The sequence below is a fragment of the Cupressus sempervirens genome, chromosome 4 (assembly GCF_028749045.1).
Source record: "Cupressus sempervirens isolate cs-2001-9-10 chromosome 4, ASM2874904v1, whole genome shotgun sequence".
NCBI lineage: Eukaryota > Viridiplantae > Streptophyta > Pinopsida > Cupressales > Cupressaceae > Cupressus > Cupressus sempervirens.
The window spans coordinates 201,368,211-201,512,389 of NC_143121.1; positions in this window are offsets into that span (position 1 = coordinate 201,368,211).

A 144,179-nucleotide genomic window follows, 5' to 3' on the forward strand; every position below is an offset into this window, starting at 1 on the left:
ACACAAGAGACATCTATAGCCCCTCCTCAATTCACCTTGATACAACCTACATTACCCCTTGTATTGTATCAAAGGAAAGAACCATCCATGACCCATATCATAAAATTGGTACACATTATGTCAGTACCAAAAGTTGCTATAGATGCACAAGAAAAAATACAAGTTCAAATAGGTTAGGTAGATACTCCTACACCTACAACACAAGATCAAGGTGCAACTAAGAATGAAGAGAAATCAAAGGATATGACTGAAGAGCTAGGTATGACTACAAAACTTTAGGAGTAACTAGAAATAAAAAAAACTAGTGACTTTTCCAAGAACTGCTACTCTTCCTAGTCAAGCTCTTGAATGGCCGAGTATAGAAGATATAGCTTTGCAATCATCAAGGCCAAGTTCAAGCACATCCAAGGTAGATGAAGTTACATCATCTGGTGAAGTGAACTTGGATGAAGTGATTCAGTTGCCCAAGTTTGATTTTGCAACCATCACTATTGAATAGATGGGAATACTACAAGATGCTCTTGCAGAGAAGAAACACCAAGAACTGGTCATATAAGAGCATAGGTAGAAGAAGGCCTTGTCAGATATTAAGGAATTTTTTCTTGATGGATTTAGCCTACCAACACAAAAGCAACAAAGCCTATCATAGATAAGTTAACTAGCCTAGTTGAGGAGGTAAATGACAAGATCTTGGTGGAAATGTGAAATTACCTGAATGGTTTGAAAGAAAGTTTTAGAATATGGTCAATGAAAAGATATCAAGTGCTATTGCACTATCACAGGTTGAGTTAGCAACCAAAATTGATGATGTAAAGAAGGTACTACAGAACATTTTCTCTTTGTACACCAAATTTTGCAATCCAACACTCTTCACATAGGAAGTCAAGAGCCACATAATAAATTTAGAGAGTAATATGTAGCCAACTGGCATAACTCTACTAAGGTCTCTAGGCTAAAGTGAGAAACATTTCAAGAATCTTTTGAATCCAAGAGTTAATTGTAGTGGTGTCCACAACACACACCCCATTCCTCACTCGAAATGGGGACCCCCTACTTTTCTCAACACCCAAACTCATAGTTCAAGGGTCAAAAGAAGAAAATTTGGTTAGAAGTTAGAATTTTAGACTACAAAAAAAAAAAAAAAAAAATTAAAGAAAAAATTTGAAAAATTGAAAAAGTTTAAAAAAATGAAAAATTTATGAAAGAAAAGGAAAAATAAAAAAACAAATAAATAAGTTCCCTAGGGGGACGTTTGTCTTTTTCTTTTTCATTTTTTTTGATATTCAATAATTAATCATGTTTTATTTTTATTATGACATGTAGGTAATATAATCAAATGGCATCCACATCTAGACCAGCAGCAAAACTAGTTGTGTACAAGTTCTAAGGCGTAACCCCAAAATCACAGTTGCATGATGAGTACTTTGAGATCAAAGATACATAACTTGGACACACAGACTTGGGAGAGATCTTGAGAGTTTGTAACAATCTAATTGAAAGGTCATCCTTGAGATCCGCCCTAATCTGTTTTGGATTAGTAAATGCAGCATCACATCCTAGGACTGTGCAGTCAGCTGAATTGATTATGACCCTATCTTAGCATTTTGTTCCTAATGAAACGGTAGTAAAGAGTGTCACTGGGGAAGTGGTCTTCAATCTATGACTTGATAATATTGAGAGGGTTTTTCACCTGCCTAGAGCTGATCAGTTCATCAGGCTTTCATATGAAGCAACTCAGAGGTGGCATCAGGATCATTACCACCTCAAGGGAAGACAATTAGTAAAGTGGATATGACTCAAGGATACATGAAGGATGGAATTGGATATTCAATCATTGTCTTGAAAAAATTTATGGGATTGCCTACAATGGGTCATCTCACTCCATTCATGGTCAACTTCATTGAGAGCATTAGATATGCAAAAAAGCCACTGGATTGGGCCACCACACTTAGTGAGAACTTATGCGACCAGTTGTGGATAGTAAAGGACAACAAGAAGTTCTATATGACTTCTTATGTGGTATATCTACTTGTAGCAAGGGTCGCTGACTATCCTAGGTTGTACAAGAAAGAGAGTATATAGGAACCTAATGCATGGCCATATATAGTCTATCCTTGACTAGCAAAGAAGAAGCTCTCACCTCAGAGCAAGGAGTACAAAATTGTGAAGGATGCCTTCATCTTTTCCATCATTCAATTCATTGAAGGGGATTATTGGAAGAGATTGTCCAATGAAGCTAAGACATAGATCATAGGTCTCAGTGCATATTTCATCCAGTTCTTGATATTCACATACATTCGAGTTGGTGGTGCATCCATCAATCCAAAGAAACTCCCAAGGTACCCAAGTGATAAATTGGTTCGGATGGAAATTTCTTGGCAGATTGAGTTAGCTTATGAGAAGATCAAAAGACAATGAAGGCCTTGCTAGGATTGGCCTTTTGTAATAGCATCATACCAAGTAAAGAGAAAGAAGGATATCCCAAATTTCAACTAGGAATGGGAAAATTATTCTCTTGAAGAATATAACTCTCCCTGGCCATTCTTCGACAATTTTGGTAAAGTGGAAAACCTAGCAGGAAAAGAGTTCTACCACGAGGATGCCATTGAAGATCATTGGATAAATGCCACAAATTATTATGATGTGTGTATCAAGAAATATTGTAGAATGATTTTGTATTTAGCAGAGAAGGCTCTCCATTTGACCATCCCAAAAGAGATAAGGCTACAAGACTCATAGAAGCTATTGGATCCCCTATTCAATGCAGATAAAGTTGGTGAGAGGCCCATTCTGAATGTAGAAATTGATAGAGAGGAAGGGGATCATATTAATCATCGAGAGAGTCATGTCATTAGAATGACAAAGAGTTGGATCAAGAAACCCTTTCCACTTGATCCAATAATGGATATAGTGATATTCCATGCACATGCTCGCCTAGAAAGGGGAAAGGGAAAGAAAGTCACAATTCCTATCTTTGTGCTCCATTCTCCTATTAGGCCAGAAATAGTCTACCAGCTTGATCATATAGTGGGATACTACCACCCTCTAGAGAAGAAGAAGAAAAAGAGGAAGAGAGCCTCTCCTTAGAGGGTTTAGGCAAAGCATGTTGAATAATAGGTCCCTTCCTAGTGATAGGAATCAACTCCCCAAGAGCCCCAAGATGGTGGAGCTTCTCATATCTAGGTTGAATTTTCATTCCCTCCTATTTTGTCGAGTCAACAAGAAGAGGGAGAAATTCTAGAGACATACATTCATCTAGTGCATGAAGAGCCCAGTTCTCTTGTGGTTCCACAGAAACAAAAGAGGATCAAGGTTGGAATGAACAAGAGGCAAAGAGTTCATAAAAGATTAGTGCCTAATCTGTCCATTCCTAAAACCATTCCCAAGGAAGAATCAGATGAGGGGGAAATAGAGTTAGATGAAGAGGAGGAGTAAGTGCCCCTACAAAGGAGAACTTAGCTGGCCAAAGCTATAGAATTGGAAAGAAGGAAGAATGCCACAAATACCCTACCACCCACCTAAGCTGAAATAGTAGAACTCTCTTCTTCAGAAGACAAAGTAAAATGATGGGTGAATGAGCAAAGGGAGCTAGGTGATGATGTTCTCTCCATCCTAAATTTTCATTTTATCCCAGTGGGTATAGAGTTAGTTGGACATAAGATTAGAGATACCCCTATAGGTGATCTTCAATAGTAAGATTGGACACAGATGCCACCTGAGACACAAGGTCCTCATTTCACTCCCCCTTCTTCATCTCATCTCATTCCCCCATCTTCACCTCAGGTTATGATGGTAGATAAGGTTTCAGTAACACCTCCACCTTAGAGTTTAGAAGAACACATTCAGAAGGAATCATCATTACAAGGAGAACCAAAACCAAGGGTTATTGATGAGCCATCAAAAGAGGCATAGGTAGTAGAATGTATACAACAACCTTCTTAGGAAGTTGAGGATCAAACTACAGGATCAATAGAAATAGAGACTACAAAATAAGAACCCTCACAATAGGAGACTCCAAGAAAAAGTGATAGAGGGAAGGAGGTAGTTGAACACATTTGTTCATCATCCAGAGTCAAGGTTATAGAAAGGCATATTCCAAGATGGTTTCGAAAGGAAATAATGAGAAGTGCCAAGCATCAATTCCATGCTTTAGAGGATGATATTTGTGAAATTGCTAAGATTTTTAAAAAGCCTAAGTCTCCATTACATGATGCAACACCATTTGTGTTCATTACTACTACCTGGAACAAGGACTTATTTGCACAAGTGGCTCACCCTTCAAAAGGCGCAGATGTAGAAGTTTTTAGTCTTGAGGATTATGAAGTAAAAGATATTATGTTAGGAAAGTCTACACATGATACATCCCAAAAAATGATGACTATAGGACTCAAGGAGGTTCTTAGCCATATAGAATAGGACAAAATTGAAGTCAGAACACTTTGAAGGCAACTTGAGATCTTAAAGGGATATTTAGCTGAAGTTATTGGTCCTCTTGATTCTAAATGCCTTGAGGAGACTTTGAATACTATTATTAGAGAAGGGGAAGGTGTATGGCTGAATCCATTTTTAAGAGCTTGTTAGGATTGGTGAGACAGCCTTAAGGATAAGGGTCTTACTATAATCACATGAAGTTTGAGGTTATTGCATCCTACACTAGAGAATGTTGATAAGAGCATACCACATAAAGAGAAAGTAGGATATCCTGACTTTCAAGTGAGAATGGGATAATTATCCTCTTGAAGAATATAACTCTCCCTAGCCATTCTTCAACAATGTTGGTAAAGTGGAAAAACCTAGCAAGAAAAGAGTTCTACCACAAGGATGGCATTGAAGATCATTGGATGAATGCGACAAATGATTACGATGTGCGTATCAAGGAATATTGTAGAATGACTTTGTATTTAGTAGAGAAGGATTTCCATTCAACCATCCTAGATGAGATAATGCTATAGGACTCATAGGAGCTACTGGATCCCCTATTCAATGCAAATAAAGTTGGCGAGAGGTCCATTCTAAATGAAGAAATTGATAGAGAGGAAGGAGATGATATTAATCATCGAGTGAGACATGTCATTAGAATGAAAAATACTTAGATCAAGAAACCCTTTCCACTTGATCCAATTCTAGATACAGTGATATTCAATGCACATGCTCACCTAGAAAGGGGAAAGGGAAAAAAAGCCATAGTTCCTATCTTTGCACTCCAGTCTCCTATCAGGCCAAAAATAGTCTACCAGCTTGATCATCTAGTGGGATACTACAACCCTCCAAAGAAGAAGAAGGAAAAGAGGAAGAGAGCCTCTCCTTAGAGGATTTAGGCAGAACATGTTGAAGAATAGGCCCCTTCGTAGTAACAGGAATCTACTCCCCACGAGCCCCAAGATTTTGGAATTTCTCATATCTAGGTTGATTTTCCATTGCCTCCTATTTTGTCAAGTCAACAAGAAGAGGGAGAAATTGTATAGACATCCATTCATCTGGTGCACAAAGAGTCTACTTCTCCTATGGTTCCACAGAAACAAAAGAGGGTTAAGGTTAGAATGAACAAAAGGAAAAGAGTTCGTAAAAGATTAGTGCCTAATCTATTTGTTCCTAAAATCATTGCTAAGGAAGAATCGAATGAGGGGGAAATAGAGTTAGATGAAGAGGATGAGTAAGTGCCTCTAGAAAGGAGAACTCGGTTGGCCAAAGCCACAAAATTGGAAAGAAGGAAAAATTTCACAAATACCCCACCACCCACCCAAGCTAAAATGGTAGAACTCTCTTCTTCAAAAGATGAATTAAAATGATGGATGTACGAGAAAATGGAGCTAGGCGATGATGTTCTCTCCATCCTGGATTTTGATTTTGTGCTTGTGGGTATAGAGTTAGTTGGAGATAAAGTCAGAGATACTCCTATAGGTGAACTTCACCAACAAGATTGGATGAAAATGCCACCCGAAACATGAGGTCCTCATCTCACTCCCCCATCTTCACCTCATCTCATTCCCCAATCTTAAACTTAGGTTATGATGGTAGATAATTTTTTAGTAGCACCTCCACCTCTGACTTTAGAAGAATAGGTTTAGAAGGAATCATCATTACAAGGGCAATCAGAACCAAGGTTTATTGATGAGCCATCAAGAGAGGCATAAGTAGTAGAATATATACAACAACCTTCTCAGGCAGTTGAGGATCAAACTACAAGATCTATAGAAACCAAGAATACAAAAGAAGAACTCTCACAACAGGAGACTCCAAGAAAGAGCAATAGAGGGAAGGAGGTAGTTGAACATGTCCCTTCCTCATCTAGAGCCAAGGTTATAGAAAGACATATCCCAATATGGTTTCAGAAGGAGATAATGATAACTGCCAAGCATCAATTTCATGCTTCAAAGGATGATATTTGTTAAATTGTGAAGATTTTGAACAAACCTAAGTCTCCATTACATGATGATATGCCATTTGCATTCATTAGTACTACCTAGAACCAAGATTTATTTGCACAAGTGGCTCACCCTCCAGAAAGCACAGATCTAGAAGCTATTAATGTTCAAGACTATGAAGTGAAAGATATCATGTTAGGAAAGCCTACATGGGATACTTCCCTCCAGATGATGACTATGGGAGGCAAGGAGGTTCTTAGCCATATAGAACAGGATGAGATTGAAATTAGAACACTTCATAGGCAGGTTGAGATCTTAAAGGGATATTCAGCTGAAGTCATTAGTCCTCTTGATTTTGAACACCCTGAGGAGACTTTGAATACCATTCTTAGTGAAGGGGAAGGTGTACAGCTTAGTCAATTTTTGATACCTTGTCAAGAATTACAAGACATCCTTGAGGATAAGGGTGTTACTATAATCATAGGGAGTTTGAGGTTATTGCATGCTACACAAGAGAATGTTAATAAGATTGTGTCAATTTTGAGGCAAGATTTCAGTGTCATGAATGAGGTACGGGCATGAAGAAATGATTTAAAAACTCTACAAACCATAAAAGGGCAAAGGTACCACATTTTGATTGATGTATATACCAAAGAAGAGTTAGACATGATAGATGATTGGATAGAAAATATTGCAAATGGAAATAAAGTGATGGAAACATTGCATCATGAGATACATAGGCTCAAGAACCAAGCCCAAGAGTGGAAACAATAATGCATGCTTGGACATTTTTAAAGATGAAGAATGAGAGAAACTATAGCTAGTTGAGGTAGTTGTGGAAAATTTTAGAAAAATTTTAGAGGAAGCAGCTAGTGATGAAGACATTAGACAAGCCTTCAGGACAGAGGAAGTAGTGTTAGAGTTGGACACCAAACTCAGAGATTTTGTAGAGACTCAAATTGAGGTGGACAACTATAGATAGAAGGGAAAAGACAAGTATGAGGCTTTGGATGTTCTAGATGCTACTAAGATTACTGATATTATAGATAATTTCAAGGGAAAATATCCAAACATATCTTTAGGATAAAGATGAGCAAAACCCAGATGCCAGAAATTCAATTTTGACACTTAGTACAATTTTGAGATATTGATCTAGTCAAGGTCCATAGCTCCACAGCTTCATAGCTCCATAGGTCCATAGCTCCACAGCTCTACAATTCAGAGGTGTACCAATAGTGGACTACCAATTCCAAAAATAGCACTTTCCATGCATCGAGAGTGCATTTTGATGGCACTTTCTCTCTCATGCTTTCTCTATTTTTTACATGTAAAGGACTCATGCATCCAATTAATGAATAAAATATGGATGGAGTTCCTCTAAGCACCAGTTAGATTGTTACTTTGTATATATTTAGCTTGTTTTAAATTTTTTAAAGAATTTTATTGCATAAAGATGTCTCTCACTCTCAACACAAATTAAGGAGATGATTTCTTATAAATACCCAATTGTAAAATGTAAAAAGGTCCACTGTTATTATGCAATAAAATTATGCTTTTGGTGCTAGCATTCAGAACATAGTTATTCTTGCCTGAATGTGTCATTGTTTTGTTCTGTGGCTTATGTCCATTTAGGAATTCTAATTTCAAAGTCATTTGATTTCGCATTATTTTGCTTTTAGTTTTGTTATTTTCTTTGCTAACCCCCCTGTTAGAGTGGGACCTCATAGTAGCTACATTGTTAGAGTTGCATTCATTGAAAAATAGAAAAATACAAAAAAATTGTTCTTTTGGTGGGAAATTTTGAGACAGCGAACAAATTTTACTTCAATTCCAAGAAAAAAAGAGTTTTAGAACCAGCGAAGGCCTCCTCGTGAACACTCACATTTATCTTCTACCAACCAAATTTTGGTATGCCACAAGACAAACACTAAACCTTGGAGTGGATCCTTAAAAATATTTTCTTTTCAAGAGAAGAATTACACTATGGATTCCTGCCATTGACCTCATGCAAAATGAATGCCCAACAGAAGTGGTGCTAGAAGGAGCACACAAAGAAAAGAACCCACTATTGGAGATAAGAAATATTTGACAAAATTTCAAAATTCTTGTACCCTTGCAATAATTTGCACTCTGTAAAAGTTTAGAAATCATTTATGATATTTTTAGAAATTTAGATCCATAGGTATGCAAGTCTGCAGATCTGCAAGTTTGAAGGTATGTAGGTCAGCACGTCCGCAGAACTTTGTGGTGTGCAAAATTTAGAAGAAGTGAAGAACTATACTTCTATAGAGGAGCACTTTTTCTAGAATTGATACAAGCTGGAGGATATTGATCCAAGATCCTCATTCTAGTGAGCGTTAAGATCTTCACCAAGTGCCCAAGAATTTCTAGAGCTTACTCATTTTCATAAGCCACATAGTGACAAAGAAATACCTCAAATTCAACCACTTCCATTCGACATTTTGTCATCTTCTTCTACTTCACCACCCATTCAACCACTAGGTGGACCTCCACATATTCCAATAGTCCTATCACCATCCCAGTCACCTTTAGGTCCACAAAATCATCCAATGGCTTTTTTCACAAACATAGTTGATTCACCCATCAACTTGAGAGGTGCCCTCCATGACCTCCCTAAGAATCTCAAGAAGTTTTGTCCAAGGTTCATTTACAGAGAAACAAGAACTGTTGAAGATCATGTCAAGGTTTATTGAGGAAATTTGCAACTGAAAGCAAATTGCTATTGAAGATGTGGTTCTTTGTTTATTTCCCTACTCTTTGGGGGAAATTTCCTTCAATTGGTACATGAACCTACCACTAGGATGTATCAGAGATTGGGACACTTTCAAAAAAAAATTCTTGGAACAATTCAAAACATTCATCAATCCAACAGTGATACAACAACAATTCATATCAATAAAAAGGGACCCAGCTAAGATAGTTTCATGCTTCAACCATCGCTTTCATATAGCATACCACAAGTTGGAAACACCATACACAATATTGGTTGAAGCCACCATCCAAATCTATTAGAATGCTATGGACCCTCTTACTACAATTTTTTTGAGAAGACTTCCTACAACAGATATTGACACATTGGACAAAGTCTTTGCAAAATTAATCACATTCACAAAGCAAGCTAATCCTAATGGGGGAGGAATGATGCTCCCTACACAAATAGTCCCTACAATACCAACATATCCTGTGGGAGCACCCACCGTGCCTAGTCAGTTCATACCTATGAACCCAATTCCATTGTAGTAGGCACCCATTCCACAAACTCAAGCAATAACATATCTAGGGTATATACCCCCGAAAATAACTTTCTTTGAACAAAAAGAAATGGTTCCTATGGAAGCAAATAATGATCTCCTTTCAGAAGTTGGTCAAATGAAGAAGACCATGTCACAAATTAACAATGGGTTGACACATCTTAGATTGTCACAAGGACAAAATAACGACTTCCAAAGAAATAATGTTGGCCCCTACAACAAATTTTTTAGCCAGAATTAGAAAAGGAACTTCAACAATAACAGTAACAACAATGCAGGAAACAATGGCAGAGGAAACAACTTCAATCCTCCTGATTGCAAAAATGGCTTCCGAAGAAAAAATTGACAATAGAATACTCAACTGAATAATGGAAGCATCCCTACTGATAACAACAACAACAACATTTAGTATGCTGATATCAATCAGTATGATGAAGGTCAAAATATGCCTAGCAATGATGGTGCGTACTATAATGGTAATTAGGATGTGAATCAAAACTCACAAGTGAATGATAATCCTCCTCCTATTCAATTCAATGAAATTCTATTAGAATCTTATAATTCTACACAAAATGTACAAGTGGAACAACAAGCAAGTAAAGAATTCTCATTCCCTTTTAGTCAAGAACTCTATCTTCAACACGATGAGATGTTTGCCTTTCAAAATGACAATCAAAATACATATAATCTTAGAAATAAGAGGGATCCTTTGACTAATGGAATTCCTCCTATTTTGAAACCAACGCCACTTGATCCTGGAGAAAACAAAAATCCACCACCGGTAAGGCTAGCCCAAGGAGGACAACAGTATCATAATCAGGTAAATATATCGACAATACTAAAGAACCCTACTTGGTCTACTAAAAAATATAATGTAGTGGAAGATCTCAAGAAAATGAAAGCCAATATGTCCATGTTCAACATGTTATAGAATTTTCCACAACAAAGAGAAGCACTCATGAAGATGTTGGATAATATAAAGGTCTCCCATTATATGAATAATGTCCCTCAAAATATGGTGCCACAACAAGTAAATGCTACAGAAGCAATGCCCACTATGTTCAAGGAAAAAGTGGAGGTACCCCTATTTTTGCAAAGTCTAAGGATATATGGGAAGAATCTTCACAATTGTCTTATTGATTCAGGAGCTTCATTTAATGTGATGCCATTGTCAATAGCTCAAAAAATAGGAGTCAATCCTCAGCCCTCTAACCAAGTGGTAATACAATTGGATAAAATAGAGGTAAAGGTCATTGGAGTATTGAAAGATGTGTAGATATAGTTAACAATTGATCCTGAGATCTAGGATATTATTGACATACATGTGGTTGATATCCTGGAGACATACAGATTACTTCTAAGCAGAGAATGGACAAAATGTCTTAGAGGATGGTTCTCTATAGACTTCACTCAATTATGGTTGCCATGGAAAGGATTGAACAATCAAATCAAGATAGATGCTTAGCCCAAATTGAAAACAATTATCCCAGATTATAATGCCCCGAATGAGATAGAATTCTTACTATTGAATTTGGGTTTGTACAAAGTTATGGTATTGAATATGGTTCGAAACAATACATCTCAAGATCAAAATGAAGAACCTAAGGTGTTGGTACCCAAAAGTGAGACCATGACACAATTCATAAAGAGTATGATGACTAATCTACATTGTTTAGGAGAGGAAGCTGACCCTAGTATCCTCCTCCTACAGAATTTTTCTAGTTATAGAAAATTAGTCATTCAGAGTTTGAATGTTTTGTATGCCAAGAAGTAGTAGTAAAGGTTTTGACAAAAATGATGCAAAACAAGAGTACACAGATCTCAAAAGATGAAATTACTAAAAGTCAAGTTTTTGTGAATTCATGCAACCTTATTGAACAAACTAAAGAAGAAAGTGAATATTTAAATGTATCATATAGTGATACCTCTTTAGATGGTGGAGGTTTATCTTCTCCTTCTCCAGGGATGATTAAAGTTCAAAGAAGAAGAAAATATGTCAAAGGTAAAGGATGGACTTTAGTAGTCATTCATCCTGAACCTAAAGTTGAGAAAATCAAAGAGCTAATAGGGGAAATTCATGAGAAGCAAGAAAAACACACACTTCCTCTATCCATATGATATGAAGGAGATTCATCGAGCCCTACATGAGAAAAGCTACAATGGGTTGCTAAGAAATAGTTGTTCAATGCTCAAGTAAAAGAAAAGTTAAGGACGAATAAGCACAAAGTCAAAAAACCCAAGGAAAATGTAGTTTGGATACTCCACTTTGATGGTTCTAGATGCAAATTAGGAGTTGGTGCAGGTATTGAACTAATCAATCCAAAAGGTAGGTCTTTCTATGCCACATATCAATTACAGTTTAGATGTACTAACAATAGTGCAGAATACAAAGCTTTGATTCGAGGACTTCTCTTTGCATTGGAAAAAGGAGTCACCGCTCTTATAATTGAAGGGGATTCTCAATTGGTTATATGAAAAGTAAAATCCATATATTCATGCAACGAAAAAAGATTAATTGCTTATAGGAGAAGGGCACAGGATATAATGGATGACTTTGAAGCTCTAAACATAAAATCCATTCCAAGAAGAGAGAATGTGGTAGTAGATGCCCTTGCTATTTCAGCCAATGCTTCACAACTAGTTGAAAAGACGAAGTTAAAAAGATTCTCAGTCAAACTAGTTTCCATTCCTTCCATTCTCGAGAATATCATGAACTTTTAGGTCTTTCAGGATGATCAACATATACTTGAGTTTATTATGTGTAGTCACCATTTTCAAGGACAAGAGATTGATGATACACTTGAGGACAAGCTTGAAGATGATGAGCTTGAGGATGATGATGGAATCCTTAATTTGAAAACCAACACCATTTGAAAAGGAGGGAAACTCAAGAGAAAGGAATCGAAGAATGTGACTCCTACAATTTGCGTAACGATGAAGAACCAAAAATGGTACAAATAGGAAAAGAATGCAATCAACAAGAAAGGGATGACATGCTCAAATTGCTCACCGAGTATAAAGATGTCATTGCTTGGAGCTATGAAGAGTTAAAAAAGTATGATCCTGAGATTATCACACATGACATCCCATTGAAACTGGATGCTAAACCTTTTTGAGTAAGACAACGACCAGTAAATCCAATTATTGTACCGTTGATTATAAAAGAAGTTAAGAAACTTCTGGATGCCAAGATCATATTTCCCATCTATCATTCCGCATGGGTGAAAAATTTGGTTCTTGTATGGAAAAATACTAGGGAGATTCATCTTTGTGTTGACTTTTGTAACTTGAATTTAGCATCTCAGAAGGATAACTACCCTCTACCCTCACTAGATGAGGTGTTGCAAATTGTTAATGGTTCAAAGATGATGTCATTCTTGGATGATTGCTCAGGATATAACCAAGTGATGGTCTGTTGGTCTAAATTTTTGCATAATTGAATTCCTTTGTCCAGCTATAAAAGAATTTAGATTGGGATCCACCTACGGTGAATAGGGTTTCTAGCCAAGTCATATTTTGTTAGTCTTTGGAATTTTTTTTTGTCAAAACCCCAGGTCTCATTTCCTTTTAAATTTTTTGGGCTCGAAACTAAAAATATGTGAAAATTCCCATCCTTTTCAAACTTTCCACACCTTGAGTCACACCTTTTCTTTTTTGTTCTTGACTGCCCAATCCCTAAAAGATCTATGACAATCGCTATGTCGCCATGAAAAGATACAAGTATTTTACCCTTAGCGACATAATGACCATTGCTAAGTTGAAGAGCAGTACCATCAAGTGGAAATATGGTGATCAAAGATTGTATTGCTTCAGAGATATTTGATCATGTTTATGATAGACATGTCAGAACCTAAAAATGAATTAAAACATTGAAGTACAAAAGATGTCAACAAATATCTCAGCTTTTTCGATTAATCACTTTGTCACTATCGAAGAAATTGGGCACTTCGCCATTAGCGACATGACGCCTTCACCAAAAATAATGGCCAACAGTCACTTTTAAGTTTTTCAGTGATCGTAAGTTTTCCATGCTGCATGGTGCACATGTTATTTTATTGTCCAGGTATGATCAGGAAAACAATCCAACTTAAGTGATGGCAGAGACATACCTATGGTTTCTTCTTCTTCATGGGTGAGATTTTTAGATGGTGTTTTAGTAAAGTTTTCACTTGGCTAGGGACTATTGAACAGACTTTCATTATTTAAGTGTGAATCTTGAAATTGGAAAAGAGGATTTTCTATGATAGCAGTATTCTCATCAAACCCCATTGGTATGAAAAGTTGATTGAGGTTACTCCAGACAATTTTACCTTCCTGATTTTCAGCCTTTTCTTTGCCTTTTTGGTCATTGCTGCAAGGATTATCATTTTCAACCTGAGCATTCTCATTCTCCCATCTTACTTCATCATGGTAGAAAGAATTTTTAGAGTAAGATAAATACTTATCAGCATATGTCACCTTACTATTAGTACAAGTTCTCATAGGATAATATGACATGACTTTGTTAGCACCTATGATAGATTCTTTGATTTGTTGATTACAATTTTCAAAATGCAAAGAATCATCAATGTTCATTGTTTCAGTGTGACTAAACTTCTAAATACCATTCTGAAAATCTTTACTATCTAGACCATTTGAAACTAGATAACATTCCGTACCTGTGGATTTGGGAGATCTAGTCTCTAAGCTAAAAAAATACTACGGTAAATCCTTGTTACCTGAATTTACAAGCTCCTCAGCATTGCTTTGCTCCTCTCATCCTTTTCAATATGCATGTTATAGAATCCTAACATCTTTAAAACACCATCTTCAACCAACAAGGGTCTTTTGAAATCTCCATCATTAAAAACCATCAGATTCTGAAAATGAGAAACATTGGGAATAGGTTTGGCTTCTTTTAGAACATGCTTCTTTTTTGTAATTTTCTCATTAATGCACTATTGCTATCCATAATGGTAATCTTTCATTGGGGGAGTCCTTATAGATTTCATACCACTAAGAATTAAAGAATCATCTAATCTAGTTGCTTCTTTGTGCACATTTACCAAATTTTGCATTCCAAAGTGTTGTAACCAAAACTTGACTTCAACATCCATAGCATCAATAAAGAAGCATACCTAATTTGTTTCATTTGGTTGGTTGGCTAGAGGAAGTTTACCAACAATCTGATTAAACCTATCAATGAACTCCCTTACAGATTCATCATCTTTCATCTAAATTTGAAGAAGGTTCACCAATAATTGATGGGAATTAATTGTGGGCTGAAATCTTTCGAGAAATATTTGCTTAAGATCATCCCAAATTGTAATACATCCATCTTGCAAATATTGAAACCATTCTACAGATTTTCTCATGAGGCTTTGGACAAATAACCTCATGAACACATCTTCATCCTGCACACCAAGAATCTCATATGCAACAATAATCGCTTTGATGTGATCTGTCGAATCTTGTGCTTTGTCTCCATCAAACTTGGGAAGATATTCCCATGAACTTTTAGGTAAAGCTGAATAACGGGACAGGGAAAATGGTTCAATCTGAGCCCCCCATGGGTGTATTGCAATTGCCACCATAACACACATTGGAATTCCAACAACAAAGATTCAACAGGTTCAAAATATAGAGTCGCCAATCTCTTGCACACGGAGATAATCACAAAATTGAGGAAGCCATTGTTAGGCACTTAAATCTTCGCTTCTTCCCCAGTAGAGTCACCAAAAATTTATTAGAGAACAAATTGTCCTTCGAGAAAGTATGTGCAAATCTAACCCTGAATGCCCAAGTGAGAGGACAAACTAACACCAATAGTGGGATAGGTTATCACAGATTGATAACCTTCCTCTGAATTATTATCAGGTACAACTCCCCGTGCAAGGTTTACAATGAATTAAATGTGGGTACTTTTACCAGAAAGCATGAAAGGATATCAAACATATACCTACAAATACAATGTAGATGCAGGAACCTAAAAGACTACAAGAAAGTATTAACAAATGACACAAAGTTCATTTGCATGCAGCATTACAAATAGAATGAAATATGAGAAAGTAAAGAAACAGAGCTTTTAGAACACTTTGAAATCAAATATATTTAGGAATTCATGACATAAATGCATCTAGAGAAAATTGAATGTCATACAAAGATGATGATCAATGGAGAGAAAATTGCCTAGATTCAAAGCTCCAATATGCAACTATCTCCTGAGTCTCCCTCCTCTAAAAATGCAGAAACAACAAAGTTTTTGAAACATCATGCATCTAAATCATCAATTAAAAAGGAAACTTGAATTCCCTTCCCCTGGACACATTCAAAAATTAGAATATTCCTTATTTTCCAACACAAAGTTCAGAAATTAAAACCAAGCACTGCTCTTTCTCTCTCAGCAAATACAAAAAATAAAACTTCCCATCAGCCCTTCCGTTCTGCAGCTCAAAGTCTTTAGTTCAGAAGAGAAGTGGAACCCCCTATATTCATAGCCTCTGTTCTATTGTAGCCCAAAGTCTCTCAGCCCAAAAACCAAAAAACTGAAACACCCTCACACTCATTTGCTGTCACCTTTATCCTTTCTGATGTTGGTTCTCATTTTGTTTTGCATAACTGATTCTTGGGAGAAAACTCCTCTGATGCCTTGGAAATATCTTGCTCCCTTTTGGATTCCATGATATGCATTTCTTATCACCTATCGGGTTTACATGATTTAATTAAAAACACCCATTATTCTCCGGTAGAGGTCCTCTTTCATCCCTTTTATAAAAATATCATAAGCGTTACTTATGATATGCAAACATAAACCTCCCTTGACGAAAAGTGGCCTGATTTTACTGCTTGAGTACATAACTTCTCATGAATATAATGTATCTTCTTTGCATGAAATCTGGCATTTTGAAAATGAGCACGGTCTTTATTCAACTATGGCCTCAATATTTTTATAAGCCATGGACATGTAACTTTTAATAAAGCCTCTACCCATCCTTTATATTTCTATCTTTGAATTTGTGGACTAAACAACCCTTGAGTTTGTTGCTACCTTAAGTCGAGGTGATTTTCTTAAATTACCAGGGGCCCGCGAGCTTGGATCAAGTGTGTCTTCAACTCAGGTGTCGGTCCTTTCCACTAAGCTGAACTTTTCTCTTACAGTAGAATCCAATATGGTACCTCAATCCACCCAACAACAAATATGCCTTTAGCTATATAAACAATATACAGAGCATACTTAGAGTATTATTCTTGAGACATTGATGTTTTGAATATCGTTAACCATGACTTGATAATGCATTCAATACTACCATCGTTCACAATAATGAAGGAGAGTCTTTCTTGGCTGAACCAAATTTGGGATTTGTAACTCATCGCGCAGCAGGCAAGACTTCTGAAACAACAAAACTGACTCCACATGCTATTCGACTAAATGCTACGTTCACATAGGCATGCTCAAAATTCACATTGCGATGCCCAACTACATCCAAATGGGCTACAAAATGGCACTTTATAACACACTATTTCTAGCAAAAGACACTCATTTTCTTCTTTTAAAGCCACAACTTTCAATAATGAGAGGCCTCCTGAGCTAAGCAGCTTTCTCAGTGGTGTGAAAGGGTGTGCTACTTTGAGTATATCCTTTAGCCAGCCTTCAAAAGTTTTTCCACACATTTCTGATTTTCAACAACTCAATGCCAAGAGGGGCTGTGGGCATATCCTTGCTATCGACAATCATCACCACTGATGACAGGATGCCGCAGGCAATGTCTTACTGTTGTAACCTTGAGATTTTCCTTTGCGGTTATGGTATTGAAATTCTAGTGATGAAATACATTTACCAGTGTCTCTTTCTATTCGACTGGTACTGAACTGATCATAGGTACATGAATGCTTTGCTTATAACCCGTAGTCTTTCTTAAACTAAAGGCTTTATTGATTTGGGAGCTCTAAGTTTCTCATGTCACGGTGAAGGGCTAATTTTTAAGATTCGCCAATGATTCTTAACTGCTCATGGAATATCTATATCTTCTCTTCTTGATTTTCCATATGGCACATGATGATACTGATGCCACATTCTATTTATTTAAATCAATAGCTAACAAGGTTCTTGTTTCCACATAATGACAAATGTTCCTCCACCATGGCTGAGTTCGGGCCATTAGTTTTGCCTTGTGAATTTTCCTCATGCATCTAATTACTATCAGCAACTTGGGATTCTCACATGCAAATGTAATGTGGGTCAAAAATATTCTTGGTGGAACATAAATATCTGCAATATTCATTGGGCTACACACACATTCTTTTATGTTAAACCATGGCTTTCAACATACTTCCTCATGATGAGATCCGAGCTGCCTCATATATGGTTATGATGCCCCATTGAGCATATTCTGCTTCATGGAAGTGACCTTATAGGAGCTTGACCTGAGCTTCATATTTTTATTATTAGATGATCAAAATGTGTTCTTTTGAATTTAAACTACCACCTCCATATTTACAAACTTTTGAATCATAGCACATGAGTTTTTGATAATAATCCTACACATTCTAGAACAACCATCTGAACTTGAAAATAATGATCTCTAAACTTCTATACTGAAAGGTTGAACTTGACAATTTAAGCCAGGATCTGAATCTGCAAATTGAACCAATGAGCCACCTTGAACTTCTGAAACACTTTGAACCACTACACTTGAACTTCATCTTAATCTGCACCTCTGCACTTTCTTGAAGTCATGGAACTAACAAACTAAACCCGGTGAATGCATTGGGATAGAATTCTGAACTTTCTAACCAATCTACATTTTGAACCCATTTGAACTGCTTTGAAGCACTTTGAACTACTTCAAAATTCAGTTCGAAGTGGTTCAAAAAATCTAAACCTGAGGTTTTAAATGTGTGACCACATTAGGTACTAACAAGAATCAATGATAGTAGTTATCTCACTATGGCAAGGTGCTCACTTTTCATGTATAGCGAGATAGCGACTCAGTGACACGTGTCCTCAGAGTTCTATGGGTCTAGTTCAGAAGTGCCAACAATGAAAGAAAGGTACACATGGTAAATTTTCACTGGGTTGACTACCAACTTGTCAAGAGGAACATGAGTCATCTTTGCTTGCATCCCTGGATCGTAGGATTTTTTCGTAAATCTACGGTGTAAATTTGAATATAGAAGTTGATGCCACCATATGCATTTATGAGAGATGAAAGCTTCACATGTGAAGAAAAATAGAGTATAACACAAAATATTTTCTTAATTCCACCTTACTCAAACAAAGATTTAGAGCATTTCTAAGTAGAAATAGTTGTTGAGAAGACCGTGCTGGATTTGGTAAGACTGTGAAGTAGTTTGTTCACAAAAAAATTTTAGTAACACTGAGAAGAACTAGAGTGAAATTTAAAGTAAGTATTTGCACTATAATCCTTGCATTGTTTCAATTCCTTCGAGAGTTAATTAAAATGGCTCTAAAATAGAAAGTGTTTTCTAGTCAAGAGAACTATTTGGATAGGAATGTCCATGATGATTTGTTTGAACTGCTCCCTTCTTCCACCATTGAAACTGTAGAATTTAAAAGGCTAACTTCATTAAACCCTAGGTTGAAAATAACAGATGGGCTATATGACAAAGGAAACCAGGTTAGGGATTCAACAACTTCACATACTAGTCTTGTTTTATTCAAAAAATGGTTTTCAGAGAGGAACCTTTTTGCCCCACATGCCAACATCTGGAATTTTGGTGTAGGGAAATTGGTGGTTCCTAGTGTTTTCATGGATTATGATCTTTTGGAAGCTATAGCTAAGAATTACGACCAAGCCCTTAGAGTAGTGAGGAGAACTGATGGTGAAATCTTGATTACAATTAGCACAAACAAGATTAGGGAGGTTTTCAGTTTAGGGCCTGTCACTGATTATCATGTGCCCATTGATTTGAAAGGGCTAGAAAATGAATGAATGTCTAAGAGAGATGCAATTAAGCAAGGTGTGTTGAGGGCACACATAGGTAGAATTGGAACACTGCTAGCAATAACAACATCCTCTAGGGAGCCTTTCAAAAAGGAATACTTCAATTCCAGGGCTATAGAAATATATAGGTCCCTATGTAAAGCTTTTGGGAGAGATGAAGAAGAGTTTATGCCTATGGATTTTATGTATATGATTACTCAAATTTCCTCTTTTGGTGTGGATATAATTTTTTATTTTGCTTCCTACTTAGGTAAGGAGATTCACATTGGACTGACTGGAATTGCTAGGGGTAAGATGGAACAAACTTTTGGCCATTATTCTCTATTAATGCACATGTTCTTATTCAAGGGAGTAACATATTTTAGTAAAGAAATGGAATTAGACAGAGAAGAGAGTGGAAAATCACTACCAGTTCAATTGTGGAGTGCAGATATGACTTGGGATGTAGAGAATGCCAGTTTTGTCAGGTTTGATAGGTATTTCACTTCAAAGATGAGATGCCTCCTATTACGGGGCAATCCCAGAATCCCCAAAGCATTAATGAATCTCATTAGGCCTATGGACAATCCAAGTGGTTTGAAAGTTTCACATAATTGGGAAGATGTCATTCCATATTCTATTTCTACTGTATTTAGAATATATGGTTTTAAAGGAAGCCCTCATGTACTACCTTACCAAGAGCCTTTGAAGGTAGGAGTTGCTGAGATATTGTGGTAGATGGGAGGAGTGGAGGAAACCCTTCTATTGAAAAGACAAAAGGAGGTTGGTTTTTTCTGCACAAGATTTTGGATCCTTATAAGATGGCCACTTCTTACCCTTTTTTTTGTGATTCTAAAGGATTTTATCATTTGGCTCTGAGGCACAGAATTAAGCTTGGTAAAATCGAGCATGAATTTTATTTTCTTGAAGACTTAATAAGAAATGAGTACTCGTTGTAGGATCAAGAGACTAGGAAAGAAATGTAGAGAGTCTTTTCTAAAATTTTGGATTTCATTCATTATTCTCATCCAGATGATAGTCCTTTGGACGATGCAGTTACAAATGTAGATAAGATGAGAAAACTTATGAATAATTTTCCTGAAATAATAGAGGCAATGAATGAGAAGAAGAAATTCTTTATTAGGTTCTACCTAGATAAGGCCAGGGAAGTAGTGGGAAGATTAGGTTTTACTCCCAATATAAGGGCAGGTCAATTAACTATCCAGAAAAGGCCGAGATATACTATTGTTCAAAATAAAAGGAATACTGTGGACAAAGGAAAACAAATAATTGAGTCCACTAGTAGGGTTTTGGAAGAGAGGCCTACTGAGCCCTCCCCTAAGAGGAGAAAAATAATAAGAGAGGAGGATCCTCATGTTGAGGACTATTCACCTTCACAGACCCCTTTGAAAACCAAGGAGGAGCAGCTCACTAGTGAGCAAATTGAACAAATTGGATCACAAGGGGGAGTTTTTGTTACTCAAGTAGAGATTGATGAAGGGAACCCCCAGGAAGCTCTTGTGCCAAGCCTCGAGCTGACTGTAGCTGATTTTAAGGGAAGGGAATTGGATCCTATTTTGGAACAAGCTAGCCAACAATTTTTATCAAATGATAGTTTTGTAAGGTCTAGGGCTTTCCATCAATTTTCTTAGAGGGAAAACATACACAATTTTGAGGAAAGATGTAAGAACATGAAAATAGAGCATCCAAAAATGGATGAAGCCTCCATCCAAAACCAAATAAAGGAACAAATGATACAAGAATTCTAGAACATTACCCCTTAGGAGGGAAGGAAAATGGTAAAGACTTCTAACATACTATTGTTGCCTAATTGGGATATTGTAGATGCATTAATTTTCAACTCTGTTTCTAATAAATTGGAGTTAAAAGATCCAAATAAAAATGAATTTGTAGGGACTTCTTTTAGTGATGACCAAGATTCTCTTATTATGTGGTCACTAAGAAGAGGATCTAGGATTGTATTAGCATAGCCTGATGATTCAGGATTGATAGGGAATATCATTGTAAGGAGAGTTGCTGATACTTCACATGTACAGGCAGCTCACATGAATGTAGATTATTCTCAATTTTCTTTGGCTACTACCAAAAGGGAAGAAAAAGAAATGCTTGAATTATAGAGAAAATATGAGGTAGTTGTGGATGCATACAATAAAGAGGTAAAAAGGAGAGTTGAGCTTGAAAACAAGCTTTTGGGAAAATCCACGAGGCCTAAAATAACATACTCTCACCCTCCTATTGAACCATTCAAATCCACCCCCCTCATTGAAATGGCAGAAACACCCCAAGGGCCACGGTACTATATTGCTAAGGATTTTGAAGAAGAAAAGAGTAAATTGTGGGCCTTACATGTAGAGCTGGAATCTAAATATGAAGATAAACTAAGAAAAGCTATCACATATCTAGGAGACAAATTTGAAAGGCCACTAATCCATGATCAATTGGTCAGGGTGATTAATATCTAGGAGGAGTTAAAAGCAGATGATGAGGCTCTAAAGCCTATTGTGAACAAATGAGTAAGAAGGGAGAAAGCAATGACCTTCTTCTGTTTATCTATTATAAATAATTCTCATGATCAGATTGAAAAAACTTTTGACATTGTTTCTGATCTTGCTGATTTTGACAATAAAAGGATACATTTATAGAAGATAATCATAGGCTACTTAGACAAATACAAGAGCCAAAAATTTAGTTTATTTCCTCGTGCCTTAGATAAGAAAAATAGTTTGAAAAGCAAATAGGAATGGGCAAAGGAACTTGATGATTTATTCTATTTAAGAATGAATCAAGTCATAAATGAAACAGGGCATGCATGGTCGGCCACCACAACAGAGCAAATGATGAAAGCCTAAATATTCTTTGATTCTTTAAAACAAGAATTCATTGATATTGATAATGAGGCTGATTATATAATAAAAAAATAAAAGGATATTTTGCAATTCAATTGGCCAGATGACACATTATTTGACAAGTGGATGGCAGAAATGGCTCCTGATGATCAATGTGATAAAGATGAAACTGATAGTGATGAGGTACAGGGTGACAAAATCTAAATCATTAGCCTTGTCACTACTCAGACCCAACTGGAGGAAAAGGACAAGGATAATCTATCATTTTTAGTTGCAAACTTGGGACTACAGGATGCCAGTACAATAAAAAAAAGGGAAAAAGTGGAAGTTGTCCCTACCATACAGGGTGAAGATGGTGGAAGCCTACAGGTGGAGGTTAATGTATCCTTGTCAGAGCAAGCTTCATCATTGGCTAATTTGGTAGTTGCATATGAAGAGAAATCAAATCAATAGCCAACTCAGCAACATCAGAACATGTAATAGAAGCTGACCCACCAAAAGGAATGTTTTGATTTGGATATCTTCTATTACCCACATTTTTTTCATTTTGTGATGTTTGTATGTAAATATTTCTTGTAAAATGCACCTATCAGTTTCTCTTAGCCTGAAGCTTGTTGCATCTCATACTATATAAGTGAGATTCTAGGGCAAGAGAAAGGGTCTGAATTCTATTTTTCCTAAGGGATATACCTAGTTTTTTTTTGGTCCATTGTTTGAAGAAGTTTGTGATGTATTTTCTCTGTTAATTCCTAAGAATACATGAATATAGAATGATCTATGTGTTTCTTCTTAAGGTCATTCTGAGTCTACTATAAATGTATATAATTTTCAAAGAAAATGAACACAAATTATGAGCCATCCTAATATCAGTTCTTTCTAAATTTTGTCTCTTTTTGATTACTTGGTTATCTTGATATTATATGAGTAAAGGCTTGTGTAATTGAATGCAATCCAGTTAGGTTGTATATCTATTCATCACTGCTATTAGTTCAATGGATTAAGTAAAAGCTTTGGTGAATTTGATAAGGTTGCTGTCGTAGTGAAAAGGATTTTGAATGATGAATTCTAAAAAGAATTGCTGATAATATTTTTTGTAAGGCAACAAATTAGATCTAAGGATTTTCTGTAGACTCTAGACCCCAATCGATTAGGCACTGGTCAAATTGATTCAGTTGAAGGAGAAATATGTCATAAATGGTTTTCAAAATACAGAATTATAATCAGCTTTACTTTTATTTTTTTTAGATCTTCAAAGTTGGCCAGTACTTGTTTGCATGGACTTTTTTAGCTTTAATTAACCACTATTGCTTAGAACACCTGCAGACTTATAGAAGAATTTTGGCCAGATCTGTTATATGGGATATGTTTAGCAAATTGTCATAAATTATGCATGTATTTGAGGATTTGAGATGAGAATCAGAATGAAACTAAAATAATCCTCATACAGTCTTTCCTAGTCTTGAATCATCCCTGGGTATACCCACCCTGGTTTTGCAGAACCAGAAGAGTAGAAAACCACCCTTAGTTTTTTCGAAGTTGGGTCCAAATGCTTTGCACATATAATTGTTGATAGGAACTGGCTAGTCCTTAGATTATGTGAGTGATGTCACTTTGATATTGAGCCCGTAGTTGCTTAGTATTTTTTCAAAAACACCAACATGATCGACAAAGAGGATAGGCTAAAGACTGCTTCCACAACCATGGGGAATGTTTTCTTATAGAAGGATGCCTTTCGAGTTGATTAATGTAGGAGCTACATTTCAATGAGAAATGGATGAAGCTTTCAAAGGATTGATAAACAAGTGTATAGTCATCTACATGGATGACTTGATTATCTTTTCAAAAGATCGAAGTACTCATATTGCTGATCTAATGAAGGTATTCAATAGATGTCATAGGTACGGCATATTGTTCAATCCCAAGAAATTTTTGTTCAGTGTTACTAAAGGGAAGCTCCTAGGACATGTCATTTCTGAAGTTGGAATTTCCATTGATCCAAATAGAGTTGAGTCTATTTTGAAGTTAGCACCTCCACACAGTTGAAAGGAATTGAAATCTTTCTTTGGAAAGATAAACTTTGTACGTAAATTCATAAGTGGTTTTGCAGAGATAGTTCACTCCCTCAATGATTTACTATAAAAGGGAGCTAAAATAGAATGGACACTGGAGATAAAGAAATCATTTCAAGATATTAAGATTTCCATTTCCACAATGCTAGTTTTGGTAAGTTCGAATTATGAGTTACCATTCAAGATCTATTATTTTGCTTTTGAACATTCTTGCATTGGGCTCTTGACACAAAAAAGAGAAAAGGAAGATGAGCAACCAATTGCTTTTATGAGTAGTCCTCTAAAGAATGCTGATCTAAAATATTCAAATTTTGATAAATAGTCCTTTGCATTAATCAAGGCAATAAAAAAGGTCTGTCACTACATAGTTAGAAGTAAGGTGTATGCAATTGTACCTAACCCAGTAGTAAAGATGCTTTTGATGCAGAATGAACTTGGTGAAAGAAGGGGAAAGTGGATGGCAATACTTCAGGAGTATGATCTAGAGATTCAACATATGGGATTGGTCAAAGGTCAAGGATTGTCCAAAATGATCACTGACAACTAGGATGGAAGTCAAAAGAAATTTAAATTTGATGAGGAAACAGATGAAGATGATCAAAAGAAGATGCTTATATCACAAGTTGATATTAATCAAGGTGTGGTGACAGATGTGTGGTACCAAGATATTGTTTATTATCTCTTATAATATCAATGCCCCAAATGGATGAATAGTTCACAATGTAGAGGACTTAAGATGAAATGCGAGTCTTACAAGTTACTTGATAACAAGCTATATAAAAGGAGCTACGAAGGGGTTTATTTGAAATGCTTAGATGTGAAGAAGCTAAGGATTTTTTGGAACATTTTCATGACAAGTATGGTTTAGAAGAAGCAAAATCTCACATGATTTTAAGATCGGGTTATTTTTGGCCCTCGACATTCAAGGATACTTTTGAACACATGTGCATTCTTTTCATATATGCCAAATCGGTGCTAACAAAGAGAGGCATCCAGCAATGCCACTACATCCTATATACGAGGTGTGCCCTTTCGCAAAGTGGGGATTGGATTTCATTGGTCCAGTAAACCCACCATCATCAACTAGACATGCATTCATTCTTATAGCTACGGATTAATGCAAATAATGGACAGAGGCAGAGACTTTCAAAAATTACACTACTAAGGTGGTGATTGACTTTTTGGAAGAACATATTGTTACTAGATTTGGAATGTCATTTTCTCTTGTATGTGACAATGGGTTTGCATTTGCATCCACATTTTTGACACAATGGGCATTTGAAAAAAAAGTCATTATCAAATTCTCCTCAAATTACTACCTACAGGGAAATGGGGTAGCGGAGTCTACAAACAAAAACCTAATCACTGTGATAAAACAATTGCTGAAGGAGAATCCTAGGGATTAGCATACACAATTAAAATATTCCTTGTGGATTGATTGGGTCAGAGTTAAAAATTCCCTGGGGACTTCTCCATATCTGCTTGTTTATGGACAAGAACGGTATTCCTGCTCAATCTTAAGATTCCTGTCTTAAAATTCATGAGTGGGTATGCTAATGACATTGACAAAGTACAAATCTGATTGATGAATCTTTTGAAAATGGATGAGAAATGAATAGCTGCATTAGAGAACATGGCTAAACATCAAGTTGTTGTTAAGAGGTGGTTTGACAAGAAGGCCACAATAAAATCCTTTATGATTGATGACCTTGTCCTACTTTGGGATACGGCAAAAGAAAAGCTGGGTAGCCATACCAAGTTTCAATGCTTATGGATAGGCCCATATCAGATTGTGAAAATTCTTCGCTAAATTCCTTATAGGGGGAATTTCTACCTTTGCCCATAAATGGGAACTTACTGAAACATTATTTTGAAGCCTAAAAAATTTTTTTAAAAAAAAAAAAAAAAAATTTAAAAAAAAAAAAAAAAGAATTAGTTAGATTTTATTTTCACATCTAGATTAGATTTTCATTTCTATAAGCATGTTTATTTTTGCAAGTGTGTTTCCTTTCAAGTTGTGTGTTTTCTTTCAGTCGTGTGTTCATTTTCAAAGTTGTGTCAGTCCTATAAGGTGTACTTGGAATTTTTCTAAAGATTTTACTAATCACTCTTTGGTCCTGATTTCAGGAGGAGGTATTTCTTTGTCAAAACATTTGGATGGTTGTGTGTGTTATACCAACCAAGAAATAGACATTTCTTGTGGAAATAAGAGACTTTCAGTGTAGAAATCAGAAGACTAGATCAAAAAAGCTCTCAATACTTTGAGAATTTTAAAATTTTATTGTTTTGGGTGCTGTTGAATTAAAGTCTAAGATGATGAGGAATGATCCCATGAGAATTTCCTAAAAGTTCTAATAGACAAATGCAAGGGATATTCATAAGAGATCAAATCCAAGAAATGAAACCAATGTTCTGGCTACATAGTCTAAGCATAGTCAGGATACAGAACAAAAAATTCAAAAAAGAAGAAGAAGAAGACGAAGAAGAAAAGATGGTGTTAAGTCTGAAGGATTCTAAGGATATGAAATGGCTAAAGATATGTTACAAAAAAAAGTGTTTTGTATTCAAAAGTATTTTTTCATCAAAAATAATGTGTTGAATGACATGGAACAATTATGTGAAAGGCCAAAAATTAAAAGAACATGGCATCCCGCCAAGAGCGCTTGAACTAATTCTCTCATCTGGTCAAGCAATTGATTGATAAAGAGCCTTCGTGGAAATTCCAAATGAATGCACTGGGAGGAGTAGAAGATTGTTTTGTGTTGTTAGAAAAAATTGATTGATTGCATCTTGAGATGTCAAAGGGAATGAGTACACATTGCACACACTGAGCTTGAAGGTTTTGACTTTAAAGAGTTTGATTGCAAAGTTATCTGAAATACACTTGAGGTGTTTGAAGTTCAGTTGATGTTTGACACACATCGAAGGAATGTTCACTAATAAAGAAATGCCTTGGTCATTTCTTCCTTTTTCTAGGGCTATTTTTTGTGTTGTCCACAACACACACCCCATTTCTCACTAGGAATGGGGACCCCCTACTTTTTTCGAATCTCAGACTCATAGTTCGGGGGTTGGAAGAAGAAAATTTGGTTAGAAGTTATAATTTTAGAGTAAAAAAATCAAAATCAAAATCAAAATCAAAATAAAAAAATTGAAAAACTTCAAAAAATAATAATAAATTCAAAAAATGATATATATTAAAAAATAATTATATATATTTTTTTTAAATAAGAAAAAGGAAAAAATAAAAAAATAAAAAAGATAAGAAAACATAAATGAGTTCACTAGGGAGACGTTTTCTTTTTCTTTTTCATTTTTTTTATATCCAATAATTAATCATGTTTTCCTTTTTCTATGATGTGCAGGTAATATAATTAGATGGCATCCACATCTAGACCAGTAGCAAAACTAGTTGTGTACAAGTTCCAAGGCATAACCCCAAAATCATGGTTGCACGATGAGTACTCTGAGATCAAAGATACATAACTTGGACACATGGACTTGGGAGAGTTCTTGAGATTTTGTAACAATCCAATTGAAAGGTCATCCTTGAGATCTACCCTAATCCGTTCTAGATTAGTAAATGTAGCATCACATCCCAGGACCATGCAGTCATCTGAATTGATTTTGACCCTATCTTGACATTTTGTTCCTAATGAAAGGGTGGTCAAGAGTGTCACTGGGGAAGTGGTCTTGGATCTACGACTTTATAATAGTGAGAGGGTTTTTCACCTACCTAGAGCTGATCAGTTCATTAGGCTTTCATATGAAGCAGCTGAGAGGTGGCATAAGGATCATTACCGAGAGGTCATTAACACCATATATTCCTCATACTTCATTGAGAAACCACCTCGAGGGAAGACAATTAGCAAAGTGGATATGACTCAAGGATACATGAAGGATGACATTGGATATTTAATCATTCTTTTGAGTAGAGTTATGGGATTTCTTGTAGAAGGTCATCTCACTCCATTCATGGTCAAATTCATTAAGACCATTAGACATGCAAAGATCCCACTGGATTGGGCCACCACACTTAGTGAGAACTTGTGTGAGTAGTTCTAGATAGTAAAGGACAAGAAGAAGTTCTATATGACCTCTTATGTGGTATATCTACTTGTAGCAAGGGCCACTGACTATCCCAGGTTGTACAAGAAAGGCAGTGTGCAGGACCCTAATGCATGCCCATATATAGTCTATCCTTAGCTAGTGAAGAAGAAGCTCTCACCATAGAGCAAGGAGTATAGAATTGTGAATGATGCCTTCATCTATTCCATCATTTGATTCATTGAAGGGGATTATGGGAAGAGATTTTCTGATGAAGCCAAGACACAGACCACAACTCTCGATGCATATTTCATCCAATTTTGGACATTCACATACATTCAGGTTGGTGGTGCATTCATCAATCCAAAGAAACTCCCAAGGTACCCAAGTGATAAATTGGTTTTGATGGAAATTTCCTTACAGATTGAGTTAGCTTATGAGAAGATCAAAAGACAACGAAGGCCTTGTTGGGATTGGCCTTTTGTAATAGGAGCATACTAGGTATAGAGAAAGCAAGATATCCTGACTTTTGAGTGGGAATGGTAGAATTATCCTCTTGAAGTATATAACTCTCCCTGACCATTATTTGACAATGTTGGTAAAGTGGAAAAGCTGGCAGGAAAAGACTTCTACCATGAGGATGCCATTGAAGATCATTGCATGAATACCATAAATGATTATAATGTACATATCAGGGACTATTATAGAATGAATTTGTATTTAGCAGAGAAGGCTCTCCATTTGACCATCCTAGATGAGTTAAGGCTACAGGACTAGTAGGAGTTGTTGGATTCCCTATTCAATGCAGATAAAGTTGGTGTGAGGCCCATTCTGAATGCAAAAATTGATAGAGAGGAAGGAGATGATATTAATCATCAAGTGAGACATGTCATTAGAATGACAAAGATTTGGATAAAGAATCCCTTTCCACTTGATCCAATTACGGATACAGTGATATTCCATGCAAATGCTCGCCGAGAAAGGGGAAAGGAAAGAAAGTCACAGTTCTTATCTTTGTGCTCCAATCTCCTATTAGGCCAGAAATAGTCTACTAGCTTGATCCATCCAGTGGGATACTACCACCTGTAGAGAATAAGAAGGAAAAGAGGAAGAGAGCCTCTCCTCAAAGGATTTAGGTGGAGCATGTTGAAGAATAGGCCCCTTCGTAGCAATAGGAATCTACTCCCCAGGAGCCCTAGGATTCTGGAATTTCTCATATCCAGGTTGATTTTCCATTGCCTCCTATTTTTTCAAGTAAAAAAGAAGAGGGAGAAATTGCAGAGACATCTATTCCTCTGGTGCATGAAGATCCTGCTTCTCCTATGGTTCCACAAAAAAAAAATAGGGTCAAGGTTAAAATGAACAAAAGGTAAAGAGTTCGTAAAAGATTAGTGCCTAATCCATCTATTCTAGAAATCATTCTTGAGGAAGAATTAGATGAGGGGGAAACAAAGTGAGATGAAGAGGAGGATCAAGTGCCTCTACAAAGGAGAACTCACCTAGCCAAAGCCACAAAATTGGAAAGAATGAAGAATGTCACAAATACCCCAACACCCACCCAATCTGAAATGGTAGAACTCTCTTCTTCAGATGATGAAGTACAATGATGGGTGAACATTCAAAGGGAGCTAGGTGATGATGTTATCTCCATCCCAATTTTTTTTTTATGCCTATGGGTATAGAGTTAGTTGGAGATAAAATCAGAGATACTCCTACAGGTGAAGTTCAATAGAAAGATTGGAAGTAGATGCCACCTGAGACACGAGGTCCTCATATAACTCCCCCATCTTCAACTCATCTCATTCACCCATCTTCACCTTAGGTTATGATGGTATATAAGGTTTCATTAGCACCTCCACCCTCAATTTTAGAAGAATAGGTTTAGAAGGAATTATCATTACAAGGGAAATCAGAACCAAGGGTTACTGATGAGCCATCAAGAGAGGCATAGGTAGTAGAATGTATACAAAAACCTTCTCAGGAAGTTGAGGATCAAACTACTAGATCTATAGAAATTGAGACTACAGAAGAAGAACCCTCACAATAGGAGACTCCAAGAAAGAGTGATAGAGGGAAGGAGGTAGTTGAACACATCCCTTTATCATCTAGAGCCAAGGTCGTAGAAAGACATATCCCAAGATGGTTTCAAAAGGAGATAATGAGAACTATCAAGCATCAATTTCATGCTTTAGAGGATGATATTTGTGACATTGCAGAGATTTTCAACAAACTTGAGTCTCCATTACATGATGCAATGCCATTTGCATTCATTACTACTACCCGAAACCAAGATTTATTTGCACAAGAGGTTCACCCTCCAAAAAGCATAGATACAAAAGTTGTTAATCTTCAGGACTATGAAGTGAAAGATATCATGTTAGGAAATCCTACATAGGATACTTCCTGACACATGATGACTATGGTAGTCAAGGAGGTTCTCAGGCATATGGAATAGGAGGAGATTGAAATCAGAACACTTCGTAGGCAGGTTGAGATCTTAAAGGGGTATTTAGCTGAAGTCATTGGTCCTCTTGATTTTGAATGCCCTAAGGAGACTTTGAATACCATTCTTAGAGAAGGGGAAGGTGTATGGCATAGTGCTTTTTTGATATCTTGTTAGGATTGGCAAGACAACCTTGAGAATAAGGGTGTTACTATAATCATAGGGATTTTGAGGTTATTGCATGCTACACAAGAGAATTTTAATAATATTGTGGCAATTTTGAGGTAGGACTTCAGTATCATGGATGAGGTATGGGCATGGAGCAAGGATTTACAAAATCTACAAGCCATAAAAGGGAAAAGGTACTGCATTCTGATTGATGTATATACTAGAGAAGAGTTAGACATGATAGATGATTAGATAGAAAAGATTGTAGATGAAAATAGAGTGATGGGAACATTGCATGATAAGATACATAGGCTCAAGGACCAAGCCTAAGAGTGAATTTTGGAAGCAAAAAAGTTGTACAGTGATGCATGCTTCGATATTTTTGAGGATGAAGAATGAGAGAAACTGTTGCTAGTTGAGGTAGTTGTGGAAAATTTCAGAAAAACTTTAGAGGAAGTAGATAGTGATGAAGACATTAGACAAGCCTTCAAGATAGAGGAAGCACTGTTGGAGTTGGACACCAAACTTGAAGATTTAATAGAGACTCAAATTGAGGTGGACAACTATAGACAAAAGGTCAAAGTAAAGTATGAGGCTTTGGATCTTTTAGATGCTGCTAAGATTATTGAGATTATAGAGAAATTCAAGGGCAAATATCCAAACATATCTTTAGGATAAAGATGAGAAAAACCCAAATACCAGTATTTCAATTCTGACACTTAGTAAAATTTTGAGATATTGACTCGGTCGAGGTCCATAGCTCCACAGGTCTACGATTCAGAGGTGCATCGATAGTTGACTGCCAATTCCAAAAATAGCACTTTCCATGCATTGGGAGAACATTTTAATCACAATTTAACTCTGACACACACCTAATGAAGGGCCAGTTTCCATTTTTGATGCCTCCATGGACTTCCACTCTGATTGATGGCTTTGTCCTACTTTCTCTCTCATCCTTTCTCTATTTTTGACATGTAAAGGACTCATACGTCCAATTAATGAATAAAATATGGATGGAGTTCCTCTAAGCACCAGTTAGATTGTCAATTTGTATATATTTAGTTTGTTTTAATGTTTTAAAAGTATTTTATTTCATCAAGATATCTCTCACTCTCAACACAAATTGAGAAGATGATTTCTTATAAATACCCCATTGTAAAATGCAAAAAGGCCTGCTATTATTATGCAATAAAATTATTCTTTTGTTGCTAGCATTTGTAGTGTAGTTATTCTTTCCTAAATGTGTCATTATTTTGTGGATTTTATTCATGAGATTGTGATTGAGCGAAAGGTTTATTGCATTGTTTCTGGATGTGTGATCTTTTAGTTCTGGTGTTTTCTATAGATATATGAATTCTGTTGACATAATGAACTTGAGAAGAGATCACCCAATTGTGTCTACATAGCTTTTTGTCTCGCATGAGTGCACTTTCCATGGCCTTGTGATTTGATGAAAAGTGAAACATAATTTGATTTGTTAAAGTTTCTCACCAATGATTGCATCAGTGGATTCTAGGAAGCACTACTCTTGTTTTCATTGGTTTCTTGCTGATTTTTTCAAAGATTTAACTCGTAATGTGTTGCATTCTGTGGCTTATGTCCATTTAGGAATTTCAATTTCAAAGTCATTTTTCTTTTAGTTTTGTTATTTCCTTTGCTAACCCCCTTGTTAGAGTAGGACCTCATAGTAGCTACATATTTAGAGTTGCATTCATTGAAAAATAGAAAAATAGAAAAATATTGTTCTTTTGGTGTGATATTTTGAGACAGCGAACAAATTTTACTTCAATTCCAAAAAAAAAAGAGTTTTAGAACTAGCAAAGGCCTCCTCGTGAACACTCACATTTACTTTAAAAAGATTTTCTTTTCAAGAGAGGAATTAGTAGTACTACATGCAGCTGAAGGAAACATAAAGGCTAAACTAATCAACATTTAGTTTATATTGACTCCACAGATAAAGATATTACACAAGGAACTAGTCTTTTCTGAAACTCTCAAGAACAAAGATACACATCTTTCTACTCATGAAGGATTAGTACACCTTGCTTCCTAGCTGGCCATCCAAATCAAATAATTGGAGATAGCTTGTGACAATTGGGATGCTACTTTGAAAATTATGCTTGAGGTCCATAAAACATATTTGAACAAACACACTATAAGTGTATAACCCATTTATATAAGTGTTAAAAAGGGAGAAATAAGAAAAGGGGTAGAAATAAGTGATAAAGGGGAGATACTATTAGTGAGAAAGGGGAGTCAATAAAAGAAATAGAGTACACAAATCAACTTATGCAATTTACTCAGTAGGAGAAATGATTTTGGTTCAGATACACAACAAGACAATTAACTTAGGGAGAGTTATTGAAATTTTGAGTTATGATTGATAAGTCATGATTTGTAAAATTTTTATTTTTTTTATATAAGTCAAACAAAGATATTGAATATCTAAGTTATGCTCATAAGTGAAGCTCATTTGTCCATGACCAAGTGTTTTTGTCACTCATGTCAAAAGGGGGAGATTGTTAACCTTAGATTGGTTTTGACATATGAGTAACAATATGCTTTAGTCATTTATAAGTTATGTACTTAGATCATGCTGAATAGATAATGAATTTCAAGCACAATATGTAAGATAGTGCATACTGAGTCACTCAAGTATCGATTATGTATTCAGTGATGTAAGTGTTGTGTAACTAGTAAGTTTTGAGTACTCAAGTGCCAAGTAGATAGTATGTGTTAAGTTATTTAGATATCTAGTCATAAATGGATTCTAAATCATTTAGAGGCCAAGTTACAACATTGAAGTTGTAGTTGATGTTGAGCATCAAGTACTTCAGATGTTGAGTTGTACAATTTTGTCATAGTTATTTGTAATGGCACAAACTTTTATGTAAAATATTTTTGAGTTGACTTAAGAATTGTTTTGTGATCTTAGATAATAATAATGAATATTTATTTTGAATCCCTATGCATTAGATTCATCCAATTAATGGGTGAATCACAATCGTTGATTCATACCTAACCCTACATCACATAGGTCTTCTTAAGGAGGACAAACCCTAAAGTTTTTATGTATGTGGAAGGAGAAAAGAGAGAATTTTGCTTGCACAAACAAAGTATTCATCATGATTAATGAGTTTTGATTTGAAATACATAGTAGAATTACTTAGAGGAGAACAAAGGAAAGGAATTAGAAGATAGTAGAGATACACCTAATGAAAAAGCATCAAGTACACATCAAGAAAGAGGTGATCTATCATCAAGGAATAGAGTGCTAACTAAAGGATCATTGCTATGACATTTAAATTGGTGAATCAATTAAATCTCCTAATAGAGTAGTCTTAATAGGTTGTTGTAAATCCTTCAACAATGTGCTTACTTAATTGTAAGTTGAAGTCCCCTAATCCAGTACACTTCTAACAAGGTGTTTAATTCCTTTAACAAAGTAAGACCCAATAGTCTCTATAAGCCATTAACAAGGAAAACCTTTTGTAGGGTAGATCATGTTTCATGATCAAAACATTGTAACCTTCATTGGATACAATTTATTACTGTAGTAGTTAAGATTTGTAGGTGTCATCCCCACCCTAGTTTTACCTTCTTGGTGCAGGAGCACCTAGGAAATATGCCAAGTTTCCTAAATCATTTTTGGCTTGTAGTGGTCTTGGCTAGACTACGTGAATAATGGATATGTGATAAAGCCCCAAGTGTGTGAGTTGTGTTTGTAAATAGGATTTTTTTGTGTTTGAGTTTCCAAGTTGCTTCTATGTTGGCAAAATTGCTTAAATTGCTTGTTAGAGCCTAGAATGGTCAAACACTGACCAAGACCCCAGGAGGATGGGAAACATGGAAAATATGTTAAAAGTTGTAATTACATGGAAATAGGTTCATTTAACCATGTTTGAGGTCATGGAGCCATTAAATGCACAATAGTGCAAAAGTTGCACTTGGCAACATTGCAACTTTGCAAAGTTGCTTGACAACATTGACAAAAAGTGCTAAAACTTTATAAGGGCTTCAAGAATCAGTTGGAAACCTTTGGGATCTGTTGATTCACATGGGTAAGAGGTATTTAAGACCAATCCAAGTTAGTTTGAGGGTGGATATATGCTTTTGTATGAATTTTGGCATTGGAATGAAGAGTAAACTGAGCATTTTGATGACAGTTTTCTGATTTCACCCTTCATCCACACCTTTAATGGATTGATAGGGTTGCTGTTTTCATGTGATTTTATAGTGTATGGAATGTAGATGCTTTGGTAAAGATTAGGAGTTTTTTTTATCAGTTTCATTACTAGTTTGAAAAATCTTTTTAAAGTTGCCAGTTCGCTGGTCTGTACACAACAATCAGCAAAGAAATCTCTATAACTTGAATTCCAATGGTGGAACCATGATGGCATTTTGGAATCAAGTAATAGACTGCATAAAAAATGTAAATATGTATTTTTGTCTTGTTTTTGCAGAGGTTTGTTGTTTTTTCCAAGAGGCCCTAGGCGAGTTTGCATACCCGGCTAGGCAATGAAATCAGCAAATAAGTGTTTGAAAGAGGCATAGAATGGGGTGTTGGGTGCAATAAAAATTCATGGAAGGCAAGAGTCGTGAGTGAAGGAAGTTAATTCTAGGAGTTCAGTCATTTAGAGTCCATTTGAGTGGTGGAAGGAAGAACTCTCTATATTCCTATTCATACAAACAAGAAACCCTTGTAAATAGACATATTTTCAGAAATCCCTTGTACAGATGACCTGGGTGTTGCAGACCTAAAAAATCTTCAAGGGGAGCCAAAAGGGTATCTAAATCATAAATTTTTTTGAGTACTTCTTAAGGGTTTGAGGAGATATAAGCCAAAAATCAGTTTTGGAGGCCTAATTTTGTTATGAGTCTTGGTAGCCCTCTTAACTATGCAATCTTCAAATCAATTGGAAAACCAATACTCCAATTCACTTAGTGATCCTAAAAACTATTGAATAAGACCTAATACAAGCCTTGGAATTCAATATAGCCAAGAATGCACTCCTGGAAGCCAGTTGTCAAGAACGGTGCAATGAGAGCACTAGGGAGACCCCATGGTGAAATAGAGTTTTGAGTTGATTGGTGAGGATTAGTGTAATAAGGGAATAGAGAGAATATTCCCATGGAGTAGGGTATAGGATAAATACCCTAAGAGGCTAGGAGAAAGCCTAAAGTGAGTTCTAGTAGTTGAGGCTAGAACCTTGTTCAAGATCCTCCCCATCAAATTGGTATCAGAGCCTTGAAAGGTTTGGGACAAGACATTGTGTATGTGTTATTTTGGAAGTGAGTCAGTGGGAGAAACCACCATGGTAACAAATGCTGAGTTGGAAAAGGAAGTGACAGAACAAAGGGAGAAAAATAGGCTCCTTGAGGAAGCCTTAGAAGCTATGAAAGATAAGCTTGATGAAGTGGTAGAGACAGCTGGAAAAGTGAAAGAGAAGTTGGAAATTAATGAAGAAAAGGGAAAGGAAGAGAATGAAGAGGACTATGTACCTGAACCTGATCCTCCATTACAAGAGGAACCTTTCCTTAAAGCCATCAAGGCATTGGGTGGCAAATCTCTTGAAGGGATACCCCTATTTACTGGTAAGATGAATTCAGAGTTGGTCATGGAATGGATTGAAGGGATGGAGAACCATTTTGAATGTGAAGGCGTATCAGAGGCACAAAAGGTGAAGGTTGCCAAAGCAAGATTACGAGGACCAGCCCTAACATGGTGGAAGTTCATTCAAGAAGAGAGGGAAAGAGAAGGCAAGAAACCTATCTCTAATTGGAAAGCTATGGTGGCAAAAATTAGAGATAACTATTTGCCTGAAGACTATGAAATCCAGCTACACAAGAAGAGACAAAGCTTGAAGCAAAAAGATTTGGATGTGGCCTCCTATACTGAAGAGTTTCAAAAACTTTTCTTGAGATCCAAGGTCCAAGAGGAGGAGAGCATCAAGGTGGCTAGATATTTAGGTGGTTTGAAATGGAGTATTCAAGAGGAGATCAGCCTTTGGACTCCTACTACTGTTCATAAGTGTTTTCAATTGGCACTCAAAGTGGAAGATAAGAATAGAAGGAAACAAGACTCTAAGTCTAGGGGTAGAGGAAGAGGGAGAGACTCTAGAGGACATAGAGGTGGTTATGGGGGAAGAAGCAATGAACCCAAGGCCACAGGAGACTCCAAGTTGATTGAGAAAAGTGGGGAAACAAGTGGAAGAGGTAATTTCACTAGAGGAAGAGGATTTGGTGGTGGAGCTAGAGGCAGATCAAACAATTTCAGTAGGGGTTCACATTTTGCAAACATGAAATGTTACCATTGTGGACAACTTGGTCATCCAGCCTATAGATGTCCTAAGAAGGCATCATCTTCCCAAGGGGATAAGAAGATAACATATGTTCAAGAAGAATGCAGCAACAATATAACTTCAGAAGTGAATCTTGATTCTGAGAAGGGAGAAAATATGATGTTTAGAAGAGTTTTGATCAAGGAGCCTAGCAAAGAAGAGCCTAAACAAAGAAGGACACTTTTTAGAATAAAATGCAAGATACTTGGTAAGGTTTGCAAAGTTATTGTTGATTCAGGATCAACTGATAATATCATCTCTAAAGAGGTTGTCCAAAAGCTCAAGCTAACAAAGATTCCTCATGATCATCCATATAGAGTCACATGGCTGAATAAAGGGCAGAATGTGTTGGTAAATGAACAAGTTTGGGTGGATTTTTCAATTGGAGGATATCAAGACAAAATTCTTTGTGATGTGTTGCCCATGGATGCTTGTCATCTACTCTTGGGTAGACCATGGCAATATGATAGGGATGCTGTCTATCATGGGAAGAAGAACTTGTATACATTCAAGAAAGGAGGAGTGACATACAAAATCCAATCACTTGTTGAGGAAGGCATAGATGCAGCAACAGATCAGCGTGTTCTACTCATGAGTGGAAAAGAATTCTTACATGATTTCAAGGAGAACAATGAAGTTGGGTTTTCCATAGTTGTGAAACCAAACGAGAAAGATGCTGTCAAACAAACACCATTGCCAAGAGAGGTAAAAGAACTATTGGATCAGTTCAAAGATGTCATAAGTGATGGAGAACTTGCCACACTCCCTCCACAAAGATCTATTAGTCATCAAATAGACTTTGTTCCTGGATCCCCATTGCCCAACAAGGCTACTTACAAGATGACTCCAGATCAGAATAAAGAAATTGCAAGACAAGTACAAGAGCTACTTGACCAAGGTCTCATTCGGAAGAGTATTAGCCCATGTGCTGTACCGATTGTTTTGGCACCAAAGAAAGGAGGTAAGTGGAGAATGTGCACTAATTCTAGAGCCATAAATAGGATAACAATTAGATATAGGTTTCCTATTCCTAGAATAGAAGATCAAATGGATTGTTTGGGGGGTGCTAAGTATTTCTCCAAGATAGATCTCAAGAGTGGCTACCATCAAATCAGAATGAAGGAGGGTGATGAATGGAAAACAGCCTTCAAAACTACAGAACGACTTTATGAATTTCTAGTAATGCCATTTGGCCTCTCTAATGCACCTAGTACATTCATGAGGCTAATGAATGAAGTGTTGAAGGACTACATAGGCATTTTTGTAGTGGTTTATCTTGATGATATTCTCATTTTCAGCAAGACTAAAGAAGAACACATGAAGCATTTGGAAATTGTTTTAAAGAAGTTACAAAAGAAAAATTGACCATTAATCTTGAGAAAAGTGAGTTCTTGAAACAAGAGTTGGTTTACCTTGGTTTTGTAGTTTCACAAGGTAACTTGAAGATGGATGAAAGTAAAATAGAAACCATTCTAAATTGGCCTACACCTAAAACAGGGGCTGCAGTAAGAAGTTTCCATGGTTTGGCACAATTCTACAGGAAGTTTATAAGGGGTTTTAGTGAGATATGTGCACTAGTATTAGACACCATCAAGGGAGGACTAAAAACTAAGTTCTTGTGGACCAAAGAAGCCAATGAAGGGTTTGAAAGGTTGAAGAAAGAGGTAGCTACTAAACCCATTTTGGTTTTACCTAGTTTTGACAAGTTGTTTATTGTAGAATGTGATGCAAGAAATATTTCTATTGGGGCTGTATTAAGCCAAGAAGGAAGGCCAGTAGCATTCTTTAGTGAAAGGCTAAATGAATCCAAATCTAGGTACTCATCCTATGACTTAGAATTGTATGCATTGGTGCAAGAACTTAGGAAGTGGAGGCACTATCTTTTACCTAAAGAGTTTGTTGTATACACTGATAACCAAGCATTGAGTTACATCAACACTCAAGAGAAGTTGAGCCTAAGACACATCAAATGGATGGAGTTCCTACAATCCTACACATTCACCATCAAGCACAAGAAAGGGCAGATAAATAAAGTAGCTGATGCATTAAGTAGAAGGCTGCTTACTATCCAAGAAATACAGTTAGAGAGTATTGGAGTTGAAGGTTTCAAATACCTATATGCTGATGATGAAGACTTCTCAGAGGCCTACAAGGTATGTGTAGAGTTTAACAATCATTTTCATAGCAAGTTTGCTGATTACACTTTGCAAAATGGGTTGTTGTTTAGGGGAAATCAATTATGTGTGCCTAGAGGATCAATGAGATAAAATCTGATCCAAGAGAAGCATAATGGAAGCCTTAGTGGACACTTTGGTTTGAACAAAACATTGGAGTTGGTGGAAAGATTCTACTATTGGCCTAGGATGCAAAGAGATATCCGGAAGTATGTTGAACAATGCATGATTTGTCAAAAGGCCAAGGAAACTTCTACAAATGCAGGATTGTACCAGCCCTTACCCATTCCAAATAGGCCATGGGAATGCATCAGCATGGACTTCATAGTGGGCTTACCAAGAACAACATCAGGTTTGGATAGTGTGTTTGTAGTTGTGGACAGATTTAGCAAAATGAGTCACTTTATTCCTTGTAAGACTACTCATGATGCTAGCTATATTGCTCACTTATTTTTCGAAGAAGTTGTAAGGATTCATGGCTTACCAATCAGTATAGTTTCAGATAGAGATGTTAAATTCATGGGGCACTTTTGGAAGACCTTGTGGAGAAGGCTAGGTACTAACTTGGCACATAGTTCAGCTTACCATCCCCAAACTAATGGTCAAACTGAGGTAATTAATAGGGTGCTTGGAAACCTTCTAAGATGTTTAACAAAGGAGTATGGCCAAGTGTGGGATCAAGTCCTACCACAAGCTGAGTTTGCCTACAATGATAGCACAAATAGAACTACCAGTAAGAGCCCTTTTCAAGTTGTTTATGGTTATCACCCAAGAGGAGTTTGTGAGCTGCGAGAATTAAAGAATCAAGAAGAGATTAGTGGACATGCAGATGATTTTTCCCAATACATGAGAGAGGTACATGAGCAGGTCAAGAAGTCCTTGATAGAGGCTACTCAAAGGTTAAAGACTAAAGTAGATGAAAGGAGGAGAGATTTACAATTTGAAGTAGGAGATTTGGTGATGGTACACTTGAACAAGGCTAGACTTCAAAAAGGTGTTCCAAGCAAGCTTCAAATGAGGAGGATAGGGCCTTGTAAGGTTCTAGCTAAGTATGGCCCAAATGCCTACAAGATTGAGTTGCCAAACAATCTAGCCATCTCTCCCAACTTCAACATTCAAGATTTGGTTAAATACAAGAGTCCTAATGTCATGGAAGAGGAACACATCATAGAGGTAGATAAGAATGTTCCAAAAATCAGTATTCCTCTCTAAACCAAGCCTCAAGCTGAAAAAGTTCTAGATTCAAGAGTAAAGAAGAAGACTAGGCATGGAATTTATATGGAGCATTTAGTAAAATGGAAGAACCAGCCTGAATTTGAAGCGACATGGGTAGTTGAACATGAATTAAAAAAGAAAGGTATTAGTCAAGATCTCTTGAATACTGACCCACCTTAAGTTTTTTTTTGTCATAGGGGGAGAATGGTGCAGGAGCACCTAGGAAATATGCCAAGTTTCCTAAATTGTTTTTGCCTTGTAGTGGTCTTGGCTAGACCACATGAATAAGCGCTATGTGATAAAGCCCCAAGTGTGTGAGTTGTGTTTGTAAATAGGTTTTTGTTGTGTTTGAGTTTCCAAGTTGCTTCTATGTTGGCAAAATTGCTTAAATTGCTTGTTAGAGCCTAGAATGGTCAAACACTGACCAAGACCCCAGGAGGATGGGAAACATGGAAAATATGTTAAAAGTTGTAATTACATGGAAATAGGTTCATTTAACCATGTTTGAGGTCATGGAGCCATTAAATGCACAATAGTGCAAAAGTTGCACTTGGCAACATTGCAACTTTGCAAAGTTGCTTGACAACATTGACAAAAAGTGCTAAAACTTTATAAGGGCTTCAAGAATCAGTTGGAAACCTATGGGATCTGTTGATTCACGTGGGTAAGAGGTATTTAAGACCAATCCAAGTTAGTTTGAGGGTGGATATATGCTTTTGTACGAATTTTGGCATTGGAATGAAGAGCAAACTGAGCATTTTGATGACAGTTTTCTGATTTCACCCTTCATCCACACCTTTAATGGATTGATAGGGTTGATGTTTTCATGTGATTTTATAGTGTATGGAATGTAGATGCTTTGGTAAATATTAGGAGTTTTTTTGATGAGTTTCATTACTAGTTTGAAAAATCTTTTTAAAGTTGCGAGTTCGCTGGTCTGTACACAGCAATCAGCAAAGAAATCTCTATAACTTGAATTCCAATGGTGGAACCATGATGGCCTTTTTGAATCAAGTAATAGACTGCATAAAAAATGTAAATATGTATTTTTGTCTTGTTTTTGCAAAGGTTTGTTGTTTTTTCCAAGAGGCCCTAGGCGAGTTTGCATACCCGGCTAGGCAATGAAATCAGCAAATAAGTGTTTGAAAGGGGCATAGAATGGGGTGTTGGGTGCAATAAAAATTCATGGAAGGAAAGAGTGGTGAGCAAAGGTAGTTAATTCTAGGAGTTCAGTCATTTAGAGTCCATTTGAGTGGTGGAAGGAAGAACTCTCTATATTCCTATTCATACAAACAAGAAACCCTTGTAAATAGACATATTTTTGGAAATCCCTTGTACGGATGACCTGGGTATTGCAGACCTGAAAAATATTCAAGGGTAGCCAAAATGGTATCCAAATCATAAATTTTTTTGTGTACTTCTTAAGGGTTTGAGGAGATATAAGCCAAAAATCAGTTTTGGAGGCCTAATTTTGTTATTAGTCTTGGTAGCCCTCTTAACTATGCAATCTTCAAATTGATTGGAAACCCAATACTCCAATTCACTTAGTGATCCTAAAAACTATTGAATGAGACCTAATACAAGCCTTGGAATTCAATATAGCCAAGAATGCACTCCTGGAAGCCAGTTGTCAAGAACGGTGCAATGAGAGCACTAGGGAGACCCCATGGTGAAATAGAGTTTTGAGTTGATTGGTGAGGATTAGTGTAATAAGGGAATAGAGAGAAGATTCCCGTGGAGTAGGGTATAGGATAAATACCCTAAGAGGCTAGGAGAAAGCCTAAAGTGAGTTCTAGTAGTTGAGGCTAGAACCTTGTTCAAGATCCTCCCCATCACTTCTCCTATAAGGATTTCTAGGTGAAAAAATATCATGTGTCATACATGTGTTGAATGTGAAAAAATATTCTTAATTTTGTATTTAAGCTTATATGCATAGATTGTGAGAAGGATGTGTGGTGAATTATTTTGAGCTTGAAAGTTTTAAGTGTTGATTCACCACTCCCCCACCCTCACCCCCTCTTATAGTTTAATTCCTTATTGTATTTCAAATAGTTCAATCTTGAATTGGTAGTCTATTGTTGTAGGTTTTCGATATCATTATTAGGCCAAGTAGGGACCTCCAAGGAGGAGAGAAGACTTGAAACAACTTAATGATAGTTATCCCTCAAGGTGGAGTATAAAGGAAGTCACTCAAAGAGTGGAGTTAGGAAATTCTTAGGTTATGATTTCCAAGACTTAGAAGGCCCTAGAAAGGAGCTTGGGGTATAGAGAAGATGCATAACCTAGATAAAATTTGTGTAAGGATAACTTGGACAAATCCTATCATTTTGTGGGTTAATTAGTGGGTTACAACCCTATTAGATGATTCAATGCCATCTTTTTCATAATCTCTCTTGGTTATTCATAATAGGGTGGGCACTCTAATAGTAAGGTAATCACTTTATTTCCCATCTCTCACCTTACCTTTCATGCTGATAGAGATAGATCTACAAACCATGTTGATTAATGTTATTTCTCTTGCATTTATTATATCATCATCTATGCTCTCATAGTAGATTTCTAAATATGATATTAGTGGGTGAGATGTTTCTTCAATTGAGGTCTCTTTCACTCATTGATTTTTGCTTTTTTAGAATTGACCCCGTATGTCTTTTATCTTTGTTTCTATTTTATTTTCTTTACACTATAGTGAATGGATGTGGAGTTGGTACCCTTGGTCTTGGGGACTTATTCCCTTTGAGTAAGTGATGTTCTATTGTATTGAAATATGTTAGATTATTATTCTCTCTACTTCATTTCATGTTTCTGTTGGCCTACACTCTTGGTAAAGTGGGTAATAAATGCACCATCTTAAACTTGGAGCACTCCAATTTGGTGATGATTTAGCATTTTCTTAATGAAAGATCATCAATCTTTCTACATTTATCCTTCCTTCATCCCCTTTTTTTCCTTTCTCCTTGATGAAACTAGGGTAAAACCTAATAAACCCTCTTTAAAACTTCTATTTTCATGGTGTTAATATTTACATAGGATATATCATCCTCGGTTATCCCTTCTCTTCATCCATCTACTTGGAAACTACTATCCATACCAAAATTGCTATATCGCTAATTTTGTGCCCAACCTATGGGATCTGGGACTTATTTTGGGATCCCAAAATAATCTTCAAGGTTTTGGGCCCTGATTGTTAGGAAAATAAAGTGCCCTTGACAAATCAAGGATGTATTTCAGCCTTGATGAGAAAATCAAGGGCATAATGCAGCCTTGATTGGGCCTTACTTTGTGTCCCATGTTTTGTTCCCTTGTCCATATAGCTTTAGGGTGTTAATTACTATACAAGTTTACCTATGAGAGTTAGTTGATTCAAAATCCTATATAAACCCTTTCACTTCCTCAATATCATATCATGCATTCACAAGCTCAACTTCAAGCACCCACATTCTCAATTTATTAGGTTTTATTCAAGAATTAAAGGAATTCATTGTATCTGTCCATTAAGGATCAAGGATTTATGCATTCAAGATATTTAAGTAGATTATGCTAGATTTTCTATTGCATTTTTTACATTGAAGATCTCACTTCATACATTCAAGATCCTTTGTTGCATCTTATACATTTATCCTCTGAAGGCATATTTCAAGTGCATTCATTCATAAAGGTTTATATCCATAGATTTACATTAGCTCATGTTATATCTATCACTATTACTTGCTAGCATTCTATCTTTATTTTAATTCAATCTTAATTCCATAATTATAGTTTGATTGAGGAACCCACCCCCCCCCGCAAGAACACAAAAACTAGTCCATTATTTTGTAGGATTTAGATCTTAGATTAGAAAATAGGTTACAAATCTAGATACCATTTTTGGTTCTCGACAGAATTACAAAATTAGACACAACATTAAAATTATTTTACAAGGGTTATTGGGTGACCACTAATGCTTTAACGGTGGTTAGGTCATACTTAATGCCTTAGATTGGCTCTAATAGATTACCAAATAATTTTTAGAATTTTTCTATTTCAAAGATTCAAACCTAGATCCTATGTTGATAAAATTTATTCAATTATATATTGTTATTTATGTTACACAAATGTTATACTCTAATGGAATACTACTAGATGGAACTAAGTTTAGAAGACTCTAGTATCAACCAAGCTAAAGTTTGGAATAAGACAACTTTTGTGATCAAGTACAAACTGAGACAAGTCAATCTCCAAAGGAAATATTTGTAAAGTGAGTTAGCTTAGTTACCAAAGAGGTATGTGTAAATTGAGTCAGGTCAGTTAACAAGGAATTCAGTGGTAACCGAGTGACCCATTTTCTGTGTAAGCCAACCTATAGTAGAATAACTTTGATTATCATTTGGTTTACACAAGTCAACTTAGTAGATGTTATTTGTTTATCTGTAAGGGTTTTCAAACTGACTTGACATTGCATTTCATATATATAAAAGGTCAAGTTGTGGATTGAAAAATGAGAGTGTGGAAGAAGATAAGATGCAAATTAAGAAGGATACCTAATTAAGGGTAGAAAATCTAAGGAGTTGAATATAATATTATCATTAGGAAAGATACAAAGCATAAACTAGAAAAATGATCCGAATCTATAATTTAGTTGCTTTGTTAATCAAGTTGATCATTGTTACTCTCTAACAATTGTAGTAGTGAAAAATATCTTAATAGAGTTGACTTAACAGACATTTTATGAATCCTCTAACAAGGTGAAATTTCTAGTTTGAAGTGTCCTAAGACCTCTAATAAGGCCACTCCTATTAGGTTTATTTAAATCCTTTAACAAGTTCACACCTAACACTATTTTTTCTAACCTTTAATAAGGTTGGTTCCTAACAAGGCTCACTTTAGAAGAGTGAAAACTTGTAACTAGTTGCAATGTGGTTTTCCCAAATTGGTTCTACAACTAGGTTACTAAAGGTTAATAAACATCATTATCTTAAAGATTTCTTTGTGAACTAAGTTATAGTGAATATCTAGTTCTAACTGAGCTACAAGTTATAAGGAAGTTTGTATTGGTGTATAAGGGATTTGGAATTATTTTAGTGGTAACTAATTCACCCCTCCCCTCTTAGTCACTCCTCTTATATTTCCAACAATTGGTACCAAAGTTGTTGGTGCTTGCAAAATTTTTTTTATTGTCACAAAAGCTTACACCCTTGCCTAAAGTTTTTACCTAAAGGCAACCTTGTGAAACATCAAAATAATCTCCAAGTTCTAGGACTTGAACTATGAGATTGAGTCTTCAAAGATGGTGGGTTTCCTTACAATCTTGGTGTACCTAACTACTCTTTGAGAGGAAATAGGAGAAGGAATGCATGGAAAGAAAACCACCTAGTCTAATCTAAAGGGGTTATACACCAAAATAGTCTTTTTAGCCTTATCTTTTCATAAAAATGCACTATTCATCAATATAGTCTCAGAAGACATTGATTCAACCTCTATTTTAACTCAACAACCACATACATATAAAAAACCAAATGGATTATATGAAGAAGGGACTTCACTCCATAACATTCAAAGGCAATAGTAGATACTATTATGCATATTGAAGAATGAAAATAGAACATCAAAAAAGGAAAGAAAGATTTGTACTTTTATTAATGGGGGAATGAGGTATAGTAGAGATTACATTGATTCATAGACAAAAGGAAATTACAATAACATAGTGGGGTACAGTTGTCATGGAATTAGAGTAAAAATGGCTAACCCTAAGAAGGGTTACAAAATTTTCTTTTATAGTGCAAGCATAACTTAGACAACTTCTACCCTAAGGAAAAGCTCAATGACTACATTTAAGATTGCAAAGAATAATCACTATAAATCTGAAGATTTGATCCTAGTCCACATCCAGATGTAGGACACTCATATATGTCATGCCAATAGAGAATTGAGAAGACAAAATCTTTGGCCTTTAATGCTTTAAACAAGTGGATGGATAATCAGGTGGCAATGGTGTATCCCTTTTCATTCATCGAGCATGGGGAATTTCAAAAAGTGGTTGTGGACAATCAAGAATGCCAGATTTTCCATTAAAGAGTTGTTTCTTTCTTGCTATTAGTGTGCCAATTTGGCCATGTCATCAATCAACTAGAGTCAATCCTCAAGCTTCCCCACATGGACCAATCATATTTTATCATTCTACCACCCTACTAGCCCTTATATTTTATGTTTGAGCATTGATTACACATGATCATGGCTTTGTAGCTCTTTACCTTCATTAGTTGTTTACTCTTGCAAAACTGAAATCAAACCATATCACTACTTCACAAAATATCCTTAACATTTTCCACTAACTGATGCAACCTAGTGACTACATGATATTAACCCTTCACACCATCACTGTAGTTTAGGTTTAACAACATTCTAACCATGTGATGATGTGAGGTCACTAAAATTCCTTAGTCACACATTCGTAGAATTAAATTGATATAACATAAAATGCATGTGACCTTATGGAAATAAACTTAACTATCTATCAAATGAATTTTCATAGCATCACAGACACTAGCACGTAACCTTGTGACTGAATGACCATTGACCATTGACCATACTTGCATTGTCATGGCCTTAACCCAAATTGAAGATTTAACCATGCGACCCAATGAGAAAAGTTATTTTTTGTATTGTGGCCCTAACCATGATTAACTGTTAATCCATTGTGACCATGAGAAATGAAGGAAGGTGTGACTTTTCAAGTGCTAACTGCGTGATTTTTCTTTAGAGCATGAAAATGTGCCGATAGCATGGGATGACTGCCTCACACCTTCATGGCTTTCTTGATGGTTGAGGTACATTATCCTATGACTGGGTGATGAAAGATAGTCAGATGATCATGACTTAAAACTCCAAAGGGACATAATATGAAGGCTTGAGACTTAGGACACAAAATATAACCCAAGGTCTATATGTCCCTTACAACATTGGTTTATTTGAATATTTGAAAATATGACCATTGGCCATGCTATAGGAAAAGTTCAAAATTTTGGTGGAAGGAAAAATTTGGCTAACAATTTTGGAAACTTAGAGGGGATACTAGCCTACCAAGTATATGACTAGTGACCTTAAGCTTCCATTGGGATATGGAGTCATAAAATGAAACTTGTACTTTGTGAAACCATAACTCTACCATTGTCTTCTATGTAACTACAAAACCTCAAGATCTAGCTATCTTACAAAGAGATAGGTTGTGCTTGACACTTCTTAGAAAATAGAAAAGAATAATAAAATACCTATTCTAATATATATAGAAATTCACAAAGAATATAAGTCAAACAAAGCCATTAACTAGCTTGTTGATATACCTCCCTTTCTTTGTAACCTTGGAATGCTTGAAATGTTCAAACACCATCCCTCCATCATTAAATGGTTGAGTGTAATACCACATTCCACCAAAATTTGATACAAAAGGTGGCTTACATTTTCATTCATGTTTCTCACCCTAATGAATGGAATCATCATTTATGTCCTTGAAGACAAAAATGTCCTCATCAAACCCTTGAGAGAACCATGATTCTTCTAGTTTCTCTACTTGTTCTCAATGCTTAAACAATCTAGCTCATAATGATTTTGGTAGGACCTCCTCATTTTCAGCCTAGAGAAAATTTGGGATGACAACATCCTATTCATGTATAACATAGACCCTTGGCTTAGCCTCGTTCTTATGCCTAAGAGAATTCTAATGGCCCTCCTTGTTTTCAAAGATAGTGCAATTCATATTTGATGGGTCCACCATGCAGGGCTCCACATGCTTGATATTGAATGTCTCTACCATGTTAAAGATCTTTGTGCCATTCCTATCTTTAAAAAATATTTGGGACCAATCAATAGCAATATGTCCACCACTAATCTTGGTAGTGAAATTTCTAGATAAGCAAATGACAAATTGTGTAGGGAGATCTATAAAAGTTATATCTTGCAACATAACATAGATAAGACATGCATGTAGGGTCACTTTTAAATCTTTGAATACTCCCAAAGTTATACTAGAGCTTTCATACAATTTGAAAATCCCATTGGCCATAGGCTCATATTTTATGCCTTGCTGATTAGCAATCCTCTTTGGCATGATTGAGGTGCAAGCACTAGAGTCTATCATACAGTTATGAACTATTTTATTTCTAATGACTAAATAGATATAGAAAGGAGGCGGCTTCATTTTATTACTTTGATTTTCCTCCTTGGGGGATTGTGTATGGTTGGCTAAACTTGAAGATTCACCTTGTGTTGATACAGAAATAGCCTTGGGTTCTTCTTCCATCTTGCAACTATACTCCTTATCCTAGTCTTGAACTAGTCTGGTTGCCCCCTTTGATATCTTTGAGTAGATGACATGCATGGTTGTAGTACTATTTTTATTCTGACCTCTACAACAAAAATCTTCATTACCAAAGATGGGATAAGAAGCATTACCCTACACTCAAGCTTGATATCCAACATTGGATTGATTTGCATTGCATTATTATCCTAAAGTTGTTGGAATATCTTGTATAGTTAAGGCCTAAGGAAATGCCTTGATCATTAGATGGACAACCATATCTATGTATCCTTGTTGTTCCTAAGCTAGATTGTTCTAATGAATAATTTCCTTTGACTAATTTCAAGCTACATAACAAATACAATTGAAAGATTTATTTTGTGCCCATGGAGCTTGTCCATGATGTGTTGGCCTATATGACTGCAACGGCTAAGGGGAACTAACAATCTAGGATTTTTTTCCTTTGATCATTGTCACCTCATTTCCAAGGTTCTGAATTAATGATTTCTACTAACTAATAGCCTGCTTAATATATTGTGTCTCTAATTTTTTACCTTAGAATCACTAACCCATGCAAGAACTATGGTCTTGAATTATTTTATCTATATTTTGCATCAACATTTGCATCATGACCTCAATACTATCCATCTCATTGGAGGATGTAGAGGCTATTGGGGTTGTGGTCAAAGATTGGCATGTATATGTAGTAGGGATAGGAGCTATTGTTTATTGACAATTGGGTACATCTAGAAATAAAAGCATTGTAGGCCTTGGAGCTAAATTTCCTCCTTGTATCAAGATATTCTCTACCCTATCAATAATTTCATAGGTAGCATGTATAGCCTCTCCTCCCATGGTTTTCATTATGGTAGCAATGTCACTATTTTGGGCTCTAAGGTAATGCAATAAATCATTACCAGTGGTAGGTTTTACTACAACACGCATTTTATCCCATGTATTCTAAAATCTATATTTAAATTATGTCATATATTCATGGGGTTCCCTCTTGATAGTCATTAGCTATTCCAAAAGTGATAGGTGGTCACTTTTGTCCTCAAAATTCTTATTAAATATTTCTCCTAGCACATCCTAATCAGTGATAGAATTATGTGACAAACCTCTATACCATTATAGAGCCAAACCCCTAAGTGACTATTCTAGAAGTCTAATAGCAACATCCTCATCTATAATACCATGAATATTACATATATTTGAAATTTATTGAACATGTTCTAAATGGGAGAAGGAAGTTTCATCAGTAAAATTAGGAATACTTTTAAGGGTTTATACTAGGATATCATGTCTTTGGGCTAGAAGGAGAGGACTCCCAACATTAAAGGTGGAAAATGCATATGCTCTAGGTTGTGCCATATGGAATAATGATCTATTCAAATGAAAATATAGTTGCCAAGGTTGTGAACTATCAATAGGAGGAGTGGAAAGAGATCATGTAGGTGTATGTGCTAATACTACACTTCTAACTAGTGATAGGGATAATCTATTTCTCTTTCTTCTAGGTTTTGAAAATGAAAGCTCAATATATTGAAAATTGACTCTAGAAGATGCACTTGTATGAGCCTTGGGCATGAAACATAGAAAACTTGGTCTCGAAACTAGAATGTAGAGATGGTGTCACCAAGTGCTTGAAAATGAGCCTCTTGAAGGCCTAAAATATTGAGAGCAGCACTATCTTCTTAGTCTTTATTTGAAATTCTTCACTTTGACACTAGTGAACTAGTAGACTTAAGAGTACATTAATGTTAGTCCCACCGAACGTGCCAAAAAAATTTGTCACAAAATCTTGTGCCCTTGCCTAAAGTTATTACCTAAAGGAAACCTTATGAAACATGGAAATAATCTTGAATTCATGGGACTTAAACTATGAGATTGAGTACCTAGAGAAGGTTGGTTTCCTTACTATCAAGGTGCATCTAAATACTCTTTGAGAGGGAAAGAGAGAAGGAATTCATGGAAATAAAACTACCTAATCTAATCTAAAGGGGTGATACACCAAAATAGTTTGTTCATCCTTATCTTTGCCTAAGAATGCACTATTCATCAATATAGCCCTAGAAGACATTGATTCAACATCTATTATAACTAAACAACCACATATAGATTAGAAACCAAATGGATACTATGAGGAAGTGACTTCACTTCATAACATTCAAAGGTAATAGTAGATATTTTATGCATATTGAAGAATGAAAACACAACATCAACAAAGGCAAGAGAGATTTTCTCTTATATTAATGTGGAATGAGGTATAGTAGAGATTACATTTATTAATAGACAAAAGGAATTTATACTAATAGAGTGGGATACTACTATCATAGAATCAAAGAAAAAATGGCTGACCCTAAGAAGGATTAAAAAATTAACTTTTATAGTGCAAGCATAACTTAGATAGCTTCTACCCCAGGGCAAAGCTCAATGACTACATTTAAGATTGTAGAGAAAAATCACTATAAATCTAAAGAAGATCTAATCCTAGTACACATCTAGATGTAGGAAAATCATATATTTCATGTCAATAGAGCTTTGAGAAGACAAAAATGGCTGCCAATAATGCTCTAACCAAGTAGATCGATAATCAGGGAGTGATGGAGTGTCCCATTCATTCATTAGGCATAAGGAACATCGAAGAATGGTTGTGGATGATCAAGAAAATCATATTTTCCATTAAAGAGTTGTTTCTTTCTTGCTATTAGCACACCAATTCAGCCATGTCATCAGTCAATTGGAGTCAATCCTTAGGCTTTGCCACATGGACTAATCATATTTTATCATTCTACCACCCTGCCAACCCTTATATTTTATATTTGACTGATGAGTTCCCATGATCATGACTTTGTAGCTATTTACCTTCATTAGTTGTTTAGTCCTATGCAACCACAATCAAACCATATTGCTTCTTTGTAGCTTTTCCTTAACATTTTCCACCAACTATTGTGACCCAATGACTACATCATACTAACTGTTTGCACCATTTCTATTCTTTAGGCTTAACAAACTTTTAACCATATGACAATGCAAGGACATTGAAATGCCCTAGTCACACATTCGTAGCATAAAATTTATATAACATAAAATGCCTATGATCTTGCAAAAATGAACTTAACTATCTATAAAATGCATTGGCATAGCATCACAACTTGAAAATTGACCCTACCACTTAACCTTGCAATTGAACGACCATTGGGCATTGACCATGCTTACACTACATCCTTGCATTATCATAGCCCTAACCCACAGTTGAACATTCAACCTTGTAACCTAGGGAAAAAAGGTATTTTTTGTTTGGAAAACCTAAGGATGATTAATTGTTAATCCATTGTGACTATGTGAAATGAAGGAAGGCATGGCTTCACAATTGTTAATTGGATGATTTTTATTGAGACCATGAAATTGCATCAATAAAATGGAATGATTGCCTCACACCTTCACAGCTTGCTTGATGGTTAAGGCATATTATCCTGTGACTGGGTGATAAGAGATAGTTTTATAGTTGCAACTTGAAATTCCAAAGGGATATAACATGAAGGCTCAACACTTGGGATATAAAATAGAACCCCAAGGTTTATATGTCCCTTATAACATTTGATGATTTGAATATTTGAAAATATGACTATTGGCCATGCTACAAGGAAAATTCACTATTTTGGTGGGAGGGAGAATATGGTTGATAGTTTTCAAGGACCTAAGCTAAAGATAAAGATTTCTTATAGAAGAAAAATTCCTAATTTGAAGAAAGATAACTTCAATTCTTGGAAGGAACTCATAAAGCTACCTTTGGCAATCATTAGATATATATGTCTATAATTCCTAGAGAACTAGTATGTGGAACCTCCTAGTCCTTTAACTCTTGATTAGATGGTGGATAAAAAGAATCACAACACAACGATGATTGATATTTCTTCCTCTCTCAATTATGTTGAATTTTATTAAGTCAAAGACTACGCTACTACTCATAGAATGTGGAACAAGCTACAAAATATCTATGGAGGAGATAATAATTTAAGAAGAGCTAAAGTAGAAAGTCTAAGAGGCCAATTTGATCAAATGAGAATGAGAAAAGATGAGAATCAAAGTAAATATGAGTGCAATTAGAGTGTTAGTTATTCAAGAGATGAGATGTGATACCAAAGATGATATAACTTTGGATGCACTAATCAGAAGGTTGACGAATTTTGAGATGGATAAATTTGATAACTATCATCTTGGATCTTGCAACATAGAATCAACATTCAACACCAAACTAACTCCTGATAAGAGGAAAGGAAACTCAAAAGGAAAACACTCTGATCGTGAAGAAGAAGAATCCAATGATGACCTTCAAGAAATTGAAGCCCTTCTTGCAAGAAGGTTACTAAAAGGAAAAGGTAAATACAATGACAAATTTTCATTTATTTATTTTTCTTGTGAAGAAATTGGACACATTGTTGTAAGGTGTCCAAATAAGGAAAGTAAAGATGATATAAAATCCAACAAGTTCAATGGAGAGAAATATTTCAAAAGCTAAAAAGACTACAAAGACCAAGGTAATAAATCTTGTTATATTGTTAAAGATTCTAACATTGATGATTAAGATGAAATGGTATATATTGCTATTAAAGATGAACTAGATGATGACGAAAATGAAAAGATGGCTCTTATATCTCATGTTAGCAAGAATGACACATGGATAATAGATAGTGGTTTTTCTCATCACATGAATAGTGATAAAATAAATTTTGAAGACTTGGAGCACTATAATGATGGAAGTTTTAAATATGGAAACAATGAACCATGTTATGTAAAGGTGAAAGGTTGCATTGTATTGACTGATGGAATCAAGTGTGATAATCCTACTAGGTTGAAGGACTAAGACATAATATTCTAAGTATGGTACAATTGAACAATATTGGATACTGAGTAGAATTCATGAATGGGAATCCTAGGCTTTTGGATGGTAAAGGAAACCTAGTTTGAATGACAAAAAGTAACCTATTCTATCTAGATCTCATTGAAAATTCTTTTTTTTTTGGCACAAGTAGAGGAATGTTGGTTATGGCATAAAATAATGTGTCCTATTAAATTTGATAATCTAGTTACTATAAGAAAGAATGGAAGAGTAAGAGGTATTCCAAATTTAAAGAAACCTAAAATGGCCATATGCAAATAATTTCAGATTGGAAAGATGAGTAAAACTAGCTTCAAAAGTAAGAATTTCAATATTGTGGAAATCTTGGAACTAGTTCATACAAATTTTTGTGAACCAATAGGTATTGAAAGTTATAATGTAGAAAAATAGTTTATTTTGTTTGTTGATGATTATTCTAGGATGATGATGGTGATGTACTAAAAAGAAAAACCTAAAGCTTTTTAAAAGTTCAAATGTTATCTAGCTAGACTTGAGCAAGAAACAAATAAGAAGTTAAAATGCCTAAGATCAGATAGAGGAGAATTAATCTCTAAAAAATTCAATGAATTATGTAATGAAATAGGAATCAAAATATAAGTATCTATAGGAGGTACACCTTAGCAGAATGACATTACAAAAAGAAGAAATAGATCTATCATGGATTGTGCAAGAATAATGATGATAGAGAAAAATGTTGCAACCAAATACTTGAAAGAAGCAATCAACACAATTGTTCATACCTTGAACCAAGTTTAATTGAAGAAAGGTAAAAATAAATCGCCTTATGAATCATCATATGGCTATAAATGTAATGTCTTTTATTTCAAAGTATTTGGAAGAATATGCTATATCTTGAAAGAGACAAGGAAAGGAAAATTTGATGTGAAAAGCGATGAAGGCATTTTCCTAAGATAATCCAACAAGAAAAAAATATATAAATATTTGCATCTTGCTACTCACAAGGTCATAGAAAGTGCACATGTACAAATTGATGAGTTTGTAGAAGAGAATGAAGAAAAAAGCATCAAGGAACCTGAAAATTGCATAGACTTTGTTTACTTTAAGGCTAATACTTTACCAAAGGTGTTAGTTTGCAGTGACTGATCAAGAAAGTACTGTACATACTTCATAAATTCTTTGGAATTTATTTTTGGTACTATTCATAGATTCACAACTAAAGTTATGGCTAATTTATAATCGACATGTTATAACCCTAAAGCGGTTTAATACTTGTATAAAAGGGCATTGGGGATTGTTTCATGGTGTGATACAAAATTGGTTCTTGCGGAGGTATTGAGCTGTAAAGGTTTACTGATTGTATTTAGGTTATAATCACTACATTGTAATAATATTGGACTTGTTGTTTGGTGGACATAGCCTAGGGATTGGGTGAACCACGTTAAATCTTGGTGTGTTGTGCTCTTTTTTGTGTGATCTATTATTTTCTGTTATTGTTTATATTTTCATGTAGTTTTTATTTTTGTTTGTGGTTTTATCCTAACAAAATGTTCAAGCTATTGTGATTGGGTCATAGAATATCATTCCATCACAACTAGTTATTCCATCATAGAAAATTGCCTCACCTTAGTAGGTTATGCTACCCGAGTTGAAGCTAATACTACCTAAGTTGTACCTAGTACAACCCAAGTTATAGCTAGTGCAACCTGAGTCCTAGACTGAAGACACCAAGTCACAATTTGTAGGATGTAAGTCTTAGACAAAAGTAGCACAACACAATTTGGAGATTCATAAGTGAATCTAGTCTAGAATCTAGAAGGAAGGCACAAGTACTTGGTAGATATGTCAGAAGGCATTGTGCACCTAAGAAAATAATTGGAGATTAGATAAGAGGTGTAATGACAAGGAATAAACTAAAAGGCACATGTTTGCTTAATAAATTTGAACATAGAACTTGTTGTTGGTTTTCAACTACTAAGAAACAAAATACTTAATACCAAGATAATAAATGTCATAAAAATCTAAGGATCAGCTACTTCCTATAAAAAATTGTATGTTTCTTATATCAGGACCCAACTTCAAATAAATGAAACAAATTTCCTACTCTTTAGGCTCTATAGAACCAAGGCAGGTATACCTAAGGAATAGAAAATTTTCAATCTAATACCATATACATATTTTGTTAATTCCATGATAGTGTACCACAACACACATCCCTTAAAGTAGATTTGGTCACAATTCTTCTTAGGTTTACAAGTAACTCTAGCAATAGTAGCTAACTAAAACTCAAAGATTCCCTACAAAGAAGTGTTGACCAACATTGATATTCTTCAAATAGTAAAGTAAAATTGATTTATAATTTGGGCTTGATGATTGTTCATGGTCTTTCATCTACAGACTAAGTCAATAGATCAATGTCTCATCCATTGGGATTGAGAGTCCATTCAATTAGATCTATTTGATTACATTACAATGAACACTATCAAAAATTCTCACCGAATATCATTCTTATAGACATCCTTCCTATTATCATGGAAATCCTATCAATCTCACTTAATAATTTACTTAATCCTTTGAATTAAAAGAAATAGTTAACTGACATACAATTTGATTTAATTGCATTCAATGGAACAAGGCTTGCTCATACAATTTCAAAATAACTAGGCAATAAAAATGGAGACAAGATTCAACATGAACAGATATGGGGACAATTTATCTTCATATTAATTTCCTTTTGAAAATTGTATACAATTGAAATGAAAGTCAGAGTGACTCAAGATTTAAAAAAATTAGATCCAACAAGATTAATGTATTCTCAACACATTTGCAGAGAAACACATCACAAAATTTTACACCAAGAAATTGGACCAAAAAAGCTTAGTCAAGACTAAAATTATGCAATAACTTAGACCCTTTCTCTAGACCTAGAATCTCACTTATAAAGGGAGAGATGCAACAAGCTTTAGGCTTAGGGACTTGATAGCTACCCTTTAGACAAAAGATATTTACATTAATTGTTGTCACAAAAAACAAAAATTTATGCAACAGAAAAAAATTGCACTAAAATATTATTTTAGTGGGCCCATTTTCTATTACATTTTCAAATACTAAAAATTCCATGATTGGCTCTTTTATTATTCTGACTCCTTAGAATATGTAGCCATCAGGTTTTACAATGATGTATCTAGCTCTATTTTATGTATGTTCACTTTAACATGAGGCTCTCCACTTTCATTATCATGAACTATTAAGGTAATAATTATTTTTGAGTCCTCCACTGTCACATCATCAATTTCATCCCTAGAACTAACAGTTGTGATTGGTTGTTCTATTTCCCTTGATGAGGGTTATTGTTCTATTTTGCCTCTATTTAGTAAAGTGTCATTTTCTTGATCCTCTTCCTCACCCACACCATCTTCTTCTATCTCCATATATTCTAAAGACATAATGTCTTCCCTCCATTTGTTAAAAATAGTATCATCAGGCCAATCAAAATTAAGGATTTCACACAAGTTTTTTATTACAAAGCGTCCTAATTTATCTATTTCAATGAATTCTTTACTAATGGCATTATAAAATAGCTGTACTTTTATATATTCTTCATTAGTTATGGCCCATAGTATATGTCCTTTTTCATTAATAACTTCATTCATTCTATGACAAAGTAAGTCATCCAATTCTTTCTGCCACTCTTCTTTTTCCTTTATCTTATCAACCCTTTTGAGTGCACTATAGAAAAGATAATTTTTTTCTCCTATATGCTTTGTAAAAAAAATTATTATTCTTTTTTGGATAGAAACCCTTTTATCAACAAATTCTATCAAATTATTTTTAATATCAAAGGTCTTCTCTATTTTCTCACAAGATAATTGGATAAATGAGATACACATGATAGTGATATCCTTATCTCTCTCACTCCATTTTTGAACAATGGGCTTCAAAGTGTCTTTGAAATCTTTTATTTCATTCCATGTATTAAGGATCCCCACCAGTTTGTCATAGAATGTTGTCCAGTCAATCTTATCTACCAAGTATCAGATTATTTTTCTAAGCATTTCTTTGTACTGGTTATTCAGCTCAAGCTACAATTCCCATAACTCAGTCTTTTCTTCTTCAAATTATTCTGTAGTGTAAAACTCAAGTCTTTGCAGGGTATCAAGAAACTCAATAATTGGAGTGCACTTGAATGGCTCAATTGGGCAGTGGGGATATATAATCCTAGGTCTGCTAGATTCTCCCACTTTTCTCTTCCCTAGATGTTTATCCACTTTGGATACTTGATTTTCTAGCAATTGTATCCTCTTTCCTATCTTGTCACATGCCTTCAGTATTTCTTCAAACTTGGCATTGAGCTCCATGAATTTACTTTTCTCTTTTCTAGCTAATACTGACCCAAAAGCTACCATTTCTTGAGTCATTTTATTAACCTATTGACTATCAACTTCATCTATTTTGTAAATTTTGAGGGTGCATACATGCTCAGCCTCTAAAATTTATTGTATCCTTGTTTTATTTCTTTTTTCAATTTACTAGATCACCAGAGCTTGGTGATCATTCTTGAACTTCATTCCTCTATGTGCTTGCAATATTTCTTTCTCGATTTTATATTGCACATCCTTTTCCTTTTTGATAGAATCAAAGATCATAGCATTAGCTATGTCCCACTCAGGAAAAACAAAAACTCCTGACTCTTTAACAATTTGTCTCTTGGCCTCAGGTGTTAATTGGGCAAAGCCCTCCAAAAATTTAGTTTTACAATCCTAATCAATTTCAAAGTTCAATTTATTTTGTTGCTCTGCTTTTATTGTTTTACATTTTTCCTCAAAATTACCAATGATTTTCCTCCATAAAAATTGTGCAAAAGCCCTAGATTTTACAAAAATTTCATCATCTATAAACTTTTAGGATGGTTCTAAAATTATTAGATCTATTTCCTTACCTCTATAATCATCAATAGTAAGCTCAAAGGATGGCATGGGAGGCTCCTCAAGAACTCCTGCTTCAATATCAATAGTTGCAACAACTATGTCTCCCTCCCATCCAATTTGCCTTAGTTTTTCTATAAGATATGCCTCATCATCAATTCTGAGTGGAGTCTGGGATGGTAAGTACTCTCATGCTTGAGAGTATGAACCTTGCTCTAACGTTTATTTCTTAGGAGCACTAATTTCATGTGAGATCTTTGATCTTGGCCTTTTGTAAGGGGGAATGTGCTATATATTTTGAGACACAATGTATCTAACCCTCCTCTATAGTGTATACTAGCCTAGAGTCACAACCATTCTACTATTTACTCTTCTTTCCACTTTAGTAGATTTATCTAGATATGCTTTAGCTAAAATAACCTTCTTCTCATTCAAGGTTAGCATTATTGTAGGAAAATTATTCATTGACATGTTGATTTTTTCTCTCCAATGTTTCTTGTCTACTAGGGGGTTGTAGCTAGGGTCAAAAGCATTAATAAATTCTAAAACTTTGTTAAAAACTACCCATTTTTCTTTTTGAACTTCTTTTTCTTGTAGTGAAAATACATTTTTGATGATATCCTCTAGGAAATACATAGTCTGTACAAGAACTTTAGCTTTAGTTCTCTCCCTAAGGAGGTCATAAAATCCCTCTGTATCAATGTAATGAGCATGGGATTGGGCCATTTGATATTTATCCAAAAATAAGCTCAAATTTCTCCTTCCCTTTTTAACAAAAACAAAATCATGTATAATAGTAGCAACAAAGAAGAATGTGCCTTTAGCTTTTCCTAGTATATCCCTTTCTTCAACTAATGCAATCTGCTATAACAACACTGCAATTCCTATCTTTAAAGGAACATGATAGGGTAATACATGGGGTTTTCCCAAAAATCCATAAACTCTAATCATAATAGAAATAGGGTATGGGATTATATCTCCCCAATTATGATTGACCAACAACCCCTTGGTATGGTCCTTAGGTCTTATCAATTCTAACAAAGGTTTTGGTATTCTAGGACTATCACATTTTAAAAGTAATCTAAGTCTTGAAGCGAAGTAGTTTTCAAATCTGATATAACTAGCATCTATGACTTCCCAAGTCATGTCAGTGCTCCATAACTGAACTAGGAGTTTCTCTCCATCCCTCTCTAATTCCAACTTCATCTCCTTAGAGAAGAATGTTACTCCCTTATATAGACATATATACATCAAAAGTGAATACTAGCACAAAGGCCTATTTTCCTTACCTTGAGCTATCCCAATCAGACCATTGTGAATTTCCTTAGCAAGGTAGATGGCAAAATCAAGAATTGAGCTCATTCCAAACTATACAATTTGAGCTATGATAAGGACAATAGAGCCTTGAATATAGTCTTGTTCATCCATTCCAAATATTTTGCATAAAGAAAAATATAAGGCCTATGTCCTATGATTAAAATATTTCTTCATCAAGGTCTCTAGAGTGTTAGGTGTAGCCAAAGGCAATAATCCAATCTTGACAAAATGTTGTTCCAACGGTTCTCCCCTTAGGTATACCATCTGTGGATCATACCTAGCTTGAAATTTTTTCATGTAAATATTTTCATGGATGGCATGGTTGGGGTTGAGCTTGAACACTTCTCTAATCAATTCAGGAGAAACCCTAAAGAGATTATCCCTAGCATGATTTTTCATAATTTTGGTAATGGGGTCATCTTTCTTAGCCATGTCAATAAATAGGTCACTATCAAAAAATACCTTAGGGACAACCAATTTCCCAATGTAAAACTCCTACACATTACTTAGTGGGGTGTCCTAGTTATGTTCTACAAAACATTTTTTGAACAGCTCCAAACCCCTCATTGAAACTTGTGCATCTCTTAAGTAATTGGCTTTGTCATGGAAACTCACATTGACCACCAACCTAGGGTTTTTAGGGATGAGTTCTCTACTTTTTGTCAACTCCTTCATAGATAGGGGCATTTGTTCAAGAAAATCATCATGAATGGATCTTTTTAGGTAATTTGTCAAGCCAAAAAATTCCTTTTAGGGAGGCATCTTATTTTTCAACTTCACACAATGATAATTTCTTAATTTTCAAGAGTCACACACCACTTACCTACCAATTCCTACATTCTATTCTTAGTGAATTACTTTGCAAATTACTGAAAACCTCATAGAATCTCATGCCCTAGGTCTGGAAACCCTTGCACTTTGAGAAATTTTCCATTGTGTGGCTCAATAATGGTGATTTTTCAAGTTATACTATAGTATTAAGGTCACATGAAGTAGCCCTGAACAACATAATGTCTCTAACAGTTACTTTTGATGTTGTGCCTCAGATTTAAATTTTATTCATCAATTACATAGTGTCAAATGACTTTATTTAAAAATAGAAAGGTTTCTTTAAAGTTTTGAAATCCTTGCCACTCATCAAATAGGTGCTTCCCTTTTTTACTTAAAACTTGAGCATTTTTATAATGTGGTAAATCACTAATCATTGATCTTTGAAAGATCAAAGATCACAAAAAATAACAATACTTTGTAAATAAAACCTTCTAAAAGGTGGCTCAACTAGCACAATCATCTTCAACTTGGTAAGCACTTATTTATCCATCCAATTACTTCACTCGAACTCATCACATTTTCGACCCTAGCCTTGCTCAACAGTCCTTTTACATGCGTGAAACAGGCACTTCCCCACTTTGCTTAAACTTTGAACATCTTGGAATTGCAGGTAAGCACCATCTATTGATCTATCCAAGATCAATGTTGAAACAAATTTATACCTTTTAATATTGAGTTAGCCACACCAGCCAATAAATGCATTACATTTGTGTCAACGTGTCTAACAATTGCCAATAGTATAGATTGTGTATTATCTTTTAAAGACTGCATCCATGACATCATCATATGCCAGATGTCAATGAGGCTCTTGCACTTTTCTTAAAATCCTTTCACTTCTATAATATGGGCATGTTTTGTCTATCAATCTCATCAATATCAATGGTGTGTAACTTGCATTTGTTGAACTTCATGAAACATCCTTCATGACATCATCTAGGACAAGTCTCATGAAGGCACTTCCCCACTTTGTTTAAGTTCCTTGCACTTTTATCAAGTGGTAATGTGGCTAACATTGATCTTCCAAAGATCAATAGCTCTACAGACATGATAGAAAAAACAACCTCAACATTTTACTTAACCAATAATATTGCAAGAAAATACAATGTGCATTGATAGATACTGATAACTCTAAAAAGGATCTGACGAAGAACTGACAAACTTTGATGAGCTTTGATCTTTGTGGTGCAATCAAGACCCACCATTAGCAAGTTCTATGTGGCACCAAGGCACTTTCTTGCTTCCTTTAAAAACCATGCATCTTCACATTTTTGGCATATGCTCACCATCAATCTTAAAGAGATTGACGGTCAACCAAAACAAACCATCAAAGTTAAGATGCTTCATAAAATGCTTAAGAAAGATAACTGCAATTAGGGAAAGCTTAATAATAAAAAGGTTTATTTTGCAAAAATGATAAAGTAATCTTTTTTAAAAGGAAAACATAGGATAAGCATGTCCCATGCAATTTAAATTTGAAAATTATATTTTAATTACTTTTTAGGGCTAGAGCACAACATCAAGGGTCTATGAAACTTTAGGAAATTAACTAGGGTGTCAATAGAAACTCACCAATTTTGAACTATTACCCTAGGGTTTTTTCACTATGAGGTACAACACATGATAGAGGGTGAAAATCCAAGCCAACATAACTATTAAACATGCATTAAATAATGAATGTTGGATAAAGGCAATGAATGAAGAAATTGAACAAATTGAAAGGAATTGATAGCCCATATTTTCACCATGCTCAAATTTTGAAAATATACTATGAAAATGTCTTGAAGAGTATTGTGTAGTTAGAGTTTTTTACATATTGTTGTCAAGTTTCCAATAAAATCCCTAACCTAGCACGTTTATGCCCTAGCTCATTTTTAAAAAGAATTCACTAACATAGGATCTTGTAAATGTTTTAAGAACCATGTCCTTTACCTTATCTTTGAGAAATTTTCATTGTTCTACAATCAGACTTGGTTTATACTTTAGGTTTTATTTTTAGTGGGAGATCGCATTTAATTTTCAAAAATTACTATCTATTATTTTGATCTTAGGATTAAAGTTTTCAGCATGGAGTCATAGGTCTAAGATTTCAACCAGATATTATGAAACAAGGGTTAACATGTGACCATAAATGTTAGTTGTTGGGTCTCACAATTATACGAAATAAAATGCAATTGTAAAGTTGTATAAGTGTTTGTGTGTATTTTGATCCTATGCTCATGTTAGTAGAATATCATCATAAGTGTTTTATGATGATTAGTAGGCACTACAATCTTCAAATAAATGAATTAATGTAGAAGTGTAAATGCTTTTCAATGGACTCTAGGACATATGATAAGTAAGAGAAGCAAGAGATTCTAAGGTATATATTTTAAAGGTGATATAGTGTTACAATATTACAAAGTGGGGCATAGTGTGTAAGCATAAAGAAAACCAATACATGTTAATAAAGTTCCCAGAAGATACAAAGATAAAGGATCATAAGATCATGATGGAAACAGATGGAGGCTTTCACAGTTATGAGATAAGGTTAAATGTATGGTCATAAGGATTAAAGAAAAGTAGATGTTAGAGCTTCCAAGGTTAACGATAAATGACAAAAAAAATAAATGTATGATCATAAGGTAAAGGAAGCAGTTAAAAGAAAACTTCTAGAGTTATAATGGAAGTCTTGATGACTATGAGCATAAGATTGTAAAGGTTTAGATGTATATTGCCGATGCTACGAAGAGACTTGAAAGTTGTCTAGTGTAAGTTCATAGGTCTTGAAGATGACATTATAACTAATTCCTCTAGTCTTATGATAAAATGATGGGCATAAGTTTGTAAGAAATATAAAAAAGCTTTTCACTGCTACAATAAAGTATCAATCATAAGATTGTAAAGATTAGTTTCCTTTCTTATAAGGTTATGAAGGTTTATTCAAAACGAAAGCATAAGATTGAAAGCCCTAATTTTAACATGAATAGGTATTTTTTACTTTTTTTGAGCTAGAAATGATAGAAAGTATGAAATTTGAGAAAGTATGGAAAAGTGCTAATATGGATAGTTAAGTCGATACTCCACTGAGGTGACAAAAATAAGTAAGATTAAAAGATTGTAAATGTAGAAAATAAATGTAGCTAAGAGTTGATGAAGTACACATAGCATAAAAGAACATTTTCTTGACTAAAACAAGATATTGTGCACAAAGCATGAAGAGTTTGAGAATTTACAAAGCTTTTTAATTTGAAGTTAGAAAGTTTTCAGTGCCAGTAGCAAAGCTTCCAAATCCATGTTATTGGAAGCATGAATGCTGATCATATTCCTATGGGGAAGTATTGTAGATATGTTACAATGATGATATATTGCATTCATGACTGAGTTTGTCATTGATGTCAACATAGTAGTCTTATGTGGTATCTGACAGAAGAACAATAGAAAGATCAAGTTGGTATAGACAACTAGTTAAATATTATCACTATCCAAGGTTTCAGGAGATACATCTGAGTATCTAGTATATGTAGTTACTGATGGAAAAGGAAATGATAAGTCTAACAGAAGTTATGTAAGATTTGGTGATGTGTATTCTAAGATAGAGCTTATAGAGGCATGTTCTAGTAAACTTGTTATATCTCTTAGCAAGAGTTGTTATTCTGAGAATCAAGGTTGAGGATGTGAAGAAGACATGCTAGTGATGACATGGCTAAGTTCACTCATTATGATGACATATGTATGAAAAGATATTCAAGTTTCAAGGTAGAAGATTAATGTTATTTCTAAGAGAAGCATGTTCTTAATGTGATCTTATAATGATTAATTGAGGTCTAACAGTTGACTTAGGGAATTATTGTATGGACTCAATATAAAGGGAGGACATTTTCATTAATCATTTAAGGAGAGATACATGACATGAAGAAGCAATTGTAAGTAGCAAAGAGAGAAAAATGTGAAGTTGAGTAGAGTAGAGTAGAAATGAAGGAAACTTCATTGCTAAGATTTTGCTGAGTGACTCAAGGTTTGATATTTTGTGACTTGGTCTACAAGGTCTAATAGTTATTGGTTTGGTTGATATAACAAAGGAAAGAAGAACATAATAGTAAATTGTATGTTTGAGTAGTGAACTCTTCTTATAGTTGAAATTTCATGTTTGGGCAGTGGGCTCATCCTTCATACATTGTACTACAACTCTTAATAGGGTTGGAATATCCTAACAATGATTCAAAGTCTCCTAATAGGGAATCATGTGTACTAATTATTGTAATAGAACCTTAAAAGGGTCCATCCTCTAATAAGGAATAATTATATTAGTATATCATCTTGTGGGCATCATTCCCACTAAGGTTTTCCCTCTAATCAAGGGTTTTCCTAGTCAACATATCTAGTGTAATTAGTTGTGTGCATCTTATTATGGTTTCTATTTAATTTGGTTAAATGATTAAGTTTATTTAAAGAAGATAAATGTTTAAAATATTAGATAATTGATTCACCCCTTCCCTCTCCCCCAAAGTTATCTTGGTGGACTATTATCTCTAACAATTGGTATTAGAGCATCAGGTCCTTGAACATAAAGTCTAACAAGTTTAGGAGATCCATGGTGAGCATGTTTAGGAAAGATTGTCTAAAATTTGATGGAACAAATTATGATCACTAGAAAGAAAAGATGAAGACACAGATCTATTGTGTATGGGTTCAGGATATTGGATCTTGAAAAAATCAACAAATAAAATTATTGGTGAAAAGGATTTGGAAACATTTATCAAGGTGGAAAGATATCCTTTTATGTGCAATATGAGAGCTAGAGAAGCCCAATTGACTTCACTTCCTAAAATTGAATACAATCAAGTAAAGTCACTTGCTACTTCACATTTGATTTGGAAAGTTTTGGAAACTATTTTTGAAGGTGATGAACATTCTAAGAAAATGAGGTTGCAAAGTTGGATTTGTGCATTTCAAGATGCTCAAATGATGGAAGATGAATCTATAAGAACATTTGCATGTAGAATATAAAAAATTACTGCAGGTATTAGATCTAAAGGAGGAACCAAAGAAGATGATGAGGTTAGATGAAAGATATTGAAGATCTTAACACTACCATTTAAGCCAATAGTTCAAATGATACATTTGTTGATATATTATATCAAAGATTTCACAAATGAGACATTGCTTGGAAAACTTGAAGTAGTTCAGAATGAGCTTAGACAATTTGGAGAATTAACTAGAATAGAGATAGCTTTTAGTGCCTTGAACATTCAACCTAATTTATCAAGGAGTGCAAGTTCCAAAGAATATTTTTCTAGTAGTAGAAGATTTTATGAGGATAGAAAGATTGAAAGAGTAGCCTTGTTGGTAAGAAGAGAAAAATGTGGTAAGAAAATCTTTAAATGTTGGACTTGTGATGAATATGGTCATTATGAATCTATGTGTCCTAAAAGAGAGAAAAAGTATAAAGGAAATTACAAACCTAGAAAAGATAGAGAGTGCTTGTATGCAAATGAAGAAAATGATTCTAATGAACAAGTAGTAAGTGCTAGTTATGATGAAATAGGATTTGTTGTAATTAAAGAGGAAAGTCCAGAAAAAGTAGCATTGGTGTCACATGTTGAAAATAAATCTGATTGGATAATTGATAGTAGTTGTTTACATCATATGACTGGTGATATGAACAAGTTTATTGACTTCAAAAGTTAGGATGGGGGCATTGTTAGAGTTGGAAACAATGCAACATGCCAAGTTAAAGGTATTGGATCTATAACTCTTGATGGTAAAGCTAACACTAAGGATGCATAATTTGTTGATGTTTTGAAGCACAATATTTTTAGTGTTGGAAAACTACTAGACAGAGGTTATTAGTTGTAGTTCACAGAGAAGACATGCATGATCAGAGACTAAGATGGAAAGGTAATTGGAATATGGACCAGATCTAGAGGTAATATATTTTAGTTGAATCCTACTAAAATGACATATTTGGTTGCAAAGGTAGACAACAATTGGTTATGGCATAAGATATTTTTTAATATAAACTTTGATAGTATTGTGAAGACTAGCAGTATGTTTGCAGTTGGAGATTTACCTAAGATTGTAAAACCTACTAACACAATTTGCAAGGAGTGTGTTTTGGCAAAGCATAACAAAATTTCTATTCCTAGTAAGAAGTTTAATACTATAGAAAATTTGGAGATCCTACACACAAATCTTAGTGTTCCTATGAAGATTAAAGGATTATATGAAAAAATCTATTTTATAATTCTAGTTGATGACTTTTCTAGAATGATGTGGGTTGCATTTTTAAAAGAGAAATCTAAGGCATTTGATAAGTTCAAGATATTCAAGAACAGAGTCAAGAATGAATCTAGTATGAAGATTAAATGTTTAAGATTAGATAGAGAAGGAGAGTTTACTTCAAATGAGTTTAATATGTTTTGTGAAGAAAATAGAATCAAAAGATAGTTATCAGCTCTAAGAACCCCTAAATCGAACGACATTATAGAGAGAAGGGATAGGTCAATTATAGAAGAAGTAAGAGCTATGTTAATAGAAAATGATGTATCCAATATTTTTTGGAGAGAGGCTAGGAATAAAATAGTCTACACTATGAATAGAGTGCAAATCAGAAAAGACACAAACAATACCCCTTATGAACTGCAATTTTTTCAGTCACCTATAGTTAAGTATTTTAGAATTTTTTGAAGTAAGTGTTACATCAAAAGAGATGATGATATTAAGAAATTTGATGCTATAAGTTATGAAGGTATGTTTCTTGGTCATTCATTGAAAAGAAAGGTTTATAGATGTTCTAATCTAAGAACTAAGACTATTATACAAAGTGTAAATGTGAGAATTGATGAGAAATTCATGATACAACAAAGAATTATTGACTACAACTTAGATGATAATGTTGTTACTAAGCAAAGAAATAATGAAGTATTTCTTGATACTAAAAATAATTAGTAGAATGAAGGAGAACTGAGGTAGGAAAGAAGCTCAAAATCTTCAGTAGGTCCAAGAGTTGAGATAGCAACCCCTACTTTGGGAAATAATATGATAAAGAATCACCCATCTAAGTAGATCATCAGAAGTAGAGATAAAGGTGTGATGAAAAGAAGAAGACTCAATGAAGAGCTATGTTTGATATCTCAAGTTGAACCTAAGAATGTAGATGAAGCATGTAAAGATGATTATTGGAAACAAACTATGAAAGAGGTATTGGATAGGATAGTAAAGAATGAGACATGGGAATTGGTCCCCAAACCAACAGATAAGAATGTGATAGGAACTAACTAGGTATTTAGGAATAAGATGAATGAGCAAGACAAAGTTTTAAGGAACAAGGAAAGGCTGGTATGTAAATTTTACTCACAACCAGAAGGAATAGAATATGATGAGACCTATGCTCTAGTGGCTAGAATAGAAGCAATAGGATTACTCATAGCCTATACAACACAAAAGAAATTCAAAATATATCAGATGGATGTCATGTCAACATTTCTAAATAGAGAACTTGAAGAAGTGTACATTGAGCAGCTTGAAGGTTGACCTTTGACAGATGATAAGGACATATTATGAAAACTAAAGAAAGCATTGTATGGCTTGAAGCAAGCACCCAAAACTTGGTATGCAAGGTTGGACAAGAATTTGGCATAGCTTGGATATAGAAAACATATGGTAGATAGTAATTTGTATTGGAAAGAAATTGATGATGGTTTGATGATTTTGGTAATATATGTTGATGATATCATATTTGGAGGAAATGGTGATGAAAGTGACAAGTTTGCAAAAGAGATGAAAAAAGAATTAGAGTTTTATATGGTAGGAGATATGAAATATTTTGTAGGATTACATATTGTATAGAATAAATAAGGAGTCTATATTTCTCAGATTAAGTATTTGAAGGATTTACTTAAAAGGTTTGGTCTAGAAACATGTAAACCCATTGGAACCACTATGGTAACTAGACACAAGTTATCTATAAAGGATGAGACACCTATTGTTGAGCATAAAAAAAATAGATCTATGATTGGAGGATTACAATATCTGGCTCAAACAAGGTTGGATATAGAAAATGAAGTTGAAATTGTTGCAAGATTCCAAGTTGATCCTAGAGAAGCACATTATGTAGAAGTCAAAAAGATATTTAGATATCTGAAAGGACCATCAGAGTTTGGATTGTGGTATGACATATCTAATGATTTTACTCTAAGTGCTTATAATAATACTAATTGGGTAGGTAATATGGATGATAGAAAGAAGACCAGTGGTGGAGCCTTCTTTCTTGGAGGAAGAATAGTTTCTTGCTAAGTAAGATTGTACATCACAAAGTATAGTAGAAGTAGAATATATTGCAGCAGAAAACAATTGTAGTCAAGTTGTTTGTTTTGATAATTGGCTAATGGAGATATGTAATTGTTGTAATTTATAGCAACTCATTATGTACATGCTTACAAGAAACCTCATAAATAAATATACTTAGCTTTTGGTAAACATAAAATTGTCTAATTATGGAATTTGGTATACAATAGTATATTGTTTTTTTTATAACTTGTTGCTGACATCATCTTATGACTAGTGAAGTTAGATGGAGATAGTATACATGTTGGTGATGATGTGTAACCTTAGAAGTTAGTTCAGACTATATAGAAAAGAGATATTTTTGTTTTAAGTGAAACAAAATAGTGAAGTTAAAGGAAAGGATTATTTTGTTTCTAAAATAATTACTTGTCCAATTAGGGCCAATATCCTAGATGTTTACTATAAGTTGGAAAAGTGTATTATGGTCTTAGATGACCTAGCATCAATTTATGTAAAGGCATGATATTTATGCAAAGGACATTTTGTGATAAGAAGTGTGATATTATTTTGAGCAATTATATCTGAAGTTTTGGTAAAGAGATATATGCCAGGTTTTTTGAAAGATATTTGGTGATCCAAGATCAATTAAGAAAGAAGTTACAATACCTATATTCTAGAAGTTTGATTACTTGTTTGGGTAGTGGGCTCATCTTGCACCTACTATACTATAACTCCTAACATTGAATACTGATACTAAATTTTCTCATTGACTCCTAATAGGGTCCATCCTATACCAAGGAACTTATATATCATTATATTATCTAGTGGTTATCATCCCCACCAAGGTTTCCCTAGTTAACAAAATATGGTGTTATGAGTTATCCTTGTGCATGGTTACTCTTACTATTCAGCATTACTTTATTAATTTGTTATGTATGGTTTAAAGTAAGAAACATTATATAGTTGGTGACAAAAGTTTGTAGATTACTTATTCACCCCCTCATCTCAGTAATCCCTATTTCTAATAATTAGTATCAGATTGAAGTTACTTTGAAGAGGCTTAATAGCTTGAGTAAGGTCCCTATGGATATGGAACAATTGATGAAGAACCTTGAAGAAGTTCTTTAAAAAATTGATATCCTTACTTAAGAAAGAGACAAGCTAAAGGACACATATGAAGACTCCAAAGTATACATTGGACAATTGAAAGAAAAGATTGAACATCTCAAATCCAAGACCAAATCTACTAAATCTAGAATTAGTGATGATGTGTATTCAATGCTAAAGAGAGTACAAGTTCTTGAAGAATAAATTGAAGATTAGGAATCTAAAGTTGATTTTAAGAAATAATCCTACTATTGGGACTCAAAATTGAAGTCCTGATTTTGAGTACCATTGAAAACATTAAGTCCATAAGCACTTCCTGATGCAGGTGTACCCAGCCATTCATTTGAAGCCTAAGAGGTGTTTAATGTTTCTAACACCTTGCATTCAGTGTGTCTATCTATTCCATGATGATAAATTGTCATTCTGTGCTATTTTGTGAAGTCCCATTTTGAGCAATGTCCAATTTTGCATTTTATTCCCAAGTGTCAAACAACAATAGGAGGTTGTATTTGTAATCGAATATCTCACACCTAGTAATGTTTCATGATTCACTACTTTGGGAGTGTTCAGTGTCCATACAAGAGAGCCTATGTTTTAGATTTTAATTCCTTTTGAATTTGTTTGACTAGGTCGTGAAACCCTCAAAGTTGGTCATTTCTTGATATCATACTGATGTGAATTATTCTAAATTTTGGGAAGCACTATTTGACTTGTTATAACTCTAACCCAGTTGACCAAAATGAGAAAATTCTTTTTGCATTGCATTGCAGAGGTCAAAGTCTTCCTATGTTTCAAGTTTGAGCTTATGATGAATCTGTTTGATCCATTCACAAATGCGATTCCAAATGCAATTTGCAACTTTTACTGGTGTCAGTAAATGTAGAGTTGTCAGTACCCCTATTTGTGATGTTATATCTCAAAACCCTTAATAGGTGAGATGAAATAGATTACACTACTATGTTCTCCTTTGAAAATACTTCAAGTGTGCTAATTTTCAAGTCTTGATGAATCTATCTACACACTTTCCCAGGTTCATTCTATTTGCAAAAAATGTTTTTTTGCCATTGTTTCCAACATACAAATTATGAGTAACTCACTTTGACCATTCGCCAAATGTGCGTAGTTATTTTTCATGAGCCCAAATCATAGATTTATATTATCCTTATCACAATGAACCAACATACTAGTTTTTGTTTCCCCAAGTGTTAGTTTAACCAGTTATAAAAGCCAAATCTAAACATGTTTTATGGTTTTTTGACATTTTATTGCAAGTAGTTCTAAAAAGGTAACTTCAACAGTCAATATCTTTGGATTGAGAATTCATCATGAGATGAGATTCAATAGGGTAGAATTATATGGAATGAGAATCAATGTGTTTGATTTTAGAGCCCAATCAATTGCTTGGGTCAGTTTTTAAGGCAGTCAAAGGACCTCCTAGCACTAAGTCAAAAAATTATAGAATGATGTCAAATGAGTTTTTTAAAATTGTTTCCAATGACTGAATTTCTTTCAAATTAGTACCAGATGATGAGTAGATCAATTTGAGATGTTAATCGATCAAAAACAAAAATTCTTTTAGCCAGACCCACTTTGGGGTCCAGCTAATTTTATCAGATTGATAGAACTCCAGGAAGTGAAAATATTTTAAAAGAGGGGGACTACACAATTTATGATCATCTCATACAAGAGCTTAGCAATATTGATGTTGGAGATCCTATTCAAGAGGCTAAATTTGGTGATAACATTAAAAGCCCTCTCTCAGGTAATGTCATCTATTAGTGAGCATCACCATGGTATTTTTTATTTGTGTCCTTGACATGAGATTTTCGAATTATAGTTTGAATGAAGCACCATATAATAAAGTTATGATTACTAAGATGGAAGTGTTTGGCGTGAGGTTTACAACTCAATGAGGAATATCACAAACCTATATTTGAAGATGTCTTCAATGAAGAAGATGATATTTTTGAACTTAAAAAGGGAAGATTATCCTCATGAAGAAAAGGGTGTGTGGATGCTATAATCAATAAACAAGGCATAATTTGATTATCACAAAGGCCAAGTAAAGGATAGTATAAACAAACAATTTGCATTCTTATGTATGTTGTCTAGCACAGGAAGAGGAATCACATCTCCTAATGAAAAGCCTACAATGTTTATCTCATGACAAAGGTTTCAGAGGGTATTTTAAAAGGCACGTCCATTTAAGGAATGGATTTTGAGTTTTCATTTGAATAAATTAACCTCTTTAAAAATAAATTGTGATTGTAGGTTGTGAAAAAAATAACATGATTACAAGCCATTTATCTAAAACATGATTCTTTAATGCCTCAATGACTCATGTAAATACATGATACACAATACAACATGGTAATCTCTCCATAGAAAAATATTACTTAACAAAATCAATCCCTTTATTATTATTATCATAATGAATAAATTCTATCTCAATGCCAACTTGAGCTTTGATAAGCAATTGCACTACCCATAGAACTGAAGCCTCCAACATTTGATGGTGAACTTGTGCAAGTTTTGGGCTCCATGGATCCAACATATACTTCACCTCTATTTGAGGAACATCTTGGAGAAGAGACATTAATTTTGCCTTTGATAATAACTTCAAGTTCTCTTGGGGTTGCTTTAATATGCCTATTAGAGGGTAGAGACAGTAGTTTTAAATCATGAGTTTTTGTTCTCTATTGTCAGGCAAGATATTACACTATGTGGTATTTGTAAATGGTTCTTTTATGCTTGTCTTATCATCATTCCACAAAGGACTCACACATTTGGTTTTTTTGCCATATCTCCTAAGCTAGAAGCACCATTTTTTTAGGCCTTTGCTTTCAGATTGCATAGGCTAGCAATGGAGGATGTGTTCAACATCAAAGGAAGTTGCAATCCATATACATTAAAAGTAACAAACACATAGAGTTGTTATGCAGGTTGACCCTAAGATGTCCTAAACCATGATAGTTTCAACAAAATTGGATACAAAAGTTCTCCAGTTTGGATGATCTCTAGATGTGGAACTATTTATGAAGCTACCAACTCCTATTATTGATGGAAATATCTTAGGAGAAACTCCTTTTTTCACATCAGTGCCATCAAGAAGAGTTGGAATGAGTAAGGATGCAATTTATAGATCTAATGATGAATTCAAAGAAGCTCAAGGATGTGTTGTAGAGGCACTTGTTCAAACCAAGATGAAACATAAATAATTTATTATATTATGCCTTGAAGGATAGTAGAGAAAACCCATACTATGATGATCTTTAGCCTTTTCTTTCCATGAAGTCTTTGCACAGGGAAAAGGCTTTTAAAAAGGAAAGTGAATCTGTGCAAAATTGTTGGCCACCAAAAAGAGAAATGTTTGAATTGAGGAGCTCACTAAGGAGGAAAGCAATGGTAGGGAGCTTGAAGAATTTGAAAGAACCCCACATGCATTTTGAAAGGAGCAGGTGCTGGGATAGAGCATAGTTGAGATATAGCAATGGGAGAAGCATGCCATGAAATGGAGGAATCAAAATTCTTGTTAAACCTTTTAGTCCCACATTGAGTGGTTGGGGTCTCCCTTAAATGTTTAAATATTATTCAACTCATATTTCTAAACATCTTAAATGATAGTGCCTTTTATAAGGCAAAGCTCATTTGCTAAGGGGCCCATCATCGAAAACTAGTTGGAAGTGATGTAAAGAACTTTTGAACTAACACGCCAACCAAGATGCTAACATCATTACAAATTTGGAAGACTTTTCGAGAAGGTTACTAGATTGTGGTGGTCACTATGTCACCAATAGAAAATGAGAGGTTTTCTAGAAAGTGACATGGTGACCTCTTGAAAAACAAAAAATTCGGCGAGAAATGTGGACCCAGTTGCCAATTAAGGTAACCATTTAAAAAATAGCAAGTGACACATAGTGTAGATATGGTTAAGCTAAGGTGGACAAGTGACTAGAGGCTGAGGTGTCAAAAGGTGACACATGTCATGTGGTTGCTATGTCACAATTACATGGCAAACAAGGCTTACTCATCATGTAACATGATAACCCAATCAGAACATGCCACATGGCAAGGCTAGTCAACCATGTCTGACCTAGAGGAAAAATGGTGGGAAATTTCAAAAGGTCCCAAAAAAGTTTATTTTGTAATTGTTTCCTCTATTGAACATGTAGACTAAACTTTTAAATAGATTTTACATTTTTGCATAGTTTTAAACTTTAGAAAAAGTCAATTGTTTTACAAAAATATTCTGCAAGGCTAAAGAAGGAGACTAATTTTTCAAACACCTACCAAAGGGGAACTTTTTGTCCAAAATATGCACTCCAATATACTGTTGGAACTGGGACAAGATGAATTTTCCAAAAATGAGGTCAAAATTTTCACAGATGTTCACCAGTTCAGTTTTATAGTGAATTTTTAATTTTTGGGGCATTTTTAGAAAAATGGGTAGAATTCATCATTGAGCATCAAAATGGGTTACAGGATAGATATGAAAGGTTGTTGAATCTTGAGTATGGAGAAAAATGATTTTGGAAAGTTTATCTTGCCTATTGAGGTCATTTAACTGATTTTTTCTTTTCCTTTTAGTTTCAAATCTGGCATCAAAATCAATTATTATTTCCATCAAATATCTGAATCACTTTATGCTTTTGGGAGGCAAAAGTGATTAATGATTTAATTTACCAGTTGCAAAGAGAGATTAGAGAGATTCTTTTCTCTACTAGGAGATGTTTTCCAAGTGGACACATGTCAAATGCACAACAAATCTAGGAATTCACACTCCTCTATAGCATTCTCTTTCTCATTCTTTGTGGGGTTCTAGTTTTTTCACTGTGAGACCATTATAGGTTGGGAAAAGTAGGGAAAAGTCAAGAATTGGAAATTGAAGTAGAGTTGGCTTTGGAATTGATGAAGTCTGAATGGAAAGATCTGGGATGTGCTAGTTCTAGACCATGAAGCTTTGCTTGGGCTATGATACCCATTCCCATCCCATTAGTTTCTCATTTCAACCATTTTCTCTCTTGTATGAAAACATATGTTTATTGTACAGTCTAGTTCATTAGGTACTTTGTGAGTTAATTTCATGCATTTTCATGTATTATTTCAAAGAAATCAATACAAAGAATAGCAAGTGTTGAGTTTCATTTGAGATCTTGTCTCCTTTATCAGTGAATTGCAATGTTTTATGATCTTTCAACAAAGAGTCTAGGTCATAGGTGTAGTCCCTTAAGGCTATACGTTGTTTCATTCTTGCTTATAATTCAACTATTTATGTAAATGCTTTAGGGAAACCAATAGGGTTGCAAGTTTATTGAGGAGGATATCAAATAAGAATGAGATTTAGATTGAGCATTGATATCAAATTTACAAGGTAAGTGGATAGATCTAGAATCTTGGCATAGGATATGTGTCTCAAATGTCCAAAAAAGCATGAGAGAGATTTGTGAATTTGCCCAATCGATGAGGCACTAATCTGCTATAGGATCATTAGCTTGATGTCTATGCTTTTTTTTCATCCACTTTCACCACCCACATAAAATCAAATCAATTTCAAATCATCTTTATATTTTATGTTTGAAGAGTTAAAATAGAATACCCTCACTCATCTTATGAATTGCATTGTCTCGCATTTAGTTATTATATATCTATGTTATTGCATGAGTCGTTAGGAGAAATAAGGGTTTCATCTACTATTTTTAGATTTAGGAATATGTTTAGCACTAGTACCATATAAATTTAATCTAAGGTCCACCTACCTAGGTTTTGTAAAGCCCAAAGTAGAACAAGGGTCTAGCCTTATAGTTGGCTTGATGTCTCAAATGGTATGTTGAAAATGGGAGTTAGGTGCCCCTAGATGTATAATGTTCACATCGAGGTAATTTGGAACTGTGTTGTAAAGTTGAATCTAATTCAAAGACTAAGAATGAAGATTTTAGAGAAAACCTTGAAAAGAAGACACCTAAATTTGAAACATTGAAAGAAGATCATGAATAACTTCATCAGTACAATACTATTGTGAAAGATGAATTAACTCAATACAGGTAGCAAATTGAGAAGCTATTTTCTTGTAGAGAAAATCTTGATGATTCAATGTTGATACAAAGACCTACTTATGATAATAATGGTCATGGTTATCTAATTAACATGTCTGCAAAGAAACCTCAGATTAGATGAGATCTAAAGGAAAAGAATAAATCTAATGATAAGATTGAATCTAGTGAATCTTTTGATAAACCTTAATAGAATATCCAAGAGCAAGAATAATGAAGGGATAGAGGTAAACAAACCATCTCAAATAACTAAAGTCTTTGTCAATTTCTATATAAATACATTAAATGATTACAAAAGTTCCAATCTAATAACTCAATGAAACATGTTCAACACTATCCCAAAGTTGATTACTAAGGAAGATAATAAATATCTTGTTTCCAAACTTTCAATCTATCCATTTTAAGCTTCTAGCTTGAGAAGTTTTCAATGTAATTATACAAATTTGCATTTATGATTAATATATGGATGCAATTTGTGTAGGGGACTTCGGAGTAGTTACATTAATAGTGTTTTGCACATGGACATTATTTTTTATTATTGATCCTTTTCAATGTGTTCTAAATGGTGCCTAGTTTATCATACAAATTTATACATGAAATTGACTCGCAAAGTACATAATAAACTAGATTGTACAATAAACATATGTTGTCATACAAGAGAGAAAATGGTTGAAATGAGAAATTTATGGGATGGGAAGGAGTATGATAGCCAAAGAAAAGCTTCATGGTCTAGAACTAGCACATCCCAGATCTTTCCATTCAAACTTCATTAATACCAGAGTCAATTCTACTTCAATTTTTGATTCTTGACTTTTCCCTACTTTTTCCAACCTATAATGGTCTCATAGTGAAAAAATTGGAACCCCCAAAAAGAATGAGAAAGAGAATGATATAGAGGAGAGTGAATTCCCAGTTTTTTTGTCCATCTAACATGTGTCCACTTGGAAAACAACTCCTAGGCATGAAAAGAATCCCTCTAATCTCACTCTGAAACTAGTAAATCAAATCCTTAATCATTTTTACCTCACAAAAGCATAAAGTGATTCAGATATTTGATGGAAATCATAGTTGATTTTGATGCCAGATTTGAAATTAAAGGCAAAAGAAAAAATAAGTTAAATGACCTCAATAGGCAAGATAAACTTTTCAAAATCATTTTTCTCTGTACTCAAGATTCAACAAGCTTTTATATCTATCATCTGAACCATTCTACTGAGAATGCCCCAAAAATTACAAATTCACTTATAGATTGAATCGATGAACATCTGTGCAAATTTTGATCTTCCTTTTTGAAAATTCATCGTATCCTAGTTGCAATGGTATATTGGAATGCATATTTTGGACAAAAAATGCCCCTCTGGTAGTCATTTGAAAAATCAGGCTCCTATAGCCTCGCACAACATTTTTGTAAAATTTTTGACTTTTTCTAAAGTTTAAAACTATGGAAAAATGTAAAATTTATTTAAAAGTTTCATGTACATGTTCAGTAGAAGAAACAATTAAAAAATTAACTTTTTTGTGACCTTTTGAAAATTCCCACCATTTTTCCTCTAGGTCAAACCTAGTTGACTAGCCTCGCCACATGGCATGTTCTGAATGGGTCACCATGTCATGTGATGAGTCAATCTTGTGCCATGTCATCATGACATAGTGACCACATGACATGTGTCACCTTCAAACACCTCAACCTCCAATCACCTATCCACCTCAGCTTCACCACATTAGCACCATGTGTCACTTGCTATTTTATGAATGGTCACCTTAACTACTAGTTGGGTCCACACTTCTCGTTGGGATTTTGGTTTTTTGAGAGGTCACCATGTCACTTTCTGGAAAAGCTCCCATTTTCTAGTGGTGACATAGTGACCACTAAAATTTGGTAACCTTCTTCAGTAGGCTTCCACATCCACAATGATGTCAACATCTTGGTCAGTGTGTTAGTTCAAAAGTTCTTTACATCATCTCCAACTAGTTTTCCATGGTGGGCCCCTCAATGAATTAACTCTAGCTTATAAAAGGAATTCTCCTTTAAGATGTTTAACAAATATGATTTGAATAGTATTTATACATTCAAGGGAGACCCCAACCACTCAATGTGGGACTAAAGGTTTAACAAGAATTTTGACTCCATTTCATGGCGTACTTCTCCCATTGCTATATCTCATCTATGCTCTATCCCAACACCTCTTTCTTTCTAAATGCACATGGGCTTCTTTCAAATTCTTCAAGCTCCCTACCACTATTTTCCTCCTCAATGAGCTCCTTCATTCAAACATTTCTCTTTTTGGTGGCCAACAATTTTGTAAAGATTCACTTTCCTATTTAAATCCCTTTTCCCTGCACAAAGATTTCATAGAAAGAAAAGGCTAATGATCATTGTAGTAAGGGTTTTTGTTGCTATCCTTCAAGGCATAACATAATAAATTATTTATGTTTCATCTTGGTTTGAACAAGTTCCTCTACAACACATGCTTGAGCTTCTTTGAATTCATCATTAGATCTATAAATTGCATCCTTACTCATTCCCACTCTTCCTAATGGCATTGGCATGAAAAAAGGAGTTTATCCTAAGATATTTCCATCAAGAATAGGAGTTGGTGGTTTCATAAACAGTTCCACATCCAGAGATCATCCATACTAGGGAACTTTTGTATCTAGCTTCATTGACACTATCATGGTTTGGGACATCTCAAGATCAACCTGCATAACAACTCTGTGTGTTTGTTACTTTCAATGTATATGGATTGCAACTTCTTTTAATTCCAGACACATCCTCCACTACTAGCCTCTACAATCTCAATGCAAAGGCCTTAAAAAATGGTGCTTTTGGCTTAGCGGATATGGTAAAAAAACTAAATGTGTGTCCTCTTGCACCTAAGCCTGGAGTGAAGAAAGTTCCTCCATTTTTTTTTTAAGAGAAAACTTGAGTTTGACATAGAAAGTACCTCATGGAATGATGATAAGACAAGCATCAAAAAACTATTTACAAATACCACATAATGTAATATCTTGCCCAACAACAGAGAACAAAAAATCATGATTCAAAACTACTGTTGGCATTGAGATATAATTTATTCATTATGATAATAATAAAAAAAGGATTGAGTTCATTAAGTAATATTTTGTTGTGGAGAGACTAATATCCTATATTGTGTATCATGTATTTACTTGAGTCATTGAGGCATGAAAAAATCATGTTTTAGATAAATGGCTTGTAATCATTTTATTTTTTTATAGCTTATAATCACAATTTATTTTGGAAGAGGGTTAATTTATTTAGATGAAAGCTCAAAATCCATTCCTAAAATGGATGTACCTTTGTAAATATGCTCTGAAACCTTTGGCATGAGATAAACATTGTAGGCTTTCCATTAGAAGATGTGATCTCTCTACCTACACTGGACAACATACATAACAATGCAAATGGTTTGTTTATACTATCCTTCATTTTTCCTTTGTGATAATCAAATTCTACCTTGTTTATCAATTCTTCCTTTTTTAGGTTCTAAAATATCATCTTCTTTATTGAAGACATCCTCAACTGTAGGTTTGTGAGATTCCTCATTGAGCTAAAAACCTCATGCCAAACACTTCCATCTTAGTAATCACAACTTTATTATATGGTTCTTCATTAAAACTATAATTCCAAAATCTCATGTCAAGGACACAACTAAAAAATACCATGGTGATGCTCATTAATAGATGACACTGCCTGAGAGAGTGATTTTAATGCCATCACCTTCCCCACCCACATGAAATCAAATCAATTTCAAATCATCTTTATATTTTATGTTTGAAGAGCTAAAATAGAATAACCTCACTTAGCTTATGAATTTCATTGTCTCACATTTAGTTATTGTAGATCTATGTTATTGCATGAGTCAGTAGGAGAAATAAGGGTTTCATTTGCTATTGTTAGATTTAGGAATATGTTTAGCACTAGTACTAGATAAATTGAATCTAAGGTTCACCTACCTAGGTTTTGTAGAGCCTAAAGTAGAAGAAGGGTGTAGCCTTGTAGTTGGCTCAATGTCTAAAATGGTATGTTGAAAATGGGAGTTAGCAGCCCCTAGATGTACATCTTGTTCTCATCAAAGTAATTTCGAACCGTGTTGTAAAGTTCAATCTAATTTGAAGACTAAGAATGAAGATCTTAGAGAAAGTCTAGAAAAGAAGACATTTTAATTTGAAACATTGAAAGAAGATCATGAAGAACCTCATAAGTACAATATTATTGTGAAAGGTGTATTAACTCAGTGCAAGTAGGAACTTGAGAAGATATATTCTAGCAGAGAAAGGCTTGATGATTCAATGTTGATATGGAGATCTACTTGTGATAAGAATGGTCATGGTAATCTAATTAACATTTCTACAAAGAAACCTTAGATTAGATGTGATTTGAAAGAAAAATATAAATCTAATGATAAGATTGAATCTAGTGAATCTTTTTATAAACCTAAAGAAGTTGGACAAGACAAGGAACTTGAAATTTTGTATGAACCAAAGCAAGTAGAATCTCCTAAGAAAACTAGGTGTAAATTTAGAGGTAAGTATTTTTGATGTAATGAAATAGTTCATATGAAAAGGTATTTTACAAATAAGTCATTTAATCATGTTAAGGACTTTTATTGTCATAATTGTCATGGTATGGGTCATAAAGAAATGGATTATAGGAAGCCTAATTATAATAATGATAGAAGGAATAGTAGAATGTCTAGAAATACTAAGCCTATAGATAGAAGAAGATCTAATGAGAGAACACCAAGAGAAGGAAGACCTCATGAAGATAGAAGACATATTGTGTGTTATAAGTGCAACAACTTAGGACACATTGCTCTAAATTGCCATGCACCTAATGATCAGAAGAATCCTAGAAGCAGAGCACTAGTATGCCATTTATTCAACAACTTTAGACATACAAAAAAGTATTGCAAAATGGACATAAATTTTACAGATAGAAGGAACAATGGTAGAAACATCAAAAATAGAAGAAATGGTGGAAAGAATGTTGAAAATGACAAAAGGAACCATGAGAGGAACTCAAGAACTAACAAAGACAATGAGGAAAAAAGAAATGTATTTAGTAAGAAAAGAACTCAATGTTGAATTTTTAAAAGGATTGGACATCTAAAAAGAGAAGCTAGATGATGATGAGATGGGAAGATCAAAGCTAGTTATCGAGTTTGATTTGATTAAGTTGAATTAAGCTTGTTCACAATATCAAATTTTGAGAACATCATTCACACATTGAATTAAAGGTAGTGATTTTAGGAAAAGGTGTATAGAGATAAGTTTAGATGGTATCTAAGCTTTCTTGTAATTTGGAGCATATCTAAACAAGTTATGAAGGAATTAAGAGTTACTAGTATTTTAGAAATAGTTAACTTTGTAATAGAAAATGAAAAGTATGTTTTTCTGGAGAATTTCATGAAGAGAAGTCTTGAGGAGCATTTTCATGGTGAAAGGAAGCTATAGTAAACCTCGAGTGGCATCTAAAGATTGGATGGATGATCTTGAGTAGTTATTTGATTACAAAATATAATTGACAACTTTTTCATGTTTGCAAAGTATGCAATTAATGCAAGTTCAAGTTGATGGAATAATTAGAGTACATAATTGATTTTCACTTCATTATCAATACATCCGAAGTAAAGAAGACTCAAAAGCAACTTGTCAAGGCAATTTTGAAGAAAACTGTATTTTCTAAAAGAGGTATTTTATCATTTTTCTAGAAATTTATTTGGTAAAAGTTCATATTTGATAGAATAATGCATATGCCAGTAGTGTACAATGTTGAGAATGAAGATAGACTTAAGTTGAAGGTTATTTTCATGAAATCTATAGAGGGAAACCCTAACATAGCATTACCCATTACTTTGAATAATGTAGTATATTTGGAAGATGTAGGAAGTTATCTTTATAGTAAATTTGAATCTATTGGGAGTGAATACATGAATAAAGATATAGAATTAGTTTGCAATCATGACATGACTCTAAAGCCTAGATTTCAACATTTGAAGGAGCTAGACCTATTCAAATATCATTCCTACCATGAATTGGACATAAACGAGTTGATACATATCATATTAACTAGGATACATGATGGGAAACTATGGATGCAAAATAGTGTAATTGATATTTATGTTGACGTTATTCATGAGGTAATTGGTCTTAATAAACAAGGCAGTATACCTATAGGTGAGAAAATGGTAAAGATGAAAGTTGAGAGTTATACTAAAGTAGTGTATAATGAAAATCCCATGGTGATCAACACCATTAAGAAAGATGATGTAAGATTCTTAAGTAGAATTATTACCTACTCTATATGTGCATGATCAAAGATTGTCAAATTATCAACCAGATTCATCTATGTAGAATATATGATAAAGAGAAGGAACAAGTAAACCTCAATGAAATTATGAGAATGCAATTACTTGAGAACCTAGAAAGGATCAAGTGTACTAAGAAAAGTGTGTTTGGATTTTAGTCACTAATCAATCACATATTCTTCCATGTGCTTAAAAGATTTTCATATTTATTGGTCACAAAGATAATGAGCAGTGATATATGTACAATGGAGAAGATCATAGAAGTATGTAGAAGAAATCTTGTAGATAAGATATTGGATAGTGAAAACTTGATAATGAAGACATTTTAGAATGAAATGAGATAGAGATTCAAAATTGCACCCGCAATTGTAGATAGATTTAAAGAAGACATTTGCATTATTGTTGATATAGATTATACTTATATTCAAGCAATAGAACCTTAGGGAAAATTTCTTGATCCCTTGGGTTATGAATTGAATGATGATATAGTAGTTGGTTATATTAATTTTTTGTTGAAATTAGAGAAGGATAAAGTATAATACAGACCTTGAACCTATGATGAGATTACCTAGTTAGTTCATTAGGCATCCTTGGAGAAGGAATCACATAGTAAGATAAAGTCTATTATGAAGAAAGCTTTATTAGAGGCTAGTATGACTGAGAGTGAGTCTAAAGTAGTTAGGAAAACCATTAAACAAGGCATACTAAATATACGACCTTTGTCAATATCTATTGCAAAGACATCATCAGAATAGAGCATTCTATATGCAATAGTGTCTGATGAGCAACCTAGTGAACCTTAAAGAAAATATGAGAGATTAGTAGAAGTAGTGACCACAAAGACAAAAAGGGTCAAGATAAAAGCCAAGAGACCAAGCAAGAGGAAAAATACATTATTGACAATTATCGAATCTAGCAAAGAAGAAGAAGAAGTAAAAAAAGAAAAGAAAGTAACAAAGTAGTTAGTAGGAAAAGCTTGACAACCTTGGAAGCCAAAGATAGAATAGATTAACTCAACTATTGCTATTGAGGGTAACTTTGTTCAGATGACAAAAAATTATGACTTGTATAATAATTTTGAAAAAGAACACATTGGTATCTCTACTATGAGATACATTATAGAAAAGAATCTAAAATTGAAGGATATTTAGGGCATAGTAAACCAGAAAATCTATGATAGACTTATTGAGAAGAAGGCTCCAACAATAGAAGAAAATTTAGAACTTCAAAACTCTATGCTAAGAACTATTTGCAAGAATGATGATGAAGAAGGGATTAAGGGATTATTTAATAATCTTGCACCTTATTTGAGGAATCAAGTAAGACCAATTTTTTTTTATGGTAGGTGAGAAAGATGAATTAAGAAGTTAGACTACAACAACAATAAGTTAGATGTTGATAGAATATAAGGCAGCATCTCCACCAACACATAGAACCTTGGAAGTTGTAGTGAGCAATGATACTATGCAAATAGATCAAACCAATGTTACCATTAATATTGATGATAATAATCCATTTAAAGCTTCTAAATAGATGAATCTAATACCAAGGATATTGAAGATGAACTAAGACAAATTGAAGAAGAAAAGAGGTTACTTGAAGAAGAAAAGAAGAAAGTATAAAAGGCCAAGCAAAAATTGTTTGAGGATGAGAAGAAAAGAAAGGAAGAGGAGGAAAAGAAAAGAATAGAAGAAGAAGAAATAAGAAAGAAAATAGAGGAAAATGAGAAGAAGAGACTAGAAGAGGAAGAAAAGAAAGGAAAAAGAAAAGAAAGAAGAAGAAGAGAGGAGTAAAAGAGGCAGCCAAGAAGAAAAAGGTGGATGACACTAAACCTTCTAGTTCATCTACTCTACTTTCACTTGCCATCTTAGCTTATCAATTTCATCATGATCAAAGCTTATCAATTTCTTAGGCCATTTTATTAGCTATTTCATGTCTACGATCTTTGCATAAGTATTAGAAGATTAAGGGCTTTGTCTACTTTGTTAGATTCAAGTGTATGTTTTAGCACGGGTGCCATATAAATGAATCTGAGGTCCACCTGCCCGAGTTTTGTAGAGCCTAAAGTAGAAGAAGTTTCTAACCTTATAGTTGGCCTAGTGTTTAATAGAATATGTTGTAGATGGAAAGTAGTTTCCCCTAGATGTATCTTATTCTCATCAAGGTAATTTGAAACTATGATTTTTCAAAACACCAAAAAATTGTGCGGTTGCCCTAACCATGATTAACTATTAATCCATAGTGACCATGTAAAATGAAGGAAGGTGCAGCTTCATAACTACTAACTGAATGGTTTGTCTTTAGACTATGACATTGCACCAACATCATGGAATGACCACCTTGCACTTTTGTGGCTTGCTTGATGGTTAAGACATATTATCCTATGATTGGGTGATGAAGGATAGTAACATGATTGTGACTTGAAATTCCAAAGGGATATAACATGAAGGCTTGAAACTAATGATATAAAATGTAACCCAAGGTTTATACGTCCCTTATAGCATTTGACCATTTAAATATTCAAAAACATGACTGTTGGCCATGCTTGCTATGCAAAACACAATATTTTTGGTGGGAGGGAAAATAATGGCTAACAATTAGTGTCTTGGACAAGCAAAAAGTAGAATTGCATTTTTTAGTCTTTAGCAAAAGTAGAATATGTTGTTGTAGTAGTTAATTGCTCCAACATAATATGGATCATGCAACCACTATCAGGAATGAAGGAAGAAATCAAGGATCTAGTGGTTATCTATTGTGATACCAGAAATGCAATCAATATATCTAAAAATCTAGTGATGTACACCAAGACAAAACACATTGCAATCAAGTATCACTTTTCAAGAGAACTAGTTCATGATAAAGAGGTAAGATTGGAATATGTTAACATAAAGGAGTAGATTCCTGATATATTTACCAAGCCTTTACCTAATGATGCATTTTTGTATCTAAGAGGAAAGTTAGGGGTCATTCCCCTATCTAATGCTCACTAGAGTATAGATTAGTGATGCATCAAGCCAACTACATTGAAGATCAATCAAGTTGATGCAAAGAAGTCAAAGCTCATTACATATAAATTAGTATATTAGGTACATTGTAAAATCAGGAGAGAATCATGTCATATATTCATTATGGAAGAGATTGATGTAATCAAAGTCAATAATCTACAAGAGGGAGAAGTTGATCTAATGGAGTTTGAAGATAAGATGGAAAAGTGAGAATCTCAAAGGGAGCTCTCATGGATCAATGGAGAATCAAAATAAAACTAAGGGTATTATTAAATCTTATAAATCATTTTTTATTTCTATAAGTCTTCTTTGCTTGTGAAATGTTATGTTTCCATAAATGAAAAAGAGAGAGATTGTTGATAATAATTATTCTATGTATTGTTATTGATTTTACACAATTCTCATACTCTAAATGGGCACTTCCAGTTGGAATCGAGTTTAGATGACTCTAGTTTTAGCCAAGCTAAAGGTCAAAAGAAGCAAAGTTTTATGATCAAGTACAAACTAAGATAGGTTGGTCTCCAAAGGAATTGTGTGTAAACTAAGTCAAGTTAGTTACCAAAGAGTTCTATGCAAATTGAGTTAATTTAGTCACCAAGGAACTCAATGGTAACTAAGTGACCTAGTTTTTGTGTAATCCAACTTGCAGTAGAATAATTTTTTTTATCATTTGGATTATGCAAGTCAACTTATTGTATGTTAATTGTTAATTTGGAAGGGTATTTAGACTGACTTGAGATTGGATTTCATATATATGTAAGGTCAAGAAATGGATTGAAAAATAAGAAAGTGTGGAAGAAGATAAGATGTTAATTGAGAAGGATACTCGATTAAGGGCAGAACATCCAAGGAGCTACAAATAATATTTTAATTAGGAAGGGTCCAAAGGATAAACTAGAATACTGATCTAAATTTACAAATCATTTTCTTTATCAATCAATTCAATCATTGTTACTATCTAACAATTGTAATAGTGAAGAAATATCTTAACAGAGTTGAATTAATAATCATTTTGTAAATCCTCTAACAAGGTGGCATTTCTAGGTTTAAGTGTCTTGAGAGCTCTAACAAGGCCACTCCTGACATGGTGATTTAAATATTTTAATAGGGTCATTCTTAGCAATATTTTTTGTAATCATTAACAAGGTTGGCTCCTAATAGGTTCCACTGCAGAAGAGTGAAAAGTTGTAACTAGTTGCATTGGTGATTTTCCCAAATTGAGTTTCCATGTTATTTTCTTATTGCTTTATCTTTTTGCAACTAAGTTACTAAAGTTTAATTCACATTATTATCTTAAATATTTCTTTGTGAGCTGAGTTACAATGAATATCTAGTTCTAATGAAGCCATGAGTTATAAGGAAGTTTGTATTGGTATCTAAGGAATTTGGAAATTTTTTAGTGGTAACTGATTCACCCCTCTACTAGAAGTTACTCTTGTATTTACAATACAACTATTTTAAGGTTTGTATTTCACAAGGTATGTCATCTTCTCTCTTTCTACTTACTTTAAATATCATGTTTACTTTTATTTTCTTCCTTCTTAAACACTATCTAGGTGGAGGTGAAAGGCAAATAAATCCAAGCTACCTATCATTTTTCTCATTAGATTTCCATCAATAATTCCCCTTTTGTCTATCTAATCTAAACAAAAGGGGTTGATCTTGGTCTTCCCCTTAATTACTATATGGATTATCTACTTCCATTTTCCATCCCATACATTAATTGGTGAAGCTAACATTCTCTATTCTTTAAATTTAGATCCTTATATATTCTTGTTCACCTCTCTCTTGGTTAACTTGATTTGTACCTTTTTTTCAGTTACATTCTTTTGATCTTTATGCTAGAAGCATGACTGGTTATGATATTCCTATGGGGGAGTATTGTAGATATGTTATCATGATGATATGTTACATTCATGACTGTGTTTTTTGTTGATGTCAACATAGTAGTTTTATGTGGTATCTAACAGAAGAATAGCAGAAAGATCAAGTCAACACAGACATATCATGGTGTACATTCACTAGAGAGGTTAAAGGTAGATACTAATAAGTGTCTAGTATATGTAGCTAACCTCAAAAGAACAAGATATTAAGTATAGAAGAAGTTATGAAAGTTTTGGTAAAGAGTGTTTTGAGATAGAGTTTATAGAGGCATGTTCTAATAAACTTGTTATATCTCTTCATAGATGTGTTATTCTGAGAACCCCAAGTGAGAGATGGTAAGAAGACATGTTGATGATGGTGTGGTTAAGTTTTCTTGTCATCATTTTACATGTACAAAAAGATATGCCAGTTGCAAGGTAGAATATTAATGTTATTGCTAAGTGTAATGTGTTCTTAATGAGGTCCTATAATAATTAATTGAGGTGTAATAGACAACTCAAGGAATTGTTTTATGGGTTCGATATGAAGGAAGGAAATTTTCCTTTATCATGTGTATCAAAGAGAAGTGATTTTAAGAAAGACAGAGAATGAAATACAAATTTGATCTGAGTAGAGTAGAAGTGAAGGAAACTTCATTGTCAATGTTTTATTGAGTGATACGAAGCGAGATACTTGGATCTGAGGTTCGTGAACTAGTCTATAAGTTCTGATAGTGATTGGTTTGGCTAATAGAATAGAGCAAAGAGGAACTCAATTGTAAATTACTTTTTTGTGCAATGAGCTCTTCTTGTAATTGAAATTGTATGTTTGGGCAGTGGGCTCTTCTTGCATACATTATACTACAACTCCTAATAGGGTTGGTGCAACTCCTAACAAGGTTGGAATCTACTAATAGGAACTCTATGTACTAAATTTTGTAATAGACTCCTAATAGGGTCAATCCTATAACAAGCAATATTTATATTAGTATATCATCTTGTGGGCATCATTCCCACTGAGGTTTTGCATCTGATCAAGGGTTTCCCTACTTAACATATTTGGTGTAATTGTCTATGTGAATCTTGTTATTGGGTATGTTTACTTTGGTTAAATGGATAATATTGTTTAAGGTTGATAAATGTTTTAATTGTTGGATAAATGATTCACCCCTCCCCTCCCCCAACTCAAGTATCTTGGTGGACTATTCTTTCTAACAATTGGTATAGAGCATCAAGTCCTTGAAGATAAATTTTAATAAATTTTGGAGATCCATGGAGAGCATGTTTAGGAAAGATAGTCCTACATTTGACAGAAGAAATTTTGACACCTAAATGATTGAAATTCTTGGTGAGTTATTAGATTTGTGCAAAGAGAAAAGTAATGAGTTTTCAGATCTAGAATCCTTATATTGTATACAAAAGGATAGAAGCACAAGAAAAGATGGAAGCACATTAATAGAAGACATAAAGATAAAGGAAGGTGATGATCTACTTATAAAGAGAAAACCAAAAGGTATGAAATTTTTTGTTTGTTCGACATGTAAATAATGTAGATATCCTAAGAGATTAAGAAAAGATAGAAAGAATCTACTTTTTGATAAAGTTGAAGAATTTAGAGAAAGTATGGAAAGATTCTTGAAATACTGTGTTAATGAGTCTAGATTTGTTAATGAAGAGCAACAAATAGAAGAAATAGTTTCGGAGACTATAATGGAAAGTGCAAATGTAAGAGTTGATGATAACTTCAAGATACAAGAAAGAGTAGTTGATTACAATTTAGATGATGATGTTGTTCCTAAAAAAAGAAATAATGAAGTATTCCTTAAGATTGATAATGATTTGCAAAATGAAGGAGAGCCAAGGAAGGAATAAAGCTTGAAACATTTAGTAGAGCTAATAGTTGAGACAACAACTACTACTCTAGGTAAGCATATGACAAAGAATCATCCACCCAAGAAGATAATTAGAAGTAGACATAAAGGTGTGAGGAAAAGAAGCAGAGTCAATGAAGAACTCTATTTGATATCTCAAGTTGAACCTAAGAATGTAGATACAACATGTAAAGATGATTATTGGAAGCAAGCTACAAAAGAAGAATTGGATCAGATAGGAAAGAATGAGATATGGGAATTGGTCCCTATACTAGTAGACAAGAATGTGATAGGAACTAAACATGTATTCAGAAACAAGGTGAATGAACTAGGTGAAGTTGTAAGGAATAAGGAAAAATTGGTATGTAAAGGTTACTCACAGCAAGAGGGAATAGACTATGATGAGACATATGCTCTTGTGGAAAGAATAGAAGTATTAAGGTTATTGTAAGCATATGTAGCATCTAAGAAATTCAAATTATAGTAGATGAATGTTAAGTCAACATTTCTAAATGGATAACTTAAAGAAGAGGTGTACATACAATAGCCTAAAAGTTTTCCTTTGACAGATGAAAAGGACATAGTATGCAGATTGAACAAAGTGGCGTATTGTTTAAAGTAAGCACCCAAAACCTACTATGCAAGGTTAGACAAGAATTTGACAAAGCCTAGATAGAGAAAAGGTATGGAAAATAGTAATCTCTATTGGAAAAAAATTGATGATGGATTAATGATTTTGGTAATATTTTTTGATGATATCATATTTGGAGGAAATGATGATGAAAGTGACAAGTTTGTAGAAGAAATGAAGGAGTTTGAAATAAGTATTATAGGAGAAATGAAATATTTTCTAAGATTACACATTATACAGGATAAAGAAGGAATCTTTATCTCTCAAACTAAGTATTTGAAGGATTTACCAAAAAGGTTTGGTTTGGAAACATCTAAACCTATTGGAACACCTATGGTAACTGGACATAAGTTATCTACAAAGGATAAGACACCTACTATTCAGTAGAAGAAGTGTAGATCTATGATTGAAGGATTACAATATCTTACTCACATAAGGCCAGATATAGAAAATGCACTTGGAATTATTGCAAGATTCCAAGTTGATACCAAAGAAACACATTATGCAGTGGTCAAAAGGATTTTTAGATATCTAAAAGGAACACCAGAGTTTGGATTGTTGTACATATGATGAATCTAATGATTTAACTCTAAGTGCTTATACTGATGTTGATTAGGTAGGTAGTATGGATGATAGAAAGAGTACCAATGGTGGAGCCTTCTTTCTTGGAGGAGGATTGGTTTCTTGACCAAGCAAGAAGAAGGATTGTACCTCACATTATACACCAGACATAGAATATGTTGCAAGAGCAAATAATTGCAATCAAGTTGTTTGGATGAAGTAGATGCTAAAGGATATAAGGATAGATATCACTGAATCTATTGTCATACATTTTGAAAATATAAGCATAGTAAATATGTGTACGAATACATTGTTGCATTCTAAGACTAAGAACATTTCTATTAAGTATCACATGTTGAGAGAGAAATTTAGAGAAAGGGAAATTAGATTAGAGTGTGTGAGCACTAAAGAGAAAATTGTAGATATTTTCACTAAGCCTCTTTGCAAAGAGACTTTTGAGTATTTGTGAGGTATTTTAGGGGTTATGCCCCTTCAAACATTAGACTAGAAGATGTAAGAGTACATCAGTTGAGTGTAATAGAGTACCATTGTTTGTCTAGACTGAATGCTGATGCTTCCTATATGGGAGAGTCTCTATGATGGAAAATCTCATCTAGGACTCTTGTTGATTGTTGTTTTGAATAGTTTCTTTGGACACTTGAGCTAGCAAGAATAGTTGTTGCAAAGATTTTTGGTTGCTAAAACCTTTGACATTTGTGTTAATGGGGGAGAAGTTCAACATGAAAAACAAGCAAGAACAAGTACATGTTAAAAGAAGTTTAGAATGAAAATATTTTTGGAGAAGTACAACATGCAAAAATAGAAAGAACATTGAGGTATATCAATGGGGGAGAATAATTGATGAAGAGGATTTGAAAAGAAAGATTAATAGTCTTTTGAAGATGGTATTTTTGGAACTAAATGTTTTTCATCTATGTTGTCATCAATACCAAAGTGGGAGATTTTTGGAAGGATGAATTTTGATGATATTACTATTAGGGAATATTATATATATGTTATCATGATAATATGTTACATTCATGACTATGTTTGTCATTGATGTTAGCATAGTAGTTTTCTATAGTATCTGATAGAAGAACAATAGAAAGATCAATTTGGTGTAGATAGATCATGGCATACATTCAATAGAAAGGTTAAAGGGAGATACTACTAAGTGTTTATTATATGTAGCTAACCTTAGAAGCACAAGATATTAAGTTTGGAAAATGTTATGCAAGTTTTGCTAAAGAGTGTTATGAGATAGAGTTTACAGAGGCATGTTTTGGTAAACTTGTTATATCTCTGAGTAGATTTGTTATTTTGAGAGCTAAAGTTAAAGATGTGAAGAAGACATGTTGATGATTATGTGGCTAAGTTTTCTCATCATAATGTTATGTGTATGGAAAGATATTCATGTTGTAAGGAAAAAGATTAGTGTTATCATTGACTATAATGTGTTCTTAATGAGGTCCTATAATAACTAATTGAGAATGTGTAACAACCAACTCAAGAAATTGTTTTATGGATTTGATATAAAGGAAGGACATTTTCATTTATCATTTGTATTGAAGAGAAGTTATTGTAAGTAGCACAAAGAGTGGAATGTGAAGTTGAGTAGAGTAGAGAAAAAGTGAACGAAACTTCATCACCAAGGTTTTCTTGAGTGATCCAATGTTGGATACTTGGATCTGAGGCTCATGACCTCATCTACAAGGTCTAGAAATGATTGGTTCAATTGACATAATAGAGGAAAGAGGAGCTTAATAGTAAATTACTTATTTGGCAAGTGAGTTCTTGTAATTGAAATTACATATTTTGGTAGTAGGCTCTTCTTGCATACACTATACTACAACTCCTAACAGGGTTGACACAACTCCTAATAGGGTTAGAATCTCCTAATAAATATTCAAAGTCTCCTAATAGGGACTTATATCTACTAAATGTTCTAATAGACTCCTAACAGGTTCCATTCTCCCACATGAAGTATATATATATTAGTACATCATCTTGTGGGTATCATTCCTATGGGGGTTTCCCCTCTGATCAGGGGTTTCCCTAGTTAACATATATGGTGTAATTGTCTATGTTCATCTTGTTATGTTTTTTTTTACTTTGATTGAATGGATAAGATTGTTTAAGGTTGATAAATGTTTTAATTGTTGAATAACTAATTCACCCCCCCCCCCCGCCCCACCTCAGTTATTTTGGTGGAGTATTGTTTCTAACACCTTAAATTTGTGTTCTATTGGTTATCTCACATCATGCATTATGAAAAAAAATTGTTGTATGGCTATTTTTTACAATATTATCCTTCTCTCATTTTCTTACAATACTTATGATGCATATGAGAGATTCATGCATTGTACTATGATTATGACTCTTCATGCTCTTATTGCTTATACTATAATGAGGTTAATGAATTTATATTTTCCTTCTTTTAAGTTTATGGTAATATGTTTATGTGGTTGGATTAATTCTTATTTGGTTTGTGTGAGAGCTCTTTTTTATGATGCTCCTAATCATCCTCTTAACTATCCTAATTTGTTTCCTAACCCTCCTAATCCTCCTTATCATTCTTCATCTCCTAGTAGCTCTCAAATGTATGCTCAAGCTTAAATTTTAGTTCATGATGAGGATATTACCATATCCCTTGATGAACCTTCTCCTCCTTCTACTCATAATAAAGGGAAACATAAAGTTGTTTTCATTTCTCCTCCTACTATCATTCGTTAAAGTACCTATTCTCATTATTCTAGTAAAAAATCTCCTCATGTTGAATATTTGAGGGATAACTATCCTAAAGGTTATCAAATGATTACTAACCAAGGTTATAGTGGCTTAGAACTTGGTAGTAATGAACATGGTATTAAAATTCCAATTCATATATCTCCTAGGGTAGACAAACATGGTATTAGTTATTCTCCTTTTGAAATAGTGCAAGAATATACTAGATAGCCTCCTCTTCATCTTCTTTGACCTACTTTTGGTCTAGATTATCTAGATACTCATATAGATTTGTCTTTAGAGGTATATATTCAAGTAGTTATTTCTCGACCAAAAGAATTTATTATCCCTCTTTAAGATTTCCTTTTCATATTGTCATGTCCCTTTCATTAGGATAGTTCTCTCATGATTTTTGAGTGTGTCAGTTTTTCCTTCCAGGTTCAAGAAAAAGATTCTTTACAACTTTTTTCCTTTTACTCGTTAGGTGTTATAATTTCTTCATAATTTCACTTAGTATCTCATCTTACCTATACAATAGGATTCCCCATTATTTTGTAATGTGCATTTGGAATCTCCCTATAATTCTCCTCTTCTTGTTTCCTTTACTTAAAGACAATAAATTCTTTCATTTTCTTTCCTTATAAATAATCTCTTCTTCCTTATACATAAGGGGTAGAGTTGATTAATTTTTCTCTTTTCATCTTATGTCTTTCTTCATTTTTATTCAATTTGGTTATCCCTAATTCAATGGGCACATTATCTCTATATGTTACATTACATTTCTTATATTGTTCTAGATGTCATAAATGCATCCTTTCCTCTCCTATTTCTCTATATATTTTTTGTTGTTGTATAGAATATCTTTTCTATAGATATGTATTTCTTTGTTACATGGATAGTTGTGTACTTTTTCTTAACAAAGTTCCTTTCATATCTTAAATCTCAATTCTTCTCATATCATGATCATTTATAGCTTATTTGATATGTCATATATTTTCTATGTTTAAAATTGGTTATTCTATAATGTTTATTCCCTTTTGTTGTGTATCATTATATCTCTCTTTTTAGATATTGGATGTTTGCAATTTTTGCATGGCTACTAGTATTTTCTTATGGATCATCCCTATATTCTTAAAGATCATGGTATATAATCTGCCATAGATTTTATTTTGTTGTCTCGTGCTTGGGGGCAAGAAGATTTGTACATTATTTATCATCTTCTCTAAAGATCTACTTTCTTTAAGCTTATGTGGAACTTGTTTATTATGTGACATTGTTATTGATTTATGAAGAGCTGTGTCTTAGTTATGGATTCTCTCTTTTGAAAGAGGTGCATATACTAATTCATCACCTCTTTTTTATCAAGTAAAGATATGTCTATTATATACACTTTCCCTTTCTTGGAGAATGTAATTGTTCATTCAAGGATCCCTAATTAACCTATAGAGGGGGATGACCACCCTATTAGATCATTTAATGCCATCTTTTGCAATATCTATCTTGGTGATTCACATTATGGTGGGTATTCTACTAGATGAGATAATAAGTTTCATTCTATCCTCTATTTTTCTTTTATTCTAGTAGAGATAGAACTAAAAACCATGTTTATAAATGATGTTTCTATTGTATTTATTATCTCATAATTTACGGTTTTATAATAGCTTTTAAAATATGATATTAGTGGGTGAGATGTTTCTTCAGCTGATGTTTCTTTTAATGGTTGATCTAGATTTTTTAGTACTGACCCCTTATTGTGTCTTTTTACATTTGTTCCCTTTTTTTTATTTGTACACTATTGCATGGATGTCGAATTAGGACCCTTGGTCTTGGGGTCTTGTTCCCTTTGACTAAGTGATGTTCTATCATGTTATGATTCACCAGATTCTTCCTCTCTCTACTTTACTGCAAGTGTTGGTTGACCCACACTCTCACTAAACTAGGGGCTAAATGTACCGTCTTAGAGTGGAAGCACTATAATTAGTGATGGTTTAACACCATTTGAATGTAATATCATCAATCCCTCGACTTAATCTTCTTTCCTCCCTTTTATGTCCTTTCTCCTATGTGAAGTTGGGGTAAAACCTACAAGATCATCTTTAGAGATCCTATTTTCATGGTGTTAAGATTGAGGTAGGATATATACTCCTAGGTTCTTTGTTCCCTTTATTTATCTTCTCATAATCTACTCTCTATATGGAAACAAGTGTATCTCAAAATATGTGCCTAATTCTATGATATTTGACCTAGTTTTTGATTCGAGAAGGGTCTTGAAGGTTTAGGTCCTTGATTGTGATGGATGCATTGCACCCCTTACAAAAAATCATATAGTGTGAAGATAATTAGATTTTTTAAAAAATATTGAATCCCTAATTGGGCCCTATTTTTTGTCTACTATTGGGTTCCTATATTCGGATAGCTTTGGGGTATTAATTCTAATATAGGCCAGCCTACAAAAGTTAGTTAATTTTGAACCCTACATAAACCTTTCAACTTCCTTAATATCATATAATGAATTTACACATTCAAGTACACTCAAGCTCTCATTTTCTCAAGAATTCTTCAATTATTCAAGATATTCATGCTATTTGTCCTTTAAAGATCAAGGATTTGTGCATTCAAGCTATTGAAACATATTATCTTAGATCTTCTATTGTATTTTCAACATTTTTAATCTCCCTTCATACATTGAAGATAATTTTTTACATCTTCTATGTTCATCATCTCAAGGATGATTTGAAGCACATTCATTCATGAATTTTTTCGTTTCACTTTGATTTTCTTTTTGGGGTTCTTGAGTTGAGTTATAGATATTGCACCTACATATTTGATTAAATTTCAAATTCAAGAGTATATTCATATATTTTCTTTTATTCATGTTAGATGTATCATTATTATTTTTTATCATTATATATTTATTTCAATTCAAGGTTAATTCCTAAACTAAGGTTTCAGATAGGCTACTCCCCCCCCACCACCCAACAAAAAACAAACAACTACTTTATTTTGTAGGTTTTGAATCTCAAATTGGCAAATAAGTTATAAATCTAGATACCCTTTTCGACTATGTATAATGCCATGAAATTATAATAAAAATTTCACTCATTCTATCATGCTCAATGGCCATCTAGATGTCTATTGACACTTTAATGCTAGCCATTTCATCCACTGATGCTCTAGATTGGACCTGATAGAGTGTAGACAATTTTTGGGTTTTCTCTATTGCAATGTTCCAAACCTAGAATTCATGTTACAATAGTTTCTATCATCTTTCTCCCATTTTATTTTTTTTAATTTCAAAAGATATATCATCTTCCCTCTTTGTATTTCCATACTTTACATATAATCATTCGTTTATTTTTCTTCTTTCTTAAACAATCATAAGGTGGAGGCAAGATAGAAGTATATCTGAGTTATCCATCCTTTTTCCTATTAGGTTGGCATTGATAATTTCCTTTCTATTGCTCTAATCTAATAAAAAGGGTTGGATCTTGATCTTACCACTTCATTAATATATAATTGGTCTACTTTCATTTTCCAACCCATACAACAACTTTGAAAGAGAGATACTAGATTATTCCTCCCCCGTCAAGACTTAAATCAAAATGATATAGAGTATATGTAGAAACAACATGATTTGTTGTATGACAAGAACTCTTTTTATTACATGAAAAGGGGAAAAATATTGTACTATACTCATTCAAAATTCTTTTATTTCCCATGTTTCTTTAAGAATTTAATGGATTTTTTGACTAACCAGTTTCACTTATCAAATAGTTTTAATGATTGTTTGATGTACTTAGATGTGCTTTTTTATTTCTCATTAATACATTGCGACATGTTTCTTATTCTTGTCATCTAAAAGAAGTCCTCAAATATACATATTAAAGGGAACTATCTTGTATTCTTATGACTACTAAGTTAATTGATTGATGATTAGATAGCCACACTAGATGCCATGAGACTAGGATTAGTACTAAATTTTCCTCATATCCAGGGAAATTATGGTGTACTAATACTATTAGAAGAGTGCTTCAAATATGATCATAACACCTTTCATATGCCTAATATGAAGGTGGATATCAAACTAGAGGATGTGTATTTCATTCTTTATGTTCCATGTAGAGGAGAGCCACTGAACATTCTCGATATTGTAATTTCATACTTTACTTATGATAAACTCTTATTGGTAGATATTGATATCAAACCATGACTTAATGCATGTGTCCTTTGAGACCACTTTGGAAACACATATATAATGGGAGAAGATCATTTTATCACATGGGGATTGTTTAAAGATTGTTGGGAGTATGAATGCTGATGTTATTCCTATGGGGGAGTATTGTAGATATGATACTATGATGATATACTACATTCATGACTGAGTTTGTCATTAATGTCAACATAGAAATTTTATGTGGTATCTAATAGAAGAACAACAGAAAAATCAAATTGGTACATATGGCTAGTTGAGTATTCTAACTATCCAAGGTTATGGGAGGTACTTTTGAGTATCTAGTATATGTAGTTAATGTCAAAAGAAGAAATAATAAGTCTAGAAGAAGTTATGCAAGTTTTGGTAAAGCTTGTTTAGACATAGAGTTTTCAGAGGCATGTTTTGTTAAACTTTATATCTCTTAGTGGAATTGTTATTCTGAGAATCAAGGTCAAGGATATGAAGAAGATATTTTGGTGATGACATGGCTAAGATCACTCATCATAGTATTGCGTGTATGAAAAGATATTCAAGTTTAAAGGAAGAATATTAAGGTTATTGCTAAGTGTAACATGTTCTTAAGTCCTATAATGATTAATTGAGAAAGTCTAATAGCTGACTTAGGAAATTATTTTGAGGACTCAATATCAATGAAGGATATTTTCCTTTATGATGAAGTGTGGAATGTGATATAAAGATGTGATTGTAAGAAATAGTAAGAGAGGAATGCAAATTTGAGCAAAGGAGTGTGGAAGTGAATGAAACTTCACTTTTGAAGTTTTTTTGAGTCGTCTAAGGTTTAATATTTGGATCTAAGATTCATGAACTGGTCTATAAGGTTTGACAATGTTTGGTTTGGTTGAAAAATAAAAGGAAGGAAGAACACAATAGTAAATTACATGTTTGAGTAGTGATCTCTTCTTGTAGTTGAAATTGTATGTTTGGGCAATGTGTTCTTCTTGCATACATTGTACTACAACACCTAATAGGGTTGGCATAACTCTTAATAGGGTAGGAATCTCCTAATAGTGACTATATAATAAATGTTTTAATAGACCCCTAATAGGGTTCATCCTCTAACAAAGAATATTTATATTAGTACATCATCTTGTGGGCATCATTCCCTCTAGGGTTTTCCCTCTGATTAAGGGTTTCCCTGGTTAACTTATTGGGTGTAATTTCCTATGTGCATCTTATTATTGTTGATGTTTAATTTGTTTGAATGGTTTAGGTTTTTTAAAGAAGATAAATGTTTTAATTGTTGGATAACTGATTCACCTCCCCCCGCCCCCCTTGAAGATAAATTTTAACAACTTTGGGTGATCCATGGGAAGCATTTTTAGGAAAGATAGTCTAAATTTTGATAAAACAAATTATAATAGCTAGAAGGAAAAGATGAAAATGCATTTTCTATGTATGGGCTTGGGATAGTAGATCTTAACAAAAATAATGAAGATAATCATTACTTAAAAGGATTTGGAAAATTGTACTGAGGATGAAAGAGATCTTTTTATGTGTGAAATTAGAGCTAGAGAAGCATTATTGACTACACTTCATAAAATTGAATACAATCATGTAAAATCACTTGGTACATCACATTTTATTTGGAAAGATTTCTAGAATAGCTTTGAAGGTGATGCATATTCTGAGAAGTTGAGGCTACAAAGTTGGATTTATGCATTTCAAGATGCTAAAATGATGGAAGATGAATCTATAAGAACATATGTAGGTAGGATATCAGAAATTACTTTAGGTATTAAATCTCAAGGAGGAGAAAAAGAAGATGATGAGGTTATGTGGAAGATATTGCAGACTCTAACACCACCATTTAAGCCAACAGTTCAAGATGATACAATTGTTGATATCTTGTACCAAAGATTTCACAAAGGAGTCATTGCTTGGAAGACTTGAAGCAATTGATAGTGAGCTTAGAAAGTTTGAAGAATTGACCAAAACAGAGACAAAATTTAGTGCCTTGAATAGTTGACCTAATTTATCAAGGAGCACAAGTGCTAGAGGAGATTTTGCTGGCAGTAGCAGATCTAAGGAAGATAGAAAGATTGAAAGAGTAAGCCTTCTAGTAAAAAGAGAAAAAGGAGGTAAGGAAATCTTTAAATGTTGTACTTGTGATGAATATGGTCATTATGCATCTAAGTTTCCTAAAAGAGAGAAAAATCATAACGGAAATTACAAACCTAGAAGAGATAGAGATTGTTTGTGTGCAAATGAAGAAAATGATTTTGATGAACAAGCATTAAGTGCTAGAGATAATGAAATTAGATTTTTGGTAATTAAAGAAGAAATTATAAAAAATGTAGCATTGGTGTCATAAGTTGAAAATAAATCTAATTGAATAATTGATAGTCTTTGTTCACATCATATGATTGGTGATATGAACAAGTTTATTGACTTCAAAAGTCAGTTTGGAGGCATTGTGAGAGATGGAAAAAATGCAGCATGCCAAGTAAAAGGTATTGGATATCTAAATCTTGATGGTAAAACTAACACTAAGGATGTATATTTTATTAATGGTTTGAAGCACAATCTTTTGAGTGTTGGACTACAAGTGGACAAAGGTTATCAGTTGTAGTTCATATTGAAAACATGCATGATTATAGATAAAGACGGAAAGGTAATTAGAATAGTAACTAGATCTAGAGGTAATGTATTTTAGTTGAATCCTACTAAAATGACATGTTTGGTTCCAAAGGTAGATTACAATTGGTTATGGTATAAGATATTTTGTCATATAATCTTTGACAATATTTTGAACACTAGTAGTATATTTGTAGTTATAGATTTTCCTAAGATTGTAAAGCCTACTAACACAATTTGCAAGGAATGTATGTTGGTAAAGCATAACAAAACTTCTTTTCCCTACAAAAAGTTTAATAGTATAGAAAAATTAGACATTGTACACATAGATCTCAATGGTCCTATGAAGGATAAAGGATTCTATGGTGAAAGGTATTTTATGATTCTAGTTGATGACTTTTGTAGAATGATGTGGGTTGCATTTCTTAAAGAGAAATCTGAGTCATTTGATAAGTTTAAGATATTCAAGAATAGAGTTGAGAATGAATCTAGTATGAATATTAAATATTTAAGATTGGATAAAGGATGAGATTTTACTTCAAATGAGTTTAACACATTTTATGTAGAAAATTGAATCAAAAGAGAGTTATCAGCTCTGAGAACCCCTGAACAGAATGGCATTGCAGAGAGAAGGAAAAGGTCAATCACAAAGGAAAAAAGAGCTATATTAATAGAGAATGATGTATCCAAGATGTTTTGAAGAGAAGCTATGAATACATAAGTCTACACTATGTACAGAGTGCAATTCAGGAAAGACACAAACAATACCCCTTTATGAATTGTGGTTTGATCACTCACCTACAATTAAGTATTCTAGAATTTTTGTGAGTAAGTATTATATAAAAAGAGATGATGATATTGGTAATTTTGATGCTAGGAGTGATGAAGTTATGTTTCCTATTTATTCATTCAAAAGAAAGGCTTATAGATGTTATAATCAGAGAACTATTACTATTATGGAAAGTGCAAATGTGAGAGTTGATGAGAAATCCAAGATAGAAGAGAGAATAGTTGATTACAATTTAGATGATGATATTGCTACTAAGCTAAGGAATGATGATGTATTTGTTGAGACTAACAATGATTTATAGAATGAAGGAGAGCCAAGGCAAGAAAAAAGCTCATAATTTTTAGTAGAGCCAAGAGTTGAGATAGCAACTCCTACTTTGGAAAAGAATATGATAAAGAATCACCCATCTATGTAGATCATCAAAAGAAAAGATAAAGGTGTGGTGACAAGAAGTAAAGTCAATGAAGAACTTTATTATATCTCAAGTTGAACCTAAGAATGTAGATAAAGCATGTAAACATGATTATTGGAAACAAGATATGACAGAGGAATTGGTTTCAAGATGAGTAGACAAGAATATGATAAGAATTAAATGGGTATTCAGAAACAAGATGAATGAACAAGGAAATATTGTAAGGAACAAGGAAAGATTGGTATGTAAAGGTTACTCACAACAAGAAGGAATGGACTATGAGGAGACTATTGGAAATATAGGAGTAACTAAGGGGGGGTGAATCAGTTACTACTAAAATAAATCTCAAATCCCTTAGATGTCAACAACAAAATTAAGACTAAGAAAATTGATTGTTGTTGATGCTAGGTAAACAAACAAAAATTATTGTAACTTGGTAAATGCAAAGAGAACTACTTTTATCTAATATTAAATTATTAGTAATTAACTTTGCAAGCATGTAATAAATAACATGAATGCATAAGACACTAGGATTTAATTTGGAAACCTGATATGGGAAAAAACACCAATGTAACTAGTTACTATTTTTCACTCTTTTGAAGTGATCCCTATTAGGAGCCACTTAGTTAAAGGTTACAAAACACACTATTAGGTGTGACCCTGTTAGAGGATTTAACAACCTTGCTAGGAGTGGCCTTGCAAAAAATCTTAAAAAAATTCAATGGAATTGCAACCTTGTTAGAGGATTTACCTTTAGCTATTAAACGAACTCGGTTAAGAGATTTCAGATCACTGCTACAATGGTTAGAGAGTACCAATGAAATTTCTTGATTGTGATGCAACTAAATTGCTAAATTTAGATCTCTTTTTCTCTTAAAATTGATCCTTCTTGATCAAATATTACTTTTCTACTCCACAAGGATACCTACTTATCCTTCAAGTTCACTCCCACTCTTTTCCTTTCAATTCAATCAACACACTTGCACACACACTAGAAATATCAACTTGACCTTTTATTTATATCATCCAGATTGTCAAGTCATCTCAAATTCAAATTACAATAACCAATATTCATCACCATAGTTTTCTCAAATACAACTTTACACAAAATTACAAAGTTAGCCATAATGGAGAAACTTGGGTTCAGAAGACTGGCTCAGCGAGGTTCAGATACTCATTAACTATTTTCAATGCTTGGCATCATTATGCACTTGGTAGATGTAGAAAATTAGTCCATACTGATCAATTTCAAGCAGTCTCAAACTCAGTCTACACTAGTGACTCAATGAATACTATGAAACTTGATTCATGCAACATAGTTTGGTAGAAACTAACTTTGGAACAATTCCCTGTGTTAACCATTATAAGCTCAATTAACACTACAAGCTTATAAAAATCCTTTGGCAACCAAGTGAACAAAGTGAATACTAACTCTATCCAAATTTACCTTCTTTGACTGAGTGAGCTTAGTTAACACTCTTCCTCAACACACTTTCCTTTGATACCCAGGAGAACTCGGTAGACACTACAAACTGTCTTCACTTCCTAAGAGAGCTTGGTAAGCACTAACTACAATTAATATAAAATTTGTGTAATATCAAAGACAACACACAATTAATCAATTGTCTCCAACAATCTCCCTCTTTGGCATTGATGGCAACACAATATGTCATAGCATAATAAAATTTCAAAGAAAGCATAAAGCAAGGAAAATATCCTTAGTTTTATTCTAATTCTTATCCATGAGAATGCCTTCAGTCAGTGTGATCTCTATCTATATTTGGATAAACATAACTTCTCCCTCTTACTGTAAACTTCTCAATCTTAAAGAAATTTCTTATGAGATATGACAATAAACTTCTCCCTCTTTGACAACACATGCCAAATTTGTATCAATGTACCTTGAGTACTAATTCATATGCAATATTCTCTTGATTATGTTGCATCAACTATTTGATCTTTAATATACTCTAGTTGATGCATCACTAAATTTTATTTAGTGAGCGTTAGATAGGGGAATGACCCCTAGCTTACCTCTTAGATACAAGAATGCATCGTTAGGTAATGGCTTGGTGAATATGTTAGCAATTTGTTCTTTTGTATGGACATCTTCCAATTTGATTTCTTTATCCTACACTAGTTCTCTGACAAAGTGATATTTTATATTAATGTGCTTTGTTTTGGAATGCATCACTAGGTTATTTGATATGTTAATTGCACTAGTGTTATCACAATATGCTACTATTGGTTCTTTAATTTCAACCTTCATTCCTTCCAACAATTATTTGAACCAAAAAATGTTAGAACAATTTACTATTGCTACCACATACTCTACTTCTGTTGTGGATTGGGATGTGTAATTTTGCTTCTTGCTTGTCCACGATGCCAGTCTTTTACCAAGAAAGAAAGCTCCACCACTAGTATTTTTTCTATCATCAAGATTTCCTACCTAATCAACATCAATAAATACATTTAGGTCTATATTTCCTTCAAGTTTTAACCATAAACCATAATCTTCAATACCTTTCAGATATCTCAACATTCTTTTGATTGTCATCATGTGGTTTTCTTTGGGTTTAGCTAAGAATCTTTGCCACTATCCCAACTGCTAAGGCAATATCAGGCCTTGTGTGAACTACATGCTATAATTTTCCAATCATTGATCTGTATAAGGTCTAATCTACTTCTTTTTAATCATCATCTTTGGTAAGCTTGACTCTAGTACACATGGGGGTACCAACTAGTTTTGAATCTTCCATTCCAAATTTCTTGAATATATCTTTTGTATACATAAATTGAGTGATATAGATACCATTTTTGTTCTATTGTATTTTTAATCCAACAAAGAATTTTATTTCACCAAACATGGACATCTCAAACTCTTTGTTCATTTGTTCTAAAAATGCTTCGCATAGGTCATTGTTACCTATAAATAGAGTGGCATCTACAAATATCTCTGCCAACACAATTTTTTTATCTAGTCCTTCTTTGATGTACAAGCTACTATTATTATTTGTTCTTTGGAAAGAAGTCTGACAATTCTTCCACAAACCAACATCTAGTTTCTTCAAACTAGGGATTCCTCTTACTTTTTTGAGTTTTCTTATCTTGACCATATTATCAAAATTTAGATGACATAATCTTCTATGCCATAACCAACTTTCTTCCACTTGAGTAATAAAACATGAGAAATCACCAAGATTAAGATAAAATAGGTTATCTCTTATTTGTTTGCATAATCCAATCAGATTTCCTTTTCCATCCAACAATCTTGCCTTGCCATCGTTGAATTCTACCTTGAATCCAATGTTGATAAACTATGCTACACTTAGTAGATTATGTTTTAGTCGTTCAACCCAATAGGCATTGCCACATACAATTTCTTTGGTTAATGAGATTCAGCGTTTCCCTTCTATGCAACAAGGTTCATTTTTTCCAAACCTTACACTACCTCCATCATAGTGTTCAAAGTGTTCAAATTTTGTTTTTTCTCTAGTCATATGATGAGAACATCCATGATCTATGATCCATGTGTCATTTTTACTAACATGAGAGATAAGTGCCATCTTATCTTCTTCTTTATAAGATTCATCTTTTACAACAATGTATACTATTTTATCTCCACTATTATTAGAATCTTTAGCAGCAAAGCAAGTCTTCTTACTTTTGTCTTTGAATGATTTGTGACTTTTGGATCCATTCTTTCCTTTGTACTTATGGCTCTTCCTCTCATCTTTTCTTTCTTTGTTTGGACACCTAGCATCAATATGACCATTTTCTTCACATGAAAAATATATCAAAGGAACTTTACTTTTGTACTTTTCTCTACCTGTAAAATATTTCTTTGCAAGCAAAGCTTCAACAACTTCAAGATCACTATTAGAACTTTCCTTTATTTCTTCTTCACTTTCTAACTAATTGTCCTTTATTTTCTTTCCTTTTTGTTTAAGTGAAAGTTTAGCTTCAAATGCAGACTCAACACTTTTGGAAGTTGGAACAAAATTCTCAAAGTTTTCTAGCTCAAAAGTTGTCAATCTTCCTACTAGGGCATCCAAACTCAACTTGTGATTTGGTTCACATCTCTTTTCTTAAATAAAAAATACTCTAATTGCATCAATAGGAAGCAATGCTCTGATAACTTTACTTTAAAAAGTTTTTTCTTTGATTTCTCCTCCAAATGCTCTGATTGCACTAACACTAGCCTTGATTGTTTCCACATATTTGGCAATGTTTAAATCTTCTCTTATTCTCATTTGATCAAACTGTCCTCTAAGGCTTTCTGCTTTGGCTCTTTGTACATTTTTATCACCATTGTAGATATCCCTTAGCTTGTTCCACATATCAAAAGTAGTTTCATAATCTTTGATCTCATCAAATTCATCATAGTTGAGAGAAAATGTAATATCAATCATCATGATGTTATGGTTCTTTCTCTTAGCAAGGTCTCTAATAGATAATGTGCTAGTAGGAGTTTTGTATTCTTCATCAAGGTATTTGCACCCTGAATCACTAATGCTGGCTAGATGAACTCTCATGAATCCCTTCCATGCTGAAAAGTTATCTCTGTTTACCTTTGGAATCACTCTCTTGTAAGACATCTTGACCTTTAGCTTAGGTCCTTGAAAGCTTTCCTACAGGCACCAAGAGCTCTGATACCAATTATTGGAAATATAGGAGTAATTGAGAGGGAGGGTGAATTAGTTGCTACTAAAATAAATCTTAGATCCCTTAAATGTCAACAAAAAAATTAAGACTAAGAAAACTGATCATTATTGATGCTTGGTAAATAAACATAAATTATTGTAACTTAGTAAATGCAGAGAGAACTACTTTTAGCTGATCTATTAGTAATTAACTTTGCATGCATGAAAGAAATAACATGAACATATGAGACATGAAGATTTAATGTGGGAACCCAATTTGGGAAAAACCACTTATATAACTACTTACTATTTTCCACTCTTCTAAAGTGAGCCCTATTAGGAGCCAACCTGGTTAAAGGTTACATAACACAATGTTAGGTGTGACCCTATTAGAGGATTTAATCACCCTATTAAGAGTGGCCTTGCAAAAGGTCTTAAAAAAATTCAATGGAATTGCCACCTTGTTAGAGGATTTACAACTGGCTATTAAACCAACTCAGTTAAGAGATTTTAGATCACTACTACAATGGTTAGAGAGTAACAATGAAATGACCTGATTGTGATGCAACTGAATTGTTAAATTTAGATCTTTTTTATGCTTAAATTTGATCCTTCTTGATCAAATATTATTTATCTGCTCCATAAGGATACCTACTTATCCTTCAAGTTTTCTCCCACACTTTTCCTTTTAATTCAATCAACACACTTGCACCATCCAAACTATCAACTCATCTCAAATTCAAATTATAATAACCAATATTCATCACCATAGTTAGCTAGAACACAAGTTTACACAAAATTACAAAGTTGGCCATAATGAAGAAACTCGAGTTTAGAAGACTGGCTCAGTGAGGTTATGATACTCAACATCTACTATCAATTCTTGGCATTTTCATGCACTTAGTAGATGTGGAAACTTGGTCCATATTAATTCCCTTCAAGTAGTCTCAAACTTGGCTTACATTGGTAACTCAATGAATATTATGAAACTTGACTCATGTGACATAGCTTGGTAGAAACTAGCTTTGGAATGATTCCCTATGTTAACCATTAGAAGCTTGGTTAACACTATGAACTTGTAGAAATATTTTGGCAACCAAGTGAACTTAGTGAATACTAACTTTTTCCAACTTTCCCTTGATTGACCAATTGAGCTCAGTTAACACTCTTCCTCAGCACACTTTCCTATGATTCCTAGGAGAACTTTGTAGACACTACAAACTATCTTCACTACCCAAGAGAGCTTGAAAAGCACTAACTAAAACTGATATGACATTTGTCTAACATCAAAGACAACACATAATTAATCAATTTTCTCCAACAAAGACATATTCTCTAGTGGCTAGAATAGAAGAGGTAAAATTATTCTTAGCCTATGCTTCATAGAAGAAATTCAAAGTGTATGAGATTGATGTCAAGTCATCTTTTCTAAATAAAGAACTTGAAGAAGAAGTGTACATTGAGTAGCCTAAAGGTTATCCTTTGATAGATGAAAAGGACATACTATGTAGACTGAAGAAAGCACTTAAAGTGATAGAGGTACACTCTGCTACCACTAACAAAGGTATGCTCTAATACCACTGATGTAGGGCCAACACCACCCTTACCAACTCACAACCAAAAATGTAACAAGATGGAGACAAAGAGATGACAAAAGGCTTCATAAAACTTCCATTAATACTTGAAATTCATTACAATATTCTCGAAATGAAAGAACTCCAAATTCTTACAATATAAGAGAGCTTCCTCACTAAGGGCTTCCAACTATAAGAGCTTACAACAAAAGAGATTGTTCGCTACACCTTGAGAGATTCCTTACAAGAGATTACATTCAAAGAGCTTGATTAAAAATGAACATAAGCCTTCCTTAAATAGGCACTTACCACCCAATGCATGATTATCCACAACCTTCTAGAATTTCACCTACAACCTTCTATAATATCTACAACTTTCTAGAATTTCCACCTAAATACAACTAAGCACCACCATGTGGCCCAATTAGAAAATTACATTTCTTTTGTAGATCACAACAAATATTAAATGCATGATTTAAGAAACTTTCCAAAAACTTCTAAGTTGCCACCTACACACCTTGATTAATGGAATAACAACTATTTTTATTATTATTTTATTTACACCACCTATGCACCTTGAAAATAGAAATTCCTCTTTTCTCCTTTTTTCTTATTTTCTTATTTTATTATTTTTCCTTCTATTTTCGTCACTTTCTGTCTCCACAAATTTTTATTTTTATTTATTTTTCTCTTTTTTTCTAATAATTTAATTTTCCCATGCAAGATGCTCCTGCATCAGACTCCCTTGGTCAATAGAAAAGTGTGTCCCACACTTTGATGCCAAAAGAAAGATATACAACCATCTTCATCTTCACTAAAGGCTTCCACATTTTTTATTTTTTCCTAATGCATGATGCTCCTACATTTGACTCCCATGGTAGGAAAACTTTTGTGAATATGGATTCACAAAATGAAGTAGCCACTATTGACATATATATATATATTTTTCTCTTCCTCCAACACATAGCTAGAACAAGTATCTGGTGCCGATATATTTCCTTCTTTCTTCTTTTCCAACACCTGGCTAGAACAAGTGTCTATTGCTGAATTTTCTCCTTCGCAATGAACTCTGTCCAAGTATAACTCTCATCCTCATTAAATCTTGTTGAATTAATCACACCTGTAATCAATCTGGCAACACCATACCAATCTTCCTTTTCATACCATACATGACTAACAAGATCCTCATGCAAACCATCATTAATATCTTTCAAACTCACCTCAAATTCAGCATCATATAATTCATAGAAATTTACCTCTTTGACATAGTCATCTTTGCTTGCCTCTTTCATGTTGTCAACAATGCCTATAATAACTTCACTTGCGTGATCTCCAAAAAAGGCACTATACTTTTCCTCCATTGGTGCAATCTTCAAATCAACTTGATCTATTTCAAGTTCATAAATCTTGTAATCTTCATGCTCTTCCTCTTCTCTTTTATCTTCTTCAGCTTTAGGTTCGCAAATAATTTCCTCTTCATCCTCTTGCTCTTCTTTTGTACCACATATATGATACTCCACTGGATCTTCTTTCTTTTTTACATCCAAAGAATTATCAACATTTCTTTTCTGGTGACGTGCTCTTTGTTTCCGCAACTCAGCTTCTAATTTATTCACTTGCTTCTGCAAATCAACTATCAATGCCTCTTGATTTCTTGCCCTAATTTTCTCTAGTTGAGGAATCCTCAGAATCCATTCAATCACAAAAGTCATCTTCTTCTTTCTCTTCTCCATAATCAAGTCTTTAGAAGACAAATCTCGTGCAACACAAGAACCTCATGCAAACTAACTCACAGTCGCCAATCTGTCTACACAATCAAGAACTTCTTCACAAACTTCACCCAACTCAAGGTCCTGGTGTAAACTACCTCACATTTGGCGATCTGTCCACACAATCAGGAACTCCTGCTCTGATAAACTTCACCCAACCAAGGTCTTGGTACAAATTGCCTCACACTTCGGTGATCTACTTGTATACTCAAGAACTCCTACTCTGATAAACTTCACCCAACCAAGGTCCTGGTACAAATTGCCTCACACTTCAGCGATCTACTTATACACTCAGGAACTCCTACTCTGATAAACTTCACCCAACCAAGGTCCTGGTACAAACTACCTCACACTTTGACGATTTTTTTGTACACTCAGGAACTCCTACTCTAATAAACTTCACCCAACCAAGGTCCTGGTACAAACTGCCTCACACTTTGACAATCTTCTTGTACACTCCAGAACTCCTGGTCTAATACCACTGATGGAGGTACACTCTTCTACCACTAACAAAGGTATGCTTTGATACCACCGATGTAGGGCCAACACCACCCTTACCAACTCACAACAGAAAATGCAACAAGATGGAGACAAAGAGATGATAAAAGGCTTCATAAAACTTCCATTAATACTTGAAATTCATTAAAATATTCTCCAAATGAAAGAACTCCGAATTCTTACAATATAAGAGAGCTTCCTCACTAAGGGCTTCCAACTAGAAGAGCTTACAACAAAAGAGCTTGTTTGCTACACCTTGAGAGCTTCCTTATAAGAGATTACATTCAAAGAGCTTGATTACAAATGAACATAAGCCTTCCTTAAATAGGCACTTACCACCCAATGCATGATTTATCCACAACATTCTAGAATTCCCACAACCTTCTAGAATTTCACCTACAACTTTCTAGAATTTCCACCTAAATACAACTAAGCACCACCATGTGGCCCAATTAGAAAATTAGATTTCTTTTGTAGATCACAACAAATATTAGATGCATGATTTAAGAAACTTTCCACAAACTTCTAAGTTGCCACCTACACATCTCAATTAATGGAATAACAACTATTTTTATTAATTTTCTATTTACACCACCTATGCACCTTGAAAATTGAAATTCCTCTTTTCTCCTTTTTTCCTATTTTATTATTTTATTATTTTTCCTTCTATTTTCATCACTTTCTCTCTCCTCCACAAATTTTAATTTTTTTTTCTCTTTTTTTTTTTCTAATAATTTAATTTTCCCATGCAAGATGCTCCTACATATCATGCATCATAAAGAAAGCATTGAGAACTAGGTATGCAAGGTTGGACATAAATTTAAGAAAGCTTGGATATAGAAAAGGTATGGTAGATAGTAATCTATATTGGAAAGAAATTGATGATGGTTTGATGATTTTGGTAATATTTGTTGATGAGATCATATTTGGAGGAACTGATAATGAAAGTCACAAATTTGCTAAAGTGATGAAGAAAGAATTTGAGATGAGTATGATAGGAGAGAAGAAATATTTTCTAGGATTATAGATTATATAGAATAAAGAAGTAATTTTTATTTCTCAAATTTAGTACTTAAAGGATTTACAAAAAAGGTTTGGATTGGAAACATTGTAAGAAGATTAAGAACAAAATGAAATGAAATGAATCCAAGAGAGCTTGATGTGAAAATAGTTACCATATACTCAAATCCAAAGAGAGTGTGAAAGGATGAACAACCACCAATGAATCACCAAGAGGAGACAAAGAGTTTGAAAGGGGAAAGCAAAGAAAACCCCTTGTGAATAATATGAATGAGGAAAATTCCTAAAGAATGAAAGAAGGAGAGAGAAGAGAGAAAATGGAGCCATAGGCTCATTACAAGAACTACACAGTGCTTGTGTGTTAAAGAGAATGAGAGAGACACATCTCTTATAAAGAGATGAGAAGAGGAGTTATTTGTAACTCCCATGTGAATGATTTCCACATTCATACGTGTGTTCATAACAAGTGTCATAATCCTCTTAAGGAGGAATAAACTATTTTCCTTAATAAAGGAATTAGAAAAAATAGAGTTGTCCTCACATGTGGACTAGAGGACAAACAACATAAGGGATACCTTGGTTTATCCCATTTAATAAATAAAACCAAGGAAAGATTACCAATTTTAACACCCCCCTTTAATCTTTAGTTGGGGAAATTACATCAAAGGGTATTAAACCCAAATTTTTACAATGAAATTCTAAATAGCAGCAACTTGATCATTTAGAATGTCTTAAATTATGCAAAAGGTCTTTTGTGAGTGTATGTAGATCTTTGTAGAGCTAAGAGAGAAGTGGATAGGTCATTAAAGTACACCAAATAATACTGTCTTGTATGTGCCTGGATGGATTACCTAAAACACATAGACACAAGAAACAACACAACTATCCACAAAGAGTATTTCATTTTATATTCAAATTAGAAGTCCTTTTGAATAAGGATAAGAAAATTCTCATAGAGAAATAGAGAGGAAAATACAACATGTTACCACAAAGCAATGGAGATAACCTTATATCAAGATAAAATATATGCTCAAAATATTATCAATAAGCACAAAAACTTTGATCAATCTTCTCATGGAAGGTATATTATACTAATGTATTAATGACCACAGACAAGGCAAACTAATGATACTTGCATCAACATTGCATCAATCATGTGGGTATAGACAGTTCACTTAATGAATCATCCCACTACAAGTTAATGGGTGATCAATCCATAACATGCATGACTCATGATCTAAGCAATAAAGTATGAAAATCATTATCACATTAATATATGAAAATAAAGTAAAGAGAGAGACATACTGATCAAATTAGTATTATCATGATTTTTGTTAGGACACTTCAAATGAATGGATTATGAGGGTTTAACAACATATTGTCTTCAAATTGAATCAAATCATCTACATTTGGAGGGAAAACTCCAATAATAACATACTCTTCATTGAGGAATAAAATGGAACAACATGGAGGGAAACTCCATAAATATCAACCTTTCAAAGTAGAGCATATAGAATCAAATGGAGGGAAGCTCCATATAAATATCAATCTTTCAAAGTGGAACCAATAGAACCAAATGGAGAGAAACTCCAGATAGAATATCATCCTTTAAAGTAGAAAAAATAGAGCCAAATGGAGGGAAACTCCATATAAAATGAGTGCACACTGATATAGGATGGAGGGATACTCCATGGGCCAGATAAGGAAACTATGTATCAGTTATACTGAGGGGACCTACATAGTTAAACTTGAAAAAATTGGCTCCCTATGCAACTCAAAAAAAACTTCATATAAATGATGTAAATCAATGGTATAAAACCATCAAGCGCCAACATGGGCATAGAACAATGCTATAAAAGCATAAAAGTGCAACTATGTGCACATCAAAATATAATAAATTTGAGGGCAAATGTGTAAGATAACTCATAATCCAACAAAATTGAGGTAAATGCAGAGATCCAATGAAGATCAATTAAAAATAAATAGTATATGGATATCAGGTAGAAAACTCCATTGAGGGTAAACATCAGTACTTAATTCATTTTTTGAAGGCATATATCAATTTCTGAATTATTATAGACATAAAAAAAATTTATATATTTATCTGGGTATATATGTGTGCACCCATATATACTTAAATAAATATATGAAAATTATAACTCACAATACTTGAAAGAATTATGATTTACCTTAAACAAAAAATAATAATAATATTGAGTGGATCCTTCTATAAAATTATATTTGAAGTAGAATGATCAATTTGTATGAAGAAAAAACATCTTAAGTTGGAATAGTAATAATCTATAGACATTTGATAAAGTGAAATAATAAAAAATTAACTAATCATTGTCAAAGAAATTTATTATCATTACGAATGGCATTCGAATGGCTTGCCAAACCAAAATAAAGTACTTTAACAATAAGACATTTGAAATTGAATTTTAGGGAAGGATCAAAGTTGAGAAAGCTTGGTTTAAAAAAATGTTATATTTAAAGAGATTGTTGTCTTCATACATACTTGGCAAACACGTTAAAACAATAATATCAAAGGTAGTAGTTACGAAAGTATATAACCAAGATAGAAAGTTGTAGGTGAGCTAGAGTAATTCAATAACATGCATTGGGTGGTCAAAGGTGTAATCAATGAGGAAGGAAGAAAGAAGAAAGAGATACATAAGATAGAGTGAGAGAAAATTTCAAACTTCAACAAAATTCAAACACCATAAATAATTTTTTAAAAAATTCTATAATAAATTTTAATAAATATATTATTTAAATCTTTAAAACAATGAACCTTGAAAGCACCTATAAGTTTAAAGTAAATTGATATATAAATATTAGAAATTAAATTCTAAGTAAAAATCTTAATAAGTTAATAAACTTTAAAAACCATGTGACTTCTTTTATTTAACTTTAAATTTAATATATCTACCTAAAATGAATGCATACAATTAAAGGAGAATAAAATCAAATTTAAAATAAATAGGAAAGAATTTAAAAGAAAACTAGGTTTGATTAGTTGAAAAGAAAAACATAGACATTGCATTACAAACCGAAAAAAGTTGATAATAATAAGTATATAAAGAAGCCATATCAAAGTAAAAAAATAAAGTGTCTTAGATAAAGGATGAGGGAGCTCCAATGACAAAAATAATGCACAAATGGATAAAGAACAAAAGGAAAAAACAACAATGAGAAACAAAGATCATAGGGAATATGTCATGAACTATCCAAATCAATTCTCATGCTTGATATAAGATTTATGTGATGGTCTTCGGTCATTAAATTTTTTAAGGAGAATAATGTATATAGAAATGGTAATAATTTTATAATTAGGAGAAACTGACAAGTTTGAAAAGAGTAATTATTAAAGGATGATGGAGTGGAAAATTAAGTGGCAGAGGAAATAAGATTGATTCTGACAACAAACAATTTACGTTACAAAAATTTCAAGAAATGATTGCTCCTAAAAATAGGAGATGTTACCAAGTAGAAATGATCGCTCCTCAACAATTGTAATTTTGCACATGGGATGGAAGAGTTGCAAAAACCATCCCCAAATTGGTAGGAAATCATTGCCGAGTAGGAGGAGTTGAGTCTCTGGGCTGAAAGATGGAGCGAGGATAGTAATACCCATCATCAACGTTAGCAAAATCAGATGATGATGGCAGTGATCATATTGTCACTCAACCCATTTTGAAGTCATTGTTCTTGGCAATGGAGATGGAAATGGGGGTGGGTCTAGTTTGTCACGTAGGTTTCATAAGATGAGGTTTTGTAAGAAGTATTTTTCTGAAGATGGGTGCCCAAGTAGGGACAATGACAAAGTCCAAATTTTTTTAAATGAATAATGATTAACATATCTACATGAAATGCACAATAGGGATAATATCACACTTACGAAAAGAAAACTGACACAATCAAGTGGAAGAAAGAGGGAATGTTATTAAACTCCAGAGATATTGAATGAGCTACAAACTCAAGGACTATGATAAGAAGGTAAGAAAATAATGAAAAGCATTTCTAAGAAAGAAATGTGGCTAAAGGAGCAAGGGCACTATAGCTACAACAATAGAGGAGAAGAGGCCGAACACAATAGAATGGACCAACATGCAGGAGGAGAAGAGGTCGGCCTTTAAGAGGAAGAGAAGAGCAGGTTTTAACTCTTATTAGTGGCAGCAATAATGCCATACATCTGGCCAAAAATGCTACTTTTCACAAAAGAACATAGAGCTAAGATATCATTTTATCTAGAGTGTACTTGAAGAGATCAAACTTAAGTTGGAAAAGCTGCATATAACATTAATAGTTTCTTTGAGGAATTATGTCAAATAGTTGGTAGACCATTCGATATTCGCTCCAAAGCATGTTCCACAAAAATACTCCTTCCATTTTAACAATTCTAATAAATTACAATCCATGATAAAAGATCCAAACCTATAGTTAGATGCAATTTTATGTGAAACACAACTTGTGTGAGAAAAATATTCTGTTCACTAGAACAAAATGAAACTAATAATAAACTACAACCTACAGCCAGATATCTATGCCTACAACTAATCATGATTTGATTTGAATGAAATGAATTTGTTTCAAAGATATGAAAAATTAGTATTCTTTAATGATATTATGAAATAATTTTGTTAATGAAACTTAGATAAACTAAAATAAACACTGCAAACAATAATGTTAGAGCAATGAAAAGTAGAGAATCTTTTCTCTTTGTTTTGGTGGCAAGCCTTCCAAAACAAGACGAAAACTATGGGTAGATAATAAATAAAGTTACTCTTTTGTGGCAAGCCTTCCAAGGAGGGTTAGAAAAAATAAAAAAATAAAAAAACCTATAACACAAAAAAATAGGAATGAAGCTTTGCTTCTCTTCTCCTTTCAACAAATCATCTTCAAAAAAAATTACAACCTTCAAACAAACTCAAATTAAGGATTAGTACCTTAGGTTTGATACCATGTAAGAAGATTAAGAACAAAATGAAATGAAATGAATCTAAGAGAGCTTGATGTGAAAATAGTTACCATAAACTAAAATCCAAAGACAGCATGAAAGGATGAACAACCACCAATGAATCACCAAGAGGAGACAAAGATTTTGAAAGGGGAAAGCAAAGAAAACCCCTCATGAATAATATGAATGAGGTAAATGCCCAAAGAATGAAATAAGGAGAGAGAGAAGAGAGAAAATGGAGCCATAGGCTCATTGCAAGAACTACACAGTGCTTGTGTGTTAAGGAGAATGAGAGAGAAGCATCTCTTATAAAGAGATGAGAAGAGGAGTTATTTGTAACTCCCATGTGAATGACTGCCACATTCATACATGTGTGCATAACAAGTGTCATAATCCTCTTAAAGAGGAATAAACTATTTTCCTTAATAAAGGAATTACAAAAAATAGACTTGTCCTCACATGTGGACTAGACGAAAGACAATATAAGGGATACCTTGGTTTATCCCATTTAATAAATACAACCAAGGAAAGATTACCAATTCTAACAAACATGCAAACCCATTGGTACACCTATGGTAACTGGACACAAGTTATCTACAAAGGATGAGACACCTCTTGTTGGGTAGAAGAAGTATAGATCTATGATTGGAGGATTACAATATCTAACTCACACAAGGTCAAATATAGAAAATGCAATTGGAATTGTTGCAAGATTCTAAGGTGATCACAGAGAAGCACAATATGTAGTAGTCAAAAGGATATTAAGATATCTAAAGGGAACATCTAAGTTTAGATTATTGTATGACATATCTAATGATCTTACTCTAAGTGCTTAAACCAATGCTATTTAGGCAAGTAGTAGGGGTGAATAAAAGAGGACCAATGGTGGAACATTCTTTCTTCGAGGAAGATTCATTTCTTAGTTAAGCAAGAAGTAGGATTATACATCATAAAGTATAGCAGAACTAGAATATGTTGCAGTGACAAACAATTGCAATCAAGTTGTTTGGATGAAGTAGATGTTGAAGGATATAAGGATAGAAATTAGTGAAGCAATTGTGATACATTGTGACAACACAAGAATAGTAAATATGTCTAAGAATCTAGTGTTGCATTCAAGGACTAAGAAAATTTCTATTAAGTATAACTTGTTCAAAAACAAAGTTGCGAAAAAGGTAATCAGATTGGAGTATGTGAGCACTAAAATACATATTGTATATATATTCATTAAGCATCTTCCCAAAGTGTCTTTTCAGTATTTACGAGTTATTCTTGGGGTTATGCCCCTTTCTACATCAAAGTAGAAGATGCAAGAGTGCACCAATCTAGTACAATAGAGCACCATTGTTGTCTTGACTGAATGTTGATGCTTCCTATATGGGGGAGTATCTTTGATGGATAGAGTCATCTAGGGATCTTGTTGGATATAGTTTTGAATAGTGTCTTTGGACACTTGAGCTAAGTAAGAATCATTTGTTGCAGAGTTTGATGCAGTAAAGTTGGTTACTAAAACCTTTGACATTGATGTCAACGGGGGAGAAGTTTGGCATGAAAAACAACATGGAAAAATAACATGTACAACATGAAAGTTGGAGAAGTTCAACATGAGTATAGTATGTTCAAAAGAAGAACAACATGGAATGACAGTTTGACAAAAATCACATTGAGGTATATCAGTGGGGGAGAATGATTAATGAAGAGAATTTGAAAACAAAGATGAACAATCTTTTGTTAGTATTCTTAGAACTAGATGATTTTCATCTATGTTGTCATCAATGCCAAAGGGGGAGATTTTTGCAAGATTGATGGAAGCAAGAATGCCAATAATATTCCTATGAGGGAGTATTGTAGATGTAATACTATGATGATATGTAATATTTTTAACTGAGTTTGTCATTGATGGCAATATAGCAATTTTTTGTGGTATCTGATAGAAGAATAATGGAAAGATAAAATTGGTATGGATGGTTAGTTGAGTATTATAACTATCCAAAGTTATGGTAGATACTTGAGTATATAGTATATGCAGTTAATGTTAGAGGAAAAAATGATAAGTATAGAAGAAGTTGTGTAAGTTTTGGCGATGTTCATTCTGAGATAGAGTTTACAGAGGCAAGTTTTGGTAAAATTGTTATATCTCTAAGTAGAGATGTTATTTTGAGAATCAAGGTTGAGGATATGAAGAATACATGTTGGTGATGACATGGCTAAGATTGCTTGTCATAATATTGTGTGTATAGAAAGATATTCAAGTTGCAAGGCAAAAGATTATTGTTATCACTAAGTGTAATGTGTTCTCAATGTGGTCCTATAATGATTAATTGAGCAGGTCTAATAACTAACTTAGGAAATTTTTTTGAGGAATTGGTATAAAGGAAGGACATTTTTCTTTATCATGAAGTGTGGAATATAATATGAAGATGTGATTTTAAGTAGTAAAAGAGGAATGTGAAGTTGAGAAGAGTAGTGCAGAAGTGAAGGAAACTTCATTATCAAGGTTTTACTAAGTGATCTGAGGTTCATGACCTAGTCTACAAGGTCTAACAGTGATTGATTTTTTTGATAGAACAAAGGAAGGAAGAACATAATAGTAAATTTCTTATTTGATCAATGAGCTCTTCTTGTAGTTGAAATTACATGTTTGGCCAATGAGCTTTTCTTACATACATTGTACTACATCTCCTAATAGGGTTAGAATCTCCTAACAAGGATTCAAAGTCTCCCAAGAGGGACTTTATTTACTAAATGTTGTAATAGAATCCTAATAGGGTACATCCTCTAACAAGGAATATTTATATTAATACATCATCTTGTAGGCATCATTCCCACCAGGGTTTTCCCTCTAATTAAGGATTTCACTAGTTAACATATCTGGTCTAATTATCTATCTATATCATATTATCGTTGTTGTTTACTTTGGTTGAATGGTTAATTTTTTTTAAAGAAGATAAATTTTTTAATTGTCAAATAACTGATTCACCCCCCCTCCCTCTCAGTTATCTTAGTGGACACTTATTTCTAACTGGGATGACTATACAATAGTGTACATATACTACTCATTGATCTATGCATCAATCGTACTAATAGGAGCCAAGAGGGCTTCTAGTATGGTTGGGGTAGACTAGTGATGCACCTAATACCTCATCCTTATCAAATGACATGGCATTCCAACATCCTAAAAGACATATATAAGAGCTATATAATGTTATTTATAGATAAAGGAATAGTTAACTTACCAAGGTATTTATCCTTCACCTATGTGGGTGTGGTGTCACATCACTATGACTTTCCCTATAATGACATATAGGCATAAAGACATCCCCATATATAGATGTTTAGTGTATATCCATTAGGACACATTTAAAAATATTCCCTATAAGAGTTATGGTTTGATGAGATGATTATAGTGGTCTAAAGACCATATTTTAGATTTGAACAATAAGAGAATATAGGGGAGGGATCACACATTTTTTAAAGTGGTCCTTTACTACTAAGACACAATAGAGGATTTTTTGGTTAGAAGAGTGTGGAAGAAATTTGGGAGATAGAAGATGACTAATGAGAAAATAATTGATTATGTAGGTTGCCCAATAGAGGAGGCCCTAGAATGGGTTCTTATGCTGATTTTTGAGTTTTTCTAAAAAGAGACTTAATAATTGAACATTAATAAGTCAGATCTTCTACCTTAGTTCATGGATGTGCTCAGAACCCTAGAGTATCTTTGGTTGTTTGATGAACTTTCATTTCCTAGATTCATAGATCCAACAGAGTGGCTTACCCAACTCAAGGACACAAATGATGGTCATGATGGAGGTTGATGTGGAGGGAGAGATGTTGGAGGAAATAATAATGGAGGGTTAAGTGGTGGTTCCCCTTATAGTAGATAACCTAGTCCACATATTAGGAGGAGAGGAGATGAACGGGTTCTTTTTAGAGTGGGGTTCTTTTTAGTGTTGGTTTGATTTTTTACAATGCAAAAATTATGGAAAAATTTAGTGAAAAATCATTTAAATCTTAAAATCTTGCAAATAAGGGTTTTGTTCCTTGTATTTTTCAAACCCTTAAATTGCCTTAATTCATAGGTTGGTCTCTCTGTCTTTGAAATTCTATTAAATTCTCAAGGTTTGTCTTTGGAGAATTTCTCAGAAACCCTAGTGCCTTGTCTTAATTTACCCTAGTTTTGAAAACCCTTGAAATATTTTTAGAAAAATGTTTTTTAATGGTATATCATTTTACCCTAAGGTCAGGCTTACATGAGCATGGTTTTATTAAAATCTCTTTTAAAATTCATTGACCATTTTCTGTTTGATTTGATTATTTTATTGAAAAATTCTTGAAGTATTACATATTTTACTATGACCATTGATCATGTTCAGATCAACGGGTACCACATTCCTGCAATGTTCAGATGCAAGGCTTTTTAATAAAGTGGGCAAGCAGTTTTTGAATAGGTAGCAAGGTGGGGTTGGGAAGTCTTAGTATATGCCATGCTGTTCCAGGTTACAAAGTGATTATTGATGTATATTGCTAGTTGTGCTATCTAGGAGGTTTCTCTGCCAGAAATGATCGAAGTTTTTTCAATCGTAGATCCTTGAAAGATCAAGGACTAACACAAGCCTACACTAATGAATTTCTCAGTAGATAAGGAATGTGGGAATGCACCTTTTTGTTGCATGTCATAGTGGGGCTAGGACTGGGAAAGAAAAGAGTCATGCCATGTTGTATGCCACATGTGCTAAGCTAGAAGTGCCTTTGTTATGGGCATGAAAAGTTTCAGAAGTCAATGCCATAGTCAGATAGGTCAAAGCATGAGAGTTGAAAGCAGTCATTTCATTAGCCAAAGTAGATGAAGCAACCATAAAGTGTAGAAATTTTCTTACACCATTGATCTCATCTTGATCAATAGAGAGCACTTGCTCGCATTGAGAACTTGAAAGAAATTTAAGGAAAGCGGGCAAGCGGTTTGCAGAAACGTGTCCATGGTAGAGTCACTATTCCAAATTTAGAAGGATCAAAGGTATAATTAATGCCACCATTGATCTTTTAAAGATCAACAACTAGCACAATCCCATAATACAAAGATGCTCGTTCAATAAATAAAGCAGGAATGGGAATGCTCCAGCTTGACATGTGGAAGGAATGATGTAAGTACTCATTCGCTTAGAAGGTGATATAGGACCCACTTGTGTGGAGGTTGTTAGAAGGCATAAACTCATATGAAGACTTCCTATTAGTTAAAATGGCTAACTAGGCCTAAGTCAACTATAAATTTGTGTAATCATTAATCTTGTCTTGATTAATGACTGGCACTTACTCTCTATTTTAAGATGCAAGAAATTTAAGGAATGTGGGTAAGTGGTAATGCAACACATGGCCTCGCTCTTGAGGACATAAAGCTTATTGATTTTTTAAATTAAAACCATCCGATCTAGTGAAATCAATAGATGAGATTTCAAATTCTAATGCAACTTGAGGAAAAATGGCTACTAGAAGTTAATTTGGTTTAGAGCTCGTTCATGTGATTTCAATGCTCAAATATACTTCATAATCTTGCCATTTATTGAACCACCAAATTGCTACAAAAAATTTCTAGAGCTAAGGCATAGAATTTCACATAGTCAAGCGAAATTTCATAGATGAGGAGGACGAAGGTGCAAAAGTAAAAGTAACACTCATAGTTAAAGATAAAGACAAGGAAAATCCTCACATTAAAGTAAGTTTGTAGGTAATCAAAGATGACTCATCACTTTCAAACTTGATGACCACTTACTTTGAGGAATCAAAGTAATCAAAGATTTAGATGGTAACACATTTTAATCTATTTAGGTGGAATAACAAAAACGGGCCCACAAAGAAATGTTTGATGTATTAGCCTTTCTGTTATTTTCCTTTTGTCTTTTTGTGATAGGTGTATCTAAATATCTTTTGGAGGACACCTATGAATCACATTTCCCCTTTGCTTGTTGCAACTAATGTCTATATAAATGAGTTTTCAAGGCAATGTGATGGTCCAAAAATCTTATATATTTTGTTTGTCTCAAGAAAAGTAGAGATAGTCAGTCCAATAGTATGTAGTTGTTTTGAGTTTGTTTCCAATTGTACTCTCTGATAACATATTGAAATGACAGAAATAGCAATTTTTTTTGGGCTTTCAATTGATTTCTATTGGTCATTGTATTAGTCATCTGAAAGGATAGTACAAAGGGTTATTTACACTATATCTATGTCACCAATTTCTATCTCCATTTTATGAGTTTTTTTTACTTTGAAGTCTCTTAAATAAGGTTTAATTGGCTGAATGCAATCTGGATGGGTTGTATGTTGGTGTTATTATTGCTTTTAATCCAAGGAATTATAGAAATGCTTCAGTAAATTAGTAGGGTTTGTGAGCTTATAAAAGGGATACTTCATAAGAATGGAAATGGGTGATTACAATTGATTAAATCATTTACAAGTTATTTGAATTAGATCTCCTACCAATAGTCAATTTTTTTCCCAATGGATAAGGCACTAGTCACATAAGTTAGAATTGAGCAAGGGTGAATTTCGCTACTACATATCAAATCAATTTTAAAATCAAAATCATTTCATTCCAATTTTTTTACAAGTTATAAAATGCTGGTCACTACTCATTTATATCTAATTCCTAAGTCTTAGGTAGCTATTATTTCCAAGATTATTTGTAAATTCTAGGAGAATTATAACCAAATTTGCTTATAGCGGATGCATATAAATATGAGAAGCTTTTAGAGAAAATCAATAAACTGTGTATGTACCTAAGGATAGAAGATGAGAATTAGAATGAAACTAAGATAATTTCATACCATAGTTTGCATTAGAATCATCCCTAGGTATACCCCTCTTGGTTTAGTAGAGCCTAAAGAGTAGAAAACCATTGTTGGTTTTGTTGAAGTTGGGTCAAAGTGGTTTATTCATGTAATTGCTACTAGGAATTGGCTAATCCTTAGATTATGTCAGGAATTCCACTATGATATTGAGCATTTTGTTCCTCATTAGTTTCAAACACCAACAAAATGGTGACTCACTGGAGAATACACTCTATGTTTTCATAAACCAATATATCATTTAAGATCTGTGTTTACCTTGGGTAGAGTTTGAAGTAAGAATTTCATGCTAAAGTTCCCTGTGGATTTGGAATTTGCATACATTTTTCCTAAGATTGTCACTGAAGGATTTTTCATTTGTTTAATTCTTTTTCCCATTCTAATAGGGTGGGTGGTGACTCACAAGGTTATAACCAATGTCATCATTTAAAATTTTATTGTCTCAATATCATAGAAAATAGGAAAAATACAAAAGAAAATGTGAGGAAAAACTTAGGAATCAAATTACAAATTGATCTCCCTCATAAAGGAAGATAGAACTAGGCTGTGAAGGGGAATCAGATGTAGAAAGGAAGTTATTCATGGACCAACTAGTAGGGAATGATAACATTCACCATTTTGTTGTTGAAAAAGTGCCTTTAACCAAAGGTTTGAGATCTCATATAGTTTTGTTTGATGATGATTTCTACAATACCCCTTAAAATGATATGTTAGGAAAAGGTTTTCCAACCACATACATTCGGTCTTGAGGATAGGACTAGTAACAATCTTTTCTAGCGTAGCACAAATCCTTTCATGTCATCCATTATTCCCCTAAAAAGGTGAGACCTAGACACTTAGAACCTAAAATTTTTAATGATGAGAAATGATGCAGGAGCATCTAGAGGTATAAGGGAAATCTTGTGTCGCCCAAAAAAAAATGTACTTAGACTTAGTTTCTGTTTCATGTCTTTACATTTTTCGATACCCATTTGGGTCAAATAAAGGTTCCAACTCTCACAGTTCCACTATCAGTGTGTTTGAAAATCCTAAAAAAATAGGAGCATGCAATTTGGCCATCATTTTGGTGAACTAGAAGGTGTGAATTGGCCAGATGAATATAATTGTGATTTAGAGCATTCCAAAAAAAGAATCAGGTCAAAAGGCCCCACAGTTTGAAAGTTATTGCAGTTTTTCGAGTTTTGGAGACCCCCTAAGAATGCTTTGAAGTCAGGTTAGGGGCATTAAATGACCTAGAAAAGGGTCAAAAAATGGGGAACAAGCAAAGCTTTTCCATAGGGCTATAGATCGCTTCGAGAGCTTTCTGAAAATGTAAACGGTTCGTCAATCAAAGCTACGGTTCAAAGGTTATGCCTCCCAAAAGTTCGGCTACCATTTCTGGATTCTTCTAGATTTGCATCGACTTCTAACGTAGCTTCTAGAACCTTATATTTGGTCAGTGGATGCCTACTAGCACTTTCTAGAATGTACTCCTAGTCCTTAACCCTCTGGGGTCTATTTAAGGAGATTGCTAGCATTGTAAAAGGCAGTTCGGAGTGGAGTTTGAGAGGAGGTGCTAAAAGGAGAAATATTCTCCAAATTTATGCTATTGTAAGCCCTTAGGGCATGTTCTGAAGTTTATTTTCTCTGTACTATTTGTACTAGCTTATTTTCTCAGTTAATATAATTTCCCTTTTCTGTTGTGTCCATTCTGTTCTTGGGTTGTGTCCCCATCAAGTGGTATCAGAGCGGGTTTTCCTGAGTGTGTAGACAGAGCACCGACTCTGAGGCAATTTGCACCAGGACTGTGTGGTTGTGGGTTCGAGTTAGAAGATGCCTCCATGAAGAGAGCGTGGCAGAAGGGCCAGAGCTATTGATCCTGAGCAGGTTAGAGCCCTCGAGAGGCAGGTACAAGCATTGCAAGAGGAGCTTCGTAGAGGAGCAAATGTTGCCGAAGGTGACAATAGTGAGGATGAAAATGAAGAGGAAGTAATGGGACCAGAAGAGGAAGTTGACGGGCAAGTTTTGAATCCTTTAGAGGAAAGGCTTTTTAGGGCCATTACTAAGTTTGGGAAAAGACCTACAATTGAAGTGGGTATATTTTCAGGAAATTTGAAACCAGATGAGTTGATCGATTGGATCAATGAACTGGAAGAATACTTTGAGTATAATGATATAAGGGACCCAGATAGGGTTAAGTTTGCAAAGGCCAAACTAAAAGGCCATGCCAAAATCTGGTGGCAAGAGGTTCAATTGGAAAGACTTAGAAGAGGAAAGGAGAAGATCACAAGATGGGATCGCATGGTGGACAAATTGAAGAAGCAGTTCATTCCTGTGGACTACGAGCTTGTTCTGTTTAAGAAGATGCATGGGTTAAAGCAAGTAGGAAGATCAGTCCAAGAATATACAGAGGAGTTTTACCAACTCTTGATTAGAGCGGGGCATGCAGAAGAAAATAAGGAGAAGGTTGCGACCTAGCATCCAGGAGGAATTAAGTTTGGTAAGAATGACCAATGTTGAAGAGGCATACCAATTTGCCCTACGAGTTGAAGAGAAGCTAAATAAAAGGTTTGAAGGAAGACAAAGTGGGTGTGGTCAAGGAGGAAGGGGAAGCGGTAGATCATCTGAAGGCCGCAATGAAACCCAAAAGAAAAATGAAGATGTGGGTACTAGCAGAAACTAGAGAAATGAGGGTTTCAACCGCTCTCGTGACCAAGACTTTGGAAATCAGAGAGGAAGAGGTAGAGGACATGAAAAAGGAAGAGGAGGCTTCCATGTTACCTATTTTCATTGCAATGAAGAAGGTCATCGTGTCTTTGAATGCCCTCAACAACAAGGAAGGATAGATAGGAGAACTGAGGGCCAAGCTAAGGTTGCTCATGTGGATGAAGATGCACAATTATCACATTCAGAGGATGCAGAAAGAGGAGAGACCTTGGTAAATGAAAGAGTCCTACTAAGCGGTGAAAATCAACTAGGACAGCAAAGGAGTTTGTTCTGTACCAGATGCAAGTGTGAGGATAAATGTTGTGATGTGATCATTGATGGTGGTAGCACTGATAACTTGGTATCAGAAGAGATGGTCTCTAAGCTGAAGCTCAAGAGGGAGAAACATTCCCAGCCCTATCGAATTCCTTGGGTAAAAGATGATCATAAGGTCTTGGTAAGTGAACAATGTTTAGTGAAATTCAAAATTGGGAGTTACCATGATGAAGTTCTCCGTGATATTATTTCGATGGATGGTTGCCATCTATTGTTGGGTAGACCATGGCAGTTTGATAGACATGCAGTGCATGATGGATATGCAAACACATACTCTTTGACAAAGGATGGAGTTCACCACAAATTGAAGCCCATGAAAAAGGAAGGTGAAAAGGTATGTAGCAGTGCTAGGATTTGACTTGTTGATGGAAGGAAGTTTTTAGATGGCATGAAACATCATCATATGTGCTATGCTTTGATTCCTAGGAAAGATAAAGAAGGTAGTAGTGAAATACCATTTGAAGTTTCAGATTTACTAGGGGAATTTGGAGATATTATCTTTGATAATGTTCCAGATGGATTACCACCAGTAAGGCAAATCAGTCATCAGATAGATCTAATTCTAGGAGCTAGTTTGCCTAACAAGGCTGCTCACAGGATGACTCCTACTAAAACAGAGGAGCTAAATAGACAGGTTCAAGAGTTGCTGAGGAAGGGCTTGATTCGAGAGAGCCTAAGTCCATGTGCAGTACCTGCAGTACTTGCACCAAAGAAGGATGGAGAGTGGAGGATGTGTACAGATTCTTGAGCTATAAATAGGATAACCATCAAGTACCGGTTTCCTTTACCAAGGATGGATGATCTTATGGACTGCTTGAGTGGAGCTCAGTACTTCACAAAGATAGATATGAAGAGTGGCTATCATCAGATATGGATTTGAGAAGAAGATGAGTGGAAAATAGCCTTCAAGACCAAGGAGGGTCTTTATGAGTGGTTAGTCATGCCCTTTGGATTGACGAACGCCCCAAGCACCTTCATGCGACTCATGAATGAGGTACTTAAGAAGTTCTTTGGAAAATTTGTTATTGTCTATTTGGATGATATTTTAATTTTCAGGAAGACTTTGGAAGAACATTTACTGCATATTCATAGTGTCCTTGAAAGGCTAAGGGAAGAGAAACTGTTAATTAATCTAAAGAAGTGTGTCTTTGCAAAAAGGGAGTTAGTCTATTTGGGATTTGTTATATCACTTGAAGGTCTCAAAATGGATCCAGAGAAGGTAAAAGCAATCTTGGAATGGCCTACTCCAAAGTCTGCTACTGAGGTAAGATCATTTCATGGTCTGGTTAGTTTTTACAGAAAGTTTATTAAGAATTTCAGTGGCATATGTGCACCCCTAACTGATACAATAAGAGGGGATAGAAAAGAGTTCAAATGGACTGCAGCAGCTGCGAGAAGTTTTGAATTGCTGAAGAAGAAGGTGACTGAATAGCCTGTGTTGGCACTTTTAGATTTTAGAAAAGTATTCCAAGTGGATTGTGATGCTAGTGGTAGCGCTATTGGGGCTGTATTAAGCCAAGCAGGTAAGCCTATTGCATATTTTAGTGAAAAATTGAATGATGCAAAGAAGAAGTATTCTATTTATGATCAAGAGTTCTATGCAATAGTTCAGGCCTTAAAGAAATGGAGGCACTATTTATTACCAAAGGAATTTTTTTTGTATACTGATCATCAAGCATTGTAGTACCTAAATAGCCAAGGTAAATTGAATCAGAGGCATATGAAGTGGGTAGAATTCTTGCAGAGTTATACATTTGTGTTGAAGCATAGAAGTGGAAAATCTAACAGGGTTGCAGATGCACTAAGTAGGAGACAGTCACTGCTTATAGCAATGTAGGTTGAAGTAGTTGGGTTTGATGAACTCAAGAATTTGTACCCCAAGGATCTTCATTTTGCTGAAGCATGGAAAGCTTGTAAAGAACCTGTTGCTATAGATAGAACCAAGTGGTTAGACTATTTGATTCAGGATGGCATGTTGTTCAAAGGTAGTCAATTGTGCATTCCAAGGAGTTCCATGAGGGAAAATCTGATTAAGGAGAAACATAGTGGAGGGATGGCAGGACAGTTTGGTCGGGATAAGACCATTGCCATTCTTAGAGAACATTATTTTTGGCCTCAAATTACATAGGATGTGAAGAAGTTTATACAAAGTTGCCAGGTTTGTCAAGTTGCCAAGGGGTTTAGTCACAATACTGGTCTATATCAGACATTTCCTATTCCATCAAGGCCATGGGAGGACATTAGTATGGATTTTGTTCTTGGATTGCCAAGGACACAAAGGGGTAATGACTCAGTATTCGTGGTGGTTGATAGGTTCTCCAAAATGGCACATTTCATTCCATGCCACAAAACTCATGATGCTGTCCATATTGCAGACTTGTTTTTCAAAGAGGTGGTAAGACTACATGGTCTTCTAAGGAGTATAGTTTCTAACAGAGACACTAAATTTGTGGGGTATTTCTGGAGGACATTGTGGAAAAAGTTGAGGACAGACTTGAAATTCAATACCACGCATCACCCACAGACTAATGGCCAAACATAAGTGGTAAATAAAAGTCTAGTAAATTTGCTGAGATGTTTAGTTGGGGATTAGCCCAAGGGATGGGATTTGATTCTACCACAAGCAGAATTTGCTTATAATAACTCTATAAATAGGAGTACTAGAAAATCACCATTCCAAATTGTATATGGGAATAGCCCAAGGACTACACCAGAGCTGAGGAAGATAGAACAAGGGGAGAGGACAAGTGCTAAAGCTGAGGAATTTGCTGAACATATCAAGTGTCTACATGAGGAGGTTTAGGCACACATAACCAAGATGAATCAATAGTATAAAGCTAGGGCTGATCAAAGGAGAAGACATAAGGAATTCCAAGTAGGATATTTAGTCATGGTACACTTACGAAAAGAAAGATTTCCAGTCGGTACTTACAACAAGCTGAAAATGAAGAAATTTGGCCCCTGCAAAATTTTGAAGAAACATGACTCAGGAAATGCATATGAAGTAGAGCTGCCAGATGGTATTCAGATTTCTCCCATTTTCAACATTGCAGATTTAACAGAGTATCATGATGATGGTGCAGATGAGGAGTTGGTGTTAGAGCCATGTCCAATTCCTGCTTCTAAGAAGGAGGAAATAGAAGACATTCTAGATCATCATGTGGGTAGGAGTACCAGAAATAGGCAGTATGAAGAGTATTTGGTCAAATGGAAAGGACGGCCGATCAAGGACTCAACTTGGATTTCAGCAGCTGAGGTTTCCCATTTGGGATTTCCTCTACCATCCATAAAGTGACAGGGTCACGTTTCAATCTACCCTAGGTGTTTGATATAGGAGCATCCAGAGGTATAAGGGAAATCCTGTGTCACCCAAAAAAAATGTACTTAGACTTAGTTTCTATTTCATGTCTTTACATTTTTGGATACCCATTTGGGTCAAATAAAGGTTCCAACTCTCACAGTTCCACTATCAGTATGTTTGAAAATCCTAAAAAAAAATAGGAGCATGAAATTTGGCCATCATTTTGGTGACCTAGAAGGTGTGAATTGGCTAGATGAATATAATTGTGATTTAGAGCATTCCAGAAAAAGAATCAGGTCAAAAGGCCCCACGGTTTGAAAGTTATTACAGTTTTTCGAGTTTTGGAGACCCCCTAAGAATGCTTCAAAGTCAAGTTAGGGGCATTAAATGACCTCGAAAAGGGCTGAAAAATGGGGGATGAGCAAAGCTAGTCCATAGGGCTATAGAGCGCTTTGAGAGCTTTTCGAAAATGTAAACGGTTCATTAATCAGAGATACGGTTCAAAAGTTATGCCTCTCGAAAGTTTGGTTACCATTTCTGGATTCTTCTAGATTTGCACCGACTTCTAACATAGCTTCTGGAACCTTCTATTTGGTTGGTGGATGCCTACTAGCACTTTCAAGAATGTACTCCTAGTCCTTAACCCTTCGGGGTCTATTTAAGGAGATTGCTGGCATTGTAAAAGGTAGTTCGAAGTAGAGTTTGAGAGGAGGTGCTAAAAGGAGAAATATTCTCCAGATTTATGCTATTGTAAGCCCTTAGGGCATGTTTTGAAGTTTATTTTCTCTGTACTATTTGTACTAGCTTATTTTCTCAGTTAATATAATTTCCCTTTTCTGTCGTGTCCATTATGTTCTTGGGTTGTGTCCCCATCAAGAAAACATTTGGGTTTGAATTTACTATCCCTAATCCTAATGAGAACAAAATTTTGAGAGCATAGCTTGTTGAGAACAAATCACGAAGGCTTATGAAGAAAAGCAAGAGTTACTTAGGAAAATTGTTTCTCTAAAGAAGAAAAATGAGATAGCAGCTAATGCTTGGCAGCCTGAGATTGTGGGACAAGTTGAAAACCCTAGAAGGTAGGAGCAAAACTTGTTGGAAACTTAGAAAATGAATATAGAAGGACCTGTAATATAGAAAATTAGGAACTATACTACTCTAGAAGTTGATAACACTAGAGTAGAAAATGTGGAACCTGTTGTAGGTGCTAAGGAAAAAGGAAAACAAAAAGGGATTGGTATTAAGATCAATCAACCAGTGAAGACAGTTTAGATCCATGATTCTATGTCACTTTCTAATATTGTATAAGAAAATAGAAGAAAAGAAAGGGATGCTTTAGCTAAGAGATTGGAGATTGCAGAAAGTGAGGGTGTTATAGCTGAGATGAACAATAAGATCAAATTCCTGGAAATTACCAAGAAGGAATCTGTAGCTATGCCTTAAGATGATGATGAATCTAATGATGAAAATCAAAATACTACTAAGGTACCTATTTCTTTCTTGTCTTCATCTTCATAGAAAGTATATCTTAATAAATCTATTGGATATGCTAGTACTAGTAATACTATGAATAATACTAAGAAAGACAATGCTAATCACCCCAAGATTGATTTACAAAGAAAACCCATTCAATAAGAAGGCTATAGGAAAATATGTTTTGATGGAATCCTTGGTTTTCCAAATCCTATCCCACAAGAAATGAGGAAAATATTGCCAAAGTTTGATGGAAATAATGCTATTTATTGTGAGGACCATTTGACGAGTTTTCTTGATATGATGAGTGATTATGAGGTTGAAGCTGAAGATGTGATTATTAAGTTGTTTTTTTAGTCTTTAATTGAAGATGCTAGAGAATGGTTCAAGAGACTTCCTGAATTGTCTATTGTTGATTGGAAAGATATTGAATATTGTTTCAAAGAGCAATATGGTGACAAGAAAAATTAGAGCTATATCTTGAGTGAATTCAATAATATTAAGAGGTTACCTAATGAATTTGTTACTGAATTTAACACTAGATTTTAGAAAAGGATGTAAAAGCTAATGCAAGCCATGCAAATTGATGACAAGGTATGTCTGATCACTTATCTGAATGCTTTTGATGGTAAAATGGCATACCAACTCAGGGATAAAAAGCCTAGGACCTTAAGAGATGCTTTCAGGATTGCCATTAATATAGAAAATAATTTGAGTATCTCAGGAAGATTAGAAAGAAAAAGAGATGATCCTAGGTTATTTGGGAATAAGGGAAATAGAAAGGAAGAAAATAAAGCCATAGTAAGAAAAAATCAAGAGCCTAGTGAATTGAGTCAAATTCTAAATGCTATAAAAGGTCTAAACATGCCTCAGATGAAGAATGATAGGAACCCCACTAATAATAGGGCCCCCTATTAATAAAATTTCAATAAACAAAATAGGCTACAAAATTTCCCTTATAACACTACTTAGAAGGATGGTCAGCCTAGTATCCCTCCTACCAAGAACAACAACAACAAGATGACCCCTGATCCTTTGTCAAAAAAATTTGTAAATTTTGTAGATGATCCTGAGTTTGTTTCTAAACTTACATGATGCTTTGCATGTCAATTATCCCATTCCCTTGAATCTTGTGCAATAGAATTGTCATTCCCAAGAAATCAAACTGCAATAGAAAAGTGTCATGAGCAAGAAGAAAATAATGATGATGTAGGATACAATATGTTTGAATCACATTATTCTGACTATGAAGATTATGACAGAGATGTGTATGACCAAAGACAGTTTCAAAATTTTATACAACAAGAAGTATTTTCTAATGAGAGTGATGTGGAAGACAATGTGTCTAACATGGTAAATGCAAAGGACGAAGTAACACTAAGAAAACCTTCTAGGGAAGAATTTGATCAAATTACTGCCAATATGATAGCTCACGTTCAGACTAAAATCATGGCTCAGAAACATGAAAGTAATAAGGTAGCTAGTATCTTCATAAAGGGGGTTGATCCTAAGAAAGGGGAAATTGTGAAACCTAAATAAGCTCTTGCTATGAAGGTTAAAATTACTAATAGAAGGTGGGAACAAAGGAAAGGAGGAAATCCTCAAAATGTGGAGTTCTCAACTAATGTCCCCAGAAAAATAGATAAGAATGTATCAAAAATCATTACAATATATGATAAGAATCATCAAAATGCTCTGAACATTTTGGATAAACAACATGAGAAAAGTAATGTGACTAATGATGATCCTCTTGGTTCTTCCATAGATATGCTTTTTTTTTGTCTTAGATTATTTTTTAAGGTTCCATTGTTTGAATTGCGAAGAATCCCTGAACATAGAAATAAGACTATAGCATGGTTGGGAAATACTGATGTAAAGGTAAGTAAGGATTGTAATGAAAATCACAATCCCAAAGAAAGAAGCAAAGAAAAGGTAAAGGATAATGAAGCTAAAGGAGTTGTCTCTCAAATTCCTCAAATGTTTTTGGATAATTCTATAAATCAATGTTTGGGAAATATTAAACCATTTTTCTTGAGCATTTTAGTAAATGGTAAAACACTAAAAAATTGCATGATTGATTATGGTGCTTCTAGTGCTGTGATGCCTTTTGAAATAATGAAAGAATTAGATCTAAAGGTGGATTCTAATCAAGGAAGATGTTGTGCTATGGATAAAAGAGAAGTGATAGTCATAGGCACTATAAACTCTTTGCCATATAGATTAACAACCTGTCTTGACAAAGAACTTAGTATGAGTGTATTGGTTGTTGACATTCCACCTCACTATGGTATGTTATTATCAAGAAAGTGGAGTGCTACTATGGGTGGGAGTCTATAGTGTTATTTTTCATTTGTTTCTTTTAATATTGAAGGCAATTTGATAAAATTCAATAGGGAGCCTAAGAGTGTATACATGATAGAGGAAGATGTAGAAGACAACATGACAAATTTTGTGGATATAGATATTAACGCATTTGGAGCTGAGGTCCTGACTTTGAAAAAAGGCATAAGTCTCAGATGGAAATGGAAGCTGACACAAAAATAGATAAGGGTGATTTATGGACTATGTTTTTTGATGGTGCATGTTGCAAAGAGGGATTTGGTGTAAGCATTTTGCTGATATCTCCAATAGGGGTAACATATAAATTCTCCTTTACTTTAAGTTTCCCTTGTACTAACAATATAGCAGAGTATGAGGCTCTATTTTTAGGTCTTAGATTAGCTCCTAAGCATGGGATAAAGTGTTTACATGATGTAGGAGATTCTAAATTGCTGGTATCCCAAGTAAGAAATGCTTATGTATCAAAGAATAAAAGATTAAAATAGTATAGAAATGTAGTGTGGGACATGATTGAATGTTTTGATGCATTTGGAATTATTTGGAAAGATAGGAAAAATAATAAAATGGTGGATTTACTAGCAAACATAGCAATAAAACCAGATGATATCACATTTGCTAGTGTGTCTAAAATTGAGCTTCAAACCTAGACCCTCTGTCCCTGATAATGTTCAAAATTGGCAAGTGTTTCAAGATAATAAAGATATTCTGAGATTTTTGAATTGTGAGCATATGTTGTTAGGACAAGAAATTGATTGTGTAGCTTATGTAGAAAATGTAGATGGAAAAGATAAAATTTTTGGGCAAGAAGTTGTACAATTGAAGACAAATAAAATTCCAAAGAGTTTAGTTGTTTTAGAAACTATTTTTGACAACCAAGATAGGTCACAAATGGACACTAGTGGATATAATGCCAAGGATTTAGAGGAGGTGAATTTTGAAACTCAGGAAACACCTAAAAAGGTATATATTAGTAAGAAACTACCTCCTAAAATTAGGAAAGATCTAATAGACCTGTTAAGGAAGTATAGGCATGTAGTTGCATGTTCATATGATGATTTAAAGGCCTATAGGGAAGATCTCTTTCAACATGAAGTCCATTTGAAACCAGATGCTAAGCCTTTCAGAGAAAAACCAAGGCCAATAAACCCAACCTTGGCTCCCAAAATGCAAGAAGAATTGATCAAGTTAAGAGATACTAGGATTATAAAGCCTATTAGACATTCTTCTTGGGCATCCAATCTAGTACCAATGAGAAATAAAAATTGAGATATAAGGTTATGTGTTGATTTCAAGAATCTCAACGTATCTTCATTAAAAGATAATTATGGTTTGTCCAATATGGAAGCCATGTTGTAAAGAGTCATTGGTTCAAAATTGATTTCAATGATGGATAGGTTTTTAGGATACAATCAAGTAGTTGTCAAAGAATTAGAACAATTCAAGACTACTTTCACTACTCCATGGGGTACTTATGTTTATGTCATGATGCCATTTGGGCTTACCAATGTTGTGGCTACTATTCAACGGGCCATGGATGTAGCTTTTACTGATATTATTGACAAATTTTTGGTTGTGTATCAAGATGACCATACTACTTATTCCAAAGATGAAAATGATCATTGTATACACTTAGAACGGGTATTTATCAGAGCCATTAAATATGGAATATCTTTAAATCCAAGGAAATGTAACTTTGGTGTCACTAAAGGAAAAAAAATTTGACATCTAGTCGGCGAGCATGGAGTAAGGATTGACCCTAAAAGGGTAGATGCAATAGATAAGATTCAAAAACCCAAGAGTGTTAAATGCATCCAGTCATTATTTGGATAGATTAATTTTCTTAGGAGATTTGTGACAAATCTTCCAGAAATTAGTAGGCCTATATCAAGAATGCTAAAGAAAGGATTTGAGATAAAATGGGATAGTGAACCTAGTATTGCATTTCAAAAGATTAAGCAAGCTATTAAAGATGCTTCTGTTCTCAAAGCTAAAACTTATGACAAACCAATGCATATATTTTCTTTTGCCTCATTTGACACTATTGCTGCAATACTATTACAGAAAAGTGAAGAAGGTTATCAGAAGCCTATTGCATTCTTCAACAAGTCTTTGCAAGTAGTACAACTTAAGTATGACATCAATCAAAAATATGCATATGCACTAGTGAAAGGAGTTAAGGCTTTTAGATGTTACTTGATGGGAGCTATTATCATTACTTTTATTCCTACTACTCCTGTGAAGGACATCTTTTCACAACAGGAAGTATCAGGTAGAAGGTGTAGACGGATCAATAGGATACAAGAGTTTAACATTGATATTCAAATTACCAAATTGGTTAGGGGTCAAGGTTTGGCTAAATTGATGACAAAAGCTAATCTAGAGGAAAACCAAACTAATCAACTTGATGATAGTTGCAAAGACAATATTTTTGATATGGGTATCTCTGATTGGTATAAAGATGTGATTTATCATTTGCAAAAAATGAAATCTCCAGTAGGGCTAATAGATAACCAAAAAAGATCCCTCAAATTGCAAGCCACAAGATATGTTATAATGTAGGGTCAATTGTGGTGGAGAAATATGGAAGGGATAATTTTGAAGTGTGTAGATGAAAATTAATCTAAAAGAACTTTAAAAGAAATGCATGATGGTGTATGTGGTGGTCACTATATGGAAAAAACTACTACCCATAAAATCTCGAGAGCTAGTTTTTGGTGGCCTACACTTTTCAGAGATACTCATGAGTTTGTAGAAGTTTGTAATGCTTGTCAAAGGTTTAGTGGAAAGTCGAAATTCTTCGGGAATTTTCCATTAAGACCAGTTGAAGTGCAGACACCTTTTCAATAGTGGGGAATTGATTTTATTGGTGAGATCACAAATAAATCTAGTGGTGGTCATTAATGGATCTTAGTAGCCACTGATTATTTCACCAAATGGGTTGAAGCAATCCCTACCAAGAATTTAACAAGAAAAGTGGTGATCAACTTCAATTTGAATAATATTATAACTAGATTTGGTTGTCCACGAAAGATAATAATTGATAATGCTATGTGTTTCAGATATAATGAGTATAAAGAATTTTGTAGAAAATATGGCATTACAGAATACACATCATCACCCTATCATCCTCAAGGGAATGGTCAGGAAGAATCAAGAAATAAGAGTATACTGAAGCCTATCGAAAGAATTCTAGGGGAAAACAAGAAGGCATGAAATTCAATGTTTCCATTAGTTTCCATTAAGTCAGATCTTCTACCTTAGTTCATGGGTGTGGTCAGGACCCTAGAGTATCTTTGGTTGTTTGATGAACTTTCATTTCCTACATTCATAGATCCAAGAGAGTGGGTTCCCCAACTCAAGGAAACAAATGATGGTCATGATGGGGGTGATGGAGGTTGAGGTGGAGGAAGAGATGTTGGAGGAAATAATAATAGAGGCTTAAGGGGTGGTTCCCCTTATAGTAGATAACCTAGTCCATATACTAGGAGGAGAGGAGATGAAGGGGTTCTTATTAGAGTGGGGACAATAGAATTGATAGAGGAGGATAAGATATAGACATCTTTCCTACTTAAATTTTAGGTGGATAAAGGACAACACCTAAAATAATAGGAGTAGAGAGTGTTTGAGTAGCCTAGATATGAGAGTAGGGTAGTAGAGCTAGATATTGAGGTAAGGGCACTGGGTGGAGCTATAATAGGCATGCATTATGACTCTACTGATATTTTAACAAGTAGTATATGTGAGAGAATCCAAGTAGGCCTTGAGTTTATGTTCCTATGGTGTTTATGTTCCAGGTTTATTCCATCAGATAAGAGGGTGTCTGACTATTCTTTGTGAGTATGATGGTCACATGGAGTGGTCCTACCTGATAAAGGCATAGAAACCTCTCTGTCTCCTCCTCCTATATAGGAGGGACAAAGTCATTCAAGAGATTAGTTATGTGTTTTGTGCTTAGTAAATGTTGATGTATTTATGATTTTGACATTATCTAGATTTTCACCTCATTATAGTACACACACACACACACACACACATATGAGATACTAGATTTGGTGATATACAACTATCCACTTATGTCTTTTCTCATGTTAGTATCCATGTTATAGATATCCTATACTTTTCAGTTCTTTTCGTATTGTACATGTAATGTTGGTATATATAGATCTCATAGTTCTTAACACTTTCATGTGTGATATGGACATCATAATTTCAAAATTAAGCATCATGGGTAGATTTGATATAATGATAATATTAAATCCTTTGATGATAAGAGAAAATAAAGTTGATAAGTTTTAGGTCAAAGGGATGGTCAAGACCTAATTAAGAGAAGAAGTGGTGCTAGGATGATTGTGTATAGTTGACTACAATGTGATGATGAATAGATGTATCAAAAATTTCTAATAAATACTCTCTCCTCACTTGATTCAAAGTAAAAAAAAAATATGAAAACTAGTATAAAAATGAAATGTAAGGTGCAACAACATAATTATAAGTGTCGTTATTTTTATCATCAATCCTTATAAATGAACATCATAAAAGCATACAACTATCCATAGTGCAAGTGATACTATGATAATATGAATGTGATCTATATTCGATAGGATATAGGAACCTGGCATAAACATCTACTATTTAGGGTTCAAGATGAATTTCTTTTAGAATCCTTGTTAATATTATGGTATTATTCTAGCATCAAGACATAAGTTTTGAGATTGCCATAACCATGGTCTTACAAAAAAGAATCTGATGTAAGAGTCAAGAAAATAACTCCAACTCACATAAGTGTCCAAATGAAGCAAGTTGAGGTATATCCAACATTCCAATAAAGAGGAGGAACTTATCATAGACAATTGGAGCACATAGGATCATCAAGACTACACCCATAAGTAGAATACTAAGAAAATATGCTACATGCCCAAATCCTCCAATCATTTGATATCGTAGAGAAATTAAGGATGAAATATCAATAAACATCATCAATAGAAAAACATCATACAACAAAAACTCATTAGTCATGTCTTAGTCATTTTAATTAAAGTGTGGTTCTAGGATGGTGGATTATTAACAATATTCTAGTTGGGGATACCCTATCTAATAAGTGTTGGAAAATACTTGATGTTAAGATGGTAGTGTTGAGAACCAGTGTTTTGTCTTAGAGACAAAGATAACATGGGTCTTTCCCCCTATACCTAGACAAATACTAATTCTAAACCAAGAAGACAAGTGATCATGGTGAAGGTCAAGTAGTTCATGGCCTAAGACACAAGCTAATAGATGAAAAACCAAAGATACAAGAAGTTTACTTTTCCAAGTTTTCACCAATTGATAAGTTTTTCTTGATTAGGACATTTTATATTAAAAAATTCTAATTTTGACTTTTGTGATTTTTTTGAAGATGTATCAATTTTACTTTTTTCTAGGTCATTTCTAATATTATTATATTTTTAGGAAATTTTATGATTTTTTTAGGATCATATACCATATTATTTTTATATTTTAGGTTCATATGCTATGTACAAGTTTTCTAGATGCAAAGACAATTAGGCATATAAATTATTTAGATGGAGGGTATGTATAGGCTTAGGGAATCATTCTCCCTCTAGTGTTGAGATTTGATTTGCACTAGATCCACAAGAAATAATTATGATATAAGGACCCCTCCATTTATGTTCAAACTTTCCCTTCTTCTCTTGAGTTTGTTGACTCTTATAATTCTCTCTCAGAACCAAGTAACCAACATCAAAAGGCATATGATTAACCTTATTGTTATATCATGTCAGCATCCTTTACTGATAGACTCTCATGTGATCTGATATGGATTGTACACATTTATCCAATCCCTATAATTCTTCAATTAATGGGATTCTATAGTCCTCATATATCATAACCCCTCTTAGGGAGACTCTATGTGATGACATCTCAATATTAATAGGTAAGAAAACCCCAGATCTATAGAAGAGGGAAAACTAAGTATGTCTTGTTAGTATGGGCATGCTTATTCTATAATCCCATAAAGAAATACTAATCTAAATATGCCAATCCCTCCATGACTTATTAACTACTATGCGCAAGATCTTAATGATATTTTTATTAAAAGCTTCATCTCATCTATTTCCTTGAGGATACTAGATGAATGACCAATTTTTTTTAATCCCGAATTTCTTACATAGATATTTTAAATCCTTATTCTTAAATTATCCTCTATTATTAGTGATTATTAAGGATGGTACACCATATCATCAAATGATATAGTTTAGGATAAATATGGATACATTTATTCATTTAGTATAATATGTTGGTGTTTTAAAATATTATGGTTCAAACTATCTTGATGAGAACATAATACATCTAGGGGTAACTTCTTCCCATATACAACATATCCTTTCAAACACTAGGCCAACAATGAGGCTAGACCCTTCTTCAACTCTAGCCTCTGCAAAACCTATGTGGGTATACATATCGATTCTTCATACGATACTAGTTGTTAGAATCATACACCGAATCTAAGTAAATTAGATAAAACCCTTATTTCCTCATGCAATGAAAAAGATGTACAATAGAAAATTACAAATTCTATGAAATCGACAAGCTGAGTGAGGGCATCCTTTCAGCTCTTAAATAAAAAGTTAAATAGATGATTATAAATTTGATTTTAGCAAATTTCCAAATACGCAATAGTAAGAACAAATTGACCCTATAGCTTTTTAGTGTCTTATCTATTGGGAAGTTTCATAAATCACAAACATACATCTATGATACTAGTGACATATTCCATACATCAAGATATCAGATATATCCTATCACTTTGTGAATCATACATCAGTGCTCATAAATACCCCATTCTCATCAAATATCCTTCTCAAATAACTAGAAACCTTGTCAAATACATCAAGTATTTACTTGGCTCTTTGTTCCAACAAAAATGTTAGAAATGCTTTAGAATAACTGAGAGGGGGGGGTGAATTAGTTATTCAAGGTCCAAATGTCCAAATAAAACTTTTTAATCAAGTAAAGTGAGCCTTCAAAACTATTCATTCATCCAAGCTTAGACTTTCCTATTTAGAAAGTTACTGTAAATCATCATGCAAGCATAATACATGAAGAATCAACACATAACATAGTGATTTATGTGGAAACCCAATTTGGGAAAAATCATTAGTAATATGCTACTCAATTCTCACTCTTCTAATTTGATGCCCCATGAAAGGCCTACCTTGTTAAAGGCTACAACACAAAATTAAATGTGACCTAGTTAAAGGGTTTAACCACCCTATTAGAAGTGGTTCTAGTTAGAGGACTTTAGAACATTCACTTGGAATGCCACCCTATTAAAGGATTTATAAATGGCTATTAAACCAACCTAACTCCATTGGATTTTTACCCTAACTAATACATTTGCTAGAGAGTAGCAATAAGGGGTTTTGACCATATTATACTTAAAAACTTTTCTTGCAGATTTCAAATCACTTCTTTAGCTCTTCATATTGCTTGGCCTTCAGTCTTTGTAGCTCTAACATCTTTCCCTCCTTCCAAGCTTAGTCTCCTTGAGTCTCCATGCTTGATATACCAGTGCAATCTTTCTCTATGACCACTTTTCGAAGCAGATTCTATGTGCTATGTTCTTCCTTCTCCTCTTGATGTCTTCTTCTTGACACCCTTCAACCACCAGCAACTCTTGCTTCTTGGCCTACGACTCCTTAAATAGAAGTTTGTATTCCTCTTTCCCACTTTATTCTTACCACCTTTAATTTTAGTTCCAATGGATTAGGTAGGATTCATTGAATCTAACCCACATCTTTTTCCTTCTAGAAACATCAGGAAGAATCGTCTTGAATTCACTCAAAAATGGTTTACATAGAAATATGGGCCACCAGCTCATCATCCTTATCCTCCATGTGGTTCACAAAATTTAGGGTACCAACTTTGTCAGCTTAGATCTAGCGAATCTTTGACTTTTCCAATAATGTAGTAGCTCAGCACTATTGAAATTTTGGTGCTCAGTGCATACTATGTTACTCGACATCAACTACATTTTACTAATGCTCAACACCTAATATCGATTCACTCAGCATCCACTAAGTTTTTTTCTAATGCTTGGCACCTAAACATGCTTAGCTCCTTCTATATCACTTGGCACACACTAGATTTTTCATTTGCTCAGCTCTAACTAAAAATTTGCTCAACCTAAACTAGTTTGCTTGACACTTACCAATGAGCTTAGTTAAGCTCTGTAGTCAACCTTGTTACAACTTACTCTTCCAATGTTTCTAAGTGTGGTCATCCTTTGTATCTTCAAATATGTTATTATTATATCATTTAACCATTTTCTTAACTAATCCTTGCACTTTATTAAAAAAGCATAACTCAACCTTTCCCTTAGGTGTTCTTGTTATATCTTGTTGATTAAATCCTCTTCATCAATCAACTAAGTGATAGTACTTGGATCTTATAAGAAATTGTCATTCTAGCAAGTAGTAGGTTTGACATCAATAAAAAAATAGTGATTGAAAACATTCTTTATCAACAATCTCACTCTTTGCAATCAATCTTCTTTACTCTTCAACAATGATATTTTCAATCAAATTTCTAACAATCTCCCTCTTTGGAATTGATGGAAAACCAAACTAATCAACCATCAAACCAAACTATTCAACCAAGTTATAAAAAATACTAACTAGGTTAGAATAGTAAGTCAAATGCCAAAAAGAAATTGTGTTACCATCAATTGTCACATCTCTCTCTCTTGATCTACTATCCTAACTGCTTTGCTTCTACTTCTCCCTCTTAGCTATTGTTCCCTCTTAGTTGTATCTTCCTGAACATCTTTTTCCTTCCTCTTTCTTGTGGCTTACCACTTTGATCTTGTACTACTCTTGACTCCTTCTTACATTATTTCTCCCTCTGCATGCATTAATCATTTTCTACTATTCTAGTATCAACTACTTCTCTCTCTCTATCCATAAATCTGATCAGTTTCTTGTTACTTCTCCCTCAACTATTGATCAATAAGCTACATCTCCCTTTGCTCATTTGATCTTGCAGAGTTGATCAATTTCTTATTACTTCTCCCTCTTTGACAACAATGCCAAAGAAACGTTATCTCAGCATCTTAACATGTAAGTGTAGCATTTGTAGATATTCCAATTTCTCCCTCTATCGCCTTGCTTGTGACTGATTCGAAACTTCAACACTTTGATTACTTTAGGCATGATCCTAAAGTAAATATCCTCTATATCAATGTGTAATATATGAACAATCATCTCATTTGATGTAGGGCAGTCTTGCTTTTGCCTCAACTAGCCTTGGCTAGGTGTATCACCCCTAACTTACCTGTAAGATACTCAAAAGTATCTTTAGGTTGTGCTTTAGTAAAGATGTCAGCAATTTGTTGCTTTCAATCAACATGTTCCATCCTTACTTCCTTATCTTCAACCAATTCTCTTACATAATGATACTTAATTGCAATATTCATTATTTGGCATGCATCACAACATTCTTTGATATGTTGATGGCACTTGTGTTATCACAATAGAGTATCATGGGTTTAGTTACCTCTTCCTTCATACCTTGCAATAGATGTTTGACCCATACAATATTGGTGTAGTTGATAGTAGCTACAACATATTCAGCTTCTACTATGGGTTGTGAGGTACAACTTTTCTTTTTGCTAGTCCAAGTAATCAGTCTTTTACCTAAGAAAAGTGCTCCTTGACTAGTGCTTTTTTTGTCATCGATATTACCTCCCCAATCTACATTAGTGTAGGCTTTCAACTCAAACTTTTCACTTCTCTTGTAGTACAAACTAAAGTCATCAGTTCTTTATAAGTACCTCAATATTCTCTTTATTTCCATCAGATGATTTTCTCTTGCATTTACAAAAAATCTTGCCACTATTCCAATAGCTAATGCAATGTCTGGTCTACTATGCACAAGATACTAAAAATTTCCAATCATTGATCTATACATTGTCTAATTCACTTCATCTAACTCATCATTCTTGGATAACTTATGTCCTATTACCATTGGTGTACTGACTAGTTTTGAGTTGTCTAGTCCACATGTCTTGAGTATCTCCTTGATATATTTCGATTGGATCATAAATATGACATGCTTTAGTTGAGGTACTTGTAGTCCAACAAAGAATTTAATTTCTCCAAACATTGACATCTCAAACTCATGTTTCATTTGATCACCAAAATATTTGCATAGAGCATCTTATCCTCCAAATATTATGTCATCAATAAAGATTTTAGATATCAAAATGTATTTACCATTTTCTACCTTAATGTATAGGTTGTTGTTGTCATCTGTTCTAGAAAATCCTATCTTCATAAGGTATTTATGCACTCTCTCATACCATGCTCTAGGTGCTTTCTTCAAACCATAGAGTGCTTTATGTAATTTGCAAACCATATCCTTGTTGTTGTCATCTTCAAATCCCTCTGGTTGTTCTATGTAGACTTCCTCTTCTACTATACCATTTAGAAAACTAGACTTCACATCCATTTGGTAAACTTTGAAACCTTTATAGATAGCATATCCAAGTAATGTTCTAACTCCTTCCATTCTTGCAATAGGGGAAAATGTTTCCCCATAGTCCAGTCCTTCTTCTTGTGTATAACCTTTGCAAACTAGTCTTGCCTTATTTCTTGTTATTTCACCATCTTCATCAAGCTTGTTCCTAAAGACCCATTTGGTACCAATCACATTCTTATCTACTGGTCTAGGAACTAGGGTCTAGGTTTTGTTCTTCTCAATTTGATCTATCTCCTCTTCCATAGCTTTATGCCAATTATCATCTTGTAGTGCATCTTTCATTGTTTTGGGCTCAATCTTGCTTAACAGACATCATTCATTCCTTAGTCTATTCCTTATCATTGGTCTTGCATCCTTGTTGCCAATGATTTTTTCTATAGGGCAATGTCTTCTCACATACTTGGCTAGTCTTGATTCTATCCTTCTTTTCATGTTTGATCCTTCAGCTCCAGAGTCACTTTCCACATCACCATCTGGGATTTCATCATCTCTTCCATGTGTACTAATTTTAGAGTTAGAATGTACATTTTCTTCATTCTGCAAGTTGGCTTGTAAATGCAGCTTGGCATTCACTAGCTGTGACTCAGCCAATACTAAAATTTGTTGCCGATTTCCAACTTGATTAGTAGCATTATCTTCAATAGACATTCCTACATAGAAGTATACAAAAGATCTATAATCTTCTGATTTCCTA